The sequence below is a fragment of the Cibotium barometz genome, chromosome 19 (genome assembly GCF_041138505.1).
Source record: "Cibotium barometz isolate CiBa-2024 chromosome 19, ASM4113850v1, whole genome shotgun sequence".
In the NCBI taxonomy this organism is placed as follows: Eukaryota; Viridiplantae; Streptophyta; class Polypodiopsida; order Cyatheales; family Cibotiaceae; genus Cibotium; species Cibotium barometz.
The window spans coordinates 6,054,368-6,170,264 of record NC_141064.1 but is presented as its reverse complement, the minus strand read 5'-3'; the positions used below and the strand labels follow the sequence as shown (position 1 = coordinate 6,170,264).

General features: G+C 41.8%; 1 protein-coding gene across 1 annotated transcript; it reads left to right on the top strand.

Moving 5' to 3' along the window:
• Nucleotides 1-37,010: 37,010 nt before the first annotated feature.
• On the top strand, nt 37,011-90,656 carry LOC147628152 (CASP-like protein 5A1). The gene is made up of 3 exons (XM_086813185.1): nt 37,011-37,627; nt 89,909-90,041; nt 90,165-90,656. Exons 1-3 carry the CDS (start codon nt 37,422-37,424, stop codon nt 90,354-90,356), a joined length of 531 nt encoding a protein of 176 aa, XP_086669311.1. The 5' UTR covers nt 37,011-37,421; the 3' UTR covers nt 90,357-90,656.
• The last annotated feature ends 25,241 nt before the right edge of the window (nt 90,657-115,897 follow it).

The following is a 115,897-nucleotide window of genomic DNA, read 5'->3' as shown; positions in this document are numbered from 1 at the left end:
TTTCGTTTACATTCCACACATCAGTAGCTTGGTATCGTTTACAAACCTGTTTCGTTTACATTCCACACATTAGTAGCTTGGTATTGATACCTCTTGTACAACATTTGTAAATTGTCATGAAAAGCAGGTCTAAGTGGAATTGCCCACAACTTGTCTAGGCCCTTCTAAAGGTGAGTCTTGGTCTTGGATGACATCGTCTAAAACCTTCCCACCAGCTCTTCTGTTTAGCGAACAAGGTAGTCTAGCTTTGGCATATCTCAGCCACCTTCAGTTTCAGCTCTTGGAGACTTATACCATGACTAGCTTCGTGCATGCAAAAACACTAGTCCACGAGTGATACTTCCTCCTCTGGATGGAATGTGGTTGAGGGTCCTCTTCTTCGGGTGCTCGTCTGTCCATCCATCCATGTAGCCTAAATAGCACATGTCATGTCTAGCTTGGACCAATTTCTAACTCCCCTCTTTTTTGGATGTCATGGTTGCGGAGCTGAGATTGTTCTACTTTTTAGCATTGGATGCTTGAACAAGCTCTACAACACCTGCTAATGTAGAAGCAACGGCCTATCATATCTGGCATCTATGAGATGATGTGTAGGCACTCTTGTTACAAGAACCTCTTCTCTATTTTGGATATCATGGTGGCATTGTTGTACTTCTAGCATTGGATGCTTGAATAGGCTTTGCAGCACCCGCTAATGTAGAAGCAACATCCTATGGTATCTAGCATCTATGAGATGATGTGTAGGCACTCTTGGTTGCAAGAAGCTCTTCTCTTTCAGATTGCAGACTTCATTGATGCTACAATGGAGCATGCTCACTAATGTGGAAATCTATTAAAGCATAGATTTAAGACGACTGATATGTCAAGCAATCCAGAATGATACTCACTCCTCTAGTATTGGCCGGACGCCGAATGAGGCAAAATTTGGTCACCAGTTCTGTTGCTTTGTTTGCTCTTGAGCTGGGCCTGTAGTATCCTTTTGCCACGTGTTACATAATATCTCTCTCTCTCTCTCTCTCTCTCTCTCTCTCTCTCTCTCTCTCTCTCTCTCTCTCTCTCTCTCTCTCTCTCATAAAAGAAGATATATTACCAAAATTTACTTTACAAATGGCCACATGGCTGCCATGTGATATACTAGCTTCCCCTCACTAATTACTCCGAACCACAGGTGTAGCTCGGAGTACTCTCATCCACTATATAGCCATGTGATTCTCCACCAAATGAGCTGACCGCAAGGAAGAGACTTGCCACAGTAGTAGCCGTTTTATACGACCTATGTGAGCTTTAATACCACAATAGTAGCCCTTTTATACGACCTATGTGAGCTTTAATACCAACTTTTACATCAAATATGAAGACATTCCTAGTTAACTAGATATACCACAGACCTGTCCACCTGGAAAAATGAAAGAAAATTGAATGTTATGGGTTATCCGGCCCATTCGGAATCTTGCCAAAAATCAAGTCTTTAACCTTTACGGGCCTATCGCTCAACAGAATCCATACGTGAGAAAGAAAATCCCACGCCTTCTTTGCCACCGAACATGAAATAAAAAGATGCGGGCATGTTTCCAAGCATGTAGTACAAAACACACAATTACCAGAAGCAATCCACCACTTTCGCAACTGGTCCCCCACTGGTAGGCCTCTAACTAGCATGCACCATTAGGACCACTTTCCCTTGATATGAAATCTTAGACCACTAGTCTTGTAAGATTACTTCCTTCCACTAGGGCCTACTTTTTGTGATGTTCCATACCCTATTAGCCTTCTCAATGATCCAGTGCTTATCTTCCACCATCTTATGGTACACTTGATATGTTGTATGCTGGACAATGTCCTGAGGCTTTCTAAATGCCCAATCTAACCAAGGTTGTTGATCCTCCAACTGAGGAATATCACCAAACGGTGTAATCCTCCAACTCAGAGCTATTGTGTCATCGTTGTTATCTACAAATATAACAATAAGTACATTATAGTTTGGTCTCAATTCTAAGCGTTTCAAGCATCATCAGGCTATAGAGAGGTATTTTATCATGTTGTAATTGCCATAGTGCCATAGGAGCCGTAGGCTGGAGGGTGGTGATGAGCCTCTTCTATGGCTATGATCACCAGAGAGTTGTAGCACCACTGCCGAAGGGTCGTGCTCAGGGTCTCTCTCTCAGGTTGTCATAGCCACAAGTGTGCACTCAACAACCACTATAGAAAGAGATTGTCTTGTTTTCTCTCTTAGGTTGTCATAGCCCCACAAGTGTGCACTGAGCCCGTAGAAAGAGATTGTCTTGTTTTCTCTCTCAGGTTGCCATAGCCATAAGTGTGCACTCAACCACCATAGAAAGAGACGCTATCTCTCTCTCTCTAACACAACATAAGCGCTTCATCGCCCATAAGGCTCATCGCAAAGAATTCTAGTCTTAAGGCTTCCATTGGACACAACTTCATGATTCCACAATGACTTTCGCACACTTTGCCTAACCTTGAGATTAGACATAAGACGCAGCTACATTAACAACTCAATGTCTTCTTAAGCTTGGTACAGGAAAACCCGACCGCAACATTGGCATCACGTCCATTAAAAAGTTCAGTGTAGATTATTAAATGCAAGTGGCACAATAAAAGGTTTGATTTCTTTTCACTAATATCTATACAAGATTAACCACAACCCCACCTCCCTCCACATAGGCAAAGGAGGTGGGGCTAATTCAAAATAACCACTCCTCCTGCAAGCAAGCGTGAGGAGGAGCATCTCACATCTTCCAATGCAATCAATGCAATTTTGAATTTGAATCTAAGAAGATCTAATCTTACACCTTTCAATGAAATCTTTGTATACATGCTTACATACTTATAGATACACACACGTATATATATTATGTATGTATGTGTATCTATAGGTATGTAAGCATGTATATATAAATAGATTTATATGTATGTCGATGTACACACATGTATGTTCATGCACACACACACACATACAACACACAGACACCAGCACACATGATACGTGCACATATGCATACAAACACACATACACACACTCGCACGCATGCACACATCTATACAAGATTAACACAACCCTACCTCCCTCCACGTGGGCAAAGGAGGTGGGGCTAATTCAAAATAACCACTCCTCCTACAACAAGCAAGCAAGCAAGTGTGAGGAGGATCTCACATCTTCCAATGCAATCAATGCAATTTTGAATTTGAATCTAAGAAGATCTCATCTCACATCTTTCAATGAAATCTTTGTATACATGCTTACATACTTATAGATACACACACGTATATATATTATGTATGTATGTGTATCTATAGGTATGTAAGCATGTATATATAAATAGATTTATATGTATGTCGATGCACACACATGTATGTTCATGCACACACACACACCAACACACAGACACCAGCACATGATACGTGCACACATGCATACAAACACACATACACACACTCGCACGCATGGACACACGTGCAACATATAGAGATATGCACACTTGCACACATACTCAAGCTTACACATACACACACAAACATATATATTATGTGCATGTGTAAGAGAGAGAATATACATACACACACACATATATATATTATGTGCATGTGTAAGAGAGAGAATATACATACACACACACATATATATATTATGTATGTATGTGTATCTATAGGTATGTAAGCATGTATATATAAATAGATTTATATGTATGTCGATGCACACACATGTATGTTCATGCACACACACACACATATAACACACAGACACAAGCACATGATACATGCACACACGCATACAAACACACATACACACACTCGCACGCATGGACACACATGCAACATATAGAGATGCACACTTGCACATATACTCAAGCTTGCACATACACACATGTGTATACATGCACACAAGCACATAAATACACTCACATACACAAGTACATGTGCACATAAATACACTCACATACACAAGTACATGTGCACACACATGGACATGCACACACTCACACACACATATGCACCTGCACGTGCACACACATAGATGTACACACGAGTATATTCACATGCTCACACACACGTACATGCAGACACTCGCTATGGATACACATATATAAAAACATACACACCATGTACACATGCACAACAAATACACACTAACACATACACACAATCAAGACACTTGCACAACACATGCACGTGTGAAGACATTACACAATCACACATACGTGTGTATGTGCACACACAATCACATACATATGTATGCAAAAGAGAAGACAAAAGACATTGTATATAAGATACACTTATTTAAGAGTGAACACACCTCATCATGCATCCCCACGTGTTAAAATTTAATATTAATATATGTGTATATGTGTTTATTTATTTTATAAATGCACATGTATATATAGGTATACGTCTCTAAATATAATAAAACATAATATTATAGATAATATATATTTACATATGGGTGGGTGTGTGTGTGTGTGTGTGTGAGAGAGAGAGAGAGAGAGAGAGTGTGTGTGTGTGTGTGCATGAGAAAGAAGTGTGTTTGTGTGTGTGCATGAATGTATGTGTGTGTGTGTGTGTGTGTGTGTGTGTGTGAGAGAGAGAGAGAGAGAGTTTCTATATATGTGGGAGAGTGTGTGTGAGAAGAGAGATAGCGTGTGTGTGTGTGGAGGGGGGAGAGAGAGAGAGAGAGATAGCGTGTGTGTGTGTGGAGGGGGGAGAGAGAGAGAGAGAAAGAAAGAAAGAAACATAGAAAGAGACAGAGACATGGAAGTCTATGTGTGAGAGTGTGTAGGGGGAAAGAGTGCGTGTTTGCATTAGTACATGTGCATGTGTGCACATGTGTGTGTGTGTGTAAGAGAGAGAGAGAGAGAGAGAGAGAGAGAGAGAGTTTCGACATTTGAGGGTGTGTGCATGTGTATGTGAGAGAAAGAGGGTGTGCATATGCATGTGTACGTGTGTGTGTGTGTGTGTGTGTGTGTGTGTGAGAGAGAGAGAGAGAGAGAGAGAGAGAGAGAGATTACATGTAAGATGCATTTATTTGAGAGAGAGAGAGAGAGAGATTACATGTAAGATGCATTTATTTGAGAGTGAGCACACCTCACCACTCATCCTCCCTACCATTAAAATTTAATCTAAAATTTAATTAATTAAAATTATATATATGTGTGTAAATCTATTTAAGTGTGTGTGTGTGTGCGTGTGTGTGTGAGAGAGAGAGAGAGAGACAGAGAGTTTATGTGAGAGAGTGTGCGTGAAGAGAGAGAGTGTTTTTGTGTGCATGAGAGAGAGAGAGAGAGAGAGAGAGAGAGAGAGAGAGAGAGAGCGTGAGAATTTCTATGTAGGAGATAGTTTGTGTGGGAGGAGATAGTGTGTGTTTTCATTAGTGTATGTGTGTGAGAGTGTGTAGGGGGAAAGAGTGTGTGTTTGCATTAGTACATGTGCATGTGTGTACATGTGTGTGTGTGTGTGTGAGTGGAGGGGAGAGAGAGAAAGAGAGAGAGAGAGAAACACAGAGAGAGACAGAGACATGGAAGTCTATGTGTGAGAGTGTGTAGGGGGAAAGAGTTTGTGTTTACATTAGTACATGTGCATGTGTGTACATGTGTGTGTGTGTGTGTGTGTGAGAGAGAGAGAGAGAGAGAGAGAGTTTCGACATTTGAGAGTGTGTGCATGTGTATGTGAGAGAAAGAGGGTGTGCATGTGTGTGTGTGTGTGTGTGTGTGTGAGAGAGAGAGAGAGAGAGAGAGAGAGAGAGAGAGAGAGATTACATGCAAGATACATTTATTTGAGAGTGAGCACACCTCACCACTCATCCCTACCATTAAAATTTAATCTAAAATTTAATTAATTTAAATTATATATATGTGTGTAAATCTATTTAAGTGTGTGTGTGTGTGTGTGTGTGTGTGTGTGAGAGAGAGAGAGAGAGAGAGAGAGAGAGAGAGAGAGATGTAATGAGCGAGGGTGAAAAGAGAGAAAGAGAGTGAGAGATAGAGAATAAAAAGTAGCTTTTAATAAAATATAAATTAAATAGAAAACATATATGTATATGTGTGTATACATGTGTGTGTGTATTTTTATTTACATTTATATATACATACATACATATGTATGTATGTATGTATATGTATATATATATGTGTGTGTGTGTGTGTGTGTGTGTGTTAAGATGTGTATGATATATCTATCTATATATTTAAAAGTGACCACAACTTATCCCCATCTCCGAACATTAAAATTTAATCAAAATTAATTAAATTATGTCGATGTTTGTATTTATATTTTTAAATACATGTATATATGTATAAGTATATGTGTCTATGTATAGGTTTATGTATCTAAAACATAATATTGTATATACTACATATTTACATATGTGTATGTGTGCGTGAGAGAGAGAGAGAGAGAGAGAGAGAGAGAGAGAGAGAGAGAGAGTGTGTAAGTGTGAGAGAGAGAGATTGAAAGAGAGAGAGAGTGTAAGTGAGAGAGAGAGAGAGAGAGAGAGAGAGAGAGAGCGCTTCTATGTGTGGGAGAGTGTAAGAAGAGAGAGCGCTTCTATGTGTGGGAGAGTGTAAGAAGAGAGAGGGAGTGTGTGCATGTGTGTGTGTGTGTGTGTGTGTGTGAGAGAGAGAGAGAGAGAGAGAGAGAGAGCAGGTGTGTATATGTGTGTGCATGTGTGAGAGAGAGAGAGTTTCAACATTTGCAAGTGTGTGTACGTGACAGAGAGAGGGAGAGGGTCATGTGCATGTGCATGTGTGTGTGTGTGTGTGTGTGTGTGTGTGTGAGAGAGAGAGAGAGAGAGAGAGAGAGAGAGATGGTTGTAGAGAGGGAATAGTTATTTTCTGGAACCTTGGTCGGGGCCCGCAGCAATGCGCGGGTGCAATACTAGTGAAGTGCTAATGTGTGAGGGGCAAGTTTTGGCATCACATCGATGGCATATTATTTCTTTTTCATTGTTTGCACGTAAGTGCAGCATAGTGGTGATTGAACTAACTCATCTTAGCTTCATTGCCTCCCTAGAGACTTAACACAGCGCAATACGGAGGTTAGGCATGTATTCGTGAGAGTGGGCAATGCAGATTTTTTTTAATTTAAAAACAACAAAATAACTAACAACTTCAACAATAGAAAACCTTCATTGCCTTTTTTTGCCTAAGGCTCATCACACAACACAACCGAGGCATCATAGAGCTCTTGGAACTCTTAGCACTAGCCAGCTCTTGGAACTCTCGGCACTAGCCGCGCCAACGTGTGAGAAAGAACGAGAAAGGAGACAATAAAAAAACACACAACCAAACAATGTTTTGATAAGAGATAAGGTTTTTAGGTAGGTTTTCCTTTACCTTCTCACACCAACCATCCACACCTTGGACTTACCCTAAGGCTTTGGCCTTTCTATATTTTCCTTGGGTTTTTCTTCAGGTTTTGAGCAAAGTGGTAGAAACCTTGTGATGAAGATGATGTTTTACCCACTACTTTATGTGCTACGGATGCATGTATGCATGATGCTACTCTATGCTCAATCTTCTATGAAGCCTATGTATGTAGTATTTGCAAAGGTGGAAATACTTTGAGGCTTAAGGCTATGGTCAATGGAAGATTGGCATTCGTGCTGCTGGTGGATAGTGGTAATACACATAGTTTTGTGAATCGACAATCATTGTGCAATCTTAAATTGTACCTGAATGCTTTGGCAATAATGCACAATCATTTGCAAGGGCGAAAATACTATGAGGATTAAGGCTATGGTCAATGGAAGAGTGGCATTCGTGTTGGTGGATAGTGGTAGTACACATAGTTTTGTGAATCAACAATCATTGTGTAATCTTAAATTGTACCCGAATGCCTTGGCAAAAATGCAAAAGTTCAAGTGGCAAATGGGGATGCTATGGATTGTACAATGGTTTGGTTTGTAAGGATGTGGATGTATTGCTCTCAAAAGATTACACTTACAAAGCAAATTTACTAGTGTTTGGACATGGGACCAATTGACAAGGTTTTGGATTGCGATTGGCTGTCCACTCTTGGGACCTTATCCCTGAATTTGCACAAGGGGCTAGGGTAGCCCAAAGCTTGACCGAGGAAACTCCGAGTACGGGCCATGGGTTTATACAGACAGACTTCGAGTGCTAAGATCCAAAGTCGAGAGGGAAACAGCCCTGATGGTATGCTAAGGTCCTTAAGCAATCACTTAGTGGAAAAGGAAGGCTTCATGAGCTTTATGAATGGAGAAATGAGTGTCACTTTGCATGGATTTTGTAGCTCAAATTTGGCTTTGATTAATGGCACTCAACTCAAGAGAGAGCTCAAAAAAATGGAACAAATATATGTGTTACAACTTTGCAAAGATGAAGACCATGTGGAGGAGAGTAAGAATACACATAAGGGAATGACAAAGCTATTAAAGGGCTATGAAAATATTTTTCAAATGCCTAAGTGCTTACCACTCGAGCATGGTGTGGATCATGGGATAGAGCTTAAGCCTAATGCTAGGCTCGTTAACAAGCCTCCATATAGATTGTCAAAAGTTGAGAAAGATGAGGTGGCAAAGCAAGTCAAAGAATTTATGAAAATGGGTTGAGTGGAGCTAAATCAATCATTGTTTGCATCACCCATGCTTCTAGTAAGAAGAAGGATGGTACCTTTTGCATGTGCATCAACTATCGTGGTTTGAACAAGATCACTATCAAGAATAAGAATCCAATCCCAAGGATAGATAATCTTTTGGATAAGTTAAAAGGGGCCAAATTCTTTACCAAGATTGACTTGATATCTAGCTACCACCAAATTAGGATGAAGAGTGGCGATGAATATAAAATGACATTTAGGACTAAGAGGGGTCGCTATCGCTTCATGGTGATGCCATTTGGATTATGCACTGCACCCACCACTTTTCAAGCCTTAATGAATAAAATGCTTCAACCATTCCTCTTCAAGTTTGTATTGGTCTTCTTTGATGACATATTGGTGTATAACAATAATGAAGAGGAGCACTTGGTTCATGTGCGTAAAGTCTTTGATGCATTGAGAGCCAACCATTTGTATGCCAAAGAGAGAAAGTGTATGTTCATGGAGTGGAGTATTGTGGGCAAAGATGGCTTAAGGGTGGATCCCAAGAAGATAGAATGCATAAGGAATTGGCCTACTCCCACCAATATCACTCAATTGAGGGGATTCTTGGGTATTTCATCTTTCTATCAGAGAATCATTAAGAAATATGCTCATATAGTGGCTCCATTGATAGACAAGTTGAAGAAGGAGATATTCTTTTGGGATGCTACAATCATAAGAGCTTTGAAGAGAAGATTCACTTTCTAGAATGCCGGCATGCTCATTATCGGCCATCATGGAGTGCACAAGGATTGGATTGATGACATCCAAGAGGAGTATATGATTGATGAAGAGGTATCACAAATGGTACACAACTTACAGCATGGTACTTTTGAAATGATTTACCTCGTCTTCTATACCATAAGGAGAGGATGTATGAATGAGATGCATTCTTCTCCCTCCCATGGTAGGACATTTGAGTTTGTTCAAATCCCATGATGCCATAAGGAAGATCTCTCATTGGAATGGCCAATAGAGAGATGTGAAAGAATATGTCTCCAAATGTATGCCATGTCAACTCAACAAGGATCCTACGCAAAATCCCAGTGGTTTGCTTCAGCCCTTACCGATTTCTAGCTGGTAAGTGGAGACACATAACAATGGATTTCATTACTGGCTTGCCTACTACCAAGAGAGGGTGGGATAGCATCTATGTTGTGGTTGACCGTTTGACAAAAGCTGCCCATTTTGTGCCAACAAAATTGAGATACTTGGCATCCATGGTGGTTGCACAACATCAATTCATGGAATATGTGTTCAAGTGCATGGTATGCCACAACAAATAGTGAGTGATGGAGATGTGAGGTTCATGGGCACATTTTGACATATATTATTTGAGAGCATGGGCACTAGATAGACTCCAAGCATGGCCTATCACCTCGAAACTGATGGTCAAACTGAGAGGGTGAACAAATGGCTTGAGACTTACTTGAGGCATTAGTGCTATGAGACGCAACATGCATGGGACGAATGGTTTCTTTTGGCATAATTTGTCTACAATAGCACATATCATGTGAGCATTGGAATGTCACATTTTAAGTCTATGTATGACTACAAGGTGCATGTACCAATTGTAGCATTCAAGCATGATGATGTGAATCCCCATGCAAAGGATAAATCCCCATGTAAAGGATGCAAGCTCTCTTGCAAACATGCAAAGAGAACATCAAGAAGTCTCAAGAGAAAATGAAGCATTATGAAGATGCATACATAAGACCATTGGAATTCAAATAAGGGTATTTTGTCTTCTTGAGGAAACCCAAAACTAGGTATGGTTCTCTCAAGGGCAATATCAAAGCTTGCACACCGATTCTATGATCCGTGCAAGGTATTGAGAAGAGTTGGTGAAGTGTCTTATCAATTGGTACTTCCATCCACCACCAAGATACATAATGTCTTCCATTTATCACACTTGAAGGCATATGTTAGTCCGGAAGTGCAAGTTTTGGATGAGCTTCCACCTATGAGTGAAGATGGCATGGTGGAGTATATCCCCAACAAGTGTTGGGCGAGAGAGATAAGGTACTTCACAATCTTTCTTTGCACAAATACCTTGTCAAGTGGAAGGGATTACCTCAAGCTGAAGCAACATGGCAGCCCACCTCTATGTTGAGGGTTTTGAGCACCTTTTTAATGCATCCAAAGAGGTTTTGTGAGCCAAAATATTAAAAAACAGATTCCTAAAATTTTCAATAATTCGCTATTATGAGACCTAAATGAAGCTTAAAATGGATGCAAAGGGTGGGTGCAATTCATGAAAGACATAATCAAGTACTATCCTTTGGAGGTTTCTAAAGAGCATTACATGAAGATTTGAAGCCATAATTCTCAAGCATGCTCTCTTTGGATAGTCTTGTATATGGATAAGTGTTGGTGGCTTCATATGGTACCTCACTCACACCTTACTCATACAATGGTCTTTTACATGATGCATGCTTCGAGGACGAAACATATTTGGGTGGGGATGGTTTGTAAATGACGTGGGAGCCCGGACACATGTAATTATAATAATCATAGACTATGGGCCAAATAAAGAGGACAAGACGATGGGTAATGAGCTTTGACCAAGGCCAAGTGTGTGGGGCCAAAGGCTTAAGTGAGTATGAACATGGTGCTTGGTATAAAGGATAATTTTGTAACTTTACTAATCATAATTAATCACTACTTATCATAATTACACCTTTTCAATCTTCCATGGCTTTCTTGGCCTCCATTTGCTCAAGGATGGTGACCTACACCCATGCCTACTCCATGCCTTGAGTAGCCCCTCTCTTACAATGGTATATGCCTACTCCACAATCTGGGTAGCCCCTCTCTTGCAGTGGTATATGCAATGAAAGGAAACATGATCAGGCTAAGATATTTCAATGGATAACTTAGCTTGGTCATTTTTTTTCATTGCATATACCACTACAAGAGAGGGGCTATTCAGGGCATGGAGTAGGCATGGGTGTCGGTCACCATCCTAAGGCAATAGCCGAGAAGGCCATGAAAGCTCCAAGAAAGGTGTATCATACGATAAAATGGAAAACTGATAAAAGGTACAATAGCCTAGACCAAGGTCACTTATATAGTGCATGGCCATTTCACATTGGCTATCTAGAGACGTATAACTAAATGGAGCCATCTAAAATATAGAGAGGTAGAAAAATGCATCAACACAGAGGCCTAATGCTATTACAATGACTACTCTTATAATATATCCATGAAGTACATCACTTAGGACTTCATCCTAACTTGCTACCACACGCTCCTCTTAAAGTGGGAATCGCCATAAATACTCTGACACACCATTATAGGCACCCGTCCAAGTTGTAGCTTTGGACACTATTGCTTCATATCTTGAATGTATGACCCTTTGGTGTATCTACCGTGACTCCTTGATGTAAGATAATGGTAGTAGCTCTTGTAAATCCTAGAATTAGATTAACATTCCCCCCCTTCCTGATGATGATCGCGTCCGCGTGATTGCGTTGTTTTGAAGACCTTTGGGTGGGGAGAATGAACAAGCTTTGTCGATGCCTTTGATGTTGAATGACATTCAATGGTCTTTGTTCCTCAAGAAGGAATAAGAAAAGCTAGTTAATGAATGAAGAAGTTAGTGGTGCATTGGGAATTCTTAACAGGGTGGGGGATTTTGCAAATAATTGCATTTTTATATTTGTGTGAGCCCTTTTTTTTGCTCACTTTGTTTTTGGCACAATCATCGGCAAGGTTACGTGTGATTTTTGTTAGTGGAGACACTAAGAGATGTTAATAATGGGAGAGAAGGATCTGCAGGAACGTAGACTTAATCATCAAAATGAGATGATGATTCTCAGTTCCTCATTTGATTCATTGAAGTGACAGTCATCATTTGAAGTAATTGGCTTGTGATGATGTCCCTTTGTGTGGCAGGATTCTTGTTAAATGTTGTTGAGTGGGGCCTGATCTTGTCTTCTTCTGCCCATGTGCTTTTTATGTTTTTATGTATATTTAAGTGCTCTTAGAAGCAAATTTTCATGAATTACAAGAATTGATTCATATAGACTCTTATTGAATTGCTCTGTGTTGAAGTAGCCACTTCTTGGTGAGAATTGAAAGAATTACGTCGACTTGCGAGGCTAATATAGAGATCTTCACTAGGGATTGAAAATCATTGAGTTGTGAAGATTGTGGCATCATTTGGAGAGGTTTATAATTTGAAGAAAAATTCCAGGCGATGAGTTATACCATTGACCAGGCTTTCGCCCTCGATGGCCCCCCCATCCAAAGATGTACCTGGAAGTTGTTGATGGTGAGGCTTTGGTGCAAATGTTCTCCAGTGCATGAGTATGGATATGTACTTATGGAGCAGCTACTACATTAATTTAGCCAAAAGAATAGTAAGCAATAAGCTTAATAAATATATAGTGGCTATTGTGTGATATAGCTTAATCCGTGATGAGACTTAAATCGTGAAAGTGCAGGTTCTTAAGCCGTGAGATGGAACTCGTTGAATTGTTATTCCATGAGATGGAATTCCATGAATTTGTAAATTTTGACCCTCTTTTTATTTATTTATTTTATGGGTCATCTAGGTCATGATTTGCAAGAAACAACTTCTTATAGGCTCATTTCTTACTTCAAGAGGGGGACAAGAGCATGGATATTCTGTTCTTGATGTGCTCCTAAGTCTCCATATTGCTTCTTGAATTTGTTTTGTTGAAATGATATTGAGGCAGTAGGGAAGACTACTGATTGTTTGCTTGAACAAACAAGCTCTTATGTTGGTACTGAATGCACGAGAATGGTTGAGGGATTTGCTTGAACAAACAAGCTCTTATGTTGGTACTGAATGCACGAGAATGGTTGAGGGATTTGCTTGCTATTGCTTGGACCTCCATTCTTGTCGAACTATAGGTGAAGTTGTTGGGGTTGAAGTCAGTGGTGAGGTTTTCTACACATTGTTCGATTTTGGCAACCATATGATGGAATTACCATGCACAAGCACCCATCTTTGACTAACACTGTAATCTGGTTGCCGATGTGCTTGGTGTTGAGGCTTTCTTCTTTGTGCAAGCTTAGGTGACTTTGTGATGCGCTTGGGGACCTAAGCTTTGGTATTTCTTTGGTAGTACCCTTGTGCTTACAAGAGTGTTTTTGGTACCCACACTTGTTGCATTGGTGGAGTTCTTTGAGAAACTCGCATAGGCTTTTGTGGACGGTGTTGTGGAGTACTCTTTTTCTTCCTTGGCTTTCAAGTGCTTCTTTTTGAGGAAGAGGTTTTTTTGACTATCGAGGTATCCAAATTTTATAGTAGCCTTGAGCTACAAGTAGCTGCTTCTCCACCCACATTTTGATACTATTAAGATATCGTGATTGTGGGAGTCTTGGTGGAGTTTTCTTTAGGGTTGATGTGGAAGGTTTGGGGCCCTCCTTGACTATGGCTGGTGCTGAGGAGGCTGTAGGTTTGAGACTCATGGGAATTGTTGATGATGATGAGGTTAAAGTCTCTTGTGGAGTGGCTGTCGGATGACGAGGCCTTTGACCATGTGGTTGTCTCCTTTGATGAGGTTAAAGTCTCTTGTGGAGTGGCTGTCGGATGACGAGGCCTTTGACCATGTGGTTGTCTCCTTTGATGAGGTTTGTTGATGAAGATGCATAGGATCCGGGGCCTATCCTTTTAGTTTATTGTTAGAGATAGATGGTTGGACTTTGGGAACTTCTTCAGGAATAGCTAGCTGATTGTGATGTTTTAGCATCGAACTTCGTAGGTGAGGATAGGGTTGAAGGAGTTGATGTTTTCTCGGAGTCGGTTATTGACGTAGATGGTAGGTCCTTGTGTAGAGGGGCTTTTGTGGAAGAGGCTTGTATCTGTTTGCATTCAGCATCATAGAAATCCATTAAAGTTGGATCCTCTTCCTCGCAGTATGGTATTGTCAACTTTTTGTCGTTGACCATCATGATGACTCTATCACTAGCAAAGCACAGTGGTGCTTGGGCAGCAACAATCCATTTATGCCCCAAGATTAAATCTACTTCCAACACATACTCAACCACAAAATAATTGCTAGTGAGGGGGTTAGTTTCAATATACATTATATGTTCAAAGTACCCTAGACATGGCATGTTTAAGTCTTGTGTAAAGGTAATCCTTTCAGGATGTGCCGTGAGTGTTGGTTGACCTAACAAATCCCATAGCTCGAAGGTCATGAGATTGTGTTCTCGTGTTGGATAAAGCTGTGCTTGAGCTGTGGTGATTTTATTTACAATTTCCAATCCAACGAAAATCCTAGGGATCTTTTCAATACGATATGTTGAAAGTTCAAGCTCTTGCAAGGTTTCTTCCTCTCGTAATAGCAATTTTACATTGCCTGTAGGAGTGTTCAAGGTGACTGTTTGCATGGATTCATCTAGTGAATACAACGATTCACTTATCCAAGGTCTACCAAAGACGACATCATACTCAAGGAATTCTAGGGTAACATGGAATATAATTCCATATTGCCATCAATTGTTTGAGTAGTGTATCTAAAGGAACCTGGAACTTAATGTTATGTCCATTGGCTCCTCTTGCAAGACTATTGCTTGTAGGGATGAGTTTAGGTTGTCCCAATGACACCCAAGTGTCTATTGTCACGATGTTATGACTAGCTCGAGGGCTAATCAATGCGCGTTTGCGCTGAACATCATTGCGTGTAATGAAATCCAACCATACATTAATAGAATCTTCCAAAGGAACCATGGGTGTTTCGGTTATTGTTTTCAGCTTCAAATATGTGTCTGTTTCATATTCCCATTCACTTTCATCCTATGTTTGGGTCTCAGATTTTGCCAGAGTACCCAATGCGTACGCTGGCACACTTGGCCCTCTAACAATTCTTAATGAGGGCTGTTTGGAAACTTGCGAATCCTCATAGTCCTATTTTATGTAGTTCGTTATGTCCTTGTATAACTCAGGTTGAGCCATTAAAGGTGCAAGTGTTGATGTGATGCTCGCTTTATCATGAGAGAAGAGCATTCCTCTGAATGAGGTTTTAAGAGATTGTTTTAATCTTGTAAGGGAATTATCAACTTCCTCACATGCTTTCTCAAGCCTATAGTTCGCAGAGTCTGTTTCAAATAACTCTTCTGTTAGAGAGTATGTCTTCCTTTTGAAAGGGAAAACAGTACTCCTCTAGGATTTGTATCCTGGTTGCTCTTTTAGGATTGGCATTATGAGGCTTAATCACAATCAGTGACCTTGTAAGATATTCAACCAAGCTAAGCATGCTCTCCTGAGCTTGCTTTTTGCGTTTCGTATATGTCATGTGATCATTATTATCCATTTGGGGTTGTTGGGTGGGCTCTAGCTTCTTGATTGGTCTATGTGGTGCACTGAGCGAAGAGTAAAAACTTGTTTCATCCTCACTTAGTCATGTACTAGAACTTGTTTCATTCTCTGAATTTCTTTGGTTTGTCAACTTTTCACTATGTTTACCCATGCGATGAGATCGAATTTTCTTTTGGGTTTTTGTATCCTGTGTTGCACTTATGGGTGTCGAGGTTTGTGTGGTGGCCTTTAAGGTGGATGCTTCTGCATCATGTATAGCTTTTGGCTCTTTTGTGTTTATGTCCTCTACAAACTCCTTTTCCTTATCTTTTAATTCAACCTTGGTTTCAATAGTTTTTTATAGTCCCTTGTTTTTCTTGGGTTTAGAAGGTTTTGTTTTCTCTTTTAGGTTCTATTTTAAAACATGTTCTTCTACCCATATCGAGGTATTGTCTTTTTCTTTCCTTTTAACTGTTTCTCGTGCCTTGGCTTGTAAGCGTGTAAGCACATTCAAGGGTACCATGGACAATTGCTCGTTTTGTACACTTAAGATGTTAAGAGTTGTATTTTGTGAGACAAGTTGCATTGAAGCAACTCGTCTTGGGAAATCTTGGAACATGTGATCAATGCCACATCGTTCACAATTGGTCGCGCAATGTGTCAGAGACTATGGGCATGAAAGTATTCCAAACTGTACAGTTTGCCACCTTGTGAGGTCCACGATAATAGAAACACTGAAGTGTCCGATTAACTGCTTCCTGAGCGATTTCTACTCTTTGGACTGTTTCTGTTTGGTGCATGGGAGATGGAGGTTTTGAGTCCATTGTGGATAAAGCGGGACACTTTTTAGTATCATGGTCAAAGGTTTTACAATATATGGAGTATAGAAGAACAGATGCCTTGTATGCACAATGAGGATTGAAATGGTCGTAATGATTGCATTCAACACTTCGCTCCTCACTTTAGAGGCATTAAGGATGTCTGGTTTTGAAGGTTTTTATCATGTCTTATAGATGTCTGCTGCAATGTTTTAAGCAAGGCTGCATAAAATTCTGGGAATGTCAATTCTGAGATCGATCTTTCTTTTGCCATTGCTTCACTTGGTTTAGATGAGGAACACCTCACAGCATGATCATATTCTAGCATGTTGTTATCTAAACATATTGCTTCTTTACAACATTGATCGAATGTTTCCAGATTGGATACAATGATCAAGTTGTGTAAAAGCTGTTATTCTTTAAGCCCATCATGAAACATCTCTTCAATTGAACATCGTTTAATTTTTCCCATGACTCATAATAACATGAGTCCAAGAGTTTTATCCGAAGGATAAAGTCTCTAATGGATTCATTTGGTTGACACTCAATTGAATAGAGTTCTGTTACTGCACTCCATCGATCACCTTGTCTGGAAAAGCCATGTATAAAGGCTGATTTCAAGGTTTTGAAGTTGGTCTTGTCGCCGGCATCAATGCGATGAACCATCGACTAGCTTTTCCCTCTAAGCATAAGTTCAATGCATGTACCTTAGTGGGGCAGTTAGGATTTCCAAAGGCTTCACATCTCTGTTTAAACATTTGAACGAATTGAATAGGGTCTGTTGTTCCGTCATATTTGACCATAATTTTAGAAATTTATACGGCTGTATTTTTGTATGAATCATTGAGGCCGTATGTGAGTACTCTTGTTGGAAGAGACTCAGTGAGTCCTTGGGCCACCCCCCTTCCTAGACTAGTCAGTATGTCCAAGGTGTGGGCATCGAGGAAAGGGTTGGTACTTATAGGACTTGCGGGAATGTTAAGCAAGGGACCAAAGCCTGGTGGGATCAAAGTCATAGAGGGTGTAAAACCCAAAGACACGCTTGTTATAGGCATGGCCAATGGCATGGGGAGGTGAATTGGTAGCTGAGATCTCAATGGCTTGAAGATGACAGCCATTGGGTTTAGTCCTTGTGTGATCCCTAGCACTCCCTCTATCGTGACCATGTCGGAGTGTCTAAATACTCCCTAATGAGCAATCACAGTTTGATTGTTTGTTTTTTGTTTTTTATTTATTTTTTGCTTTTTATACTTTCCCACAGCTCATTACATCTTCAAGAGGCTTGGCGTACTCTTTGTTGGATCAAATGGGTGTCTGTTTGCCCTAATTAGCTTAGGCGCTATACGCACGTGAACGACCTTAGATATTTTTTCTGAAAAACGCGTATGCTAGAAACTTCCCACATGGAAGAGGAGGTCCTAAAACCTATTTTCCATCACTATCTCAAGACGAGAAAGTTTTCCGAGAAATTTTTCCCTGTTTCGCAGCACGTTTTTGAGGGTGTTCAAAAAGGAATTTTGAAAAACTCTATATGAGGGAGTTGTAGTATTTTTAGAGTGCTACAACTTTGTTTCCCTGAGTCTTTCGTGATTTTGTTGTTTAGACACTCCAAAAGTAACCCGAATATGGCTTGTCGTCATTTTCGCACTAATTTTTACGATTTTTCATGATTTTTGGAATGTTTTTTGCCTCGATTTTCAGGTCAAATTTTGAAGATGCTGGTTTGACTTCGGAAGACGAAGTCCAAAGTCGAAGAGCTCGATGTTAGCTTTTTGATGAGCCTTAAAGCGCCTTCATCGGATATACAGTTTAGGAGAGATGAGGGCCTCCAAACAGGGGTTGTTTCCAGAGTCTCTCTTTTTTTTTGCCTTTTTTTTTCTAGAAATTTTCATCGGAATTGCCTTTCACGGCCGGAAATTTTCACTGGAATTGCCTTTCACAGTCGAAAATTTTTGTCGGAATTGCCTTTCACGATCGGAAATGAATTATGCACGGGAATTATCTTTCACGATCAGAAATTTTCGTCAGAATTGTTTTTCACGGTCGGAATTTTTCGCCACACTTGACTTTCACGGCCAGAATTTTTCATCGAAATTGACTTTCACGACTGGAAATGTTTTGCTGAATTTGCTAGTCATGGCCAGAATTTTTTCACTGGATTTATCTTTCACAGGGCCAGAATTTTTCGCCAGATTATTATTATTATTTTTTGAGTCTAGTGGAAAATACAAATTTTATTTTTTTGGAAAAAAATATTTTTTGAATTTAAAATGAAAGGGATATGGGCATTTTCCCAAAAAGGTAAGCGGGAATCAAAAAGTCAACCTTTTAATGACACCCTTGACACCCTTCATAAATGACTCCTAAAATGGACAATTTTGACAACTCATGAGCATCTACTCACATTGAATGCTCATTGGCCTTAGAGAGTTATGTAAAAAAGTGATTAAAAATTAATCTTTTCATTAATCTTTCTCTTTTACAGTAATCAAGGACTCTAATTAACCATTAATCTCTAATTAATTCACACAATTGAGCACATCATTGGATAGAGCAAGGAAAAACTAATCTTTGTGCATCAATAATTGTGTAAATTAATCTAAATTAGGAGATTAATTAGACTCTTAATTATAGTCTCCTCTTTAAGATAAAATTAAGAAAAGAGAGTCAAATTTCTCCAATTGATCAGAAAATTGATGTGATTAGGTGTTTTAATGCATCAAGATGCTCTCAAAACACTCAAAAATATAAAATTTGACTACTCATATAATCAATTTAGACCCTAATTAACACATTTTCTAAATTTTTAGCCTCTTGAATAAGATTAATCACCCTTAATGATAAAAACCAGTCCATTAAGAGAAATTAGTCAAATTCAAGGATTTTTTTATAGTTTTAAGAAATTTTTTGAAAGATTAAGCTACTCCTAATGCTTGCTAACACTCTAATCCAAACAATTTCAACAAGAAACGCACCATCAAACTAAAATTAATGATCTTAGATCTATGTTAAAACTAAGAGCGCTAACATTCACTAAGAATTGCATTCTCTTGCATTGTTTGATGTAATGGATGCAAACTAAACCTAATACAAACTATAGCAAAAGGCATTCTTTTCAAAAATAAAAAAGAGAGCTATTCTACACCAAATCTCATACAAATCACCAACAAATCCACATATTTTTCATGAAAAACATTAATAAAGATAATGGGAAATGGGTTATGCGTAGATTAGAGACAAAATGATGGAAAAAGCTAAGGGGCAGCGACGCCAAAAATGTTATGGCTCACCCTAACCCTCCTTGAAACACATCCAAAAAGAGATTACGTGGTGAACCACAACTGTCTGTGGAGGATCTTTCCAATGGCCGAGCTCGTAACCCTTGAGGTCTCCAAGCCGACAACTCTTTGAGAAGCATTTCCACTGCGTCTTCCGCGAGCGTTGTCACACCGCCGCGTTTCTACGGGTCCTCGTCCCTCCTCTCACCTCACTTCACTCACACACACTCACTAGCATGCAATAGGGAGAGAGATTAGCAAGAGGATGAGCAAGAGCAAGACTCAATTGCATAATGGGAGAGTATGTTGTATTATGAGAGAAATTCACTTATATACATGGCCATAAGTGTTCACACTCACTTATGCTGTGGCTGACCGGGCACTTTAGGCTCATAAGAGGCCTAATGCTATTATAATGACTACTTTCATAATATATCCATGAAGTACATCAATTAGGACTTCATCCTAACTCGCTATACCACACGCTCTTGAAGTGGGAATCGCCATAAATACTCTGTCACACCATTACGGGCGCTCGTCCAAGTTGTAGCTTTGTACACTATTGCTTCATATCTTAAATGTATGACCCTTTGGTGTATCTACCGTGACTCCTTGATGTAAGATAATGGCGGTAGCTCTTGTTAATCCTAGAAATAGATTAAGTGGTGTTGCTATCTACAAACGCATGGAAAATGTCTTTGATCACCCATATTTTGGTCTTGGGAGGAGAATATGCATAAGCATTAACTACTGGAGTTTTGTTTTTGGGTTTTTGGTCGAGATCTCACTTTTTGTATCTGCGTAAAATACGCTTATATTTTATCTCATGTTGCTCAATACTGTTTTTGGTAGCCCACTATGTTATAAATTCATTGTTGGGGGTTTCCTAGTTTAAGGTTTCTTGTTGTCGTCAGGCTTTTTGCTTCAAACAATAGAAGTTAAGATTCATCGTTTGAGGTTTCTTGTTACGGTCAAGATTTTTTTTCCTATAAAAATTATGGTTGTGGTTAGACAATCCAACGATGATATATTACAAAAAAATACCACAAGTGTCTTTATGTTCATTAACAGATCATTACCTCTCTGCTCGAAATGCGCTCTCGCTCGTTCCCTCTCGCTCATGAAATGGCCATCCTCCTCAAGAATGGTCTCTAGTACTATAAGGAGGACAAGATATATCTTGTACCTAGTTCATCATATAAGGCCAAAGTGATGGAGGAAATGCATGCAACCCCTTTGGCAAGTCATTTGGGTCTCTACAAAACCTTTGACAAGATAAGGAAGAGTTTATTTTGGAAAGGGATGTGGAGAGATGTGCATGAATATGTCACAAAGTGTTTGATAAAGATCCAACACATAAGCCAGGAGGATTGCTTCAACCCATTCCTACTATTCTTGAGGGAAAGTGGACACATATATTTATGTATTTTATCATGATACTTCCTCACACTAAGAAGGGTTGGGATAGCTTGTTTATAGCGGTGGATCAGTTGTGTCAAAAATGGCACAGTTTATTCCTTCCAAGGTCACTTACATAGTGTATTGTTGTAAGACAATTTGTGGAGTTTATATTCAAGTTGCATGGAATGCCTCAACAAATTGTAAGTGATAGAGATGCAAAGTTCATGGGTTCATTTTTGGAGAACACTATTTAACCTCATGGATACCAAATGGACTCCTAGCACTGCCTACCTCTCCATTTGATATCATGGGTACCAAATGGACTCCTAGCATTGCCTATCTCTCCATTTTCCCATCCAAAAACCAATGGACAAATGGAGAGAGTCAATAAGTGGGTGGAGATATACTTGATACACTTTTGCCCCATGATACTTAACATTCATGGGATAAATGGTTAGCTTAGGCAAAATTTGCTTATAATAGCACAAATCATGTAAGCATTGGCATGCCACCTTTTGAGGCTACTTATGGATACGGGTGAATGCACCATGGTGATCAACAAAGAAAAGATTACAAATCAAAATGTAAAAGATAAGGTTGAGGGGATGCAAACTGTCCTACAACAATGCAAGAACAATTCAAAGAATGCTCAAAGGAGTATGAAGCAATATGCTGATACCCATAGGAGATTTATGGAGTTCAATGTGGATGATTGGTTACTTTTATGCATACCAAAAACAAGATATGCATCTCTTAACAGCAACACAAATGCCAAATTGGCGCATAGGTACTATGGTCCATATAAGAGTGAGAGAAGAGTAGGGCAAGCGGCCTATAAGCTAATGTTACTGGAGCAACTAAATGCATACATAATGTGTTCTATGTCTCTCAATTGTGAAGGCATAATGTGGGATCAACAGTATAAGTACAAGATGAGTTACCTCTAATGAAGAAGGAAGGAATGATAGAATATGTACTAGAGAAGGTTTTGGGCACTAGAGAAAAGGTGTTACGCAACCGTTCTTTAGTGGAATACCTCATCAAGTGGAGGGGTTTACCCACAATGAAGAAGCTTCATGGCAACCTGCCTTGATCTTAAAAGAGGCTTCATGGTAACCTACCTTGATCTTAGAAGGATATGCACACATTTTGGGTGCATTTGGTGGGCTAAATGAGGAGGAATTACAATGATTTCGCTTACTATAATTTCCTATAAATCACTATATTAGAGAGCTTCATACCAATTGGGGATTATGATACTTGCATTTGGGAGTATTGATAATTGAGGCACTATTATGGGGAGCAAGTTCTGGGGCTATTTCAAAGGCATAAGACGTAGTTTTCAGCCATTAGAGGTAATTTACAGCATGAATCACATGTGGACGCTCACATGTTGACTTGACATGTCACTCTCATATGCTTTGTGGATATGGTGCTTGAGCACTTATATGTGGAAATCCAACCCTATGGAAGGCCTAAATGTTACAAGGTTTTGAGGGGGAAAACCTATGGGTGGGGATGGCTTGCAAGAAAGTGCTAAGGCTAAATCATTAATTGGCCAAATGGGATCATAGTAGACAAAGGATTTATAAAGGGATAGGGCCAATAAAGGGGCCTAGGACATGGTTCAATGTAGAGGCCAAGGCCTAAGTGAGTGTGAACATGGGGTATAGGTATATAAAGGACTTATAAAGGGATAGGGGCAAATTAAAGGGCCTAGGACATGGTTCAATGTGGAGGCCAAGGCCTAAGTGAGTGTGAACATGGGGTATAGGTATATAAGACAATTATAAGCCATAATTGTAAATAACTCATAATTAATTTTGATAAATACTAATCATGTCTTATATACCTATAATTGTATATAAGACAATTATAGGTATATAAGACAATTATAAGCCATAATTGTAAATAACTCATAATTAATTTTGATAAATACTAATCATGTCTTGCTTGGCAAGATTCCATGGAGACCTTCTCCCATGTCTTAAACTCCATGTAAATGATGTCTATATATCTCTAGACTCCATGTAAATGAATCTTTGATGCTTCCCTTCCTTTCATGTTTGAAGCATGATGATGGTGGTGAAGTATTATTGAGCTTATGTGGCTTGGGGAACAAATTTTGGATTGCATGACAATACCCACCTTTTGGACATGTGGATTTGCTTTGATCTTTTGGGCATCTCTACAACACTTAATTAGCAGGTCATAGGCAAGTTTTGTGCCATAGAGGGATATGCAGAGTCCACTTGATTGAATCACCAGTTTGTGTGAAGATCCCACTTGGGTGCATGGATCCACAGGCTCCATAGACCGTGATTTGGATGTCCATTTGATCTTTGGTATGGAAATCTTTACAAAGTCCTTGTGTGAGGTGTGTAGATGGAAGACGCTGTTGTGAATGTGCAGATGCCAAAATTGTGATTCATGGCTGGGAAAATGGCAGGACTTAGCAAGAACAAGACTTGATGAAGAAGAAAAAACAAGATAACTAGATCGATGGTGGCAAGTATATAAAGTGCTAGTGTGGGGCATTCATGCAGCTTGCATGAATGGAATCCGATGTTGGGGAGTCTAAATTAAGGTACATGTGAGACTATTGGGTGTGACTGTGGAAGGAGGCATGGATGCATGGATTGGTGCTGGCATAGACTGCTCGGATCTATGAACTTAAGTGATGGTGGCAAAATGGTGTGTATGAAGAGGGTTGAGTGCAAACTAAAAACTTGAAAGGGTCTATGGACCACATGGTTGAATGGACTATCCCAATCTATGAACTTGAATGCTGGTGGCAAAATAATGTTTGAATGGACTGTCCCAATCTATGAACTTAAGTGCTGGTGCCTAAATGATGTGCAAATTGAAAACTTGCAAGGGTCTAGATTAAGGTGCATGTGAGACTATCAAGTGTGACCAGCTGGAGGCATGGATACATGGATTGTTGCTAGATGGACCACATAATCGGATGGACTACTCAAATCTATGGAATAAAGTGCTAGAGTCAAAATGATTTGTGTGAGTGTAAACCAAAAACTTGCAAGGGTCTATTTGTAAGTGGAGGCTAATTTGGATTTGGACTAGCAAGATTTGTTGTTGGACTTTCCGAGTGTTTAGCATTTGGACTATCCAGGCGATAAATGAGGGTTTAGAAATTTATTACAATCATATATTTTTCAATGTTGATGACATATGACTTGCTGGTTAGAGGTTCACCTACAATGGCATTTTGACAGTTCGTGTTAATTGTATCAGATTGTGGATGGATTGGACATTTGATTGCAAGCACGGGATGCCTCTTTGGGTTTATGGTTTATGCAAACTCCCCTACATGAGAGAGAATGAACCCCCAATACCTTTCCATCAATCATATCTACACTCGGAGGAAATATTATGCAATGAAAATGCAAAATTCTTTCCTCATCGATTTTCTAAGACTTCAATAGAAATGCATATAGAAGACTAGATGCTTGAAGTGATAAAGAACTTCATTCAGCTCTTCAACAAAACTGAAGATTTACATGTTTAGATGACTTGCAAAATCTTTCATACACTATGCAACTGTTTGGGAGCGTTGAAGAAGTTGAGGCATTCAGCTATTGGCAAATTTACCATGAGATTGAAATTGAGCAATTAGCATTCAATTTTGTCATTGGGCTGACACTTTGCCGAATCTACGGCTTTTATAAAAGGACGAGATACCTCCCCTCACACCATCTACTATGTTGACATTCGAGGAATGATTCCTCATGAAATCATTCCAGGCGGGCATGTCGACATCTTTCAACCATCCTTGATAAACCCTCTACTCTGACATGATGCCATCCATGACTTTCTGCTTAATCGCATGTAACTTTCTTCCACTTCCGAGGACGTAAGAAGGTCTAGGTAGGGTGATGTTATGAGTCTATACTCATCCACACTTTTGTAGTTCCCCACCCTAGATTAAGTGGTTCACATTATGTATGGACATGGGCCCACTTTTGTAATGGAATGCCAATCATATAAGGCTTGTATGTACATGAGAGTCTATTTTGGGCACCCCATAAGTGTTGGCAATTGGGAAAATCCCTTTGTATATAAGTGACATCATAATGTGAAGGACACAACATCTTCTAGTGAACAAGCTTCTTTCTTGTTCTCTAAAGTTTCTACCTTCTTGCTTGTGCTTTCTTGTATGCATGTGGTGATGGATTGTTTGTGTGTGCTGAGTGATTTGTGCATGGTTGCTTTCATTTGAGAAGTTTGTAGAATTAGGACTAGGAAGTGGCTTCGAGCTTGATAGCTTAGCCATGGTCTGTGGAAGGGTTGTCATGGAGGATTAAAGTGGGATTTAATGCTTTGATTAGAGGGATTGACACACCTCTAGGCTTCTCTCACCACTCTTCCTAATAACAAGGGACTTCCATGCTTCAAGAAAGTGGTTGGGAAAAATGATGATTCCTAGCTTTGGCTAGAAGGCTCACTCGGAGGTGATCATGTGTGAAGAGGATTGTGATTTATTTTCAAATGGATGATTGGAGGTATTTGGACATGCAAACAATGCTCTCAAGTGTTATGCAAAGGAAGGAACAAGTACAAATATGCAATGTGTGAAATGTGAACATGAATATACACAAGAAGGAGAAATACCAATTTTATCTTAGTCTAGAAGGGTTCATCATTCTTGTATGCAAAGGAGAAATACCAATTTTAGCTTAGTCTAGAAGGGTTCATCTTTAATTAATCATTTTGGTATGCAAAGGCTATTATTCAAGCCTTGAATAAGTTGTGGCTATCTCCTCTTTAAAAAAAAGGCTACTTTTCAAGCCTTGAATAAGTTGTAGTTATCTCCTTAAAAATAAAAGCTAGAGTCATGCTTGAGCATGTAAATGTATAAGGCATGCAAGCCTCACCTTTAAGCATGCAAAAGTGAAACACATGAATGCCACACCTTTGTGAAGAAATAATGTACGATCCTGGTGGCCTAAAGTGGTCTTGCTTTAATAATAGCAAAGTTGCAAGGTTGTAGAGCTGCATCATGTAAGGCAACGAAGCTGCATCATACAACAAGGTTACAAAACAACATCATCCCACAAGGTAACGAAGCTACTGAAACATGAGGTACAGAGGACATCACATGTGACTGCAAAAGCCATTCACAAAATTAACCAAAATACATAGCCTAATAAATTTAAACATGAAAGAGAGAAGGGTAAGAAGATTTGCATGACATAAGCAATGGGTCTAGTTTGCGCCCCCCCCCAATGTGTGTGGCCCCTACACCCATTTGTGGTACGCACTATTTGTTTTTTACAATTTCAATTTTGCTAAGATCTCTTAGTCCTTCTTTGATGGTGCTTCCTTACATCTAAACTTCTCCAAGTTCCTTAATTTTTGTTTAATGCAAGAAGATTTCCCTCTCTCATTAGTCTCACATTGCTTCTCTTTTCCTCACACCCTTCTCTTACCTCTTCCCAATTACTTAATCCTCACTCATAGTTCACTCTTTGTTAGCTCTCTTACTTCATCGCCCTCCATGATTCCACTCTAGATTGCAACTTAAGCAAGTGGGTTGGTCTTCCACGTAAGAAGCTCTTATACATGATTGTCTTTTGCAACCATATATAAAACTTAAATCTTGAGCTAAACACATGCCCACTCACTTAAACAAAAGCTAAATCACTCACAGACACATCAGTGTAAGCATCTCATGGCATGTACACTAGAGTCCAAAGGCAAGCCATAAAATGCACTCTTTAATGTAACTCACTACTAACATATGTTAGAAATGATGCTCTCAAACACATGCTACTCTACCAAATGAAATACACGTGTTGGATCTTGCATCTTCTGTATCCTATCAACAGTAGGGTGAATTTGACAATTTGCAAGTTGAAGAATCCTATCAACACTTATTGCAGAGAACTTAGTAGGGTAAATTTGACCTTTTGCAAGTTGAAGAATTCTAAACATCTTCTTTACATGCCATAGAATCTAATATTTGTTTTAAAAAGCTTCCATTAATTGTATATAGGAAAAATCTAAGACCCCTACCCTTCTATTCATTAATTATAAAGAAGGAAAATCCAAGACCCCTACCCATCTATTCATTAATTATAAAGAAGGAAAATCCGAGACCCCTACCCCTCTATCTTTACAATAATTTGGGAGCAGCATAAATCACACTAAAGGTATAACAACTCACTCAGGGCCTCATATGACAATTTCTAGATGTTTAGCTACTATATCAGCTCCCCATAGTCTGAATACTTGCATGTTACTTAAAGAAAGGAAAATGATTCCTCCATGTGTTTTCCATTCATAAATATCACACAAGCAGGTCACATTGAGCAGCTTCCTAATGCTCAACAAGATGTCCAGACTCCTCGATTATAAAAGCAATTCCCTCTATTCTTTTTTCATCAGTATTGATCTATACTACTTGTCCTAAGTTTCTTGTTCTAAAATACATTTTCGTCTCATTTTAAAAAGTTCCCACAAGCTCGAGTCCACCCTGCTACCCATTTTCTAGCATTTGGTCATTTTTCTACTTAGACCAATTCCATAGGCTCAGCCTGGCTCAACCTACATTCCCATGGGTCTAGCCTTCCAACCATTGGACGTGGCGTGAACTCACACACCCATAATTGAAATTTCTATTTAACTACTTAATAGAGTTTAAACATGTAACTCCTCTGAAAATAATTATTTTCATAAAAACATAATAGAAACAAATCTTTTTATACAATGTGTGTAATTCCATATTTCCAATCACATAACACAAGGTAGCATATCAATGTCACATCATCAACACATATGTCCTTACATCACGACTGTGATCCTCACAAGACCACGTATAGCGCCGGGCCCGATCACTCCTAGATCTTGGTGAGACCAATGCATGTAGGAGCTCACATATGTCTCACATCCACCAAAATCATGAAATCCCACTATCCCAATGAGCCGCTTCACCCAGTCGTTATTACCAGTCCCAGAAGCACGTACACTTCGGTACACCTTATGTCAAGGCCTAGTATTGACACACATACATTGTCACATCCACCCTACCCAAAATCAAATTGGAGCTGCTTCCCTGCCATCACACCAATCATACTAGGAGTTCACCCACGTTTGGTCAGGAGGGGTCAAGGCCTCGGACAACCGCCTTCGTGTGATGCACCCCGTGAATGATATCCAAACAACAATTTATGGACCTGTGTGGTACCTTCACATGCTTCCAAAAACAAACAACACATATACGCCACATGAAAACATTATCAAAATAGTAGTTTTAAGACATGGATTCAAGAAGCATGTATCATACTCAGCTCTAAGTGTAAACCATCGCAAGCTCGATGAGACATCACAACTCTCCAGGTGATACTTCGAGTAACTCGAATTCCTCCAACCGCATGTATCCTGTGTGGTACTGTCACACAGGACGCTTTTGTACTTCTTGAAGAATTAATTAAAAACTCATAAAATATATCCTAAATCAAAACAAAGACCTAAATTAAATTTAAATCAAACAACATAGCATAACACAAGGCAAGGGAAATAAAATAACATTACCATTAAGACAAGATTGGGTGCAATCTCCCCCCCAATGCCATGTAGCTCCACTTTCACGACATGAGTATTCAAAGAATTTTATTCATAAAAATAGCCCAAGAAGCTAAGAATAGATGTGCATACAAATTGGGCTTGCTTTTCCCACTTTAGGGGTATTGCTTTACATATTATTAACCATATAAAATCTCCTAAGTTTTGTACATATAAAAACCTTTGCCCAAATATAATTGCTAATGGGCCTTGTTACACAAAATAACTTTGTGCACATTTGCACATATAATAATCTTGTGCACATTTGCACATTCCATTAAGCTGAATCTTGCACAAATTAAATTAAGCATATTTTTCTACGATTATTAATTCATCAAAAATATGATAAAATATATACCTGTAAATAGTCCTTCCATTTGAGGAAGCAACTGTCCTTAATTGTGTAAGAAAAATGTCGATAAGATTATGCTCATAAGTATTGATGTCATAACTTGCAGGGTAAACTCAGAGGTCCGAACATGGCTCAGAGGCACAAAGGCATGGCTCAGAGATCCTTATGGACATGGAATACCAATAAGAAAACTCATGCGACACCTAAATTGGTGATCGTCACACTGATTATCAAATAAAAAATAACATGTACAAAAAAGTTTAATACATGATTCACAAAAGAAAAATGATCATCATCTTCACACCACCTCTTAATCCACCAGCCATACGACACCTCAATCTGTACCCTCGTATAGTGCGACACCTTAATCGGTACCCTCGTATAGTGCGACACCTCAATCGGTACCCTCGCACATGTCATGCAGTGCGACACCTCAATTGATACCCTCGCACTTCTCGTTGCTATACTCAGACACTATCAACGTTAGTTAAATAATTAATTGAACACATCAATTAATCCCAACGTGGTCTTGAGACATAGACACAGAGAGCTGGATTCCTCCTGGGATTGCCCTCATTTGAATGATAGAAAGGGGCTGGTCTTTACATTCTAGGTCCTTGACTTTATCTATAAATTTTATTTAAGTTATTGAACTTGAACTAATCTTAATGTTCAATTTATGGTTTATTAATTAGGTTCTTAGGTTAGAAAAATATTATAGAAATAGTTATGAAAAAGTTGTATAAAATGAAGTGAATATATACATATACATACCTCCATCGTTGGTGTCATTGAAATTATTTGTTAAAAGAATTTTGACACTCAAAGAGACATGAGTTGTTATCACTTTTATGGATAGGGTATGAAAGGAGAAACTTACTTGGAAAGTGTTTGAATCAATGTTTGAAAGATAAAGCATACATAGAAATATTAGAAGAATTATTTACTAAGTTATGGATGATAGCAACTTATGGATGATAGCAACTTACTTACTAAGTTATGGATGATAGCAACTTACTTGCAAGTGTCGAATAGTTTTGCTACAAAATACATCATTAAAAGGTCACAAATATCGCAAGTATATGTGATGTTTTAACTATGGAAAATGGAGGAACTTATTTGGGAGTGATGGAATCATTCTGAAAGAGAAATGTTATTGCACATGCTATATGGTACCAAACAATTTAAAAGAAGTTCCAGGATTCATATATCTTGAATTAATCAGTGTCAATTTTAAACGCATAATGCAATTAATGAATGAGTTGAATACGTACTCATATGTTGAGAATAAAACAATAAAAGTGGTGTTCAAATATCACAACAATAAAAATATGAAAACTCTTGAAGTTTCGCACATTGTTGTAGATATCCTGAAAATATTGTAATCTCTGCATCACAAAAATAATTAGACTAGAACAAGAATTTAGGGTCTCTTCTAAGCCTTGAAGGAAGGTCTGACTCCCAAAAGTTAAAGCTTTTTGAGGTTTTCAACAAAGCTTTTTTTTCCTTTTTCTTTAGACCAACGAAATTTTTTGGAGTTACAAAAATATAACCTTTTTGCCTTAAGGTCACACGATAGAAGTTTTTGCTAATCGTTTCTCATATCTCCTGCTTTATAGAAGGTTTTGATTCATGCTTTTGCAAAGGAAATAAAGGTATACCTATACATAAGCTTTCAAAACCCTTGCATAAAATTTATGCTCAAGGTTTTAGGCCATTTAAAGTTTTACTACATAAGCTTTGAACAAGATTAAAAGCTTTTGAAATGGTTTAAATAAACAAACCTTTTAAATTTATAACTCTAGAAGAATAGATTTAATAGCTAGAAATAGCCATATTATTAGCTCTTAGCTAATATAGCTTGCTTTGGTCAAAATGAAAACACCAAGAGTAGACAAAAATAAAGAAGAGATAAAGCCTAAATTGGAACTTAACCTAGAGCTTTGAAAGCTTTATGATTAAGCTTTAATCAAAGCTTTGTAGAGCTTTGAAGTAAGCTTATCAAAGCTTTATATATATTATATGTATATCTATAAAGGCTTGATTATTTCGCCTTTAAACAAGGCTTATATAGCTTGATTATTAAGTATTTAAACAAGGCTGTAGATTCTTAGAATTCGGTCGCTTGAGTAAAAGAAAAGAATAAAAGGGAGGGTATATATATATATATAATTTCAAGCTTTCATACAAACTTTGGTAAAGGAAAATTAGCACATAAGGGACATGAAACCCCAAATATATATATATATATATAACTAAGCTTTATTAAAGGTTCCAGCCTAATTGAATGGCAGATAGTTGCCGGGCGCACAGAAAGAAAAAGCATAAATGAAAAAAAAAATCATTGTAAAGTTTAGTAAAAACTCCTCTCTTTTTTTTTTTTTGCTAAGGGCTCTAGGCGTGCGAAATAGCCCGCCCTCTGCGCAGCGCAAAGGAAGGAAGCCTAAACGTTAGTATATATGCCCTCTGAACGGTAGTATATATGCCCTCTGAACGGTAGTATATATGCCCTCTGAACGGTAGACAGTCGCGGGGTGCACAGAAAGAAAAAGCATAAATGAAAAAAAAAAATTCATTGTAAAGTTTAGTAAAAGCTCTTTTTTTTTCTTTTTTCTTTTTTTTTTTTGCTAAGGGCTCTAGGCGTGCGAAATAGCCCGCCCTCTGCGCAGCGCAAAGGAAGGAAGCCTAAATGCAAAGGAAGGAAGCGCTGCGCAGCGCAAAGGAAGGCGCCAATTTTAATCTTCCTCCCATTTCATGAAATTGGTGCCTTTTCTCACAGAAGTAAGTTTTAGAATTCTCCAATTTGCATGATTTATATTAGGCTTCCATTATGGAATTCAAACACTACTACTATTTAGCAATCTAATTGTGGGTCTCTATGCTTCTTCTCTTGCTGATTCGATCCGTAGGAACAGATTATGAAGAGAATTCGTAAAATTAAAGGTGGTTTTATGGTTTTGCAAACCCACTAATGGTTTTTCACCTTGCTTTACCCTTTGGGCAATAGATTGATGGAGATTTGTTATATCCAATGGTTCAAAACAAGTCTTCTTTCAACCATACATAAACATAAATCCATAAACGTATTCTTCTTCAATTTAAATTCAAAAAAATTACCCAAAAAATTTACCAAAATTACATGTGTCTTTGTCTCTTTCACCTCTTTGTCTACAAGTCTTTGACTGCTTTAAGAAGATTAAATTAAACCAAAGCTCTGATACCACTGTCCACGGGACCCTTCTGTACTTCTTGAAGAAATAATTAAAAACTCATAAAATATATCAAAAATCAAAACAAAGACTTGAATTAAATTGAAATCAAATAACATAGCATAAGGCAAGGGAAATAAAATAACATCACCATCAATACAAGATTGGGTGCAATCTCCCCCCCCATGCCATGTAGCTCCACTTCCACAACATGAGTATTTATAGAATTTTATTCATAAAAATAGCCCAAGGAGCTAAGAATAGATGCAAGTACAAATTGGGCTTGCTTTTCTTACTTTAGGGGTATTGCTTTGCATATTATTAACCATATGAAACCTCCCAAGTTTTGTACATATAGAAACCTTTGCCCAAATATAATTGCTAATGGGCCTTGTTACATAAAATAACTTTGAGCACATTTGCACATATAATAATCTTGTGCACATTTGCACATTTCATTAAGCTGAATCCTGCACAAATTAAATTAAGCATATTTTTCTATGATTATTAATTCATCAAAAATATGATAAAATATATACCTGTTAACGGGTACCTTCACGAGCTTCCACAAACAAACACATATGCATCACATGGATACATTATTTAAATAGTAGTTTCAAGACATGGGCTTAAACATCATGCTCATACTCATCTCTGTAGCACTGTAACCCACCATAAGCTCAACGAGACATCATAGCTCTCTCCACTCAATACTTCTAGTAAGTCGAATTCCTCTAGCCACATGTATCCTCGTGATGTCTTCTCAAGACCTTCCTTTCTAACTTCTTGGGGTCACACCCTGATTCTCTTAGGAGATTATAACTCTTAGGAGATTATAACTCTTAAAGTCATGTGTCTATTTATTACAACCTTAAACTAGAATTCTCATGTACATTGAGGTCTTTTTAAGGTCAATCTATATAGTCTTCCTTACCTAAAATTCATCACATTAATGTGTATGGTCTCTAAGAATCTTAGGGCCTTACGTTAGTGCACAACTATGCACGTTGAGCTAAGAGACCTATTTACCCAAAATGTTTTGAATGGTATCTTTGTCTTCAAATAACTTGCCCTAATTTCCATTGAAGTTTTCCACTTTTTTTAAAAGGACTTAGTCTCCTATGTCACCTACAACTTGAAAATTGTATGTATTTACTGAATTCTACCAAAGTCTTACTAGGATGTAATACTATTTCTCCTTTAGGATTCTCTCTCTAACTCTACCACTTATGATGAAACATCTTCGTACCTAATTTAGTTAATTCTAAACAATCGGGTTCCATCTTGTCTCCTAGGGTTTAGCCATTTTCTTCATTAAATTTTTAAGAGAGTAAATGTGAAGTTGGTAGGGTTTCCTAAGGATACATTAGATTCACATGGGTCATTTTATTTATCTCTCTTTTTTTTTTTCCATAAGATGAGAGGGAATTACATATCCTTATGAACAATCATTTGCACATTTATGCACTTAATTAAAGAGCAATTCTATGATTTACACAAATTTCATTTTACCTTGCCAAATAAAATTCAACTATTTAAAACCGTTCTAAGGTTCTATCCTTGAATCAATAAACCTTTTTGTGCAGGCAAAAAAATTTACTAGGATAAGTTGGGCATGTGTACTAATGCTTCTCTCTCTGCTTCTTTTTAGGTTAATTTAAGATTAATTTATTTATTAATTTCCTAGGATTAGGACAATTCATCCTAACACTTGCATGCTTTGAATTAATATAATTCTAGAGGTCATTATTTTTTACCTTTGGATTTTCTATTTTGGGTTCTTGTGCATAGGTTTTATTTGATCCTAAAAATTAATAGGATACCCTAAATTTGCAAACTTTGATTGATCTTTTGGGAAAGAGGTCTAAGTGATATAATTGAATTCTACAAGCCTTATAAAAAATATGATAAGGTGGTTCTAACCTCTGTCTGGGTTGCAATGCATTAAGTTTACATATATTTTTTTATTCATGTAATTGACCTAATAGAAAAAGGATTAAAACCATTCACATGTGAAAATAGACAAGAAAAATACATAATTTGACATCTTGCAAAGTAAGTTTATGTTCTTACAAGTTGAATTCGAAATGAAAAAACTCTTAAAAAATTAAGGAGAAGGGAAAAGGAATCGATGCCATTTGTAAAAGCACTTCAAAGGAATAAACATCACCATGTCGGTGATGCAAAGTAGATAAAAACAATGAAGGGTAAGTAGGAAAAATTACATCAATGAAGGGAAAGTCAGTGATGTACATCAATGAGGGGTACGTGGGAAAAAACACATCAATGTAAAAATGAGAACTTTAGTGCTCATGGAATTACGAAACTCTAGGTTTATGACTTGAAGGGCATGAAGGGACGTTGGATTGATGCCGAACTCATATGTTTTTTAACACCCATGCCCTTCTTCTCATTATTTGTTAAGATAAGAGAGAGGACCCTCAGGGGATTCTAATGAGGCATGTTTAATATAGTCCAAAGAGAGATAAGAGAGGGGACCCTCTGGCGATTCTAATGGGGCATGTTTAAAGTTTTTCATGATGTCATATATAGACCAAGAACTCAAAATAATGCCTACTAACCCAATAGAAAAAACTGTTGTAATTAACTTTATCATAATGAAATTACAAGTGAAAAAGTCATACATTATAACTTGGCAACATAATGACAATTGGGGTGAAAATCAATTGCCTAACTTCAAAGCCAATATTATGGAAAACTATTTTTATTGTAATGAAAGGCCTTGAAGTAACAACATTAATTGAAGGCTCAACTACCTTCTTATGCAATTTGTTTGGAAATCACTTTTTTGTGGTGGGATCACATATAATGACATTGACAAAAGCAAATAGTAAGAATAAGTGTTAGAAAAAACTTTTATCAAACCACATGAACAAGATTCAAAGTGAAGACTATTAAATTTTCATGGGATTTAATGCCCTAGCTTAACTTATCACATATAGTGGAAGATAATAAGAGGAGAGGTGGTTTTCATGAATGGCAAGCAAAGCTATAGACTTAGCTACAAATCAAGGATGAAAAGGATGGTATAAGAAGGGCTAACATTGCAAGGTTGAAGCTCATGAGTCATGGGTGTTTTTATGTGGTAAAGTTACTTATGAAGGGGTAAAGGCTTTGATGAGACATGACTCTTAAAAGGGAAGCATCAAAGTCATTATGAGAATATTGGTGTACCTACAAATTGGAAAATCCCCCATTTACAAGGGAGCATAAAACACTTTGGTGCTTACATGGCAAGGTGGACCAAAGGAGACACTCTTTCATTGCTTTTGCTTTCTAAACCTACACCATTCTACATAATTAAATCCAAAATTTACAGTATAGGGCATTTTGAGAAGTTTCTTAACTCATAAGGACTAGAACATACGTGACCAATTCAATTTGATGTTTGTGAATTGTACCATGATGGTCTATTTGTGTACACTGCAAGAGTGGAAGGGGGGAACAAGGAAGCAAATGTGAGCTTGAAGGGTATTGACCACGGGCCATAGTAGATTCTTTACCAATTCGATTTGATGTTTTATGAATTGTACCATGATGGTTTGTTTGTGTACACTAAGTGAAAGGGGAGAACAAGGAAGCATATGTGAGCTTGAGGGGTATCGATCACCGGCTAGTGTAGGTTCTTTACACACTTATGCTATTTTCACATCATTCTCCACGCTTTGAGTGCACATACAAGTGTGTGTCTATGTGTGTATGCATGCATGTGCAAGTGTGTGTGTGTGTGTGTATGCATGCATGTACGTGTGTTTGTCTTGTGAACATGCAGGAGGGAGATCCCCCATCGAGGGGCTTTGATTCTCCCACAATCATGGATTGCTTTGTAAATAGCCTTACGGTCTTTATAGATATGATTGCCTGTTTAAGTTGCGTTACACATGTGGTAGCTTGAATGGCTCTATCACCCATCCACGTAACAACTTGCTTGCCTAAGGTTTTTTTTTTGAGAGTATATGTTTAGACAATGCCAAGTACCATGATTGATAGGAGCACAACCACACCTACCCACGCATCGGACATGCAATCATGTCGCGCAACTTCTCATCATCCCACCATCTCAATGGGCAAGGTTTTGTTACTGACCTCCATGGAACAATGCCACTATGGGTTGTGCACATGCAACACAGATGCGTGCTGGTGGCTAGGCCGTGGCCACATGGCAAGCGTGTGCGTCCACGTGGCTAGTGACTAATTGTGCATTATGAGCTCGCTCGTTCGTGCAATGCCTGTATGGCCATTGCATGTGGCAAGGTTAATTCAACCACGTGGGGCCATGTTTTCTATGACCAACACCTAGGTGCCACCTTGTACACCCCCACTTTCTCTCCCACAAGTGTCTCCTTCCTCCCAAGCTTCTTTGGCACCCTCATCTCACGGCCCCTTTTGCATCCTGTTTTGTCGGTCTCTATTTGAAAACCTCGGCCCGGTCACAAGTGGCCATGTGCATAGGCCGTACCACCACACAACCCCACCACCACACACACACACGCCCAAAAGACTACATATTAGAGACACAGATTGATGCTCATGTCGTCGTAATTCTCATTTAATGTCATGCCGCCGGTAAACAAAAACACAATGACTGCATCTTCTTGGTTGTGCCCTTTGGCCAACTGCGATACTGCTCCGTCGCCATAGCCAGTAAAGCTTGATTGGCTTGTGGCCATAGCTGATCGACACATCCTTGTAACTGCAAGATTGTTCACTTTGAATTGTCTAGCTCAAAAAAGCACTTGCACGGGTCAATATCAAGTCATCGCCGTAGCCCGCAGAGACTAGGGTTTCGCCAGTAGCGGCCATAGCTTTCTGTTTTCTGATGTGCAGGCAGGGTTTCGCGATCGCGAGTCAACGGTCCGATTGATCTGTCTGCTGATGGAAGTGAGCCATCCGGCCGTCCATCCGGTTGGAGTTCCGCCTGCGTTGACACACCCGCCAGCAAGGGTGAGGATGAAAGATTACCAAGGGATGCCAGGCACGCTGGGAGGTCTGGCCCTTCGGCTTGGCCAGATGGGATTTGCTGTTTTCTCCTTCAGCATCATGGTCTCCACTCCAGATTTTGTCCAGGTCACTGCATTCTGGTAAATTTCTCGCAATTCCACATATTCAAAATACCTTTCATAATAATTTCTGACTTTCAAAACATTTTTCGTTTCAGTTTCTAACATTTTTGAATCGTTTAACATGTTTTAAAGCGAAAGTGTTTACCTGATTAGCATTTTTTTGTGTGATTATCATTTTAATTTTTCACTCTGAAGAAAATGTATTATTTCAATTTCTTACTTTTTATAATATTTATCATGTAATTTGGCACTTCTTTTTTCTCTTAGTCTCTCACCTTTTTAAAATATTTATCATTTCAAATTCTCACATATTATAGTTATTGATACATTTAATTTCTCACATTTTTAACCTGTTGTATTACTTCAATTTATCATCTCAATTTCGTTTCTCCACATTTTTAAAATGTTTATCATTTTAATCTAACTTTCCGTCTAACTTTTCTGAACAACAATCCTTAATTATTCCATTTTAGATTCCTATATGGAGGCATTTAGACTATGCATGGAGGATGATTTGATGACTGTTATGTGCTCCCTTCCTTGGAATGACAGACATGAATGGTGTATAGCTCTTGTGCCTATGTGCTAGGTTTTTCAGAGATAGAAAGAGAAGAGAGCCATTAATGGAACATGAACACAACACACACAATAGCCCTAAACTACTGTATTGTGTTTTGTACAAAGAAAATACGCTACCATTTGAATGCTCAGGTACAAAATGTGACTGAATTTGCTGACTACAATACTCAGTTTAATGCTACTGTTGTAGTTTCTCCTTGGCCAGCCCAATTTCTAGAGAAGATGCCGTGTAAGTCTCCAATGCTTGAGAGTTTCATATGGAGAGTGAGGACCAAGCAAAGCTCATCCAAGGCACTCAAGATTGGGAACACTACCGACCACTTTGCGTCCACGACAAAGGCTCACATTCTGTTCATGCCGTGTCAGCACAAAAACCTGCAAAGAGACCAGTTGATGACCAACTTTCGTCCAATCCAACACCTCCATGTGGTTACCCGCCCATGATGACACACTACAAGCCATTGAGTATCCTTATGGAAAGAACACCCTAGAGAATGACCCGACAATTTTTGGTATCTAAACTCCAATCACTAATGCATCGGCTCATATGGATCACAATACCTGCTTGTACTAAATCCAATGCACTCCGAACCAAGGAAGCATATCGAGAAACAATACACCTTAGTAAAGGTGCACCAAACTTGTATATTGCTCAGCACCTGTATGTCTAGACCACAATAATACATCCTTTGGTACCGAAGCAAATACTCTTGCTGTTGTTGGTACAGTCTCTTAGAAATTTGGTTAAGACATGCCAATTGGCATATCTTGTAGAGATAAAGACAAATCTGCTGACATGTCCTCTTGTGGTGCCTCATTGACCTAAAAATGTAGGTACTTGTTACATGTGGAAGCTTTGGGAGTCTTCTTTTAGCCCTGAACACCATCCTGGAACATGCTTGATGCAAAACACATACAGAAGATAGAGGGTCATGTGCACACCCATCAGGTGTACAAGTGGCATGGCATCATCAAGCATCCATAAACATTAATCAAGATAGTAAGCATTAATCCAAGTATTAGTCAGGCATATATCAGCATAAGCATGTATATGGGGCTGTTTCAGCACCAACATCAGAACCTTAGTCTTCATTAGCATGTAAGGCATTTATTTGCATCAGGTCGGGGCTGTTAGCACCAGCTGACAGCATATTATGGGTAGCCGACAGCGTATTATGGGCAGCCGACAACAGCGATTATGCATTTATGAGGTCGTGAGGTCCCAGATAGGCTGGCCGACTGCAGCACACTGGCCGACAAGCAGCCATGCTCTCATATATAAGCAACGCATCATTTCAGCATGGTTATCTCATCTTCTCTTCAGTGTTTCCTTCCTAGGAGATAAGGGAAGTCAGCGGGACAACAGGTCACCCAGCATATAGTCATCAAATCAGCATATTCAGCACCATAGGCAGCATATTCAGCACTCAAGTCATCTTCCTACCTCCTACATAGAGGAAAACCGGCATTCAAGTGGTGGACCTCAGCATTGGAGCAAGGAACAGTCCTCATTATCAGCATTCAGCCTATCCCTCTCATCTCGAGAAGGATCTTCATCCAGGACAGCATCATAGATCTATTTAGATCTCATTGTAACCCATTCATCTAATATAGCTGCATTGCATTGCATTGACACTATTTGTCTATCTCTTAAGCATCATTAAGTGAAGTTTAGTTAGCCTAAGGTTGTGATTACTACGATCAATCCCTCACATGTCACATTGGTATTAGAGCGTTATAGGGTAACCAGCGTTAGATCATTTTCATTCCATCAGTCATTCAGTCAGTCATCATGTTAATCGCTTCCACACAGTTAAATCCAGTTCTCAAAATCTTGCAAGCCATCCTTAGGGATTTTCCCTTAGGCATGCATTAGTAACCCATCCATCTGCATTCTTGCACAGCATATAGGGTTGCACATGGCTTGCATAGCAGTCATCCTAGCAGTCAGTCTTGCATCTGCAAGGCATACATGTTTGCCCATGAGTTCTCTGGGGAAGAATGACATCCATCATCAAAGGAGTAAATAAAGTTTTGGGCTTCGACTGGCAGCAGTAGGGGGTTCTCTTCTACATAAGAAGACGGAAGTTTGCTCCAACATCGCCTCAAGAGGTTCAGAGGTTTAGGAACGATGGAGATGGTGGGTGAAAGGATTCCACAGACAAGTCAAGGGTGACTCAGGTATTTCCAAGCAGTTTTAGCAGCATTTGCCATTTAGTTCTCGCAGTAGACAAGTCTATGGCTCAAAGGATTCAACTCCTTTAGTCGACCTCAATCTCGGCAGAAGAAGTCAAAAGGAGGCAGTGGTTTCACTGGAGAAGGATCACCAGAGGAGTCGAAAGGTTGCCAGGTATACCACCTAGCAACAGTTTAGCAGAGGGGAATGTTATGTGCACACCCATCAGGTGTACAAGTGGCATGGCATCATCAAGCATCCATAAACATTAATCAGGATAGTAAGCATTAATCCAAGTATTATTTAGGCATATATCAGCATAAGCATGTATATGGGGCTGTTTCAGCACCAACATCAGTACCTTAGTCTTCATTAGCATGTAAGGCATTTATTTGCATCAGGTCGGGGCTGTTAGCAGCAGCCGATAGCATATTATGGGTAGCCGACAGCGTATTGTGGGTAGCAGACAACAGCGATTATGCATTTATGAGGTCGTGAGGTCCCAGATAGGCTGGCCGACTGCAGCACACTGGCCGACAAGCAGCCATGCTCTAAGCAACGCATCATTCCAGCATGGTTCTCATCTTCTCTTCAGCGTTTCCTTCCTAGGAGATAAGGGAAGTCAGCGGGACAACAGGTCACCCAGCATATAGTCATCAAATCAGCATATTCAGCACCATAGGCAGCATATTCAGCACTCAAGTCATCTTCCTACCTCCTACATAGAGGAAAACCGGCAGTCAAGTGGTGGACCTCAGCATCGGAGCAAGGAACAGTCCTCATCATTAGCATTCAGCCTATCCCTCTCATCCTGTCATGTGCACAGTGTGTATCTACCGTGTGCTATACGCATGCAAGACTAGTTTCGAGGCTTGGGGAAGCTAGGCAGGCTGATTGACGAGCTGAGTTAGGGAAATACTAACGGGCGGGCACCCAAGTATGGACGGGCGGACGGCCAAGTGTGGACGCCCGATGACCGGCCAAGAGCCTATAAAAGGGTGGCCAAGGTTAGTTATTGTATCATAGAGAGTCTCGCGAGTTTGTGAGAGCTCTATGGTCTTGGAGCCTGGATCTAGTGCAGACGTGCACCTGCTTTGTGCAGCCGAGGCCGGCAGCAGTCTCGAGGCCCGTGAGGGCAGCTTCGTGGCGGTATGGGACGTCACGAGGAGATGATTGGTCGGTACGTCAACCTAGTTAGCTCAGCTTGTGGCTCGGTGGGGATAGCCAAGATTGGGGGCTCGCCCACGGCTATCATGGTTGGGAGGTGAGTTAGGCCTACACCCCCTTGCTTGTTTGTTTGTTCGTTTGTTTGCAGGATTCGAGTTCGAACCAAGATCGATCACGAGGGGATCCGTGGGGATTTGACAGTGGTATCAGAGCATACCTCGTGAACGAGCAAGTCGGTAGGTAGAGAAGAAGAGGTCGAAGAACGGTATGTGTTAAAAAACTTGCTGTTTTTTCTGTGCATATTGTAGTTTTCAGATTTGGTATGTGTTTTTTCTTCATCAAAGAACCCCATGTTGATGGGAGATGGTAGTGTAATAAGGGTCGCTTGCCTTGCAAGGAAGAGGAGTCGTGTTTGTGCAGTCGCATGAGAGAACACAAAAAAAAGGAAAAAAAAGCACGTTTATTTTTATTCGTTGAACAAGAGACAGAAAGCGAGAGTATTGCTGGTCGACGCGTTGCTGGCGGGTGTGCGTACTGGTCGAAAGGGGCCCTGTTGGCAGGCGCCTAAGGCCGTTTAGGCAGGTGCGTAGCCAGGCCTGCGTAACTAGCCAGGCAGCGGCGCCCAAGCCAGGCCTGCGTAACCAGCCAGGCAGTGCCCAGGCCCACGTGGCTATATGGCCACGCCTACATGGGGCTGTCGCAGGCGATGGTTGGCGAGAACGCTGGCGGAAGCGCAACTGATGATGGCAGCCGACGGCAGGCTGGCGTGGCGCCGACAAGAGAGCTAGCGAAAGCAGCTCTGCAGGTGACGTCAGCAGTCCACGATGGTAGCCCGGCGGGTTAATCCAGGAGGAGAAGAACAAAAAAAAAACCATAGAAAGCTTACGTTTTTTTTAGAGTTTAAAATTTTCTAAGTTTTAAAAGACTCTCCTCCAAAGTTTAAAGGTGTTTATTTTTTTTAAAAGAAAAAAGAATATATATATATATATATATATATATATATTCAAGAAAAAAAAACACAAAAGCAAAAGCAAAAGCAAAAGCTAAGCTTAGCTTTTGAAGATTTTTAGCTTTTGGGAAACCTTTATAAACCCCCTGAAGTGGGCTTCTTGCCACACACCTCTCAAGTTCTCAAGTTTTTAAGCTCTCAAGCTCTCAAGTTCCCTCGCACTTTTGTTGTGCAAAGATCGAATTTTCTCTCCACGTACTCTCTTCACGATGTCGACCCAAGAATCAGAGTTGGAGCCCCTCGTGGAACGCGAAAGCTTGCCGGCTACAGAAGGAACCGATGCCGATCTTTTTGACGATTTTGTGTCAAAATCAGATTTCCAAGAGTTCAAAGTAGCTCTCGAAGCTTCTTCGACGGAACGTCAGGCACAAATCGCAGCCCAGATGCAAGCTTTGCAGAACTCTATCGCTCTATTGACCACTACCCTCTCTACTTTCTCGCGTATGGATACCTTGGCTTCAGCTTTAGGCCCCAATCTTACTCCGGAACCGTTCGGGGGCGAGCAAAAGCAGCGAACCAAGGAGATCGTGGACACGTGGCTACATAAGTGGCAAGTTCACTTTCAGTTTCATCCATATGATGATGGAAAGAAGATCCAATTAGCAGCAGGTTTCCTGTCCGACAAAGCTTTGCTTTGGTGGAAGGAACTCAACCCTAAGCCAACGACTTGGACACAATTCGAAGACGTTTTCAAGAAAGAATTCCTCAAGAAAGAGGATGATTATGATGTTGTTGCCCAGTTTTGAGCTTTGACCATGACCTCGCAGCACCTCAGTTATGAGGTCTACCTCCAGAAGTTTCGTGACTTGCAGATGAAAGCTACAAAGATGGATCCCACTACTCTTTTGGGGTTTTTCGTAGCTGGTTTACCAGACTCGTACCGATTACAGGTTAAAAATAACAAATGTAAAACTTTGGACGAGGCCATCCATTCAGCTCGTATCTATGATGATACGATGGTCTCTTCCAAGTCAAAACCCATTATCGAGCAGGGGAACAAGCATAAAAGAAAGTTCTCCGCACCTATGGCTAACACGACAGAAGGAAAGTCTTCGGACCAACCTTCGAAGAATTCCAGTTCGACACCAGCGAAGAAGAAACGACTCCTTAGGGCTTTGAAGCTCAAGAAGGAAGGACGACGTTTTATCCGCGAAGAAAAAGGACATATGCGTAACGAGTGCCCAAAGCAAAAGGGTACCAAGTCAAACGCAGGACCCAAGCCAAAGGCAGCTAACCAGGTACGTCAATTACTGTACTTTCTCGTTCTAGTACTTGTTCTGATTGTCTGTTCAATTCTAAGGTATTTGGCTTGCATGATCTTCTCCGAGTTTATGGAGAAGTGAATGGCCATAAAATTCACATTCTTTTAAACCCTGGCAGTTCGCAGAACTTTGTTAACTACAAACTTGTGCAGAAATCGAGTCTTGATACGACACTCAGCGACCATACCTATGAGGTACGTCTACCTGCGGGAAGACAAGTTTGGGATCACAAGGTGGAGATGCTTCCAATCCAGATTCAGGACTACAAAGACTCTCTGGAATGCTATGTTATGCATCTGGAAAATGTAGACTTGTTATTAGGGATTGAGTGGTTTAAGACTCTTGACATCCAGATAGATTGGTCTAGTCATATTTTTTCTTTTCAACATAAGGACACCAAGTATAGTATATTAGGTGATTGTATCCATCCCTCTCAGGTATCTTTTGTAAATACAATTGATTTTGGAAATATAATGAATTCTTCTTTGTATATTGCTTTCCATTGTGTATTGATTCCACTTTCTTCTTTTCTCATCCCTTCCATGGATGTGAATGAATTAAGTGTGTTTGAAAGCAAAGAATTACAGAAGATACTTGATTCGTTTCAAGATGTATTTCCTAAGGAACTGCCATCGGGTTTACCACCTGAACGGGCAGTAGATCATCGTATTGACTTGATCCCTGGTGCTCATCCTGTCAATATTCCACCTTATAGAATGAGCCAAGCTGAGGAAGATGAGTTGGCTAAACAACTCGAAGATTATTTGAGGATGGGCCAGATCCGTCCAAGTAAATCACCTTGGGGTGCACCTGTGTTGCTTAGGAGAAAGAAGGGCAATACCTGGAGAATGTGTATAGATTACAAGAGATTGCACAAGCTGACCATTAAGAACTGTTATCCTCTCCCTAGATCAGATGACCTGATGATCGGTTAGCAGGAGCGAAATATTTCACGAAGATAGATTTACGTACTGGCTATCACCAGATACGTATTCATGAAAGGCATGTCGAAAGAACCGCCTTTCGGACTAGGTATGGCCATTACGAGTTTCTCGTATTACCTTTTGGGAACGATCTTTTTCGTGAACATTTGGAAAAATTTGTGGTGGTGTTCCTGGATGATTTTTTGATTTATAGTCGTACTCTTGAGGATCATGTCAGACACCTCAGGATTGTCTTATCTATTTTAAGACAGAATCGACTATATGCTAAATTGAGTAAATGTGAGTTCTTTATGACCGACATCATTTACTTGGGACACAAGATCACTAGAGATGGATTGAGCATTGACTATGATCGAGTTCAGAAGGTTTTGGACTGGCCTATACCGCGAACAGTGAAACAACTTCGTTCTTTTCTCGGTTTTGTTGTTTTTCTTCAGAAATCTGTACGGGAGTACTCTCAGCTCACACTACCGATGACCGACTTATTGAAAGGTCGTGGACGTAAGTCAAATCAGCCTATCACTTGGAATCACGATTTGGATATGGCCTTCAGACTTTTGAAAGATAAAGTCAAGGAAGCACCTATCTTAGCATTGCTTGATCCTAGTCGGCCTTATGTTCTTGAAACTAATGCCAGTGACTATGCTATCGGGGCTGCTCTATTTCAAGATGGTAGACCGGTTGCTTTTGAAAGTAAAAAAGCTAGACGACACTCAATCTCGTTGGCCAACCCTTGAGAAGGAGCTTTATGCTCCGATTCATGCTCTCAAGGTTTGGAGACATTATTTATATGGCTCCAAGTTTGTGGTATTGACTGATCATCAGTCAATCAAGTATGTGTGTGATGCGGATGATTTGAGAGGCAGGAAAGCTCGTTGGGCGAAGTTAATGCAAGATTTTGATTTTGAGATCCGTTATCGGAAAGGGTCCATGAATAGTATTGCAGATGCGCTTAGTCGGATTAGAGAGGTGAATACTTTGTCATTCACGGAGATTTCTACCGACTTATTTCAGTCATTGAGAGGGCTTTGCAACTAATAGTTATTTTGGTCCATTTTGGCAGAAGATCCAGGACGGGAGCTCATTGATTGACCAAGACTCGATGACTGAGCAGTCTACTATTCAGGCTGCAGGAGGCCAGTGGATGATTTGGAATGGTTTGCTATTCCGTAATGGCAAAATTTGTGTACCACAGATCTCGGACATTAGGTCGAAGATTCTTAAGGAGTGTCACGACGCCCCTTCTGCTGGACACCCTGGGGTACACAGGACATTATCATTAGTGAAATACACTTTTTATTGGCCGAAGATGAAAGGGTATGTAGAAGATTATGTTCTCAAGTGTCTAATTTGTCAGGCAAATAAAGCTGAACGCTTTAGACAGGCTGGGTTGTTGCATCCTTTGCAAATCCCAGGTAATAAATGGGAAGTATTTCCATGGATTTTATTACCGGATTGCCAAGAACACATCAAGGCCACGATTCTATTTGGGTTGTGGTAGATTGCTTGATAAAAATGACTAGATTTTTACCGACTCGGAAGACTATTACAGCTACGCAAGCAGCTCGGCAGTTTATCGAGCAATTGTTCAGACTGTACGGGTTACCGCAAGACATAGTCAGTGATAGGGACTCTAAGTTTACGAGTGATTTTTGGAAACTTGTTTTTGAGAAGTTGGAAACAACTTTGAATTTGAGTTTCTCAGATCATCCTCAATTTGATGGCCAGATTGAAAGAGTGAATCAGATTTTGGAGGATATGCTTCGGGCATATGTATCCAAAAGACAGAGTTCATGGGAGGATTATCTTCCTATGTTAGAATTTGCATATAACAGTACTAAGCATACGAGTACAGGGTTTAGTCCTTTCATGCTTATGTGTGGTTTTCAAGCAAGATCACCTGTTACAGTAGGATTCTCTGGACTTCAGCATGATGCAGCACGTAATTTTTTGCAAGATATGCAGGAAATGTTACAAGTTGCAAAGAAATCTATTAGAAGTGCTCAAGACCGAGACAGGTTTTATTCTAATAGACATCGTTCACCTAGAGAGTTCTCTGAAGGAACGATGGTGTATTTGCGAGTTCCGAAAGATTCCGAGACTTTACGGACAGGTAGATCTCCGAAATTATCCCCTAGATATTGTGGACCATTTCGTGTTACACGACGGATTGCTTCAGTTGCATATGAATTGGATTTGCCTTCTCATGTGAAAATTCATCTTGTATTTCATGTCAGTAGACTTAAGAAAGTACTGGGTGGAGCAGATTAGTTAGTTACTCCTCAAGAAATTATAGATGTTAAGGACATGACATTTGTTCCGCATGAACTTGAAAAGATTCTTGGATTTCGTGAACGAAGATTGCGTAATACGCTTATTACGGAATACAAGATCAAGTGGAAGGATCGTGTTGAGGAGGACGCTACATGGGAGACATTGACTACTCTTCAGAGAGATTACCCTGGCTTTTTAGTGAGCTCAGGAGTGAGCTCTTAGAGGAAGGGGAGTATGTCATGTGCACAGTGTGTATCTACCGTGTGCTATACGCATGCAAGACTAGTTTTGAGGCTTGGGGAAACTTGGAACTAGGCAAGCTGATTGACGAGCTGAGTTAGGGAAATACTAACGGGGGCGGGCACCCAAGTATGGACGGGCGGGCGGCCAAGTGTGGACGCCCGATGACCGGCCAAGAGCCTATAAAAGGTGGCCAAGGTTAGTTATTGTATCATAGAGAGTCTCGCGAGTTTGTGAGAGCTCTATGGTCTTGGAGCCTGGATCTAGTGCAGACGTGCACCTGCTTTGTGCAGCCGAGGCCGGCAGTAGTCTCGAGGCCCGCGAGGGCAGCTTCGTGGTGGTATGGGACGTTGCGAGGAGGAGATTGGTCGGTACGTCAACCTAGTTAGCTCGGCTCGTGGCTCGGTGGGGACAGCCAAGACTGTGGGCTCGCCCACGGCTGTCATGGTTGGGAGGTGAGTCAGGCCTGCACCCCCTTGCTTGTTTGTTTGTTCGTTTGTTTGCAGGATTCGAGTTCGAACCACGATCGATCACGAGGGGATCCGTGGGGATTTGACACATCCCGAGAAGGATCGTCATTTAGGACAGCATCATAGATCTATTTAGATCTCATTGTAACCCATTCATCTAATATAGCTGCATTGCATTGCATTGACACTATTTGTCTATCTCTTAAGCATCATTAAGTGAAGTTTAGTTAGCCTAAGGTTGTGATTACTGCGATCAATCCCTCACATGTCACATAGAGAGAGAGAGAGAGAGAGCTGAGTATTCAGTAATGTACAAAAAAGGTGTACAAGTCTTGCAGCCATAGGCTGCCATCAAAAGGTGTACCTTACCTAGTCTAGTCCTGAATCTATGACTTAGCCCAAAAAAGACTGATTGAATGACTCTGAGCCAAGCCTTGCCGATTTATAGTCCTTGGAAGCATTGGTGGGCTGGCCGGCTTGCTGTCGGCCAAGTCCACTGGACAAAGTCCGCGACTTGTTGCAGCTGACAGAGATCTCTCCTCATGCACACTGGTCGACAGCCTCCTGGTGATTCCCATTGCCTTCCTGCCCTTGCCTTAGCTCCAGAGTCAAGTCCAAAATTGGTTCTTTTATCTTGTTGCCCTTCAAGGAAATAACTCTTTGATTAGCCATGCCATGTCTTGCACATGACAATACTCCACCCAACGCAATCGGTAGATGAGAAGAGTCTCTCTTTTACAGGTCTCAGAAACAAAGCAACCACCAAGATTCGCTACCTAATGCAGACGGCAATTGTGAAGACTCTCCCTCGGAGATTTGGATGGAAACTTTCTCTTTTGTGTTTGTGGCTTGATGCAATTCAACACCTTGGTGGTGTGCACACTCCAAGAAATGAAAAAATTGAGATGTGCACACATGCATCTTCGGTACACTCATCCTTTGGTTTTGAAGCATCCTCCTCCTCAGATTGCTCCTTCAATGTTTTCGGATAATCCTTTGCGATGTGCTTGGTGGAGTCTCACTTGAAACATTGACTGTCAATCGCGTGGCTCGAAACTCCTCCAGAGACAGGTGTGTTCAAGACACTCCTCCACGAGAATTGTCATTATCCTCCATGGGCTTAACAACTTTTTCTCGAGGAATCTCCTTGCAATTTTGTTGTTGGACTTTCTGTTGAGTAGTAGACTTGGAACTCTTTCATGTCTCAAGGGTTGTAGGAAGACAAGCTGCATCCTAGAGATCATAGGTCCGATTTGCATGAACATTTGCGTGCAGGGATGATTTCAAAGCATCCACAAAATGCTTCACTTGCTCTGACTGTCTTATGGTCCTCAGGAGCATGAGCAACGACTTTCAAAAACGGGCCAAATAGTCGGTCACGTGCTTACCTTGCTTCCAGGCAAAGCACTTCTATTGCTACTTTAGCTCATAGTAGTCCCCGTGAAACAAATTGCTTCAAGAATGCCTTGTGACAATCATCCTAGTAAGTGATGGAGTGGTGCTTGATGTGGTCTTCCCACTACAAGAGGTTGGCCCTGTCAATGCCGTGCACACCAAATGGACCTGAAAAACATCGGAACCACTTGGTGTTGCCGACATGGTAGCCATCTCGCGGGTGGTCTAATTAGTGATGACTTCTTCGTCCATCTTCCCATTGAACTTGAGAGGCTTTAGAAGCTTCAAGAATTGAGTTTGTTCCTCTAGAGGCATTGAGGAGGAACTTGGCAAATTGATAGTGCCCCCTTGTCGAGCGAGTTAAGGCGAACGGAAACTAACCGGTGTCACATGAACTCTGCACTGTAGTGCATGGTGACAAGATATGTGGATGACTCGGTCACTGCTAAGCTGTAGCTGCACCCAAAGATATCGTGCATCCTCGTCCTTCCGGATGATGTTGAGAATCTGTTGGAGATGGGATCTAAAAAGGACAGCTACCCCCCCCCAGAGCCACGTACTCCTCTTGATGTGCAGGTCTCGCCTCGAAAAGCTGACTCCCACTCATACTCGGCTATGTATGGTAAGCCCCTCTCAGGGCTTTGATGAGTCTCTGTAAAAAAAATGTCATCCTTGCCTGTGAGAATCTCGCTCAAGCCTCCTGGATTCGACCACAACATGCCATTGCAGTTCCATACTGCCAACCCCAGGTGTTTGGTCTCATAGACCCCGCGTCCCTATTTGGGACAACGCTCAGTGATAATAACTCTACCATCTCTGTAGATAGCCCACTTACCTGCTCTGCGGGCCTCATGAACAGTCACCAGCGCCTCACGCCGGTGTGCCGCATGTGCTGGAGTGAGATCACCTCCCATGTACACCTGTGCGCCCTTGAGGGCAGCCCGCCTGTGTAAGAACGCCTGTCTACTGGTGGCATCAGGGAATCTAACGATGAGTGGTCGCTCTCGTGTCATATCCTTTCCTGCCCTCCATGTGTCTGCAAAGGGGGGGGGGGGGGGGATCCTGTCCACTCCTAGCATCTGGCAAAGTGTCATGGCATCCTCCTTTGGGGAAGCCCCTGCCTGTAGCCCCCGTACTCGCACATGGAGGGCCCTATCCTTCCTGCGTTTCTCCTCCTTGAGAGTCTCATGTATGATGCTTACGGGGGTTTGTGCTTCTTCACCACCTCCACCCAATCTTTCTTCATGGTCTTCAATTCTTCCCTCAGCTTATCACTCGCAGCTTTCAACTGCTCCAAGTCAGTCCTTAAACCCTCCTGAATATTCAGTTCCCCTTCCTCCACTGTGTGGTCCTTGACCGTAGTCTTTAGGGCTTCCATTTCTGCCCGGAGTTCCCCTATCATTGGGTTAGCTTCTGGCATTCCTGTTTGTTGCAGCTGGGTCTTTTTCAACATCTGAATCACCTCTTCCTGGTGGTTCACTTGGGGTGTCAGTTCTTCAATCCTGTTGTTCTTTCCTTGTATCTCCTTGCGGAGGCCTTCAACTGTTTTTCATGTTGGTTCAGAACCCTGTCCAGCACCTTCTTTTGTTTGCTGAGTAATTTCTTGGTGTTGTCCTCCACTGTCTTGATGTATGCCTCCAGCTCCTGGAGGTTCATTGTGTTATTTCCCCTAGTTGCTGGTGGAAAAATGAGGGCGGACACGCAGTGTGCGGGGAAGCACGGTTGTGCACGCCTGGAAGGCAGACACGCAATGTACGGGTGGGAAAAGGGAAGGCCTGGCGAGTAGCGGAGGCGGAGGGAAGCGCGCCTGTGTACAGCACGGAAGCAGGGGTGCAAGGAGGACACGCAGTATTTCTGGCACCGCAAGTACAACGCGAACAGGTCAGCACAGCAGCGCAGTACAGCAGAGAGAGAGAGAGAGAGAGAGAGAGAGAGAGAGAGAGAGAGAGAGAGAGAGAGACTCTTACGATGAGCGAGCACGACCAGAGAAGCAGCGAAGCCCAACATGAGCGCCCGTCGCCAGAGAGAGAGAGAGAGAGAGCCGCACGCATGTAAGAAACAGAAGAAAAAAAACATGATGTCGACGTGCGTTCGCTCTTCATTTTTTAACCTATATTAATCAAACTCCCACGTTCACTAACGTTTCCAAACGTTTGTGAATGTTTCAATCGATGTAAACGTTTGGATCCTATCCAAATTGCGTTTGGATGCAACCTTGCTCCTGCGTATGGGTTTTATCCAACACAGGAATCTATCAGCACTATGCCTTCTGGCATTGTGTTGCAACCCAGCATTTCGGGGTATCAAGTTGTTTACCAACCCATCTCAGGCACTACTCCTTTTCTTGCTTATGTGCCCACTCAAGGATTTGTGCCTTAGCCAGGTTTTCCACCTGTGCTGAGTGTCCAATCTTATATCCCATCTTATGGAGTACCCTTGCCAGGTTCTACACCTGTGCTGGGTATTAGTGGATATTCTGGAGTTCCTCCTAACCCTCTACACTCCAGATATGGGTATCAGCCATCCTGGCTTTCCCACCTCCTTCCTTTCACGTCTCTATGTCCAGAAATGCTTTCAGAGAGAAAAGACTCGTTTTAATGGGTCTAATTACACCACCTAGGCTAATCTTATGGAACAAGTTTTAATGGGTCTAATTACACCACTTGGGCTAATCTTATGGAACAAGTTTTCACTTCGCAAGGTTCTTGGAACCTGGTGAAGGGATTTGAACCAAAACCCCACCCTTCACTAGCACCCATCCGCTATTGGGAGGCTAGGAATGCCACTGCCATAGTGGAGCTCATGTAAGGCCTTCTGCTAGACTTTCATCCACAACTCCTGCAGTTCCCCTGTCTCTGACAGATGGGCACACCTTGCAGAGAGAGATGAAGCACGTGATTCCACGTGTCGCATTGATCTCGAGTATCAAATCCAAATTTTTTCTACAAAAGAAGGGAATGACCTGAACGTCAAGGTTGCTGAATACGGGCGCCTTAACGCGGAGTACGCCACCACTGGCTCCGCAAAGTCTCAGGAAGACTGGGTTGTCACTTTACTGAACAAGTTGCCACCTAGTTTCTTTACTTTTGTCACACAGACCATTAGTTTAGAACCTATGCCTAACCTATATGCGTGTGAGTGCCAACTCATGTGCTTCGCTTGGTTGCATGACTAGTTTCATCCCAAGAAGTCTTCGTCTTCGTCTTCGTCTTCCTCTTCCTCCTCTACTCAAGAGGGAACCCTTGTGTCCAATACCACCTGTACTCTAAAAGGGCAGAAGGGAAGGGGAACAACAACTTAGGTAATCGAGGCAAACCTTGAAGGGAATGGGTGTTAGGGTTAGGGTTTACAGAAGGTACAAACAGGCGTGGAAACCAACACACAGAGAGAACACGACTTCAGTATGCTTGATTGATTGAAGTGAAGTACAATAGCCACATGATAGTGACCCTAAAGATAAGTGTTCACATGTCCGGCCATAAATGTGCCGGGTGGACCAAAACACTTATAAACTGCATATAAGTGAAACTGAGCTAAACTGGGGAAAAAACCTCCACTAACTGAAGTAAAAAGTGCCCCAGTAATCTACTGATGATCACTAGCACTCCTCTGGGTGCATACACAGCTTAAAACCCAACAAACCCCCCTGGAGTGACATGTGATCACTGTACATCATCCACCAAAAGGAAACAAATTCAAAGCACTGCGGAATGCTTCAAATTTCGGACGTGGTAATGCCTTGGTGAAGATGTCTGCCACATTCTCATCTGTAGGACAGTAGATCAGACTGATATCTCCTGCCTGGAGTCTCTCCCGAACAAAATGATAGTGAATCTCAATGTGTTTCGTGCGAGCATGAAACACAGGATTCCTAGCCACAGCAATGGCACTCTGACTATCAGTATAGATAGGTGTAGGCTCCTCCACTGAAATATCCATATGAGTCATGAGACGACGCAGCCAAACACACTCAACAGCAGTAGTGTAGGCTGCTCTGTACTCTGCCTCACAAGACGAAGTGGCCACTGTGGTCTGTTTCTTGCTTAGCCAAGAAATGCATGAAGAGCCAAGAAAGAAACAATTTCCACTAGTGGAATGTCTGGTATCAAAATCACCAGCCCAATCTGAATCACTGTAAGCGTGTAACTGCATGTCACCCCCCTCAGGATAAAGCAATCCAAGAGACAAGGTACCCTGCAAATAACGGAATACACGCTTCACAGCTTGCCAATGTGTGCATGAATCTGCTCAACTGAGAGACTGCATACTGAATATCTGGCCTTGTATTACACAAGTAAATGAGGCACCCAACAGCCTGAGCATATGTAGTGGCATCAAAGGAAACACTGTCATCTTGTAGTGACAGTTTCATCCCAGGCTCCATAGGAGTACTAATAGGCTTGCAATCCTGAAATTTAAACTTCTCCAGAAGTTTAGCAACATAACGTGATTGCAACAACCCAATGCCTCTGTTATCCTGCACAAACTGTATGCCCAAATAGTAATGTACAAGGCCCAAGTCAGACATGTCAAATGTCTGTTGCAGTATCTCCTTAAAAGCTGCAATTTTGTCATCATTTGATCCCATGAGCAAGAGATCATCCACATAAAGACTGATGACCAGCAGATCTGTCTCTTCTTTCTTTACATACAGAGTGGCCTCTGATGGACTGTTCACAAATCCCTGAGTGAGTAGAAAAGCATCTATTTTTGCATACCAAGCTCGTGGAGCTTGTTTCAAACCATACAAGGCCTTTTTCAGCCTGCAAACTTTCCCCTCATGACCATGTTCTGCAAATCCCATGGGCTGAAATACATAAACTTCCTCCTCGAGGTCCCCATGTAGGAATGCAGTCTTTATGTCCAACTGGTGAACAACCCAACCACGATGTGTAGCCAATGCAATGACACACCTAAGTGTCGACATACGGGATGTAGGAGCAAATGTCTCCTCATAATCAATGCCCTTCTTCTGTGCATAGCCCTTTGCAACTAGACGGGCTTTGTACCTGTCAATGGATCCATCTGCATGTCTTTTCAACTTATAGACCCATTTAGTACCAATTGCTTTCTTGCCTTTGGGCAGATCAACCAAATCCCATGTTTGATTCTTTTTAATAGAATCAAGCTCATCCTGCATGGCTTTGTTCCAATGCACATTATCTCGTGCATCCACAAATGAATCAGGCTCATTATCATCGTGTAAACTGGCTGCCACAACCAGATTCAAATCCATGATGTGTGCATGCTCATTGGTCCTTGTTTCCCTACGAGTACGACCAGCAAGAGGACCCTCTAAATGGCTGTCCTGTAATGTCCTCAAATACCATCTAGGTATATGTCTGACTTGTGGTGCCTGCTGCCCCATATTTGGTTCAGCTTCTGGCTCATTTGGCTGCTGAATTTCTGCACCACCTACATCATTTGCTGGCTGTCCTGTACCCTCATGAGTTGGATCACCAACCATGGAATGAAACTCCATGGGTAGTAGACCTTCAAACACATCATTTTCAGCCTGATTTGCCTCATAACCAGCCATGGATATTTCTGATTTTTCATCAAAAATCACATCCCGACTAGTGAATATCTTCCTGGATAGTGGGTCATATAACCTGTAGCCCTTGCTCTCACGGCTATACCCAACAAAAATGCATTTTGTGGCTTTATCATCCAGCTTCCTCCTCAACTCTTTGGGTATGTGTGCATATGCAAGACACCCAGATACGAAAATGTGATACAGAAGGCTTGCGGCCATGCCAAGCCTCAAAAGGAGTAATAGAAACCAATGCCTTTGTGGGACATCGATTCAAAATATGACAAGCACACATTACTGCTTCCACCCAAAAGATATGTGGTAGCCTTTTTGGCTTTAACATACATCTGGCCATCTCCATGAGTGACCGATTCTTCCTTTCTGCAACCCCATTCTGCTGTGGAGTGTAAGGAGTAGTATACTGATGTTTTATACCTCTACTCCCAAGAAAGGAATTCAGCATATGTGACATATATTCCCCCCCTCGGTCAGAACGGAGAGTCTTCACCTTGCATCCTGACTCTGTCTCAGCAAGTGCTACAAAGGCCAAAAATGCATCATATACCTGTGATTTCTGTGTCAAAGGATAGACCCAGCATATACGAGAGAAGTCATCAATAAATGTTGCAAAATAAAAGCAACCACCTAATGACTTCGTCTGCATGGGACCACAAAGATCACTGTGTATAAGTTGCAACTTTGCAGTTGCTCTTAGAGCCTGATCACGTGGGAAGGAAAACTTGTGCATTTTTCCCAAAATACATCCTTCACAAATGTGATCTGGAGGCTTCACCATGAGAGGTAGATCTGTAAACATGTTATGTCGCTGCATAAGCATAAGACTACCAAAATTTACATGCCCCATACGAGCATGCCATAACTCCGCATCAACCATAGCTGGAGTAAGAGTGAATGCATTATAAGCAAACTGATCCACTGGCTGAAATGCATCCAACTGATAAAGTCCATGACATAATGTACTAGTAAGCATCAAGGTCAAGGCATTAGCTTTGTCTCTGACCATGCATTTATCATCATCAAAGTGGACTTGCATTCCACAATGTGCTAAAGAAGAAATGGACAACAAATTCTTCTTTATCCCTGGTACATATAAGGCATCTGTAAGGCGGAGAATGGAGCCATCAATGGCTGTGAGCTGAATCTCCCCAATGCCGCGAACTCGATATGAAGCATTGTTGGCACACTGAACAGTTTTGCCAACAGGGGCAGGGCCAACATGACTAAACAAATCCCTGCGAGATGTGATATGCTTTGAGGCACCACTATCAAAATACCAAGTACATGCATGCTCTGTCAAACTGAGTGCCTGTGAAGACCAAGAGGCATCATAGCTGCATGTATAAAAACAGTAATCCCTGTCCTCAACAAAAGAAGCAGTCTCTGGAGGAGGTTTAGAAGCATCATTAATAGACATCCCAGCTTCCTTTGCCTTCTCTTTGGCAATCCTCTTCCTACATTCCGTGATGTAGTGACCTGGCTTCTTACAGTAATGACATTTGCCCTTCTTCTTGGGCTGTCCATCACTTTTCTTGGTATCCTGTGAAGAACCACCATCACCTGAATTTTGATTTGCACTCTTTGGCTGAGTTTTTCCTTTCCCCTTTTGACCTGTAGTAAATGCTTGTTCAGCATTTGTGTTCATATTCATATTCTTCCTCATTTGCTCCTCTTGTAGTAAGAGAGCAACAAGTTCCTGATACTTGAGGGGTTCAACAGCATTCCTCATGCTGAGGTTCAAAGAGGTATGAAAAGCCAAGTATGATCTTGGCAAAGAGTGCAAGATGGTGGACACAAGCTGTGTCTCAGGAATAATCTCATCCACATTGATGAGTTGCTCTCTCAAATCCTGTAGCTTGTTTAAGTGGCTAGACATATCATCTCCTTCATTCATTTTCTGATTTTCCAGCTCTCTTTTCAAAAATGAGATTCTAGCCTCATTACGAGCAGCATACATCTGCTCCAAAGTCACCCATGCATTCTGTGAAGAGCCAGCTGAACGAATATGAGGTATAATGGACCTCTGTACTGACAATGCAATGAGTGACAAAGCTTGTGCATCCCTGGCATCCCATGTCTTTTGAGCATTTGTTCTTTGAACAGGCAATGGCTGTCCTGGAGCCTGTACCTGTTGTCCTCGTCCACGAGCACCCCCTTGGGGAGGAGTCTCTGGAGCCAATGGACCTGGACGTGGTTCATCACCACTAACAAAATCCCAAAGACCTTTTGCCACAAGCACATTTTTCAGCATAAAACTCCACAAGGAGTAGTTCGTGCCATCCAATTTGTCTTCCTTAGACAAATATGTGAATACATCACTTTGCTGTTGATTTGCCATTATGCTTTACGCACAATGTTGTACCTGTTTACCAAAAAACCCAATAGCAGAAACCCTGATAATAACTGTACTCCACTGAATACAGTTCACCCAAATATGCCTGCACTCTCAATCCTCTGAATGTGCAGCTCAATGCACCAATGACTGAGTAGAGCAGCAAATGGCGTACACAATACCAAAATGCCCCAAAAATTCCCAAATTTGCTGCACCCAAACTGTGCAAAAAACCTGTATTGTTCTTTGCTAGAAAATCTGCCTGTTGTGCCTGTATATTTTCACAGAGAAAATAAAAATGCCCAATATTCAAAATATGTAATGCTTACCACTTCTGTGCTGAGCAGAAGTACAGTCGACTGTATTGTGCAGGTACACAGCAACTACAGTCGAGGTGCTGTACAGAAGCAGGTACGAAAGCAGTACGGAAGCTGGGCAGGCAGGTGCAGTACGGAAGCAGAAGGCTAAACTGCAGTTGAATGTTGACGTGGCAGATTCTGGTCGGCTCTGACAGGTACGGAAGCTGTACAAGGTGTTGCAGCGTTGAGGCGACCAGGTACAGAACTCTTGAAGGCGGCGCTTACTGTACGGGCAGGTAGAGTAGTTGTAGGCGACGCCTGTTGCAGTCCTCGACTGAAGGCGACCAGGTACGGGCAGCAGGCGCAGAGGTTACCTGACAGTAATTGAAGGCGGCGCTTGACTGGATGTACGGGCAGCAGGCGCAGAGGTGTAGCTGAAGGCGGCGCAGTCTTGTACTGAAGCAGAGATGTACGGAGTAGTACTGCCCTGCGCAGGTGTGTACGGACTGGTGCAGGTACACTGTACGGAGCTGTGCGATATCAAAGATAACGGGCAGAGCAGGGCAGAGCTTCAATGCAACACTGGCAGTGTACGGGCAGGGCAGAGCAAGCTTCAATGCTCTGATACCAATTGAAGGGAATGGGTGTTAGGGTTAGGGTTTACAGAAGGTACAAACAGGCGTGGAAACCAACACACAGAGAGAACACGACTTCAGTATGCTTGATTGATTGAAGTGAAGTACAATAGCCACATGATAGTGACCCTAAAGATAAGTGTTCACATGTCCGGCCATAAATGTGCCGGGTGGACCAAAACACTTATAAACTGCATATAAGTGAAACTGAGCTAAACTGGGGGAAAAAACCTCCACTAACTGAAGTAAAAAGTGCCCCAGTAATCTACTGATGATCACTAGCACTCCTCTGGGTGCATACACAGCTTAAAACCCAACAAACCTCAAGGCAACAATAGTGATCCCAAAAAACCCTTCCTCAACACCCACTCCCCACGGGCAGAATATTCCCAAAAAGAATAGATTCTGCACTCATTGCCAAATGCTTGGACATGTTGATTATGAGTGTAGCATTAAAGCCAAGGAAAATAGAGATAACAACCCCAACACCACTAATTGGAATCACCAAAACAACCAAGGTGGCAGCAATGCCCCTAATCGGCGGTCAAGAGGGGGTAATAATCCATCACCTACTCTGTTGGGTTCCCCACCAAGGAACCAACAACAAGGCAATGGTACGAATTGGCCTAGATCCTCTCAATGACGATCCACTAGTCAAGTTGCTCAAGCTCCCCCCCTCAAGTGAGTTTCCTTTGTCACCCCAGAAGAGATGTCTGATTGGTCATCTCTTACACTACATCCCGGCCCCTCGGCCAATGTCGCTCAGGTCACATTTGAGGTTGATTTTGGTTTTGGCCACTCTTCTGAAAAGAAGAAGAAACAACGGCCTCGACGAGGCAATCACCTTGTGGAAGTGTTGGCCCTTGTTTAGATCTGTCAATTACCTGGTGATCCTCCTGTGCCCATCATCAAAGCCCACCCAACTCTTCCGTGTGGCCATCTGGTCACTTGGGTAGTTGATAGTGGAGCTACACACCATATGGCATGCAATGTTGACATTTCCATCTCTCAGCGTCTTACTAAGGGCGATGTTCGATGTGGCAACACAACACACCGATGCCCATCAAATCTGTTGGCACCGTTGTATTTGACACCAACACAGTCCCCAACCAGGCAACATTAGACAATGTCTATCTTGTTTCTAACTTGGGCCTCAATTTACTTTCTGTACCTCAGTTGAGCCAACTTGATTGTGAAGTTTACTTCAACAAGCGAGTTGTAGAGGTGATTGATGAGACTACCGGTCTGGTTGTTGCCCGAAGTCAAGCACAAAAGGATTGCGTATATTGGATGTGTACTTTTTTATCTGAGCTATCTTCCGAGGGTTCTGAGTTTCATTGGGTTTGTGCCTATGTGACTAGAGCTCCTTCAGACACGGAAAGACTATGGCACTATCGCTATGGTCACCTGCCCTATGACACACTCTATGAGTTGTCTAGAGACCAGTTGGTTGAAGGCATACCCAACCTCAAATTGACTAAGGATGTCTGCTAGCCATGTCAAATGGGCAAACCGTAAGCAGCTGCTAGAAGTCATCTCCTGTCTATACATATACACCAGGGCCTTTGTTGTGGGTGTGCCCGCCCTTATTAGGTGTTTTCTCATTTTTCCCCACTCTCCATAATTTTTCATCATTTTTCCCTATTTTTTCTTGGCTTGGGTGGTTGCCCTATGTTGGTAGGAGCACCCATTTGGCTGGCTGACTGTTCCTTCAGGTCCCCGACCTCAGATATGTGCTGGCCAACTGACTACAGCTGGCCGACTGGAGGTTTTGGCTGGTCGTGGAGTTTCAGGCCCTGTCGGCTGCCTTTCTACAGGCCGACTGCATGCTTGGGGCCATATAAAACGGCCCCATTGCCCCTTGCCATTGTATCATTGTATTCAGGATTTTCCTTGTGTATATAGGGTAGAGTTACATGCCTCTCTCTCTCTCCATTGCTGTATTTTTTCTGCACTTGCTCTTGTGTTCTCAGATTTTGTCTTCATCTCCGTTGCATATTTTGACATGGTATCAGAGCCCTAGGCTCTTGATAGTTCTTGGGAATTTTTTGAGCAAGAGGGGGATTGTTGCGTTGCTGATTGGTGGATTGTTTTGGACTGTTCGGGAAGAGGAGAAGCAAGAGGAAGGCGGGCTGATTGGCTGGACAGCCACTTGCAGGTGTAAGTTCTTCTTTGTTCCCACTCACCCACCCTTTTGAGTTACATCCTCGCAATGGCAGATTAGCTTGAGATGGCTGAGAGACATGTGAAGATCTCGACACTCCCCACGTTCCCAGTGGACCGTCGGTTGGACGGGAATAACTACGGCATCTGGAAGTTAATGATGGAATTTGTTTTGGAGTCTTACGACCTCTTCACGAAGTCGCTATCTCAGGCGTTGCACCGGCGGCACTCCAGCTCCCTGGGGATGGTTCCACAGCCAGGAGCTGAGAGGGGGTATTAGAAGTCATCTCTTGTCTATACATATACACCAGGGCCTCTGTTGCGGGTGTGCTCGCCCTTATTAGGTGTTTTCTCATTTTTCCCCACTCTCCATATTTTTTTCTCATTTTTTCCTATTTTTTCTTGGCTTGGGTGGTTGCCCTGTGTTGGTAGGACGACCAATTTGGCTGGCCGACTGTTCCTTTAGGTCCTCGACCTCAGATATGTATTGGCCGACTGACTACGGCTGGCCGACTGGAGGTTTTGGCTGGTCGTGGAGTTTCAAGCCCTGTCGGCTGCCTTTCTACAGGCCGACTGCATGCTTGGGGCCATATAAAATGGCCCCATTGCCCCTTGCCATCGTATCATTGTATTCGGGATTTTCCTTGTGTATATAGGGTAGAGTTACACGCCTCTCTCTCTCTCTCTCTCTCTCTCTCTCTCTCTCTCTCTCTCGCTCTCGATTGCTGTATTTTTTCTACACTTGCTCTTGTGTTCTCAGATTTTGTCTTCATCCACGCTGCATATTCTGACAGCAGCATCATTCACCGTTCCCACATCGTGCTTAGGGTATCCTCAAGTTGATTCACTTCTTTGACTTGAGTGGACAATCCCAACCCCCTCCTTGAATGGTTCTCTCTTCTACACGGTGATTGTAGATGATTATTTGAGGTACATGTGGGTGTATTTCTTGAAGCATAAATCCAATGCCTTCTAATCCTTTTCCACGTGGGTTCGGTTAGTCACTAACCAAATGGGCCGTCTCGATTGGGATTGCTTGTAGTGACAATGGTGGTGAGTTTATCTCCCATCAATTTACGGAGTTCTTGCAAGAACAGCGCATTCAATGCCAACTCACCTCCACCAACCCTCCCTCACAAAATGGAGTGGTCGAGTGCAAGAACCAAACTGTGATGGATATGGCACGCTCCATGCTTTTTGTAGCAGAACTGCCTGAATGCCTTTGGTCGGAATCGGTCAACACTGCGGTGTACCATCTGAACCGTTGCCCCACGGTCGCTATTCCTCATTGGACCCCGTTGGAGACATTTCATGGTGAAAAATCCAATGTTTTTCATCTCCGTGTCTTTGGGTGTCATGCATACACGCACTACACGCACACTCCGAATGACATGAGGGGTAAGCTTGAGCCAAGGAGTGAGTTGCTCGTTTTTGTGGGTTACTCTTTTGAATCAAAGGCTTGCAAAGTTTTTGATCCACGATCGAACAAAGTTTTCGTTCGTCGAGACATTGTCTTTGATGAGTGGGATTTACTTCGCCTTCCAGTGCCCGTACCACCCGAACAAGATTCTCTAACTGTGCCACATGAACCCAATCAGTCAACTACTACTCCACCCCTTGAGGAGCCCTCCTCCTCCTCCTAACAGCCTCCTTGGGACTCTTTACCCCGCTGGTACCAACAGACCATGCAGGATTCAGGCATGCTTCCTTGCGATCCCCCCTTGGACGGTCCTCGTCGGTCCACTAGGTTTACTCATCGTGCCTCATTTGCCTCTGTTTTTTCCGTACACACTGTGGTGCATGATGAGCCAACATCATGGAAAGAGGCAATCAAACAGTCAGCCTAGAAATAGGCCACGGAACAAGAACTTGATAGCATTGACCGTAATGGCACATGGTCCCTTGTGGATCGCCCTCGTCATAAGAAGGTCATTGGCACCAAATGGATTTTTCGCACCAAATTTAGAGCTCATGGTACCTTGGACAAGTACAAAGCCCGGCTTGTGGTGCAAGGTTTCACCCAAAAGAAGGCATTGACTTTGACGAGACCTTCACACCTACAGCTCGAATGACAACAATCTGTCTCTTACTCAATTTGGCTGCTCACCACAAATGGCCAGTCTACCAGATGGATGTCAAGAGTGCCTTCTTAAATGACATTCACGAGGAGTAAGTCTATGTTGACCAACCTCCGGGCTTCCCGCTCCCTGGGTATGAGGACAAAGTCTTCCGCGTGCACAAAGCTCTTTATCGGCTTAAGCAAGCCTCCCTGAGCATGGTATCATCGCATCGACAAATTTTTACGCAGCTAAGGTTTTCAACCATCTCACTGTGACCCCAATATCTATATCCACACTGATCAGGGGATGGTGTGCTACCTAGTGCTGTGCATCGGTGATCTAATTATCTCTGGTTCACATCAAGCCAAAGTGGCTGATATCATGGTGTCATGTGCAAGACATGCACTGGCTGAACTCAGAGCTATTAATGAGGAGAGCAACCAGATAAAGACAGACCAGAATCAGATCAAAACCAAAGATTAGAAGCATGTGTTGCTAGTTTTGGCAGGTGATGGACTGGTGCTGGACATAAAGGGTTGTCGGCCAGAATTATACAGATTATATCTAGTTGGCTGCAGCAAATAGTCTGATATTTTTCCAGTTTATATTGTCTTTTTCAAGCCTATAAAAGGCATCTATGCTCATTGTTTTGATGATTCAGCCCTATGCTTGGCTGGGTCATAGGATTAGGTCTAGACTAGTGTAACATGCAGTGGAAGTATTCGTAATTAAGGATCTTGTCACAGAAGTCTCACACTACCTTCTCTATCTTGAGTTTCGCAAGTTTAGCAATCCACTTTTATGACTTCAAACTTTAAGACATTTAGAGTGGGAGAGATAGAAACTGTACACCATATTGGGTCCCCAATTACCCACCGAAGGGCCCCCTATCCTGTTACCGGAATAGTATTTGCTTTTATTACTTTGAAGAGAATGACTTTGGACTGATGATAAGCCAAACGCAAGATCTCGGAGGACCAAGAGTCGGGCTGAATTGTACACGGCTGTAGAAGCACTAATGATGACCGATCTCGAGTCTATGCACTCTTCCCAATGGAATGAGGGAAGGCTGCAAATCTGAGGCTGAGATATGGACTGTTTGGGACTGTTCTGGGATATGTATGAGTGCTGAAAATGAATGAATGCATGCGGGTTACCTTCACCGGAGTGCTGGAGCAAAATGATGATGATATGAATGCTGAAACCTGGTTGCAAGCAGAAAACACAAGGTCTTCTGATGGGCTGAATGTTGTGAACTGTTGTGTTTTGCTGAAGGAGGCTTAGTACTCATGCGTTGAAGGAGGCTTAATACTCATGCGTTGATGTGCCTAGATGCTGTAGGATGAAACGCTTGCTGAAAACGATGAAGGCTGAAGTGCGCTATGGGCTGAATGGTCAATTGTTTATGCTCCTTGTGTTGAAGGCTCAAACGCTTGATGGCTGAATTATGAGATAGATATGAATGATGGAATGGATGAACTATTTATATGCACAACATGAGCAAGTCGGCTGGCTAAAACTGGCCGATTGCTTCATGTCCTGCCAATAAATGCATACAGGTGATAATAATATGAAAAAATGCTAAATAAATACTAAAAAATGTGGGAAAAATACGAGATAAAGTTCTAATGCTTATGCAATGGTCTAGATTGGCCTAAATGCATATGGGAGAAATGCTATGCAAAAATGCACACATGTCTTGATACAAACTCTAAGGCTTCTATGACATCTATATGCATGAATGATTCTAAGTGGGATAAGGGACTTTAACTGACTGACTGACTCACTATGGCTGAGGAATGATTTACGTAGCTCGTGCCTAATATATCTTGGACTAACGATTATAATGGGGTCACGGCGTACGACAGATGTCATCCTAAAGGGTTCTAATATTGTACAATGTTGCATTGATGATGAGCCATCTTGTCACCATGCACTACAGTGCAGAGTGCCTGTGACATTCCCTCCTGCTTAGCTTGGCGGCAGGTTCATGGCTTCCAAGTAGTCTGCCACCCAATAACTGGGGGTACTCTTGAAAGAACTCCTCGTCTTGCCAAACGGCTTCGTGGGTACCTTGATCTCGGAACTTCGTGTAGAATTGACATATTCTTTGATCGGAACCATTCTTTCGATGATGAAGAAGGATCTGCTCAGGCTCAATGACTTCTACTTCGTCTACCACGTCTGGCTACTGGTCATTTGAAACATCAAACACTTCTGGTCCAACATATGGTTTTAGCCAAGAAACATGAAAAACATCATGAATCATCCAACTGTTAGGCAACTTTAACTTTATGGAGACATCACTTATCTTTTTAACTATCAGAAAAGGTCCAAAACTACGGAAAGAAAGCTTGGGACAGCGTTTATCCACTGGTTTCAATCTTTGATTCATGATACGCAAATAGATCCTATCCCCTTCCTTGAAATGGATATCTCGTCTAGACTTATCTGCCTGCTTGTGAACTGAATAATGGCCAGGCTCAAAATTGAGGGTCAAACTGGGTTGAGTACCAAACGCTGCGGAATCGACATACTGATCTTCTATGCTATCCAAGTCTTTTCCAGAGATGTTGAGAACGGTAGACTCTTGAATAGTATGGATGTTGGTCTTTCGAAACTAAGAACATCTGTTAGTAGTAGGTTATGCTGACCAGGGATGTACTTGACCATTCCTCCGGACTGGTGGAAGAGCTGACCTTGTCTAGTGTGCTGATCACTCCACTGGGCACTTGGCATCGTCGGGAGCCACTTAAGTGCTTGGTGGTCTGTGGTGACTGTGAAAACTCGTCCATAAGGAACAGGTTTGAAATGTTTGAGTACTGATTGCTATTCTAGCTTGCCCTTGAAAGTCTTGGAAAGATGATAGGGGAACTTGCTAGGAGGTTCTGCCCTAGGGATCAAATCGACATGATGATCCTCAGGACGAGAGAGTGGGAGATCATTCTTAAGCAAAATGTTTGAATGAGAAAGGAGATCTGCTAACTGAGGATCTGAAGAGGAAGAGGAGACAGCTGTTATTGATGAGATAGAAGCTGTCTGAGCATAAATTAATGCTCCTTCCGCTCCCTTGTGGATAGCTCGTCAGGGCCGGAGATGAGAAATCATAGAAATGCCAAGAATGCTCCTATCCCCACGAATCATGATAGGCTCAGGAAAAGCTTTAGAGATAATAAAGGTGTCCTGTCCCCAATCGGGAATAGGTTCGTACTTACGAAACCACTAGATTCCTAAGATTATGTCACACTCCAAAAGAAGAGAGAGAATGAAATCTCACCGGAATGAGGCCTTTTGAACTTGAAAAGAAAACTGCTGTGCCCGTTGAGATATGTGGGTGCGGAGACCAGGTGTAAACGCGTCCACTTCCAAATGATAGGGCACTAAGGTACAACTCATGTTGGTAACCAACTAGGGAGAGATGGCGTCCTCAGAACTGCCCATGTCAAAAAGAATTATGAATTGGCGGCCCTTGGCCGAGCCATAAGCTCGGATCAGGCTTTTTTATATGGTTGTAGTCTCACCCTCCTGCTTAGCATCAAGCACCACGGATGGCATGGGATGCATAGAAGATAAGATCTGAACTGCAGTGGTGGTAGCAAGTGGGTGAAACCGGCCTCTGATAGAAAACCAGAGTGCGGTAGGAGCAATCACCCGTCCACTTGTAGTCTAGATGAGAAACAAAACACAGTTTGGAGCTAGAGTGCCCAAATCTGAAAACACAACGACACCTGTTGGCCCCAAAGCTTGGCGCCCCTTGCGGTATTTCTTTATTCAATTAAAATAATATGTATGGCTGAGTACAACACAAAGACCAGTCAAGAGTTTACACCTGTAAGTCCAATCTGACGACCCACAAATTCTTCTCAGCACAGAGGATCTATGCACACAGATCTGTGTTCTCAAGCAACACACTGTGCCTCCCTCTGATCAGCCAAGATCACAAAGCAGGCCAGCCATGGGCATACATCTGGCATAACTCAAGTGCATGATACATCTTCTCAGCTCAAACATACATGTGCTGTCCAATCTCTGCCTTAATCCCTTGTCAATCTGCCATACCCCTCCTCTCACAAGGGGCCAGATAACACATATCTGCAACAGACATCAAGCAGTAGAAAGAGAGATAGATGAACAGAAACAGAGCTTACCAAGTTCAGCTCGTGAAACAACACTGGAGGAAGCAACAGCACCAATCTGTGCTTGCAGGCACTTGAATCCACAACCCTGCTTCACACGTGTGCTTGCACTTGCCTGTATCCTCCTCCTGAAGCTCACTCCTATGCTGTCCTTGAAAGTACAGATCTGAAAATCAGCACTGTACTTGATTGTACTTGACTGTACTTGCCTGTACTTGATGGTACAGTCTTTCTGCAGTGAATCAGAGGTAGCCGCCTGCTGGATTCTGCTACTGATTGCCTGCGCCTTCCTGCTACAGCACTGTCCAGCACCTGTACTTGCCCTAGAACTGGCCGTACAGTGTATGTACCTGCAGAAGGTACAGGGCTGTACTTGCAGTCGTACAGCACTGTGCAGCCTGTTTCCTGCAGTTGCAGGCGCCTGTACCAGCCCCACAGACCTGCGCTTGTCTGTCCACAGCAATCCCTACAGTCGTACAGTACTGTACGGCTGTTGTACAGCTTCTTCTACACACAGTTCACAGAAAAACAGCAGCTAGACCAGTCTTTTGCAGCCGCCTTGTGCTTCCTCAGCTTTTCCACGATTGTGTATCATGCGCATGAAGAAACTTCTCCTTTTGCTACACGATTCCCCAAAAAGGGAAGAGAGAGATAGAAGAGAGAGAAAACTCCTCCCCAAATTAATCCCTAGGGCCCCAACTTTAATAAGTTCCTAGGGCCACAAGGCCTAGGGGCAAACTCCAATAAACATTAAAACTTAATGTTTCTAGTTCCCCCCTTCACACCTAGGGATGTCCACACATCTTAAACACTGTCCGGGCACCCCCCATGTGAATCATAAAATATTCTGACTCTGCAACCACCATGCCCACACTTGTCCTGCTCCATTTTCACAGGGCCATGACAGTGGGTCTGGAGGAGCGGGGGATACCGCGGCAACTGTGGCAGAAGGCTCTTTGGAGGCTTGCTCCGCTTGCCATTTTGGACAATCCTTCTTACCATGCCCAATGGTATGACAGAAAAAACATCTGTTGTCTGACTGGTACTTTCTTTGCTCCTCTAGAGGAAGATAATCTCCAGTGATGCCTGCTTTAGCCTTTTCCTCAGGCTTTTCTTAGGCTTGGATTCCTTACCCCCTAAAATAGAGCTAGAACTGTTGTCTATGTTAGTGTCTTTAGAAGATGGGGTATCTTTCCTTGGTTGGGGTTTGGTACTAGATTGTGGTTATTTAGGCTTGCCTCCGTTCATTCTCATTTCTTCATTTTGAGCCAGAGTCAAAGCTCGGTCATATGTATTGGGTTCAAAGTTACGAACTGTGAACCGGATATTAGGATCTAATCCACGAATGAATTGATCCATCTTGGCATGCTCAGATAACCCTAACTGTTGTGCTAAAGTTATAACCTTGCCGGAAAACTGAAGCACGGGTGACCCATTTTGTGTGAGTCCATAGAACTCATTTGCTAGGCTAGTCAAATACTGGGGAGGGAGAAATTTGGTCTTTAGGTCATGGACAAATGTATCCCAGTTAAAAGCTGTGACACCTATGGTTAGGTTTGTATGAAGACTGGACCAATGCTGCCACCAAGTGACTGCCTCACCCGTAAGGTAGGGAGCCGCTACGTGGACTCTATCCGGAGGATCTGTAATCCCAGCTAAAGGAAAATGAGCATTAAATTGATGAATGAATTGTGATATGCAGCGGAAGTCTTTGTATTGGTTGATCCTGTTACACAATATGCTCACACCGTCTTGTGTATCCTGAGTTTCGTGAGTTAAGCAATCCATTTCATTTACTTCAAACTTTAAAGAGATGAGAGAGAGATATGAACACTGTACACCAGATTGGGTCCCGAATTAATTACCCACTGAAGGGCCCCCTATCCCGATAACGAGATAGTATTTGCTTTATTACTTTAGAGAGAATGACTTTGGATTGTAGATAAGCCAAACGCAAGATCTCGGAGGATCGGAGTATGGCTGATCTGTACACTGCTGTAGAAACACCTCAATGACTTGATCTTGAGCCTATGCACTCCTCCCAAGGGCATGAGGAAGGGCTGCACACCTGAGGCTCAAAGAAGAAGAAGGTGGACTGTTCTACACACTGTTAGAATGCTGAAAACACATATGAATGCTGAGTTACCTTCACCAGATGACTGCTGAATGTGTTGATGATGCAGAGAATGCTGAACACTGATGCAAATAACAGTTTCAGGGCTGGAAACTGCTGTAGACTGTTGCTCCAGGGCTGGAATCTGCTGTGGACAGAAACGCTGAGCTGTGGGGATGCTGTGGACTGAAACGCATGAGCAACAGGGGACTGTAGGTCTGCTGCTGTACGGCTGGAGCAAAACGCAGATGGTCTGCTGTACGGCTGCACCAAAACACAGGTATCTGCAGGCTGCCAACTACTGTTTTCAGGCGTGGAACTGAGCTGAAGAGTATGCTGAATCTAGGGCATGAACTGATGCTGAATTCAGAGCTGAAAGAGGCTGAGGACAGGCACCTAGGGCTGGGCTGAAGCTATGGATCTCAAGGGGCTGGAGAAGAAAGCTTATGGGCACTAGGGCTGGATTAGTCTTAGGCTGAAAGCAAGAGAGAGGAGAGCTCTTAGCACAATGAAAGACTGAATGAGCAAAAGAGGCTCTAGGCAAGCCTATTTATACTAACTGGAGGTTGGTCATTTAATAAAGTTAATATTTATAAATGCCCAATAATGATAAATAAATACTAATAAATATGGAAAAAATACCAGATAAATCTCAGTAAATTTCCTAAGGCTTTGGGGATGTTCTAAATGATGCACAGGCATATGTATGCATATTATGCAAGATGCAAAGTGCTTTCTGATGCAAACCCTAAGGCTTCTACTGACTCTACATGCATGAATCATTCTCTCCAAGTGGGTTAAGGGACTTGACTGACTGACTGACCCACTAAGGCTGAGGAATGACCTACGTAGCTCGTGCCTGACTTATCCTGGACTGAGGATGTACAATGGGGTCACAGCGTACGACAAATATCATCCTACTGGGTTCTAAAACTGTACAAATGTTGCACTTCTGATGATGAGCCATCTTGTCACCATGCACTGAGTGCAGAGTGCATGTGACATTCCCTCCTGATTAGCTTGGCGGCAGGTTCATGGCTTCCAAGTAGTCCGCCAATAACTGGGGGTACTCCTGGAAGAACTCCTCGTCGAGCCATACGGCTTCGTGGGTGCCTCGATCTCGGAATTTCGTATAGAACTGACGAATCCGTCGACTGGAACCATGCTTCCATCGATGAAGAAGGATCTGTTCAGGCTCAATAACTTCTGCCTCGTCTACCACGTCTGGTTGCTGTTCATCTGAAACATCAAACACTTCTGGACCAACATATGGTTTTAGCCAAGAAACATGGAAAACATCATGCATTGTCCAACTGGCAGGCAACGTTAACTTCATTGAGACATCACTTATCTTCTTAACTATTGGAAAAGGGCCAAAACTACGGAATGAAAGCTTGGGACAACGTTTGCCCACTTGTTTCAATCTCTGCTTCATGATACGCAAATAGACCCAATCCCCTTCCTTGGAAGTGGACATCTCGTCTAGATTTATTTGCCTGTCTGCTATATGCTTCCTGAACTTTGGTCAAGCGGTCTTTGACTGACTCAATAATCTCGGAAAATGCTCATGTGGTTTTATTAGCCTCTAAAGATGGAGACACCATTCTCGTCAAAAGAGAAGAAAAACGGCGACCAAAGGCTGCTTCATATGGAGTTCGTCCGACACTGGATGAATGCGTGTCGTTCAAGATAGCTTGGACCAACGGAAGATAGTGCTCCCATTTGGACTGCTGGTCATGACCGTATGACTTGAGGACATCAAAGGCCAACTGATTATAAATTTCTGTCTGGCCATCTGTCTGGGGATGGAATGCACTAGACAACTGCAACTTAGTTCCAAAGTTTTCAAATAATGCCCTCCAGAAATGCGAGGTAAACTTGGAATCTGTATCTGATGTTATGGTGCTAGGCAAACCACAAATTGGATACCAATGCTTGAGAAACAGACGGGCTACGTCCTCGGCTGTGGCCGTATGCTTGCATGGGATGAGCATGCAGAACTTACTAAAGCGATCCACAATGGTAAAACACTGAGTGTTACGGGATCCAGTGGATGCTGGTAGAGGCCCTACAAAGTCCATAGATATGTCGATGAAAGGTCCGTCGGGGATAGGCAAAGGTTGAAGTAAACCTGCCTTCTTTGTATGGGGAACCTTGACTTTTTGACAAATCTTACAGGCTTGTACATGTGCATAGACATCACGCCTCATCTTTGGCCAATAAAAGGACCGTTCTAGTTTCTCGAGGGTACTGTTGATACCCCTATGTCCTCCAACTAAGGAGTCATGGGCATCGTGGAGAAGAGCGGAACGCTTTTCCCGAGTAACACAGAGACGGTTCTTGTAGAACAACCAACCGTTCTGTACTGAATAGTGGCCAGGCTCAGAAGTGAGGGCCAAACTATACTGAGTACCAAACTCAGGGGAGTCGACATATTGGTCTTTCATACTATCCAAGTCCTTCCCCGTGATTTCGAGAATGGTAGCTTCTTGGACTGCCTGGATGCTGGACTTTCGACTGAGAGCATCTACTACTGGGTTATGCTTACCAGGGATGTATTCAATCATACCTCCAAACTGTTGGAAGATTTGACTCCACCAGGCCTGTCGATCACTCCACTGGGCACTTGGCATAGTCTGAAGCCACTTAAGTGCTTGGTGGTCTGTTTTCACTGTGAAAGCCTGTCCATAAAGAAAAGGCTTCCAATGTTTGAGCGCTGTGATCACACCCAAAAGCTCTTTGTCATATACCGAATAATTCTTTTCGGCGACATCCAACTTTCTGCTGTAATATGCCACGGGTCTATTGTCCTGCTGGAGGACTGCACCTATGGTTACATTGCTGGCATCGGTGATGACCTCGAAAGGTTCGTCCCATGATGCTAACTTTAATACAGGTGCTTCTGAGGCAGCTTTGTGGAGTGCACGGAATGCATCAAGTGCCTTACCTGTAAACTGAGACTTTCTGCTTGCGAGTCTTCACCCCCTTGAGCAAGTCGGTAAGAGGTGCTGCAAGGTTGGAAAACTGATGGACATGTGTGCTATAGGCCTGACAAAGACCTACGAATGAACGGATTTCTTGGGCGGTCTTAGGAATATCCCAATCTAAGATCTCTTGAACCTTTGAGGGGTCCAGTCTAATCCCATCGGAACCGATGATGTAGCCCAAATACTGAACTTCCTTAACACCAAAGATAGACTTTTTGGCATTTATGTAGAGCTGGTTATCTCGCAAAAGTTGCAAGACTTTCTCCACATCTTTCTCATGCTGCTCCGCAGTGGCTGAGAAGACTAGTATGTCATCAAGGAATATGAAAACACACTTCCCAATGTGGACTGCGAAAATCCTAGACATCATCTTATTGAACGTTGCGGGTGCATTTGTAAGCCCAAAAGGCATGACTACGAACTCGTAGTGACCACGCTCTGTCCTGAAAGCTGTTTTTGGAATGTCAGCTTCAAAAATGCGGACCTGATGGTAACCACTCTTGAGGTCGATCTTAGTGAAAAATTTAGCACCGTCTAAACGCTCCAAAATGTACTCTATCCTGGGCATAGGAAACTTGTTCTTGATAGTGAGTTTGTTTAATGCCCTGTAGTCTACACAAAGGCGTGCAGACTTATCCTTCTTTTGGACAAATAGGATAGGTGCAGCAAATGGGGAGGAAGAAGGCCGAATGAATCCGGCTCGGAGAAGCTCAGATAACTGCTTTTCCAACTCGCCCTGTAAAGTCTTGGAAAGACGATAGGGAAACCTGCTAGGAGGGTCTGATCCAGGGACCAAATCAATGTGATGGTCCTCAAGGCGAGAGGGTGGGAGACTGGGTGGGAGATCGTCCCTAAGCATAATGTCCTGGTGTCTGGATAGGAGGTCTGCTAACTGAGAGACTGAGGATGTAAGGGATGCTACTAATGAGGGAGGGGCTGTTTGAGCACGAACATAAAGAAGTGCTCCTTCTGCTCCCTTGCGGATAGCTCGTCTGGCCTGGAGATGTGAAATCAATGGGATGCCAAGAATGCTTCTATCCCCACGAATCATGACAGGCTCAGGAAAACCTTTACAAATAGTAAAAGTGTCCTGCCCCCAATTGGGAATAGGCTCATACTGACGGAACCACTGAATTCCTAAGATCATGTCACACCCTAACAGAGGGGAGACGATGAAATCTCGTTGAAATGAGGCCTTCTGAACTTCAAAGGCAAACTGCTGTGCCTTCTGGGAAATGTGGGTGCGAAGACCAGGTGTAAACCCGTCCACATCCAGATGATATGGGACTAAAGTACAGTTCAATTTATTAGCCAACTGGGGAGAGATGGCGTCTTCAGAACTACCCATATCGAAAAGGACTACAAACTGTCGGCCCTGGGCAGAGCCATAAGCTCAGATAAGGCTCTTCTGAGCAGCATCGCTCTCACCCTCCTGCTTAGCATCAAATACCACGGATGGTATAGGGTGCATGGAAGGTAAAAGTTGAACTGCATTTGAGGTAGTAGGCGGGGCTGGGGAAGCTGTGGCAACTGTGGCAGAAGGAGCTTTGGCAGCTTGTGCCGCTTGCCATTTGTGGCAATCCTTCTTACCATGCCCTAGAATATGACAGAAAAAACATCTATTTTCTGACTGGTACTTCTTTTGCTCCTCTGGAGGAAGATAACCTCCAGTAATGCCTGCTTTAGCCTTTTCATCAGGGGTTTTCTTAGGTTCTTTATCCTTCTTACCCCCTGAACTGGAGCTATTACTGCTGTCCTTCTTAGCATCTTTAGAAGATGCGTTACCTTTCCCTGACTGTGCAGCTGATTGCTGCTGCTGGGGTTTGGTACTAGACTGAGATGTCTGCTTGGGCTTGCCCCCGTTGAGCTTCATTTCTTCGTTCTGAGCGAGAGTCAGAGCCCGGTCATATGTACTTGGTTCAAAGTTACGAACTGTGAACCGAATGTTGGAGTCCAATCCACGAATGAATTGCTCCATCTTGGCCTGCTCAGATAACCCTAATTGCTGTGCTAAAGTAATAACCTTACCGGAAAACTGAAGCACTGGGGAACCGTTCTGTCTGAGTCCATAGAACTCGTCTTTCAGACCGGTCATGTACTGGGGCGGGAGAAATCTGGTCTTCAGGTCATGGACAAAGATGTCCCAGTCAAAGGCTGTGACACCTGTGGCCTGGTCAGTATGAATAGTAGACCAATGCTGCCACCAAGTGACTGCCTCACCAGTGAGATGGGGAGCCGCTAAGTGGACTTTGTCTTGTGGGTCTGTGATCCTAGCTAATGGAAAATGAACATTAAATTGATGAACAAATTGATTAACTGAAGAATGATCACACTTACCATCATACTTGCTGAAATTCGGTTGATTGCGAATGATGGTGGTTGCTGCTGCGGGCTGCTGGCTGGTGACACCTATGACTGGGGAGACTGAGGAGAGCTGCTGATACCTCAAGTGTATGGCCTCCTTTTCCCGTTGGTGTTCGAGTAGCATACGTTCTCGATCAAGCTCACGTTGGTGTTCCCGAGCGGCGAGTTCAGCCTGACGCCGGTCTTCGTCGATCCTGCGTTGGGCTTCCTCATAGTCTCGTCTTTCTTCTTTTTCTCTTCTCCTTCGGGCCTCGTCCTCTCTCCTTTGTTGTTCCATCTGAAAGAAGAGGGAGATGTAGTCGGGTGCTGCCTCCAAGAGTTGGAGACGCTCCATGAGTAGCTGGTTCTGAGCTCGTAGAAGAGCTATGGTGTCTGCTGTAGGCGGAAGAGCAAGGTCTCCTTCGGGGGAGACGTCTTCCGGCTGATGAGTACTCTCTCGTGTAGACATGATGCTGAAGTCGGTGGTCGTGCCGGAACGCAATCTAACCATCCGAGGATGCCCCCACGCTAGGATACGGTGTGTGTGGACTATCTGAATCTGATACCAATGTGATATGCAGCGGAAGTCTTTGTATTGGTTGATCCTGTCACACAATATGCTCACACCGTCTTCTGTATCCTGAGTTTCGTGAGTTTAGCAATCGATTTCATTTACTTCAAACTTTAAAGAGATGAGAGAGAGATATGAACACTGTACACCAGATTGGGTCCCGAATTACCCACTGAAGGGGCCCCCTATCCCAATAACGAGATAGTATTTGCTTTATTACTTTAGAGAGAATGACTTTGGACTGTAGATAAGCCAAACGCAAGATCTCGGAGGATCGGAGTATGGCTGATGTGTACACTGCTGTAGAAACACCTCAATGACTTGATCTCGAGCCTATGCACTCCTCCCAAGGGCATGAGGAAGGGCTGCACACCTGAGGCTCAAAGAAGAAGGTGGACTGTTCTACACACTGTTAGAATGCTGAAAACACATATGAATGCTGAGTTACCTTCACCAGATGACTGCTGAATGTGTTGATGATGCAGAGAATGCTGAACACTGATGCAAATAACAGTTTCAGGGCTGGAAACTGCTGTAGACTGTTGCTTCAGGGCTGGAATCTGCTGTGGACAGAAACGCTGAGCTGTGGGGATGCTGTGGACTGAAACGCATGAGCAACAGGGGACTGTAGGTCTGCTGCTGTACGGCTGGAGCAAAACGCAGATGGTCTGCTGTACGGCTGCACCAAAACGCAGGTATCTGCAGGCTGCCAACTACTGTTTTCAGGCATGGAACTGAGCTGAAGAGTATGCTGAATCTAGGGCATGAACTGATGCTGAATTCAGAGCTGAAAGAGGCTGAGGACAGGCACCTAGGGCTGGGCTGAAGCTATGGATCTCAAGGGGCTGGAGAAGAAAGCTTACGGGCACTAGGGCTGGATTAGTCTTAGGCTGAAAGCAAGAGAGAGGAGAGCTCTTAGCACAATGAAGACTGAATGAGCAAAAGAGGCTCTAGGCAAGCCTATTTATACTAACTGGAGGTTGATCATTTAATAAAGTTAATATTTATAAATGCCCAATAATGCAAATAATGATAAATAAATACTAATAAATATGGGAAAAATACCAGATAAATCCCAGTAAATTCCCTAAGGCTTTGGGGATGTTCTAAATGATGCACAGGCATATGTATGCATATTATGCAAGATGCAAAGTGCTTTCTGATGCAAACCCTAAGGCTTCTACTGACTCTACATGCATGAATGATTCTCTCCAAGTGGGTTAAGGGACTTGATTGACTGACTGACCCACTAAGGCTGAGGAATGACCTACGTAGCTCGTGCCTGACTTATCCTGGACTGAGGATGTACAATGGGGTCACGGCGTACGACAAATATCATCCTACTGGGTTCTAAAACTGTACAAATGTTGCACTTCTGATGATGAGCCATCTTGTCACCATGCACTGAGTGCAGAGTGCATGTGACATGAATTGATTAACTGCTAAATGATCACACTTACCATCATACTACTAAAATTTGGTTGAGTTCGGATGACGGTGGGTTGCTGGCTAGTGGCACCTATGGCGGGGAAAACTGAAGAGAGGTGTTGATTCTTCAGATGTATGGCCTTCTTTTCCCTTTGGTGTTTGAGTAACATGCGTTCTCTATCAAGCTCTCATTGGTGCTCCCTAGCGGCGAGTTGAGCTTGACACCGGTCTTCATCCATCTTGCGTTTGGCTTCCTTTTAGTCCCGTCTATCTGCTTTTTCTTCCCGTCGTCTGGCCTCATTCTCTTGTCTTTGCTCTTCCATCTGGAAGAAGAGAGTCACGAAGTCGGGGGTAACTGGAGGTGTGGGTTTTTTTGCTGTTGCCTCCAAGAGTTGGAGACGCTCCATGAGAAGTTGGTTCTGAGCTCGGAGTAGAGCTATGGTATCTACGGTAGCTGGAAGAGCGAGGTCTCCTTCGGAGAAGACGTCTTTCTGTTGATGTGTACTCTCCTCTTTAGACATGATGCTGAAGTCGGTGGTCGTGCCGGAACGCAATCTGACTATCCAAGGATGCCCTCACGCTAGGATGCGGTGTGTGTGGACAAGCTGAATCTGATACCAATGTAACATGCAGGGGAAGTATTCGTAATGAAGGATATCCTGACACACAAGTCTCACACCCCCTTTTGTATCTTGAGTTTCGTGAGTTTAGCAATCCACTTTTATGACTTCAAACTTTGAGAGATCGAGAGAGAGAGAGAGAGAGAGAGAGAGAGAGAGAGAGAGAGAGAGAGAGAGAAATGAAAATGAAATGAAATGTTATATTAACGTCTTCAAAAGGCCATAATGATCTATGAGACCAAAAAGTTACATCATGGTGGATCTGAATGTCTGGATAAAAAACCAGAAAATGAAAAATAAAGATACTACTGGCACCTAGAAAATGAAACTGGAACTGGAAGGTAAACAGAAACCCTTATAGGGTGTGAATATAGTGAGGGGGGGGGGGTACGCTATGGAGGTGAGTGGAGTACAGTGAGGGGATACAATATCATGTGGGATGGGGGGGTACACTATGTTATTGTATCCCCTCACTGTACTCCACTCACTGTACACCAGATTGGGTCCTGAATTACCCATTGAAGGGACCCCTATCCTGTTACCGGAATCGTATTTGTTTTTATTAATTTGAAGAGAATGACTTTGGACTAATGATCAAACGCAATATCTTGGAGGACCAAGAGTTGGGCTGAATTGTACACGGCTGTAGAAGCACCAATGATGACCGATCTCGAGCCTATGCACTCTTCCCAAAGGAATGAGGGAAGGCTGCAAATCTGAGTTTAAGATAGGGACTGTTTGGGACTGTTCTAGGCTATGAATGATTGCTGAAAATGAATGAATGCATGCGGGTTACCTTCACAAGAGTGTTGGAGCAAAACAATGATGATATGAATGCTGAAGCCTGAAACGTGGTTGCAAGCAAAAAATGCAAGGTCTTGTGATGGGCTGAATGCTGTGAACTGTTGCGTTTTGCTGAAGGAGGCCGAATACTCATGCGTTGATGTTCCTAAATGCTGTAGGATGAAACGCCGGCTGAAAATACTGAAGGCTGAAGTGCTCTATGGGCTGAATGGTCAATGGTTTATGCTCCTTGTGCTGAAGGCTCAAACGCTTGATGGCTGAATTATGAGATAGATATGAATGATGGAATGGATGAACTATTTATATGCACAACATGAGCAAGTTGGCTGGCTAAAACTGGTCGACTGCTTTACGTCCCGCCAATAAATGCATAAAGGTGATAATAGTATGGAAAAATGCTAAATAAATACTAAAAAATGTGAAAAAATTACCAGATAAAGTTCTAATGCTTATTCAATGGTCTAGATTGGCCTAAATGCATATGGGAGGAATGCTATGCAAAAATGCACACACGTCTTGAAGCACCTCTAAGGCTTCTATGATATCTATATGCATGAATAATTGTCTCCGAGTGGGTTAAGGGACTTTAACTGATTGACTAACTCACTATGGCTGAGGAATGACCTATGTAGCTCGTGCCTGACATATCCTGGACTGAGGATTACATTGGGGTCACGGCGTGTGACAAATATCATTCTAAAGGGTTCTAATACTGCACAATGTTGCACTGATGATGATGAGCCATCTTGTCTGAGGATTACATTGGGGTCACGGCGTATGACAAATATCATTCTAAAGGGTTCTAATACTGCACAATGTTGCACTGATGATGATGAGCCATCTTGTCACCATGCACTACAGTGCAGAGTGCATGTGACAACTAGGGTTTATACCTTTTCATGAAAGGCAGCCCTTGAAAGGGTTGCAAGATAGATGTACCTTTTTGTACAAAGAGCGAGCCTATCGCCAAGTGGTTGGGAAACTCATATGGCTCACAAACTCTCGACCTGACATTTCCTATTGCTCATCCATTTTCAGTCAGAATTTCAATGCTCCTAAGGAGCCACATTGGAGTTCAACGATGAGTGTTGTTCGCTATCAAGCGGGTACCTATATGTTTGGACTTCACTATAGTCGTGGGATCACACTGTATGGTTACACGGACTCTGACTGGGCTGGTGATGCCGATTCCTGATGTTCTCATGGTGGTTATTTGTCTTCACTTGGATATGGTCCCTTCTCTTGGTCTAGCAAGAAGCAGGATAGTCTCACACCGAGCTCTTGTACTGGATTTCATCATATATACACTCACTCATTTCATGTTGTGGTGATTTTCTCTGACCTGTCATACATTTGGTCCTTTCATCCTTTTGCCCTCATAGGCTAGTCCTGTAGAATGCACATGACTTCCTCAGTCTCAGTTACTCTAGTTTTTGAGATTAGGAGTTTGGATCAATGTATTGGGATTATCATGTGTGAGCCTTGAGGGATGGGGCACATTGGATCTACGCTCTCTCATGAGTCATAGTGATTACTGATATGAGTGGTGCGTGATCTAGTCCTCTATAGTCGGGGGTGAGCTTGTAAGTGGTTCTTGTTTAGATCCGTGGCTCTTGGTTGGGAGGTGAAATAGAAACTGCTTCCCACCTGTTCCTGGCAGATGCTTGATCTCGTGGTTAACATGATAGATGCTTGATCCTGTGCTTGATGTTCAAGAGTGATCATTGGAATCAGGACCTACACAATGGCATGAGAGCTGAGGCTCTTGCAAGTAGGCAAGTCTTTGTACGAGGCTTGTGTTTCTTTAGTCGACAGGTGAACAACATGACAACTTTTCTCCAAGAAGGTAAGAGAGAAATGGTCACGCAACATTTTTTGAGAGGTAAGATTCTACTCAACTGTGAGAAGGATGCTCTTGTGCTTTGACATTTTTTTCTTGCACTTATAGTATGAAGAGATGCCTTGGATGCGAGGAGGCATATAGTGGTGACTGTTATGCGGTGCCAGGTTGCTAAACAGGAGGCCATGTCTGCCTGATGCGGTTACTAGTAGTTTGTTGTGCTTCTAGTTTTTGGCCTAATATGAAGAAGTCGTCTTTTTACATTTTGGAATCACCTATTTTTGAATGGGTACCTTGGTGGGGCCTAGGCTTGGCTGTTGCTGCTTCCCAACGTTGTTAACTAGAGTAGATTATGCAACAGTCGTTAAGGGGCCTACTAGCTTTAGAGAAGGGCACTTTTGAATTATGCTTGCCGCCCCTTGCTAAGCTGCAAGGGTTGGGATGCTATCGGGCATGCACATTTGGATACAGACTTGGATGAAGAAATGGCTGCATTGGATGCAAATAAGACATGGGAATTGGTGCCTTTGCCTGAGGGTAAAAAGGCTATTGGCTATAAATGGACGTACAAAGTGAAGCACAAATCAGATGGAAGCATTAGCATGTACAAAGCTAGATTGGCTGCTAAAGGTTATGCTCAGACCTACTACATCGATTATGAGACATTCAGCCCCATTGCTAGGATGGCAACTGTGAGAGCTGTAATTGTAGTGTGGTTGTGTCAAAAGATGGCAACCGTGAGACCGGTTGTGAAGAGGCAGGCGCTTGGGGTGGGCCATGGTTGGTCTCTTGTATGTGGCATATAGGCCGGAAGCTACCTATTAGAGGGCATGGAATATATATTATTTTTAAAGAGAACAAAAATTGAATCTACACAAATTTAGGCATGCTTTATAGATGTGCTAGGTTGTGATGCTAGCAATGATCTCCCATGCAGTGCCCAATCTCTGTGTTGGAGCTATGTAGCTTGACTATGGCATGTCCTAAAGATGACATCGCCGACCCACTCCCTCAGTAACCCGCATGATCATATCTCTGTCGTGCCCTTTAAATCTGATTTGCGGGCCCGAATGTGTCAACCAAACAATAGCACCAAAACAAATGTAGGCATCTCTCCTCATTCTTCCAAAAAGGTATGCTATTGTAGTCCAGATCTTTTGTGCCTCCTTGCACTCCCATAAGCAATGGTAAACTGTCTCTGAAGCTCCTACACATCTCGGACAAGCTGGGCCAGCGCCAATGACCGATCTCCACTGGTTGGTGGCAAGTCCAGTGTCCACCATGTAGAGAAAGCCAAATAAAAGACAAAATCTTCGTTTCCCTGAATGAGTGCCACAACCTTTGCCAAAAAGCTCCCTGAATGTCAAGGGTGATCTCATAAGCCTCCCAATGTGGTCTAGAAGTAGGGACTCTGTGGATTTGTCCCAAAACCAACCGCCTGGCGTTTTGCACAGTGTAACTGAAGAAGGGCATGCTTTTCATGGGGTTAAAAGCATCCCTCCACTCCCACTCACTGGGGTCCGAGTACAAGTATCTGATAGGACACCCATCATATAACTAGAGGCTCCAAGAGTCCGTAATTATCCCTTGAGTTGGATCAATGGTGATGTGCTTTCCTACCCTGCCCCACCACTCTCACTGGCCAAACCGCTAGACCCTTAATGATATCCTGCCCAACACTTCTCTCCAAGAGTCATCTATCTTGAATGGAGTAGAAGACCGGTACATCATCCTCACCCAAAGTGGGAAGGCACATAACCTGAATAGGTACCCCCTATCCCTAAGAATGCCCCAAACCATAGGTGATGAGGCTCTTCCACGAAGTTCCCTATGATCCAGTGGCTAGGTATGGCTGCATTCATTTGCGTAATCCGCTAACTAGTGCCTCTCAAGTGCTGGGTGCGAAGCAATCTCTCATCCTCTGTGAGACTCATAAGCCTCTTCCAATCCAACAGTCAGGGGAGAAGAGTTGCCCAAGCAGCCCACTAGATATGTGTGGCTGCTCCAAGAGGTCTACCAAATTCATCCAAGATCAAGTCATTCCACACAATGGGCTGCTTGTAAGCCTCCTCAACTGACTACGGAGGAATATGAACCAAGAAGCTCCTCATGCAATCCCATGCTCGCAGAAGAGATCTCACCAAGGGTGAAGAAGGTGGTTGGTGCTCTGCTTCGAGAAGATAAAACGTGAGTTGTGAATCCAATCACCTTCCCTAATCGGAATGCACCTTGTAATCTGTTGCACAAGAAGAGGCTGAGGGCCGAGAAGAAATCCTTTGACTACCTGCTTACAAAGTAAAAGCCTTACATTGCACCTCCGGGTCGATGATGTTCAATCCTCCCTCTTGTTTGGGCATAATAATGGTGTATCTAAGCCACTCTTGCCCTGGTGTGTACAATGAATGTCATTTAATCTTGACCAAAGGAAGTTCCGAATAAGCCGACGAAGCTAACCAATGCATCTCTTATTAAATACCCAGCACGATGTGACAAACCAAGCAGTCGCCAGCAGCACTTGGTTAGCTACCGAGGCTCTAGAGGCCAACCTGTGTTTGATAGTTTGCTCCTTGTCTAGAGCCTCTTCTTTCTTGGCCAAGGCAACTATAGTGTTGGCTAGTTCTCTCCATGGCCATAGCAAGCCTCTCCCGGGGGTCAAGATGATCACAAAGCCTCCAAATCTCTCTAACCTCTAGGGAGGTCTCTGCATCCTGATAGAGAGAGTTTGGGATGCGACCCCCTTTTGGCTCCCAAGCTCCCTGATGTTGGAAACATGGATCCTCCTACTTCTCGGGAGGTCACCCATCCTAGTTGTGTTCTTGCGCAAGTGCGCTTAATTGAGGTGCAAATTGGTCTAGCCATCTAGGCCCCAAAACCTTAAGGTGCTAGGTGACCTCCGGTTATCCAATTTGTAGAAACCTCAACTTGCCAAGATTCAAACCCAGTCTCACCACGTGAGCTGGTTCTCTCTAGAAGTGTGGATTGCATCTCCAACACCCCCCCTCAAGCCACACTTTGGTTGAGGTCTTAGTGTCCAACATCACAACCTCGGCTCTGATACCATGTTGGAAACATGGGATCCTCCCACTTCTCGGGAGGTCACCCATCCCAGTTGTGTTCTGGCGCAAGCGTGCTTAATTGAGGTGTTCCACAATCTGGTCTAGCCATCCAGACCCCAAAATCTTGAGAATTGGTTCTCTCTAGTAGCGTGGATTGCATCTCCAACACCCCCCTCAAGCCACAAAATGCTGAAAACATGCAAATACATCAGATTTTGCTTTCAAGGGATACACCCAAGCAAATTTGGAGTAGTCATCAATAAAGGTTACATAGTATAGATGCTTTCCAAAAGATGGTGTCCACATAGGACCACACACATCATTGTGCACAAGCTGTAATTTCTGGGCAGCCCTTGTTGATCCATCTTTTGGGATTTCATTTCTGGGCATCTTACCCAATATGCACCCTTCACCACATGCATGTTTTGGTGGTAGCTCTACATGAGGCATATCTTGTACCATTTTATGCTTTTGCAATAGCATCAAACTGCCATAATTCACATGCCCAAACCTGGCATGCCACAATTTTGCCTCGTGCATGGTAGGTGTAAGAGTGGTAACCACATGAGCATCATGCTCTCTCTTGTCAAACCTGTCAAGCTGATATAACCCCTGGTACATGTGCCGGAAGTGACTAATGCATAGCCACCTTCATGGTCTTTCACTGTGCATGTGCATTTGTCGTCCTCAAAGTTCACTGCATATCCTCTTTTAGCAAAAGAGGAGGTGGATAGCAAGTTCTTCTTAATCCTTGGTACATACAATACATTTGGACGACATAAGTCTGCACCATTTGATGTTGTGAGGATCACCTCACCAACACCCTGAACTGGATAAGAAGAATTGTTTGCACATGCTACCCGCTTGCCTTCAGGGGCAGCCATAAGCTTCTTAAACAAGTATTTGCGTGAGGTAATGTGTTTAGAAGCACCACTGTCAAAATATCATGTGTTGTGTCTTTCATTGACACTGAGAGACATATTATGCTCCAATGATGCATCATAACTGCAAGTTAAGGAAAGTCCACTCATCATGCACAAGATTTACTGATGCATCATCTTTCCCTGCAAGTGATGAAGAAGAATCTACAGCCATGCCGTTTTCCTTTTTCTTCTCCTTTGCAAGCCTTTTTTTGCACTCATTCAAGTAATGACCTGGCTTCTTGCAGTAATGACATTTGCCCTTTTTCTTGGGCTTTCCTGCTTCTTTTTTAGCCTTTTGTGAAGGCTGTCCCGAATCAGCCTTTGGCTGAAAACTGTGTTTGGCTTTTCCCTTGTCCTTGTCTTGGGCAACAAAAGCCCCGTCATTGCCACACATGCTGGAAGATTTGTTCTTCCTATTTTGCTTCTCTTGGAGTAACAAGCCAACCAACTCTTCAAACAAAATTGGTTATGGGTTTTCCCACATAGATAGAGTGAGCGATGTGTGGAAGTAGGTTTCTGGCAGAGATGATAGTGTCTTGGAAACCAACTCCTTTTCAGAAATGACCTCATCGATATTGAGCAGTTGCTCCCGAAGATCCTGGATCTTCGTAAGATGATCAACCATACTATCACCATCATTCATGTCCAAGTTCTTAAGCTCTTTTTTGAGAAATGCAACCTTGGCCTCATTCTTTGCTTGATATATCGTTTCAAGTACATCCCAAGCTCGCCGTGAGGTCCTACAAGACCGAATATGCGGTATGATTGATCGCTTTACTGACAAAGCAATCAAAGCCATCGCTTGGGCATCGCGAGTATCCCATCTCTTCTGCTCCTGTGAGGGAGGAGTGGGTACTGCAGCTTGTTGAGTACCACGGCTAGGCGTGTTAGGTGCTATGTCAACAGGGCGTACATCTTCACCTGACACATAGCCCCATAATCCTTTGGCGACAAGAAGACTTCGGACCATGAAACTCTAGAGGGAGTAATGACTGCCATCCAATTTGTCCTCTTGGGACAAAACGCCGAATATATCGGTCGTATTTCTAGCCATTTGTTGAAATCTCTTGCAAGAGAGATGCAAACATGTGCAACCAATATGCTGTAAAAAGCACCTGCAGGCAAAATCCCAAATGCACCGGAGTGCAATGCCAGGCAACCACAAAGTCCTGTGCAAATGTTTTGCCCCTGGTAGATAATTGTAATGCTGAAAATCTCCAAACTTATGAGCACCAATAGGTTGATTTATGTGTCAATTGCACATAATTTACAAAAGCCCCAAAAATCTATGTACCAATGAGCTTTAATTGTGCAATTAAGTACTAATTTTATGAAAGCTCCAATTTTTTTTTTTGTGTCTTGTAAATACAATTGTGCAATTAAGCACGAATTTTGAAAAATCCTCAAAATTTCCCTGAATCTTGCACCCAAATGTTGCCTTGCATTGTTGCCTGCACTTGATTTTTGCAATGAAGCAAGAAATGCACAAAAATCCCTTGAACTGAACCAAAAACGAGTTACCTGAATGGAGACGACGACGGACTGAATATGCACGTTGACGGAAAGGACCCCAAGTGATGCAAAATGTGGGCTCTGCTACGTAAGCCACAAGTGTGGCGGAGCTTAGCTAGCCGCCGTCCACTATGGTGCGAGCGTTGCCCGTGCGGCGTGGGCTGGGTGGAGGTGGAGCCCGCGGCACTAACACTGCCCATTGTGGAGGTTGAAATGGGTGGCAGGGTGGCTGAGCGCCAAGGTGGGCGGCTGCGCAGGAGAACAGGCCCTGACGGACGGGAACGTGCGTTGCGGATTGAGTTGCACCTACGGATGAACTGCATAGAGAGACGGATCAACGTGAACAGGAATTGCACGTGTAGAAGGAGGGCAACCTCGCTCTGATACCATGTTGGAAACATGAATCCTCCCACTTCTTGGGAGGTCATCCATCCCAGTTGTGTTCCTGCGCAAGCGCGCACTTAACTGAGGTGTTCCACAAATTGGTCTAGCCATCCAGACCCCAAAACCTTAAGGTGTTAGGTGACCTCCGGTTATCCAATTTGTAGAAATCTCAACTTGCCAAGATTCAAACCCAGTCTCACCACGTGAGCTGGTTCTCTCTAGAAGTGTGGATTGCATCTCCAACACGTGATGCACAAGACAACCGGACAATGATCTAATTTGATAGTACTTGGCTTCTTTCAGTCCTAAGCACTGCATAGGAACTCTTGATGCAAGAACAATGAGAGAGAGAGAGAGAGAGAGAGAGAGAGAGAGAGAGAGAGAGAGATGGCTGTGTATTCAGTATATTCATATAGTACAAAAAGGTACATCATCTGTGGCCTTTGGCTTTCCCAAAAAGGATAACAAAAGCCTAATCTATGGTCAATCTCCACTTGGAGAGAGAGAGATCCAAGAATGAGCAGTGAGAGGCATTTTATAGGTCCTTTGGAGAATAATCAACTGGCTGACCTGCTGTCGGCCAGTTCCATGGACACCTAAATATATAAGGTGCCGACTGGAAGTACGAGACCTCATAAATCTTGCCGACATGATTCTGGTCTACCTTTTAGCCTTCCTCAAGCCTGTGACAACTACTTCTTCAAAGCCTAATGTTTTTATCTGTTGCAAATGAGGGACCAACTTGGGATTAGTATGTCCATTTGCATGCACATGACATCCCCTTCTACTAAACTTGATTACAGGATTAGCTTTTGACCCTAGATGACTGTCATCATCCGCATCTCCACATATGGTCTCCCATGTGTGTCAACCTTCCCTTCTTGGCAACCTTTTTATTGAAAACCTTGCCTTAGGAGGTCTGTGAATCCACTCCAAATCTGATGTAGTGATATGTGCATCTGTTTCACTTTGTCCCCTTACCTTCTTAGCCTGTTCCTAAACACAAACGTGAATCCTTCTTGAAAACTGATCATGGTATCCTTGGCTTCACCCCTTGGATGAACCTCATCCCTTGGAGTGCTCCATAAAAGCTTATGGAGCAGCCCCAACTGGCTTCCAACTCTCATGAACCCTCTCCTTGGGTTTGCCTGACGCCAGTCAACTTCAGGGAGTCTCTGTCCTTGGACTTGTGCACTTCTTCTGGGACACCAACAACACTTAGCCTAGCTGAGCCTGATGCTCTGATACCCAGAGCTGTAATATGCAGATATAGACATTTGGCATAAGAGAATTGGGCATGTAAATTTTCAAAGAATAAAGTCCATGCAGACTAAAGAAATTGTGTGACAGGGCTGCCTAAGTTTAAAGTTGAAGGTATGGAGAAAGTATGTGAAGCATGTCAATTTGGAAACAAACAAAGCATGTATTTTCACATGACAGAAATGTAAGAAAGAATGTACTAGATGTTGTGCATTCAGATGTATGGGGTACTTCGAAGACTATATTTATGGGTGGGTGTGCAGGTACTACGTAACATTCCTTGATGATCACACGAGGAAAGTGTGGGTGTACTTCATGAAGGAGAAGAGTGAAGTGTTCACTCATTTTCAAAATTTCAAAGTGATGGTTGAAAAATAGATAGGAAAGCATGTGAAGTGCTTAAGGTTAGTTAGATGGAGGGGGAGAATAATTCTCCAATGAGTTCTCTGAATTCTTGAGAAAGAATGGCATTCAGAGACAATTTACATGTAGATACTCCGTAGTAAAATGGAGTTGCTGAGCCGAAAAACAGGCACATTGTAGAGATAGCACGAGCATTGATGGCAGAGAAGAATATGCCACATAGCTATTAGGCTAAGGCTGTGTCTACAACAGTTTATATCATGAACAGGACGTCTACTGCAACCATACATGATGTAACGCCAGAGGAGAAGTTTACTAGTGGGAAACTTGATTTGTCTCACTTGAAAGTTTTTGGATGTATTGCATATGTGCATGTGCCAGATGAGTTGCGTAATAAGCTGGATCCAAAGGTAGAAAAATGTATGTTTATTGGGTATTCCCTTGATGCGAAAGCTCTAGGTAGTCTTCTTTCAGTCCTAGGCACTGCATAGGACCTCTTGATGCAAGAACAGTGAGCATAGACAGAGAATAGAGAGAGAGAGAGAGATGGCTGTGTATTCAATATATTCATATAAGACAAAAAGATACATCATCTGTGGCCTTTGGCCTAGGATAACAAATGCCTAACCTATGATCAATCTCCACTTGAAGAGAGATATCCAACAATGAGCAGTGAGAGGCCTTTTATAGGCTCTTACGGGAATAATAAACGGGCCGACTTGCTGTCGGCCGGTTCCATGGACACTCCTAAATATATAAGCTGCCGACTGGAAGTACAAGACCTCATAAATCTTGCCGACAGGATTTTGGTCCACCTTTTATTCCTAGTCTACATGACATTTTGCTAGTCCTAGTCTACATGCAACATATGCTATATGCAAAAATGTGCTGAAAATGCAGAAACGCGAACCCTAATTTGGTGTCTAACTTTGCACGTTGAAGCTAGAGTTGAAAACACTGTTTTAAGGGATGATATGATGCAAAACAGGGGAACCCAAATTTTGGCTAGAAACTCTAAGATGCAAACCTTAATTTCAGAAAACCCTAATTCAACATGCAAAAACTCTACCTAGCGTGAACCTATGCTTTTGATACCAATGTCACATGAGTAAGGTAATATAAAAACTTAAGCATGGATTAATGTTGAGCACATGAGAGATTAGCACTAATCAAAACTTAGCAGGACACAATAGACAGGAAGAGATGTAATCCTAATCTATTGTATATTGCAAAACATAATATTTCAATGATGAACTTGGATCTTGGTTATGCATACCTATCTATTGATCCATACAAAGTTGACTCGCTGCTGATTCACAGCTTCTGTGCTGATCTCCAGATGCTTGCGCACTTGGGAGTTGAGGACTGCCTTTTAGCGAGTGGTGTCAACACCTGTGTGTGCAAGAGTGAGATGTCTAAGAATGATCCTTGACTTGTCTTTATATAGGGGATTGATTGATAGCAAGTTGTATTCAGGTCGGCTAGTGCCTTTTGACTCCAAAAAGTCAGCATCAAAAAGACCCTTTCTTGTGTTCATATTGAGCCCAACTTGTGTCATAACTATTATAGAGTTTAGTATGTTCCACGGGAGGGTGTCTGTAGGAAGGATCGAGCATCAAAGCCCATCATGGAGTTCGTAGATGTTGGTCTAAGCATAGATGCCTAGGAAAGTACAGGAGGGTAGAGGTTTCAGTCAGAGATTTTGAGGAGCAGCATCTACTTTTTTGACTGTTTCATCGCGAGATTTTTTGGATTTTGCAAAGAGGTTTTCAGTGATTCATATGAGCAGGTGCACTCGTGGATGGAGATGTTTCTGTGACTTCTGGAAGGGGGTCCTTCCGAAACGTTTCTGTCAGGAAGTGCCATATCAATGGTGGGTGCTGCATTAGGAGGTGTTCGATCAGAAGTTTTGTCGGGAGATACATTTGTGGGTTCTTGTGTTGATGAGACGAGGACCATAGTTGTTACGAGGCGTGCCTATAACTGTTAAGAGGCGTCTGGGCATAGTTGGTTTTTTTTTTTGGACCATTTCTGGATTCTGACCATTTGGGATTTACCCGTTTTCGTCCATTTGAGTCTCTTGACGGGGGCTATAAGGACCCCTCTAAGCTCTCAAGACTCACACACACTCTCTCTCGAGTCTCTCCAAACTCTCTCTCCCTTCCTTAAGGCTTAAACCTTGCTCAAGGCAGCCCCTCTCACACACACTCTCTCTCCCTCTCTCATACACACCTGGGTGACACCCTCTCTCTCTCTAATAATCATATGTATATATATATATATATGTGTGTGTGTGTGTGTGTGTGTGTGTGTGTAATATAATAGATGCCTCTTTACACGCCTCTAATGTCTCTAAAAAATACGAGGCTTTTGAGGCGCGTACCATACCCGCCTTGTACCAAACGCCTCTTACGCCTTTAACAACCACGCCGAGGACATGGTGTTAGCTTTAGATCAAGAGGCACAGTTTCATCAAAGTTCTCAGGCATCGATTGCCTTGGGCCAGAGCTGACTTCAGTAGGTCAGTTCTTTTGTGAAGTACATTTTTGGAAAAGCAGTGCAGCGGATGACAGTTGTAGTCTTAGTGGGGGAAAATGTGGCACACCTCTACCCTTTGGTGGTTGGTCAGGTGGATGGGCTGCTTGAGGGGCAGCCTCCGATAGGGCAGGCAGCAGCTGAAGGGTGGACAGCAGCAGACCAGCTGCCAGGCATGGATCTGCTAGCAGGCTGGTGCCCAAATGTGAACACGATGGACCTATTTTTTCCGGCCCACCAGCTCACAGTGAGCCCACAACCAGCCTGAAGCAGGCTGACCAGCATTTGGCAGGGTTGATGGCCGTGGAAATAGGGCCTACCCTCCCCTCCATCAACCGTCAATCATCAGCCTTCTCCAGCAGGCAAGCAGCCGGTGTACTTGTAAATGTGCGTTTGAAGGTGGGGTACAGCAGAAGTCAGCCAGTGTTTGGGAAAAGCTTAGCGTTTTTATCAAGTTGGGCTTCATCTGCAATTGGTCTCCTTTTGGCTTAGGTTTATAATCAGTTGTGAAAAATTCTTTTGTATATTAGAGCATGGCTCACAATGTAATATAGAGATTAGTAGTAGAGTACTGGAGCACTTGTGTTTTGTGCGTTTTTTCTGTCTGCTGCTATCATTATGTCCCTATTAAATGCATGCATCTAGCCTTTAGTCTCACAACTTACCTCAAGGAAAATGTTGCATGATAATCGTATGACATTGTGTCAGCATACTCATGTTTGCATTCAAAAACCAAGCCTTCTTGCTAAGGGCATCTAATGCTTCATTTTTTCAACTTGGATTTTTCTCAAATTTGGCGGAAAATGTGAAATGTTTGGACTTCATTGAGCTAAGTCTTTTTTCCAAAAAAACAACTGCATGGTTGCAGCTACCTGGTTGCAGCGACTGTCCTGCAGTCCTTGTGGAGCTTCATTGTAGCTATCATAGACATCTATGCCTTGCTAGTTAGGAGGAGTCTACACCATTCCCTTCTGATCAGCTTATTTGCAGTGGGTGACGGGGTAATGGAGATTCCAGATCCTTTTTCTGAAATTTCGAAAGTACTTAGATATTTTGATAACAATAACAACATGTTCATGTTTTTTTGAATAAAACATCTTCTTAATGGCTTGCGGTTGATCCAGGTCACCTCAACATTAACCTTTGCAGCAGCATGTGCTACTGCTGGCATAACGGTTCTCATTGATAATGATTTGAATCGATGTGGGCAAAACCATTGTGGAAAATATGAGGCAGCAGCAGCCATGGCTTTTCTCAGCTGGATAATGGCAGCCCCATCATTCCTCTTAACATTTTGGCTTTTGGCAACAAGATAGTTTAATTGTCTTGGTGCCTTTCAACAAATATTGAAAGGATTCGAGCCTTTACAGCAGCTGAGGGGCAACGTGCATTGGGATTACAAGGCACAAACATTGTCTTATTTTAAGTATAGTGATTCTCAGAAGTGTGGTGCTCTATATATCTCTGGGAAATGAGTCTCTTGTGTGTTTGAGGAGCTAAGGGATAGAGGTCCCTACCATTGTCATTATACCAATAATCTTGAGTGTACTATAGTGATGAAACAAACTGTGTATATGACTCCATCTTAAAAGGCCACTTGAAGAGGCTTGTCAAGTGTCAATTGAAGAATTGCTTAAGGTTGGACAAAGGAGTATTGATGTGAGTCTAGGCAGTTACTATTGACCTTGGTATTTTCAGCCCATGAGAAAAAGGTTTCTAGGATGCCTTCAAATCATAGGACTAACGGATTGTGTAGAAAAGAGTTACTCTTGCTTGGTGAGGATTCACAAATGGTCGCTGGACAACTTTCCACTTCCACCTGGCAAAAATCCAAGGTCTACCATATTAAGGGGACCGACTATACCAAGGGCCAGTTGTGCCATGTCACGGAGAGGTTTCAGTTAAAATTGTCTGCAGCATGGATATTGCAGACAAGCAGAGAATGGGCTATGGGGTTATACATGGGCCCAGCTGGAATAAAAATCAACCACAACCCTTAACCACCAGCCCCACCACTACTCCTCACTGTACATGTTATTCTTTAGCTATCTTTGTGAAAAGTCTGCGCACAGTCTTGATGGGCGGAAGAAAGTATGACTCATCATTTTTCCCTTGCTTGTCTGTGAAAACACCTTACCAGGATGGGCGGAAGAAAGTATGACAGCATTTTTCCCTTGCTTGTCGATGGGCGGGAGAAAGTGTGACAGCATTTTTCCCTTGCTTGTCTGTGAACGGTTCTGGAACACCTTACTGGGATGGGCGGGAGAAAGTGTGACAGCATTTTTCCCTTGCTTGTCTGTGAACGGTTCTGGAACACCTTACTGGGATGGGCGGGAGAAAGTGTGGCACAACATTTTTCCCTTGCTTGTTTGAATGTTCTGGAATACCTTGGGAATCGAGCTTCGGACCTTAACAAAGAAGCCAACGACAAGCCAAAGACTCATAATTCCACTACACTTTCTGTTGAATAAGTTTACAAATTTAAATGCAATTTGAAGTCATGCCTTGTCTGTAGCCTACATTAGGTGACTAATTTTTGGCTTGCCTTTGGAAAAGGAAGGCCTTAAGTGGCATTCCACTTTTTCTTACTGAAAATCAAGAAATCACAAAAATTATGGATCTCTCTGTTACTATCGATGGGTTTTTGTTTTTGTGTTCATGATCGTTTCTCTAGTCTACGTGTGCATAACAATGCACGTGTAAAAAGAGTCTTGAGTGGACCTGATCTTTCTAATTGTTCTAGATGTAGATTCTCTCTCTCTCTATCTCTCTACACACACACACACACACACACACACACACACACATGCGTGCGTGCACACACACACACACACACACACACACACGAAGACATTCCACCCATGTTCAAAGGCTTGTATTGGGTTCCAAGCTTGTACATGTGCATGCGTGCGTGCACACACACACACGAAGACATTCTACCCATGTGCAAAGGCTTGCATTGGGTTCCAGGCTTGTACATGTGCATGCGTGGCGCGCACACTAAGAGAGAGACCATGTATTCCAAGTGCCTCAACCACCAAGTGCCAGCTTCTTCACCCAACTCTAGATGGAGGCAGTTGATGGTGATCACACGAGGTTCCCTAGATTCAAATAATCTCACCAGAGGGATCAAAGAATGCACCTTGGCAAAGCTAGAGCCGCCACCACCCTACCTCCTAGTTGTCACGTTGGCAGGGCACTCTAGCTAGTGGGATAGACTTTTAGGGCCCATTGGGCCAAGACGTTTCTCCAAACGGCAATTATCCTTTACATGGCAACTCCATATTTGAGAGTTCCTCTGAAGACACGAGTGCTACACCACAAGTAGTGGATGTAGAGAACCCTTGTGAGGTCACACACAGATGCAGACGTAGAGTCTATACGAGGCCACAGATGTAGTCCTTTTTTTACTAGATAGAGGACATGCACTTGATATGTTCAGTTCTTATGTCACCACATTTCTTCAGCCATTCTATGGTTGCTTTGTAACTCTTTTCTCTTTCATATGACTTTTCTGTCCATACATTATCATCTCACTTGCCGTACCCTCAACCACATTGATATGAACTTTGTGGGCTCTGGATTTGGGTGCAGGGATCTCACTGAAGATGAGCTCATGATGCTTCTTCAATGCTTGCCTCGGAGTTGCCCCATCATCTCTTTCATTTCAGAACTCTCCCTTGTGATTTCTTTGCCCCGCTCTTTTTTGCCATACCTCAACAACATTTCTTCGAGCAGTGCATGTGCTTGAGAACCATCACAAACACATCCCTATAGAGCTTGGTAAGCACATGGCCTTCTTCTCTAGAAAGGCTCACTTGTGGGAATGCAAGTCCTGGTAAGTGCATGATCCTCTTTTCTAGAAAGGCTCCATTTGTTGAAATGCAAGGGTCTCGCCTCTTTTAGTCTCCATGCTCCTAGGATGTCTTCTCCTGCTTGCATTTTATCCACTCTAGATAAAATGCACTCTAGAATGATGATTCTGCATGCTTTGCTCTTGCGGCATCTCTCCAACGAGCACATCTCCGAGGTTGAGTTTATGAGTTGCTCGCATTTGAAGACATTAGATGCTTCCTACACTAACCGTAAATCCCAACCTCAAGTATGCCTTTTTTCTGTGTGCTTCGTAAATATGGTTGTCTCAACAAAACTCGTCTTCACATACCTTATAACCAAGCTCCTCTCTCTCTCTCTCTCTCTCTCTCTCTCTCTCTCTCCTTCGCACACATTGAGAGGGAGGCTAGAACCTTGAAAATTGTAAGAAAACTAGTAGACTTGTTGTTTTTGTTTCGTTGAGCTACGACAAAAATCTAGATGGTCGGTTGTCAATCATATATATATATATATATATATATAGAGAGAGAGAGAGAGAGAGAGAGAGAGAGAGAGAGAGAGAGAGAGAGAGCTTCTCAGCAGGTTGCTCTAATCTTTTGTTTGACTATGGCTCTTGTTGTTCTTTGCAAGTTTTACTATGGCTACTCACAAAAGAGAATCTACGTACAAAAATCAAACTTTGTAATTGAGATTGATAAAAGAATCCAATTATATAAATCAAAATAAACAATCTATAGTCCTATGTTTACAAGAGCAAAAGTATTATGTCAAAGGTGGGCACATTCCTTGGGTCTGTACTTTTTGAAGAGGAAGTGTACCAACTCTTCAGTACCCATGTCTCTAAAGACATATATATTGATGTATATACACACATACTGGTTGTGTATTTAGAAGAAAGTGTGTATGCACTTTTGTTACCCATTAATTGAATATACATATTACCCGATTTACCGAAACAAAACAACACTTGCAGATTACAGAATTTGAGATCTCAACCCAATACATTTCTAGTTCTACAATTAAGAATTGTGAAGATTTGTCCACTTCAAGTCATGGACCGGTTCTTTTAGCCCCTTCCTCATGCGTTGGTGCTCCATACGACTGATATAAGACTTGACCTGTTAGGTATTACGGAGGTTCAGCAAGCGATAACACCCAAATCGTTTACTTACGCATGCATCATATAAGGGTTTTTTAAATCCGCGTCGCATCACCGCATTGGGTATCTTGTGGGTCTTCTTGCTGTACGTAAACTAATAATCGTGGGCTTACAAGGTTTTCGCACATGCACAATTAACTGTGCCGGCAAGGGAGATAGAGGGCCACAAGTTAAGGCAATGTGAAAAGGTAAGAAAGCCTAAGGTTAAATGAAAGTGTGCAACCGTCTTTTCTCAAACATTTTTTTCCCCTCCTCCTCCTCCTCCTTACACTGGCGGTCAGATTTCCCCCGAGTTACTCCCTAGAGTTTGATGAAGGGCTTGTGCTTCTTAGCTAAGAGCTTGACGTTTAGAGCTTAATGAAGGGCTTGTGCTTCTTAGCTGAGAGCTTGACGTTTAGAGCTTAATGAAGACTACACCTTGTGTTATGCTAGACAATGTTTGATACGTTTTTTCTATTTATGAAATTCGTTTGCTTCTTAGCTTGACTTTTGATGGCCATGGATGAACTCTGCTATGCTGCAGATTCAAACAAGGATAGCTAGTGTAGTGTTGGCCAATGCCTTGAACTTGCCAACAAAACTGTTCCTCTGTTCCAAGTAGTGCTTATGAAACGCTAGATTGTGCCCAAACAGTCCGTGTGCACATAGTCGCGCGCAAAGGTGCACAGAGAGCTATGCATTGTGCTCCCACACACAGCTACTAAATTGGCCAAGTCACGCCCTAAACCATCCCTATGCGTGTTAAATTAGTTGCGCTGCAAAGTCTAGTTCAGAAGGTAGCTCAAGTTTGTGCGATGACACCTTGATCTTGCCTTCAAAACTGTGCATGCTCTTGTGCTAGGGCTTCTGCGGCTTCCCTGCTCTTATGACCATTCTCACAGGCCACTGTGTAAATCTGTTAGTAGACGCCTGCTCTTGTGCTGTTCTCTGCGCTAGGGCTTTTGAGGCTTCCCTGCTTTTACAAGCATTCTCACAGGAGTTGGTTGTGCTGGTTCGTTTACTAAGCCAAGCTTCTAGTATAACTTCTTTACTGAGGTTGATACTCTCATTTGCGATGTGAAACTCTTTAGCTCCATGTCCTTGTTAGTGATACATGTTTTGTAGTTTAATTGATGAATGTATGCCCAATTGCATCAACCAAGAGTCTGAATCCTTTGTTGCTGTTGTTGATGACACATTGTTTTGTTACACTTCGAGTAATGCTTTGCGCTAACTTAAAACACCTGCTACTAGTATTGTAATCTTGTTTTTTTGTATTGCCTAATGGTATATGTCGTAAATAGATCATCTTTCCTTGGTAGGTTAGAAACTCTGAGCACCAGATTGTGCACGGGTTCGAATCATCCCAACGGGGTTAACCAATGCAAATGTTGTTATTAGGATACTAGACCTAAAATTAATTCTCAGTTTGTAGCTCGTGATCCCAATATGCATCAAACTCTTGCAGTAATCTTGCACTACTTCCACCAAGATTCAATAATCTTGTTTTTTGGGATCAAATTAAGCAAGAATACAATAATTGTGCTTATCTTGTATCAAAATTTGCAATATTTCATGATCTTGAAGTTTTTACAATTTCTCTTAAAGTAAACACTATTGCTTACAAGAAAAAGAGTATCTAGACACGAATTTTGGCATTTTCTTCATGATCTTCTTGAAGTTTTTACAATTTCTCTTAAAGTAAACACTATTGCTTGCAAGAAAATGAGTATCTAGACACGAATTTTGGCATTTTCTTGATTTTTGTAGCCTACTTTTATGACTTTCTTGGCAAAATCTTTATGGAATTTTGACTTGGGGACAAGAGTGATGGAGACTTGTGAAATCTAGTGCTATCATCATAGCCCTTTTATTGGATTTTGGCTATCCTAAGGTCATCAAAGTCTGATGGGAGGGGAAGGGGACCATTTTTAATGATTTTTTTGAAAAACAGAGCAAAAAAGGATGCCAACTGATGTTTTGCTTTCCCCCTTTTTCCAAGCTTCCATGGAGATCTCCTTCCTTGCTTTCTACCCTCACTATGCTCACCTTTCAACTCTACTATCACACTCTCATGGATTCACCACTTCATGAGGTTCTTGGGGAGCTCCATATTGGCATCGACGAGCTTATGAATGCGCCTACAACCAGCCTGAATTTGGCGACTTCATTCATGAGAAAATGGTGATAAAGATGGGCTCCATTGCTTCCATAGTGCTCGGAGATGGCTTCTCCTACATGTAAGCTTTCCTTCAAGCCTTCTTTTGCAAGATTTGAACATGGTGGTGGAGATTTAGGGTTTGCCAAGAAATTGGAGTTTTCTTGAAAATCTTACAAAATTGTGGCATTCGTCTTCTTCCCCATGCTCTCCTCTATCCATACATGCTTTTGTTTTGAAGATAGAGCAATAAGGTAGCACCTCTCATTCAAGAATTGGTATGCCACCTTTTCGAGGCCGTTTATGGATATCAAGTGCATGTGTCATTCAATGGCATGAAGAAGGCACAAGATAGGATGAAACCTTATGTTGATGTACATAGAAGGCATGAGGAGTTCAAAGAAGGAGATTTTGTCTTCTTGAAATTGCCAGAGTCAAGATCTTCATCTCTCAAAGGTGGACTCAACAATATATTGGCACATAGGTTCTATGGGCCTTTCATGGGTGATTAAGAGCATGGGAGAGGTGGCTTATGCACTCCAACTACCTAGTACTACAAGGATGCATGATGTGTTCCATGTATCTAACCTCAAAACGTATGTGAGACAAGATCTTCAAGTGATAGAGGAGTTGCCTCCCGTGGATGAGGAGGAATAGATCCATATATACTGGAGAAGGTAATGGCCTATGCTCAATGTCCTTAAGACCGACATCCAACAGGTGCCCTGGGTTGATACCCATACATAAGCATAAATGGACTATAACTAGTAGCCCTATGCTTAGAACTATTATAGGCAAATTCCATCATTGGAAGATATTTTTTCCAACTCGATGATTTTCCAGACATATGCACGAAGCATATCCTCTACAATCTGATTCACAAGCTCTGTTTGCCCATTAGATTGCGGGTGATCAGAGGAACTCATACTCAAAGTAGTTTCCAATTTCTTGAAAACTTCTTGCCAAAAATGAGCTGTGAACTTAGAGTCCCGATCACTCACAATATTAGAAGGTAGACCATACAGTCTAAACAGTTACTCGACAAATTGGTAAGACAATCCCGATGCTTTAACTGTTGTCTTTGTGGGTAAAAACCTCACCATCTTTGTCAATCTATCCATGACTACCCAAATGGCATCCTGACCCCTGCTAGTACGTGTGGAAGTCCCGTAATGAAATCCATGGAAATACACTTTTGAGATGGAATATCGAAAGGATGAAATAACCCAATAGATTTAAGGCGCTCTGTCTTATTAATCTAACATTGATGATACTTAACCACATAGTTCTAAATAAAATCCTTCATTTTTGGCCAATAAAAAGTCCTTCTAACCAAAGCCAAGGTACGCTGTATGCCTGGATGTCCTGCGGATGATGCATCATGGCACTAAAATAGGATCCTCAGTTAAATTTTTGGCACATCTGGTATGCAAACCTTATCATTATGGAATAAAAGAACATTCTGAATAAAAAATTGGTTGGCTTTTCCTTCATTCATTAGGTTTTGATCTACCTTAGAGTTGGACCCTGATTTTGCCAAATTCTAATATTTTCCAAAGAAAATATCTATACTGCATTCTCCCTTGAGTGAATCGTACAAATTAGAAGTAATTTCCATGAAGCTAAGTTCATTAAATTCACCAATTTGACTTAACGCATTAGCAATGCCATTCAAGCTACCTTTTCTATATTTAATAATGAAATCAAAGTCCTGCTTCAATTCAGCCCAACTGGCCTTTCTACCTTTCAAGTCCGGTTGATCACAAATGAACTGCAAAGACTGATGATCTGTCAAGACCATAAACTGAGACCTGTAGAGATACTGTCTCCATGCCTTTAAAGAATAAATGATTGCATACAACTCTTTCTTTTGAACTGGGTACCTAGGTTGTGCATCGTTGAGTTTCTTTCTCTCGAAGGCCACAAGCTTCTCATCTTGGAACAAAGCTGCGCCTACCACAAAATCACTAGCATCAGTCTCAATAATGTAAGGCCTACTAGGATCTGGTAAGGCTAACATAGGAGCATCTCGAACTTTATATTTCAAAGTATTGAAAGTTTCCTGTAGCTTCTCATTCCACTCAATCGGAGAATTAAGACTTCTTATTTTTACCCTTAAGAAGGTATCGAAAAAATAAGGATTTTTATGTTGATTGGGTCAAACATTTAATGTCTTTCCATCACAATGGAAACCTTGTTACTCTTAAGGGAAATATTGTTGTACCCAAGGAAACTTTTATTAATGAGCTTGAGTTAATGGAAAATCTTTTTAACTATGAACCTTTCCAATTGGTTATGGATCCAGTGTCTTCATGTGTTCATTTTGATATAAATACTATTTCTTTGGATGTTTGGGAAAGTAAAGTGTTAAATTCCATTAAGACTGAATTTCTTGATATATTTCCTGATGAGTTATCTCACAGATTACCTCCTAAACGAGAGCTAGACCATAAAATTAAGCTAGTGTCGGGTATAGAACCTATTAGTATTCCTCCATATCGCCTTAGCCAGACTGAGGAAGACAAGGTAGCAAAGCAACTAGCTAAATATTTGAGGATGGGTCAGATTAGACCAAGTAAGTCTCCTTGGGGTGCACCAGTTCTCCTGGTTAAGAAAAAAGATCAAGGTACCTGGCAGCTGTGTATTGATTACAAATGTCTTAACAAAGTTACAATTAAAAACAAATACCCATTGGCTAGATCAGACGATCTTATTGATAGGTTGCAAGGAGCTAAGTATTTTACAAAGTTTGATTTGTGAACCAGTTATCATCAAATCCGTATTGTAGAGGAAGATGTTTCTAAAATTATTTTTAGGACACTTTATGGCCATTATGAATTTTCAGTGTTACCCTTTGGTCTCACTAATGCACCAACAACTTTCTAACAGATGATGGAATGATATATTTTGGGATCTGTTAGGAAAATGCCTGGTGGTTTTCTTAGATGAATTTTGATATATAGTAAAACTTTGGCTGAGCATGAGAATCATCTTAAAGAGGCTCTAGGAAGGCTTAGGAAGGAGAAGCTGTATTGTAAGTTATCTAAGTGTGATTTTTTAAAGAAGGAATTGCTATATTTAGATCATAAGATCTCTCGATATGGCTTAAGTATAGATTTGGATCGGATCCAAAAGGTTTTGGAATGGCCAGTTCCAAAAGGTTTTGGAATGGCCAGTTCCACGTACGGTCAAGTAGTTAAGATTTTTCTTAGGTTTCGTGGTATTTCTTTGAAAATCTCTCAAGGAGTATTTGAAGTTGATAGTGCCTTTTACCGGAAACCATTCCATCCCTAAAATGATATCTACATGATCCAAGCTCATGACATGAAAATCAAGTCTATTTGAGTACAACTAGATGTCTAACGGTAGTTTTGACACCTCCTAGAATCGAACTTGTCCTCCAACCATCTTGACCTTGTACATGTGATCATGAGTACTACTAGGATCAAACAAAATATGAACCTGATGTCCATAAATACGAAATAATTTGCTTGGACCAAAAAAGTCTTTACTGAAAGTACAATATGAACATTGGCTTCCTTCAAGATGCGTAGTATTGACTTCAGAAAATTTACCTTGAAGTTCTGTAGTAATGTGCACAGATTTCTTTGGTATAAACTTCTTCGTCTCGCTGCCGTCTTTTGTCTTTTGTCCAGGCGCCAAAGGTGTTGTAGCTCCATTCAAAGGCATAATCTCTTTGTGTGTCTCTTTTCATTGCATTTGAAACATGTGATATTATCCTTGTTCACAAATTTCTACTTCTTGTTAGCGTTGTCAGAATTTTTTAGTTTTGGTGTGAAAACCAACTTTCTTTTTTGTTCACTATTTGAAAAATTGAACGTGGATTTTCATTAGACAATGCTTTTGAAGTGTTGGTGCCAACTATAGTCTTATGAAAAACCTGAGCTGCCTGAATAGCATCCTCAGCCATTTTGACCTTGCATTTTTATATCCTCGTACTGATAGTCATGAGCTAGACCATTAATGAAAATCCCACACAAGGAATGATTATCAAACTTGGGCTTTGGCAATTGTCTAAACTTCTACACATAATTGTCAAATGGCTGATTTTCCATGCTATTTTTAACAAGCTTGGCAATTATTTCGAATTCATCCTCTGATTGGACAAACTCTTTTTTGAAAGCTTCCTTGAAACTTTGTAGTGATAGGAATGGAATCTTCATTGAGATCCTTTCACCAAGTTAATGCCTTCCCTTTCAATAACCTCTGCGTGATCTACAACTTTGCGCATCAGTGAATGTATGAAAGGCAAAGTGTGTAGTCCACCTATTGAGCCAGGCATCTACATATTCATGAGTCTTCTCCTTTTTCTCACCGCTATACACCTTTGGTGCAAACGACGGAGCAATTTCTTTGGCAGGAGCTGGAGGTGCCGTCAAAAGAGCTTTTTGTAAAGTAAAAATCTGTATCTTCAGTGACTCCATCTTGTCACCGCATCTGGCAATAGTTGCCTCCTCTAGATGCTCTGTCACTTCCAAAAATTCACTCTTTCCAACAGCCTCTTCTTCTTCAACTTGGAATTTAAGATCGTCCCTACCTGAGTTGGGATGATCACTCATCTCATCGGCATTATTATTGACTGAGAAGTCAATATGAGCCATGGTAATAAAGTTCTTCAAAAATCATGATTCACTCGAACCAACTTCACTTGCCCACTCTTGACCAAAATGATATAGCAACCGCCTAGAATTAATCCAAATAGAAATAACTACAAATACGAGGCACACTCGCATTAATTATATGTGAATAACCCGCATCTATCTAATGTCAGTACATAAAAAACATGCTTCAACACTAAATAACCCTAAAAAATATTCTTGAGAAAAAAGAATCATCATGATTTTTTCTATTTTTCTAGGGCCTCAAAATTTACTAATTTTGAAATCCACCAAATTCTATCTTATGGCACTCCAAATCTAAAATTTTCCAGAAAATGTTAGCAATAAAATTTGTAAAATACTATTGATATTTCAAAAATACCAATTTTTAAGATTTCTAAAATAATTTATAGAATTTTCCTAAGTTTGGTAATTACAAAATAAAATGCTTATTTTAACTATAAAAATAGAGAAAAATAACATTTTCACTCATGGAATTTCTTCGCCGCGCAACATCGATATGTCCATCCAAGTCGAGAAGCACCGTGTTCTGACCGCCATATTGACGTTCCCAATGCATAGACCACCAACACAAACTAATTTTTGTGCTTAATAAATGTTAATTTACTTAAAAAATGCTAAAAATTTAGAATAATGAGAGAAAAATAAGAGGAGAAAAACATTAAAAATTAACTAGAGACTGCTCTGATACCACTATTAAAACCCTAAAGATCTCTCTAGCTAATCACTATGTATAAACATGCATAAATCAGGCATATACTCATCCACCTGATCACTACCTCCGAGAGCCTAAGGGTGCACACATAAATACAATGAAGTACCACATACCTCCGAGAGCCTAAGGGTGCACACATAAATACAATGAAGTACCACATACCTTACCTTAGTGTCCCATACCACCAAGAGATATGACTTCACTCTAAAAGCACATAGCTCTAGCATGAAATGGCAAGAGAGTAGACACAATGCTCTACACTAGAGAACATCCGTTTGAGAGTGCTCCATGCCCCTATTATATAGGAGGGCCCTCAAGTGACTCTTGACTCTCCATTTCCATGTGTGACCCTTGGTTGCCTGACCCTAACCTCAACCCAAGGTTAGACCTAACCCTTGCCCCACTAGAGCATGTTCCCATGCTCCCATGCTCACATGCCTCCTAGTATATGCACATATAATGTGCACATAACACTTCTATATATTTTGAACATCCTAACCTATGAATGCATGAAGAAACTTGATGAGATTGGGGGTTTCAAACATTCAAGAGTTGAGGAGTGCATGTTTTACATGTGGGGAGAAGTGGAGTAAAGACCATGTGTGCAATGGCAAGAAGGCTAATGTGAGCATGGTTGTTTTGGAAGAGGATATCATTGCTAAAAATGATGATGCGGTAGAGGATGCTTATGTGGATTGCCATGAGGAGGTGGTGGAAGAGTTTCCTTCTATGGAGAATCATGAGTTTCCATCGATCTAGGTGGTGAATCAGTCCATGTATGTTCCATATCAATGTGAGCATGGTTGTTTTGGAAGAGGATATCATTGCTAAAAATGATGATGCGGTAGAGGATGCTTATGTGGATTGCCATGAGGAGGTGGTGGAAGAGTTTCCTTCTATGGAGAATCATGAGTTTCCATCGATCTAGGTGGTGAATCAGTCCATGTATGTTCCATATCACATGAATTGCTTGTGGGATGCAAGGAAGCCACTACTTTGAGGCTACAAGGTACTATCAATGAAAGAGTGGATCACATTTTGGTGGATTTGGGGAGTTCATATAGCTTCATCAATTCAAAATTTGGCTAAAATATGAAATTACAACCTATAGAGCTTTCATATGCATTAAGAGTTCAAATGGAAAATGGGGAGAATGAACTTGCTATCGTGTATTGCCCTTCTACTTCCATAATCCCCACTTCCCAATATTCTATGCAAGCCAACCTCATCATGTTAGAATTGGGGCATATTTGATGTGACATTGGGAGGTGATTGGTTGTGCACTTTGGAAGAAAAATTTACATGGACATGAAGTTTATGGATGGTGACAACTTGTAACACTCAATGGCATTAGATTTTCAAAGCTTTCTTTCATCATCACTTCCAAGAAATTAAAGAAGGAAATGAAGAGTATGAGCTCTATCTATGTTTTGTAGCTCATCAAGAATGCTAAAAACTAGGGTGAACAACCCCGTGACAAAGAGATGGATTAGCTTTTAGAGGAGTATGAGGATGCATTTTAGCTCCCTAATTGTTTTCTTCCCAAGAAGGATGTTGATCATGTAGTTGTGAAATTGAGCCAAATGCTAAAAATCAGTAAGTAAACCACCCCATGGGCTCTCTAGGTTTGAGAGAGAGGAGGTTGCCAAGCAAGTCCAAGAACTCATGGAGATGGGGTTTGTAAAACCAAGTCAATCCCCACACGGATGGATTTCATATATGTGATGGTGGATAGGCTTACTTTATAAAGCCACTCATTTCATTCCAACCAAGACCCAATTTTTAGCTTCTCAAGTGGCCAATAATTTTATGGAACATGTGTTCAAGCTACATGGGATGCCTTAACAAATTATGAGTGATAGAGATAGAAAATTTATGGGGTCTTTTTGAAGAAGTTTGCTTGAGAGCATGAGCATCAAGTACCACATACCACCCTCAAACCGATGGGAAAATGAAGAGGGTTAGCAAATGGGTGGAGAAATACTTGAGGCATTATTGCCATGCCTGAGTTGCCATGATACTTAAGCTACTTAGGATAAGTGGCTTTACTTGGTTAAATTTTGCTATAATAGCACCTCTCATTCGAGCATTGTTATGTCACCTTTGGGGCCCTTTATGGATATCAAGTACATGTGCCATCACAATAGTATTCAAAGAGGAGGTTGTTAATCCTCATCCAAGGATTAGTTGGAGAGAATGTAAGGCTTGTTGTTGCAATAATGCAAGGATAACATGAAGAAGGCACAAAATAGGATGAAATCTTATGTCGATGTAAATAAAAGGCATGAGGAGTTCAAAGAAGGAGATTTTGTCTTCTTGAAATTGCTGATAGTTGCTCTGCTGCTCGTTAGCGTGATCTCTACTCTCTCTTTCACTCATGAACTATCATTTTCCTTTCCTCCTCCTCATGAACGAGATGGGTGGGGTGGTTTCTAGACCTATCACCTTTTTTAGCTCTGACGACTTTGGGAACCCATCCTAAGAGCTAAGATAATTATTTAAAGAGCTAAGAAGAGGATTAGAAGAGCTAAGAGTAGTAGAACACCTAAGATAAGGTTAAGAAGAGATTAGAAAAGCTAAGAGGATTAGAAGAGCTAAGAGCATTAGAAGGGATTAGAAGAGCTAAGATAAGGATTAAGATGAAATTAATGTTGAGAGATAAGAGGATTAAAGAGAGCTCACTCATAAGTTTACTCAAATGACCTTAGAACTGTGTGCCAATAAGCTTATATAGTAGAGAGTGGAGCTAGATAGAAGATTCTAGATTACTATTTTTAAATATTTATTGTTTGTATAAATATATATTCTTCTATCCTTATATATATATATATATATATATAGTTTTAATAACTAATTAAAAATAATCCTCATATAGTTTTAATATCTAACGTGTGTGTGTGTGTATATATATATACATATACACACACACACACACACACACACACACACACACACACACACATATATATATATACACACACACATATATATATATATATACACACATATATATATATATACACACACACACATATATATATACACACACACACATATATATATATGGGTGGTTGCAAGATGAGGTTATCTAGTTTTGTCTAGTGGGCACCCTTAGGTTTAGCTTGAAAACATGCATTTTTTAAAGAAGAATAGCCAATCTTTCCTAGTTAGGCAAGGATTTTCACTTCAAGGTCCTCTAATGAAACGTCATATGCAAAGTTGGGCAACTAAAACTATAATATGATCGAATATCCAATAATTTCAAAGCCCCTTTTCTTTGGGAACCAAAATTGTATATAGGCCCTATTGGAGGTTTGGACATGTACACTAACTGTGAGTAAATTGCCTATAACTTTTACATTATTACTCATATGATGTTCCCACTTTTTTTAATCACAAATTGAAATAACATAGAGCTTAACTTGATTTATCGAGTAATTTTTGATGTGTTCTACTATTTTCTATATTATTTAAAAGGCATTAGAATTGTTAAAAAACATACTGTTTTGTCCTCCCACCACATCTACCATTTAAAATGCTCAATTTGTATGGATCTAGTGATGATTAGATTAGGAAATATTAGTAGAATGTGGATCTAAGGTAAAATTACAAATCTAACAGTTGGATTTTTGTAGATTTACTTTGGAAAATTTGTTATGACTGTTAGAGGACCATTAAATTAATTGTAATTTAATTCTAGAAAATCAAATATTGAATCTTTCAATATAAAACTCTTGGGATCAATATACTTATTACCATGAATTTATTAAAATTTTTTTTTGGCTTAATTTGAGTATGGGAAGGTCCATTTTGAATCCTCCTAAGTGAGAATTCCCATATCATGTTTACTCTCCCTTGTTCAAGTCTAAAACCAATCCTGGTTTGGTTTGGAAATCTAGGCTTGGTAATCTTCAAAGCCTAGATATCATGCCATGTGTGAGGCTTGGGTAGGCACAAATCTTATATATGCATGCCACTTTATGTCCACATCAGCTTCGAGAGGATCCACATCAGCACCTTGCCACCTCACCTTGCCATCTCCACCCTCCATTTCAACATGGTCAACCTAGCTGACTTCCCACCTCATCATCCTAGTCATCATTAATGCCACATCTTCTTGCCACCTTTGCATGCCACCTCTCGCACTTGATGACGGCATGCCACATCAACCATAATAGTGCCACATGTCAAGAAACTGCCACGTGGTATGCACGCTTGTGACACATGGCACCTTTCCATTTTTCTCAAAAACATGTTTTTGAAAAAGTTAATTTAGTATATTTTTCGTATTTAAAAAAGAGATAAAATATAGAATTTTAAATAATAAAATATATATAACTTATTAATAAAAAAAATCACTAATTTTAAAGAAGTATATTTTAAAATTAAATAAATAATATTATTTTTAAAGTTCATGTTATTTAATTTAAAAAAGTTAATTTTTTAAATTTAATATTTCTTGAAAATATTTTGTGTAAGAAAAAACTTTGAATAAAATTTAAAAAAATACATTATAAAAGAAAATACAGTTATATAATTATAAAACAAAAGATAAATTTATATATCTAGTAATGATAAATGTTTAGATTTGTAAACATTTTTTATTAATAATATTAGTTTTTAAGTGGATAATAGTTTTCTTTTTATCTTTTTGTTTATCTTAATATCCAATCAATCTTAAATAGGAAATCCAATGAGATTTGAAGGAGATAACCTATTTTTCCTAAATAAACACACACCTCTAGTACTATCCCACGCGCATCTCCTAGTACTATCCCATTATTGAGTCTTCATAATTTTTCATCTCTTAGCTTCCTTGAGAATGGGTTCTCAAAGTCGTAGGAGTCGGAAACGCGATAGGACTAGACTTCCCCCCATCTACCAAGTTCAAGAGGAGGAGAGGAAAAGGGTAGCTCGTGAGATAAAGAGAGAGTGGAGAGCATGTCAATGAGAGCAACACCTTCTGTTTGGCGATGATCCAAGCCTTGCTCCTCCTCTTCCACTTCCTCTCCCTCTACCCTCTTCCCCCCCATTATCCCTTAGTTTAGATAATCCACATGAGTCCCCTTCTCTTTCACAAGAACCCACCCCCCCTTCTCTTTCACAAGAACCCACCCCCCCTCCTTTGGGTGCCCATAGTGTGGATAGGAAAGAACTATCAAAGTCAGGGGTGCATTGTCGTGCCCATGCAATCTTCCAATCCTATTTCAAAGACCTTACACCTTTATCATAGGCATGAGTGCTTGATGCTTTGATTGATCTTCCCACCAACATGGCCAACTGCAAGGCACTTTCTGACATTGGAGGTTGAAGAGAGAGGAGAGATGGCATGATGGTGCTACGAAGTGTTTGTCGTTCCTATACAGTTAACAAGAAGAGGAACTCTGCAGACACTTTGGCTGCTCGATGGGCTATTGTGGTAACCATAAGTAGCTCCCAAATGAAGGGTAAGGTGAGTGCCACATCTCTCACATCCTTTCCATAATAGCACCACATGCACTTAGAGTTGGGTTTATTAGACGACAAAGTTTAGATGCCAATGAGGTTGGTGCTTTGTGGGCGAGTAGTGGTCGTGTAACTAGGCATGATCGCCTACTAGATGAAACCACTAGAGCTTTGATAGATTTTTTTTTGGAGGAAAATTCTTGTGCCTCGCTAGTTTTCAAGAAAGTTTTGCGTAAGAGAGTGAGACAAGATGAGTGTTCATTGAGCACGATGCTTGCTTTCTTGAAATGACCCAAACAAAGTTGTATTCTTGCTTTGTGACATCATATCCATACCTTAAAATTGGGTAAAGGTCATTTGAGGGGTGTAAGCCTTGGTTTGTGAGGTACTCACGATAGCGTGACACATGTTGTTGTCACTACCGTGTTGAGTTCTAACTTTTTGATGATGTGTTCCATTCTCTTAGTGGGCATAGAGAGTTGCCTCGTAGTCCTTGTGTGATTTCATCCACTCTCTTTTGTGTGCATGCACGGAGGATGCCCATTTCCATATGATGCCTTGTGTGGAGAGAAATCGCACATCATGTGGTTCACTTGCACATCTACGAATGGTAGATCTTGATGCAAGTGACCAAGAGATAGTGCCATGAGTATGTGACACACCAGCTCTAGAGTGGTGGGCAATCTAGGAAGTTGCAGATCGTGGACAAACATACACCACGTTGTCACTTCACAGCCACATTTAGGGAGCAGATCTACCCCTATATACAGCACAATCATTGTGTGCCTCATTGTGTGCCAAGTGGCAGGATCGTTAGTTCCAAGCATGCATGGCACAGTTTCCTATTGGTGTGGTCGTCTTTGTGGTTGATTTTGAAGAGAACTACACCTTCACACCTTTTCAGGAGAGACACAATCTGAGTATTACTTCTCGGAGCATGTAATGGTTATATTTTATAATATTTGTTTCGTGTTTGAGCTATATTACTTATTTGATTTTCTGTGTCCTAATCGTCTCTCTTCCTTACATCACCAAGTTGCTATTATGGTCCACATTAGCTATTGACATGCAGAGGCATATGTAGATGGGATAGCGGGTACCCCTGAGGCCCGTGTCATTATTCGAGAGTATCATTTCTATATCAGTGATGATGCGTTCACATGATGCACATTTTGTGCAACACTGTTTTCGTATCCATGACGATTTTTACGAGATTATGGGATCACATGTGGCCAGCCGTGATGGGTTTGGTCGGATGGCTATGGTGCACAGTTCAAGTCATCACCACGACAATTCTATTGGCTCTACAGGTAGTACTTATAGTTCTCTTAGATGCGTAATTAAACTAAATTCACAATAACTAAGACTTTGTTTTATGGGTGGCATGTGCAGTCTAGTATCTCAGTGATTTGGTCATTCTTTGAGATTGGTCACGGGAAGGGAGAGCATGATGGGGCGGGCGCGTGTGTGAAACATGCTCTGAGACGTCATCAACTGCAGCAGGATGCTGAGCGGTTCAGAGATGTGGGCCACGTGGTCGAGTGGTGCTCCCAATATTTGTGTGGGAGTGTAGCATCATCGTATCCCAAACGTGACGCTCAGCTTGTCAGGAGATTTTTTTGCCATGTGGATGGTGGCATGATTGACCATAGAGGCTCCCATGATTGTGACATAGTACTTGGCACCTTGGGCCTACATTCCGTCAAGAGAACATGCATGGTGGCTCCCACGATTTACACACGGCAGTTTGCATGCTTCTGTGGAGCATGTATGGATGGCAATTGGTCACATTGTGCCTCAAGAGTATGGGCAGATGCATGGATATAGATAGTCCTCTCCCCCGAGCATCCTTCACATCCATTGTTGTCCAATGAGCACACAGGTCCAGTGTTCATGGCCACACAACTCTTGAGTGAGTCTCTCACTGGTAGATGTGCGACCCTAAGTGACACAATCAACCATGCCGCTCATTTTAAAAATATAGAAAAGTACATATAAACATGTAAACGAATGACTATAAAAACCTTAAGAAGTAATAAATATGTGTAAATACCTCGACATTTATCAATATCGATTGTGAAACCAGACACACCACATGCTGGATGCTCTCCGTGGTACTCCGTACATCGATACCCACTTGGACGCCTAGTGCCTTGATCGTAGACAAAGGCACAAACGTAGGATCTGTCGTAGCTACACGAAGGGTTGGTGGAGGCGGCCTACAATGGTCCTGGAGAAGACCTCAACCAGCACCGCCGTCGCCGAGCCAATGGTGGCTAGTGTAATTTGCTTGCTCCCCTAAGACAAACTTCGCATATAATTGCTTTGCAAAATATATGGACTATAGATATGTGCCGCCATACGACGATGCAAACACCACGAAATAGTAAGGGGCTTTCGCACTCCAGGCCGCATCCCATGACTATTAAGGAAAAGGTCTAAGTAGGCTCCATACCTAATTGGACCAAGCTCACAGACCTGACGATATGTCAGGCCATGTGACATAGGAGCAATGTGATGGTTGGTGAGCTATTCACTCATCTACATAAACAATATCGTGAAGGCTACGAAGGGATGAGAGCACCACGAAATAGTAAGGGGCTTCCGCGCTCCAGGCCACATCCCATGACTATTAAGGAAAAGGTCTAAGTAGGCTCCATACCTAATTGAACCAAGCTCACAGACCTGACGATATGCCAGGCCATATGACATAGGAGCAATGTGATGGTGAGCTATTCACTCATCTACATAAACAATATCGTGAAGGCTACGAAGGGATGAGAGCATTGCCTCCAAGTCCGACACGATATATAATGTAGACGGTGTGTCTCCTAGCAGTCCTATGGATAGCCGTTAACTCGCAGTCTATCTCCGCCCTGCGATGAGGTCCGCAATAGATGAGCGGCCCTCCTTGCGTGACTCCATGCTAGAACCTAAGCCTAACACAAATATGCAAGTCAATGTGAAAGGCCAATGTGAAAGGTCTAATGCTTAGTGCTAAGTAATGAAGCTGTAAAATAACACTAATGAGCCCACTAATTGCTATCCAAATCAAGAGAGCAAGGAGAGCAAAAACGACATGAGAGAATGAGGGAAAAAAAAACTTTCCAGTTTTATAACCTCGATCGAGGTTCAGTGGCATGCATTTTAGGGTTTGCAAGATCAATGCCCCGGCAGATGTACATGCAGTTTCAGGGTTAGTGAGACAAACGGCCAAGATATGCGTTTGATTTTAGGGTTGGTGGTGATCAACGGCTCCGATTTGAAATAGGTATCTTGTTCGAGGTACATGGATGGCTTAGATTTTGAGTGAGTACCACGATCGAGGTGATCGAGGTATGTTTGACGGTCACGATTCGACTTCATACCTCGATTGAGATATGTAAACGGTTGGGATCACATCTTGGAATGGGCGCAAATGGACGGGTTGGATTATGTAGACGTATCACGATCGCGGTTTTTCAATGGCTTTGATTGCATCTTGATATCTCGAACGGGATATATGAACGGATGAGATCACGTCTCCATACCTTGAACGAGATATATCAATGGTCGAGATGATATTTCCTTATCTCGTTCGAGATACGTGGACGGTGGAGATGGCATCATTGAATATGTGGATGGTGGAGATGGCATCATTGAATATGTTGAATGTACATCTGAGCGGGCAAGTCGAGGGGGATCCACTGTGGCATTGACGTGGATTTGAGTGGCATTGACGTGGATTTGAGTGGCGTACATATCTCGATTGAGATAACGAGGTGGCGGCGGTGACATGTATTGGTGACATGGATGGTGACTTGAAACCTGAACCTGTTGACATGGCGTTAGTTGGTATCTCAATCGAGATATGGGTCTTTAGGCTCGGGAAGCACGTGCCGTGTTTTAATTGATGGGCGATATCACTATTGAGATACTCCACCCCCGAGTTGCGTTGATGTCCCAATTTTAGAGAGAGTGAATGGAAGTGAGTACCCTCATCTTGCAACCACCCCCAATCTCTAAAATTCTCCTTTTTCCAACACTTCATACCAAATAGATTATGTTCCTGAATTGCCATTACTGAGACAACCCCCAAGCCTTCACTAACCACCAAATGGCTCAGTTCTTCCGTTAATCCCTTAACATTCCAAGTACACCCTTCACTTCACTTTTCCTAATGATTCTAGGCCAGTGGCCCGGAACCATCTCCACTTTAGCTTCCTCTTTCCTGGCTGATCTTTCCCCTTGCCCCCCCCCCCCCTGGGCGCTCATCATTGGATATCCCTCCATGTTGTTTCAACTTGCCATGTAAATCTCCCCATGGAAGACATTTTACTATCATCTCTTCCCAGTGGACTAAATGGATTGGAATACAGAGATGGACTCAAACAATATAGGGATTTGTCCCCCCAACTCCCTTCTCCTCAATTCTGGTTTGATTTTTCCTAGCCTCCCTTTTAACTATCCTAAGACTAATTCCCTATTTAGCTCTATCTCATACCTTAGTCCTATTCTTCGAATCCCTCTCCCTCCATGACCATCTTCCCCTTCCCCTTTTCTTCTTTAACATCTTGTCTTTCTCTGCACCTCTCTATCACCTTCCTGTGATTCTTGTTCATCTCCTCTTCTGGCTCCCAATCCCCTAATGGCATCCACCATCTCCTGACTCATCGAGTTATTCCCATGAATTTGTCATCCTATGGTTCCTACCGGCCCGCATGTTCAATAAAACAAAGACACGTTACATAAGCAAAATGCAATGCATGTGGAGAAATTGCCTCCGCCAGGGCGCACCACCAACGGAGTAAAGTTTCATTGGCCAGATTCCTCCCAGCCTGTCAAAACCTATATAAAACCAAGGGAGCCTAAGGCTTAAGCACGTGTTTCTTTAGGCACGTGCTGTTGGTTTTGGCCAGTGGACGGCCCGGTGGCCATTACGCGTCTACTTGTTGTATATAAAAAACTGCTATCCGGCAGCTAATCCACATCACAGAGAATTCTTCTTCCTAATAGATATATTCAACATTCCTGCAAATTTCGTCCGTGCATCCGTCCCGTCCATAGCAGTTTTTTTCCGTCCACCCTTCCACTCTTCTGTCCTCGCTCTTCGTCGACAAATTAACAGACAACAGGATTTAATAGCAGCATGTCCGGAGGAGCTGGAGAAACCCTACGTCATCTGTCGATGGGCGGCTTAGAACACACGTCATTAAGTAGAATGGACGGCGCATTGTTCGATTCTTCTTAATGTGCCTAGTTTAGGCTAACATGAGAGCTCTCACCTGCTGGCAAATGCTCTCGAATGGCAACAGCAGTAGAAGTGGTTGTGATGATAGACCCAGCTCGTCGACTAAGCCCGCGCCGCAGGCGATGATCGACACAGAGCCCAGTAGTACAGCTACGTTAATTAACAATATCGGTGAGGTGCGATCTAGATTCTCCGCACCTCCTCCATACACGATCACACAAGTAGAAAGAAAGAAGCGGCAGCAGCCTGTAATCAAGCGATCCCAAGCTGGTATGCTTGACATGACTACTCTCTGATCTCTTCGCCTCTCTCTCTCTCTCTCTCCATGATTGATTTTGCAAAACTCAAAGAATCATCAACAGTGGAAGTTTCATGTAGATCAAGCTCACTCTTCTGAGGAGTCGCAGCAAAAGGCCGCCGACCGATGAAGACCTTGACCGACCACACGTGGCCTGAAGTGATTCGCTTGACAAAAGGCCAACTTAAAGGTCCACCCGAGTCCCGTCGAAAACAAAGGCGTGGCTTTGAAAAAATGTATAGTAAGCCGTCTGCCTCCTTTTAAAATTGAGAGGCTACCCTTCTTCGAATTTGAGGCATGTGCCAAATTTTGGAGCTACAATGTTTTTCTTCTTGGGGTACTGATCAAGTCCTCAACCATGAAGGCTTAACCATGAGCAATTCTTTTGTACACACTCAAATCTTTATTCATTTGCTATATATCTTTGTGATGGTGAGCCTTCATAGCAAAATAAATTGAAATCTTAATGCCATGCCCACGTGGTGCCACCAACCATGTAAATTATGGTTATACAATTCGAATATATCCTCTTCATATGCAAAGACATTTGGGTCTAGACTAGCCATCATGATCCCAATATTTGTTTGATCAATAAGTCTCCAAATCTTTGTTTATAAGTAGCCTCGCCAAAAGCTTGTGTTTGTCTTCAAGCTATCAGTGCCGTATCCAATTGCCTTTTGAGAGCTAGAACGTTTTTGTGGGTGCTCTTCCATGATAGGAGATGCCCTTTGATGTCGTCTCATGATCACAATATTTGTTTGATCAATAAGTCCCAAATTCTTTATTATAAGGTACCTCGCCAAAATTCGGGCGAGAAAGGTTTTGTGGGTGCTCATGCGTGATAGGAGATGCCGTTTGATGCCCCTTCCTATATTGCTAAAACTATTACCGACATACTCATTGTGGTCCATAACCATGGTAAGTGGAGTTATGGCTTCTCATAGAAATTATTTTAAGAAAGAAGCAAGGAAAAAGCTACGGTCTAAAATTCTCCCCAAGGCTATTGTAGGGGGGTCTCCAGGAATATTGGCCTACAAACTTTAGTGTTAAAAAAAAAAACTAGTGTTTGGGTGAGTCTTGTAGATAAGTCAAAATTACATTTGAGCACATAAGAAAAAAGCAAGGAAAAAGTTACGGTCTAAAATTCTCCCCAAGGCTATTGTAGGGGGGTCTCCAGGAATATTGGCCTACAAACTTTAGTGTTAAAAAAAAAACTAGTGTTTGGGTCAGTCTTGTAGATAAGTCAAAATTACATTTGAGCACATAAGAAAAAAAAAACATTTGAAATATTCACCCAATGTCGAGTTATACAAGTTCAAGTCCATATTCAAAATACATATGTCCACCTATCTATATTTATATTATGATGTTGGCCTCTTATTTTCTACCCTAAATAGACTATGAAATCATCACTTAGCATTATTTTATGCCATATGTGTAAATTGATATTATTGCATAGTCTAACAAATCTCGTGCACACATTACAGAAACTTACTCTTGATATCTTGCATGTCTTATAGATGAGAAAGAAGTTATCTTTTTAAATTTCACATCAAATAAGATTTATTAAAATGCTATTAATTTTCAAACATTCATAGATTGATCAAGGATGAACATTATTCAACACTGATTAAAAAGGGATGTATATATTTATAATAGTTACACATTGTGGAAGCTATAAAATGTCAATCATGAGAGTGCTCATCATTACTTGAAGGGATTCATCGTGATGGTATAAGGAGCTTGACAGTTTCATTTCTCAATAATGGCCAATTACAAATTTGTATTTTAAGGCCATGGGTTTTAACTAATTGATGTGTTGAGAAAAAAATATGCATTAGAGCACATGTAGAAAAAACTTATGGAAGTGGTAAAAGATAAATAGTATGATGGAAGGTTGGTAAAGAAGTCCTTTTAACAAGGTACTTCAATGTAATTGTTGATTATTAGCGTACATGGTACAAATAAAAAGAGGGTAATTGGCTTTGTTTGGGTTGTATTGGAATCATATTTTTTTAGTTGCTAAGTAAACTTAAAGAAAAGATTTCAAAAAGGCCGAAATTAAGTTTTTTGTGACTGAATGATGTTTCATCTACGTGTTACTGGGGTAAAAGATAAGTTCTGATGGAAAGTTGGTAAAGAAGTCCTTTTTAAGTTTTTTGTGACTGAATGATGTTTCATCTACGTGTTACTGGGGTAAAAGATAAGTTCTGATGGAAAGTTGGTAAAGAAGTCCTTTTTACAAGGTACTTCAATGCAATAGTTGATTATTAGCTTACATAGAACAAATGAAAAGAGACCGAACAAATAACAAGAGACCAATTGGCTTGATTTGGTTTGTACTAGAATCTTGTTTTTTTAGTTTCTAAGGAAACTTAAAGTTCAAGGCTTTCAAAAAGGTCAAAATCAAGCTCTTTGTGACTCTATAACCTTTCCTCTATGTGTTATTCAAACTAAAGAGCACCTTGATGCTCATGCGTTTGTGTATCTCTCCTTCTCTTCTTGATATCTTAAGATACATGTATATATAAGATAAATTTAGAAATTTGGGGAATTATTCGAGTCCCATTTCTTATAGGATTGGTTGGAAACTTGGTATTTTTGTGTAGTTTGAGCTAACATCTATTTGTTGGTGCACTCTTTGTGCCAGTAGATTATATCTTGACACAACTATTTGGCGTATTTGTTTGTAGTTGTATAGATACATACGTCAATGAGATAATATTGGAAGGACAAGGGAAACATGACACTAAACTTAATTGAGATTATACAACACCTTTCATATGAAGAAGATAATGTTAAATACTATCTCCACTTTGAGACATTGAAGTAAAAACATGGGCTTTATTTAATTTGCCAAAAGAATTCTAAATATCATTTAAAAAGGAACCTGAGAAATGAGAGATCTCTAAAGGGTGTGGTGTTAGAAACAACAAAACAAAAAGTAAATCTCAATGACAGTAACAATGTGCTAAGTTTATGATTGATCCACAGATAAAAACCCATCTTAGACACTATATCAAGATTATAAATCATGATATATATGCTCAAATTTGAGGGACATTGAAGTAAAAACATGGGATAATAATGCCAAAGAACACTTGGAAAAGGAACCTTAGAATTGAGGGATCTCCAAAGAGTGTGGAGTTTAGAAACACCAGAAGCAATCAAATTTCAATGAGATTGTTACATTCAAGTTTACAATTCATCTGAAGACAAAAACCCTTCGTAGACAATAATTGAGTACAAATTGTATCTCAAATATAGCGTTTTCTCATGTATTGCTCCAATACATACAAAGTTTCTCTATCATAAGCTGCTTCATTTACTAAAGTGTTGCAAGTATACTCCTGTCTGTTCTTTGCATAAATCCAACCAAGTAACCATGCGCTGATTGTT

Excerpts from the sequence above, each read along its gene's own strand:
- LOC147628152 (XM_086813185.1), top strand. The coding sequence starts at position 37,422 with ATGGAAGTGAGCCATCCGGCCGTCCATCCGGTTGGAGTTCCGCCTGCG. Across the intron at positions 37,628-89,908 it reads GTCCAGGTCACTGCATTCTG|CTACCTGGTTGCAGCGACTG; the intron begins GTAAATTTCTCG and ends GCATGGTTGCAG. Across the intron at positions 90,042-90,164 it reads TATTTGCAGTGGGTGACGGG|GTCACCTCAACATTAACCTT; the intron begins GTAATGGAGATT and ends CGGTTGATCCAG.